The following is a 121896-nucleotide window of genomic DNA, read 5'->3' on the forward strand; positions in this document are numbered from 1 at the left end:
CACAGCCACACTGAGGCACACTCAGTACTCTGTCAGCAGCAGCCCCCATGTAACGCGTGAGCACGCACACACACACACACCCCTCTGGCAGAAAAACTTAAGCAGATGCATTCCAGTACCCTCCTCCCTATCATAGACATCCACACTCATCTCACCCTTTCCTGAAAGGCCTCAGCCAATGACCCCCAAGCAGCGCAGAGCACAGCAGGACCTGTAGAGTGACATGACTGCAAATTCTCTTCAATGATTTCATGCCACATAGAAGGCTACTGGGTCTATATGCTGTTCCAGTGTCCCCAGAATGCCGCTGTATCGCCACCCTTATAAGTCTACTTTGTATGTCAGCTTTTTGGGGGGTGGGGAGGGTGGGTGTGTCTGAAACAGGGTTGCTCTGTAAGCCCTGGCTGTCCTGGAACTCACTTTGTAGACCAGGCTGCCCTTGAGCCTGCCTCTGTGTCCCCAGTGCTAGAACTAAAAGCATATCATACTATGCCTGGTTTTCAGCTTTTTTTTTTTTTTTTTTTTTTTTTTGGTTTTTCGAGACAGGGTTTCTCTGTATTGTTTTTTGGACCATGTCCTGGAACTCGCTCGGTAGACCAGGGTGGTCTCGAACTCGCAGAGATCCACCTGCTTCTGCCTCCCGAGTGCTGGGATTAAAGGCAAGCGCCACCACCGCCTGGCTGGTTTTCAGCTTTTTAATAAAACCCAGGGAGAGGAGTATAGTGGTCACTGTGCCCAAATGTTTTTCTATATTCTTAAGAGAATGGGAGTCAGCTTCTCAGGGTAGTCCAGAAACCAAAGCCCCACAATACCCAGAAGGCCTTAGGTCTTTTGAGTCTGCAGTGGTAGGCAGGATAGATTGGAGCAGGGAAGCATGAAGACCTGGAGATCATTACAATATGCTAGATCATAATGAGAAATTAGCAATTGCCTAGCCCTCCTTTAGTAAGGAAAAGGTTCATCTGTACAAGCCTGTACTTTAGGGAGTCTTAAAGGGTTAAGTAATCAGCATGAAGTCACATGCATGTAAATACTCATGCACATGAGGAGCCTGAGAAGTGTGAAGTTAGTGGCAGGAACTGTTTCAGCTATTATAGCTGTAGAACGAACTACCCTCGTTGTATGACAGCGATGGGTTATTTTCCCAAAACCTGTGAGTTGTTGATGGGGCATGGAAGAGCTCATGGACACTGCTGTCAAGTGGGCTGTATGGGTCTCCACAGAGCCCTTCCTCGTGCAAAAGTGAGACCAGCGTCTTTGGGACCCCAGGACAGTATCCCAAGAACATGGAAGCAGAGGCATCAGGGTTTGTGAATGTCCAGACTCTGGTCTTCACCCACACCATAGCTAATACATTCTACTGCTCAGACACATCACAAAAGGATGTTCGCATCGGGATGGGAAGAGTCTGTAGCCACCAGCTTCATCTGCCGACCTTTTACATAAAAGAAAAATAAATTATTAATAAAAATGTTTTAAAGAAAGTGATATCGGGTGTTCCTCCCTTGGAGTCTCTCTTACTCTTGGGAATTCTTTCTCACTTCTCTTTAATTGATCTATATTTGCTTTTCTTAAAAGAGAGGAGAAAGAGAGAATACAAGCAGCCCCCAAGATAACTGTACATTAGGAATGAGTGTGTATCTGCATATTATCACTGAGCGACAGTGGATAGAATTTGGGATTTTTCAGCCGGGTGTTGGTGGCACACGCCTTTAATCCCAGCACTCGGAGGCAGAGGCAGGCGGATCTCTGTGAGTTCGAGACCAGCCTGGACTACCAAGCAAGTTCCAGGACAGCCTCCAAAGCCACAGAGAAACCCTGTCTCGAAAAACCACAAAAAAAAAAAAAAGAATTTGGGATTTTTCATTCTCTGCTAACCAGTTACCGATGCATGTACAATTAATTCTTTATTCTAAGAAACACCAGGTGTGGTGGTACATGCCTCTAATCATAGCACTTGGAAGGTTGAGGCCAGAGAATTGCAAGTTCCAAGTCAATCCGGGATATACAGTGAGATTCTGCTTCCAAAAAAAAAAGAAAGATAAATAGATAAAAAAAGAAAGTGTCAAAACCATAATCGCACTCATAAAATAGAATGATCCTTTATGATAAGGCCTTTGTTTTAAAAACTGATTTTACATTTGTATGCTATTCCCGCAGAGGCGATCTGTTCTATCCACATGAATGATCTAACAAACCTCAGGCTTGGGAGAAGAAGACGGACTGCAAACAAACTCCCTATTTTCAAAGCAGCAAGTCTAAGAGCTGTGGCTATAGCTCAGTGGTGGGCACTCACTTGCTACACTTGAGGCCGTGGGCTTCACTCCTGGCCCCTACAACACCAACAGTGAAAGGGGAAAGTTTGAAGCTCATGACAGTGGCCAGTGAGTCCTGAGCTCTATTCTGTGGAGACCATGTCAGCAGGAGTTCCCGGGACACCACAGAAGACAGAGAGAGACAGCGAGTGTGGCTGTTGGGCACAGAGATGGAGAAGATTTGAGAGCACGCATCCCACGGGGGAAAGGTGGCAGATGCAGGGACGGGCCCCCAGTGGAAGGGAAGACTATAAGAGTGTCCTTCCTCACTTACGTCACTCTGCTTTCTGCTACTGTAGCGCACAGCTGCAATCCCTTGTAAATTTTACTTATTTTGAGTTTATGCGCATTGGTGTTCGGCCATGAGTGTTAGGTCCCCTGGAACTGGAATTTTGGACAGTTGTAAGTTGCCATGTGGGTGCTAGGAATTGAACCTGTGTCCTATGGTCCTATGGAAGAGCAGTCAGTGCTCTTAACCACTGAGCCATCTCTCCAGCTTTCCTTTTTTTTAAAATTATTTTTATTGCAATTCCTTGTAAGAAGGAAAGATCCATGAGTGTTCACAGTTTGGGAGGTTGAAGTAGGGCATCATGACAAAGCATTATGGAGTTGAAGCCCTTACCTCAGAGCAGAGATAGGAGAGGAGAGCAGGGTCTCAAAATCCTCTTTGAACATGCATTCCAATGGACTAAAGACTTTCCAGAAGGTCCTGCTCCCCAAAAGTCCACAGTCCCCAATGGCACTATGCTGGGGAAGCAAGCCTTTCCCATAAAGGCCTTTGGGGGTCACTTGGACCAAACAAAGTGAAGCTCTTCTCATTTGCTTCCCATGAGGGAAGTTTAATTAGCAGACTTTCTGGAACTTTCCACTTCATTGCTCCTTTCTCCCCTAGTGGATATGGTGGAGTAACAGGAGCTTCCTCATTCCTGATTGGGACAAATCCTGGGCAACCTTGGCTCAGATCTTTTCCTTGTCTCCCTCGGGCAGGAGTCCACCTGCTCAGGTGTGCTCTCCTCCTCGAGTCTGCTGTCAGTGCTCCGTGGGACTGCATGGGTGAGACCACCTGACACCTGGGGTTCAGTAGTAGCCGGCATGGTGGCTGAAGACCTATGACCACATCCTGCTGCCTGGTCCTGTTATTCTGTCTTCTGGGTCAGCTTTTCATTATTATCCTTTCTTGGTTGAAAACCCAAGTAGGAAATGAGTGTGTTCTTTATTGAGAACCCTCTGGACGCCTGTAATGTAATGGCTATTTATAGCTGTGTGATCGGCCAATCAGCCCACTTAGTGACTTCAAGTGATAATTATTTAAGATCTTGCTTTCCTGGGAAGAACATACCAGGTTGGTATGTGAGGTTCAGAGTCTCTTGAGAGAGGCTGTCAGGGAACACCCTACAGAGATGGTATATGAGGGTCGCCCCCAAAGAGTTCTCATGCTGCAGGGGTTGACAGAGGCATTGGATGCTCAGTGGGACAGGACTGGCTGTTGGCAGAGGCATTAGCTCTGCAGCATGTGGCCCACTCCACAGGAGAACCTCAGTGTCCTCATGAAGCAGCATTTGCCTTTCCTTGGGCCATGATCCAAGTGGCAAAGAGAAGGAGGGAGCCACAGCACCTTGGATGATCCAGTTTCTAAAGTTGAATGTGGACACTTGTGTTTTATTTGTTAGATCAGCGGCTAAACCTAACCCAGGGTGGGAAGAAAGCGCCCCTTCATCGCTGGAAGACCAGCAAAGAACACAAGTAGCCAGGCGGTGGTGGCGCACGCCTTTAAACCCAGCACTTAGGAGACAGAGGCAGGTGGATCTCAAAGTTTAAAGCCAGTCCGGTGTACAGAGAGAGTTCCAGGACAGGCTCCAAAACAATACAGAGAAACCCTGTCTTGAAAAACCAAAACCAAGCCGGGTGGTGGTGGTGGTGGTGGCGGCGGCGGCGCACGCCTTTAACCCCAGCACTCGGGAGGCAGAGGCAGGAGGATCTCTGTGAGTTCGAGGCCAACCTGGTCTACAGAGAGAGTTCCAGGACAGCCTACAAAACAAGACAGAGAAACTCTGTCTCGGAAAAAAAAAAAAAACCAACAACAATAAAAAACAAACAAAAGCAAAACAAAATTAAGAACAAGGAGGTGGGGAGAGTGAAGGCATTGCACTGCAAACTCCCCAGTTGTTAGGTTCTGCCCCGGACATGGCATACAGACAAATAGCTGGGCCAGGCAGAGCTCCGTGGTAGAGTTCTTGCTTAGCGTGGGTGAGGTCCTGTGTTTAACCCCCAGCACTGCAAATGAAAGATAAGGAGAAGAGAAGGGGGACGAGATCAGGGGAAGGGAAGAAAGGAATGGTGGGACAGGCTGGCTATGAGACACTACGCTATCCTTCTGTTTCAGAGTCAGTGTCCTTAGGTCCTCACTTTGGAGGTGCCCCTCCTCTAGCCACACCCCTCCCAACAGACCCAATGGAAGTGGTTATTCAGTGCCCTTGACACCATCCTCCATCCAGACTGTCCCCTGGGCCCCAGCATTCTCTCCCCAAGAGGCTTGACGCTGCTTCTCCAACCTGCGCAAGCCTTGTCGTAAGACTCACCCTTCCACCAGTCTGCCCCATGTGCCTGAGAAGCCCTCTGGAGTGGTGGACAGATAGTAACAGAATGCAAAGGAGACTCTGCTGAACGGTGACAGTGCCTCAAGGACCAGGTTTCCACAGCCCGCCTGGAGACCTCCCTCTTACTCCTGCCCTCTCGGATAATCCCGCTAGGCCACCCTACCTGTGTAAGTGGGGCTCACACTGCCCAACACAGGACGAGTCACCCTCAACAGGCCAATGTAGAGCTACTTCTGAGCCTAGGTCTCCCTCTAGTGACCATCCAAGGGACAACAAGCAGGCTCCCTGCTCCTCAGCAGAATGGACAACCTTTCTAGAATCCTCTTTCCAAAACACATATCTTACCTATTCTCCTCTGCTTAGAACCCTTAAGAACAAAGATTCAAAACTCCCAAGTTTTCCCTTTCTCCATAGGCCTTCAAGGACAAAACCCAGCCAAGACCCTATACACTCTGATCAATATTGTAACTGGATTGGAGGACACAGCAACACATATGGTTCATACACTCATACACTCGCCCCACAAATGTTTACATTTCCAGCATCCCTCAGAATTAGCATCACACACACACACACACACACACACGCATGCACTTTCTTGTTACATCATACACACATGCAAATATATACAGCGTCTGCTACACCAACATGCGTGTACTGCTCACACTGCGCACAGACGTTGCCTCTGTTTGCACATAGCACACAAACCTATGTGTAAGTCATGCGTTCCAGGAACCACGCCTCGGATGCCTCTTCTTGTCCAGTCTTAACATGTCCAGCTTCACTCTGCCATTCAGGCTCATGTTACTGCTTCTTGTCACTTTCTCTGGCCCCTGTGGGAGCATAGCTGCCCCTCATTGGGTTTCCCTGAGGGTTTTTTGTTTTTGTTTGTTTCTTTGTTCTTTGTTTCTTACAGAACAATTGCTGGCATTTATGGAGCAAAGCCTTTCTGTTTCTGCTCTGTGGGCACCATGTCATTGAAGACTCTCATTAGCTCTAAAAGTCAAGTGCCATTTGGCTGTAAGGTGCCAAGCACCAGCTGTTGACACTGCTACCTCCTAAACCACAGCTCTTAAAGTAAGCACCTTTGTGTGCTGCCCCCAGAGCCTCCAGTAAGAACCATGTTCCCTGGCCCCTGAGTTTCCCTCCTGGAAACCCCAGGAGTCTGTGTTGGGGGCCTAGGAGCCCTGCAGTCCATTTCCTGAGCTAAATGCCAGGCCGGAAGAGCTGACGTTGCCTATTATAATATTTCTCATTTCTCTGATCCTTTTGGTATGGACCTTGAACCCCAAGGTGAGAAACCTCATTGTCCCCACATGAAGCCAGTCAGGCATAGTTAACAGGGCAAGGAAAATGCTCTGTGTAGGCAGAGTTTCTCTGTGTCCCAGCAGCCTCTCCCAAATAACCAGATTGAGACTAATTATTAATTATAAATGTTCAGTCAATAGCTCAGCTTGTTACTAACTAGCTCTTACATTTGAAATTAACCCATATTTCTTATCTTCACATGGCCACATGGCTCAATTCCTTTTCTCAGTATGAAAAGTTCTGCTCCTTACCAAGTCTCCTCCAGATTCTGAGAGCCTCATCCTCTTCTTTGCACTCTGTATTCTGCAAGCCCCGCCTAACCCTTGCCTGGCCAGCTATTGGCCAGTCAGCTTATTAGCCCAGTCACAGTGATACATAGTCACACAGTATAAAGGAATATTCTACAGCCCCGAACGTCACTGAACACTCAGCTAAGAGTAAGAAGAAGCAGGCATAAACGTGGGCTCTCTAGATAACTACTGGCCATTTGCCTTGGTTTTACTTCTTTGAAACAGAACAAGGAAAGAAAAAAGGCTTCATGTTGGCTCCCGGTTCAGGGGTACAGTCTATCATGGCGGGGAAGTCACAGCAGCAGGAGTGTGAGTTGGCTGGTTACATTGCATCTGCAGTCAGAAAGCAGAGAACAAAGATTACTGGTTGGCTCACTTCAGAGCAGTGGTGAGCCGAGCGGTGTAAACCTTCAATCACAGCATTCGGATCTCTGTGAGTTCGAGACCAGCCTGGTCTACAAAGCAAGTTCCAGGACAGGCTCCAAAGCCACAGAGAAACCCTGTCTCAAAAACCAGCCCCCCTCCCATAAAAACAAATAAGAGCAGGGGTGAGAGAGAGGGTAACACTTGGTGTGGGCTCACATTCTTTGTACTTATCTCGCCGCCTCCCTGAATTGGGAGGGTCCAGGGCCCAAGCACTGTGTGAAAGGTTAAATCCCAAACACCTGTGTTGTGGGACATCCGTTCATCCTGACAATCCTACACTGCTAATAAAGCTAAACCAGAATTAGCCATTGAGATTTTGGAGGGCCAGATAAAGAGGTATAGGAAAAGATAAGGGGGGAGGTGTCCCGCGCTCTATCTCGCCCGCAAGAATGACGCGGCACACGATCAGGATCCTTCTGCAGTAAGCTTCATTGCTCCTGAGAGGAGGAGCATAAGCTATCACAAAGCGAAGACCCCACGCCCTAACGGGACTCTCCTTATATAGAGAGTTTCTCTCGCCTCGGACGTGGCAGTTAATTACTGGTCCAATTATGTCACCCGAGGTGACGTAAGGCACAGGCACCCCCGGCCTCGTGGGCAGGGAGCTCCTGCTCATGCGCAGCAGGGTTGTCATTGCAACTGTCAGGCGGATGTCAGCGCCATCTCGCCATGGCGTGGTTCCAGGGCAGCGCCCAACATCTCCCCCTTTTTATTTTAATAAAAGCACACAAAAGTGTCCCAACTGGGCTGCATAGGCTAAAACACCCATCCTCGTGCAATGCAACAAAGTCGCTGAGGGTGCAAGGGCTGTTCTGCCGACAGCTAATGGCCACCTCGTCACCAGAGACAGAAACCAGATGAATGGCCTACATCCGTTGATCACCATCAGGCTCTGCAGCCCATCAGGGTTCGAAACAGATGAATATACCCCATATAGCACCTTTCCGCGTGCAATGAGACGAGCTCAGCGGAGTGCAAAGGCTGCAATATCAATGATCACCTTCTCTGGTGCAAATGTCCAAAACATTTCGGACTCAGAGGTGCAAAGGCTGATCTATTGAAGCAGGGGCAGAGAAATATAGCCGGAGTCTGCCAAGGTGACAGGGAAAGCCAGAATGAAATGGGGATAATCAAAGGCTATTCTCCACGCTTTAACATGGTGAGCCAGACCTCCGCCGAGGCCCCATACTCTAGAGCCGCGAGTGCCTGTGTAATCATGACTTTATCTGTTTTTGCCTTTTTGAACACTTTGCAAAACAAAAAGAATAAAATTGCCATTCCGAAGCAGAGAAACATCCCGAAGCAGAGAAACATCCCGAAGAGTCCCACCCCCACCCATTCCTTGAAATAAGAGAAGACAGAAGAGATCCATGACGACAGTCCTTCTTGTAGGGAGACATCAATTCTGGTGGATCGCTGTTCTCAAGTCCTGCAGTATCTGTTCAAATTCGAATGTCCAATTCTGTAAAATGAACTGAGAAAGACTTTTGGACAAATTAGCCGCTCTAATAAAATTTTCATATTGTATTGATGTAACACAAAGTCCAGGCATTTTATATTCACATCCTAACTGCGCCAATTGCCATAAAATATCCAATTGTTCTTGAACCAGGTCGATGCGCTGATTAACCAGCATCAACCCTCCCTGAATTTGAGTATTTGCCGAACTTTGTCGGTCGAGCGCCACTGATACTGATGATGAAAGACCATCAAGAGTATCTGCCGTTTGTACAGATGTGGATAGGGCCATTGCCGAGGCGGTCACAGAGGCAGCCACTGCTGTAGTGGCCACAATGGCTACAATTATGGCCGAGATGCCGAAATCTCTTTTTGTGCGTAGCAGAGACAAGCTACTCGGGGCTTTCACCGGCACGGGCACAAACCTCGGCATTCTAGTCACCACAGCATAAGAATATTTCGTGGCATCCCAGCATAATGTATAAAAGCAGCTCTTGGTATCACATCTTAATTCCTCATTCTCACCTATAAAATTATTGCTTACAATCCATAAAAAGGGGGCCAAACACAAACTGGTGATGGGGCATATTCTTTTCTAATAAATTCTTTATGCTTCATATCCGAAGCTTGCCAAGTGCCGGAGCCAGATCCCCCGAAAATTTGCCCTTCCAATTGTAAGAGATTTGTCCTTTTTCCCCAGCTCCTCCTCCTATCATTACCATAGGAGTCAAATCCGTCAAAGGGATTGACCCAAGTTGTCAAGGGTGTCATATTCAAAAAATGATGCCCTAGGCTGGGTGAGAAAGTGAAGGTATTAGGGCCTACCCAGTGTTGATACCTAGATTGACATTCAGTCCAAGGCAGGATATACTCTTCTGATTGAATCCCTTTACAAAATGGGGCTAACTTTGGCTGATCATGGGGAGTAGCATTAGTACTAACCGGCAGCGCTCAACATCGGATGCATTGGCTACAATCTCTAAATCAGTTCCCCAACTAGCCTCGCCTTGCCAGGCAGCCGATTGATTCCTCAAATTAACACAGTTAATACTATTTTTATTATCATTTACTTTGGAAAAATGAAAGCATAAGCTTCCTCTTAAGGAGAGGGAGCGATTTTCTTGTACTGCATGAATCTGATTATCTTGGGGCAAATAAGCTAGCCCTAGCTCTTTATTGGTGAAAAAAAATCTAGGAAACACTTGTGCATTATACATTACCGGCATGGGGAGGGGAAAGGTCGACATGATTCCCCATCTTCTTTCTCCCGTTGCCCTCCAGGCTTGAGCCATGATCATTATCATCAGGGTTCCCCATCTTACGAATGAGTCTTTCCGGAACCCAGAACGGATTGTCTTCATCCTGTGGAAAAACACAGACAGCTCCCCTGGACCTTATCAGGATAGGATCCGGGCCTTTCCATTGATTAGTTAGCACATCTTTCCATTTCACCCATTCCTTGGGCCTTTTAGGTTCTGTGCAATGTCGCTCAGCCGCACTCATCCCTGAATCATCCAAGTTCAAAAAATTCAGGGTAAAGAGTGACATGGCTATGGCCACTCTCGGTCCAGGGGTAGCTCCATTATTGCTCCCCCTTTTTGCTTTAATAAATATGATTTAAGTGTCCGATGTGCTCTCTCAATGATGCCCTGACCTTGAGGATTATAGGGCAATCCAGTAATATGAGTAACTTGCATTTGTGCACAAAATTGTTTAAATTTTTGTGAAGTATAGGCAGGCCCGTTGTCGGTTTTAAGACAGCGGGGTTTGCCCCAGGCACTCCAGGCCTCAAGACAGTGCTGAATCACATGAGAAGCCTTCTCCCCTGAAAGTGGGGTGGCAAAAAATACTCCAGAACAAGTATCAACAGAAACATGTATATATTGCAATTTACCAAAAGGGACATAATGGGTAACATCCATTTGCCAAACTTGTAAGGGGATCAAACCTCTCGGGTTAATTCCTCGATGGGGGACAGGCAAAAACTGACAGCAATTTTGACATTGTATCACTATATCTCTAGCTTCTTTTCTGGTTAAAGAAAAGCGTCTGCGTAATGTCTCTGAAGTAACATGAAATTTATTATGAAATTCTTTTGCAGCTATTATGGGTGAAGAAAGCGCAACAGCTGCAAGTCTAGTGGCTTGATCAGCGAGCGCGTTCCCTTTTGCCATGGGGCCGGGAAGACCAGAATGAGCTCTTATGTGTTCAATAAAGAAAGGATGCCGCCTTTGCAGCAGAGCAGCTCTAATGGCTTCAAATATGTGAGCCACCTTACTAGAAGGTCTAATCAACCCGGCAGTTTCAAGAATTTTAACTGCATTAACTACATATAATGAATCTGAAACAATATTAAGTGGGCCCATAAATTGTTGTAAAACTTCTAATACCACGAGGCATTCAACGACTTGTGGGGAAGATTCAGGAAAATGTTTTATATAAGTCATATCATTTACAACATAGGCCCCTTGTCCTGTTTTAGAACCATCTGTATATACTACTATCCCATTCTTAATTGGGGTATTAGAGGTAATTTTTGGGAAAACTAAAGGCTGGGCCAAAGCAAACTGTAAAAGTGGATGCCTGGGATAATGATTATCAAAGGTCCCTGAAAATGAAGCACATAGGACTGACCAGTCGCTAGAGGTGGCGGCCAAAACCTGTATTTGATCCGGAGTATAGGGGCTAACAATGATATTAGGCTCCAGACCAAAGTATTCTATTGTCATTTTAATGCCTTTTATAACCAATTGTGCAACAGCAGCTGGATACCAATCAACAATTTTAGCAGGGGAAGCTCGAGGATGGACCCAGCATAAAGGCCCTTGTTGCCAAACAACGGCGGTGGGTAGACCTTGTGTGTTCAAGACACATAACAAAATTGGCTGGGTATAATCTATCCTATCCAGCTGGGCCTGAGTTATAGCTTTCTCGACTTTGCAAAGAGCCTCGCTTGCCGAGGGATCCAATTTCCTTGGGGAGGTGATATGCGGGTCCCCTTCTAAAATATCAAATAGAGGTTTTAATTCAATGGTGGGAATTTTTAAAAAAGGTCTTAGCCAATTAATATCACCCAATAACTTTTGAAAATCATTTAGAGTTTGTAACTTATCTTTTCTAATTTCAACCTTCTGTGGTCTAATGAAATCAGGTCGGATAACCGAGCCCAGGAATGATCCGGAGTCGGTTATTTGTACCTTTTCAGTGGCTAGGGAAAGTCCCCATTGACTTAATTGCTTTTGTAAGACAGGGAACATTTGCTGTAAAACTGTAAGATCTTGATGACATAACAGCACATCATCCATATAATGGATAGACAGGACCTGCGGGAACTGTCTTTTAACTGGGGCAAGTGCCTGATCAACAAAGAACTGACAGATGGTTGGACTATTGGCCATTCCCTGAGGCAAAACTTTCCATTGGTATCTCTTATCTGGTTCTGCATGATTTAAAGAAGGTACCGTAAAGGCAAAACGCGGGCGATCAACGGGATGTAAGGGTATGGAGAAAAAACAGTCCTTAATATCTATGATCAGAAGGGGCCACCCTTTTGGCAGGGCAGTGAGTAGAGGCAATCCTCGCTGGACCGGACCCAATAGTAACATTTGTGCATTAATGGCCCTTAGGTCATGCAACAAGCGCCATTTTCCCGATTTCTTTTTGATAACAAAAATCGGAGTATTCCAAGGCGAAGTGGATGGTTCTATATGACCAAGGCAAAGCTGTTCTGTAATTATTTTCATGATGGCATTCAGTTTCTCGGAGGTTAATGGCCACTGAGGAACCCATACCGGGTCCTCCGTCTTCCAAGGTATGGGTCGTGCTGCCTCAGTGGCGCTCAAGAAAAAACCCAAGCCCGTTTTACCTTTATGAGGTCGGGGTGATATAGGGCGGGGATTGCCTTGCTCAAGACGTCCCAAGCCCCGGCCTTCTTGAAACCCCATCTTTTCCATCATGTTTCTAACTGAGGGCGAATAATTATTGGTTAAGGTAAGGCCCATTTCTGTTAGGATGTCTCTACCCCATAAATTAACTGGTAAGGGTAAGACATAGGGGGTAAATTGGCCTCTCAGTCCTTCTGAGGATTCCCAAGTTAGGGCACTAGAGCTGATGTCAGGGCTGGATTGATATCCCAGCCCCTGTAGAGAATGAGAGGACTGTGTGACCGCCCAACTTTTTGGCCACCAATGTGTTGAAATAATACTTTTGTCAGCCCCTGTATCCAAAATGCCCTCAAAACTTTTGCCATTAATTCTAAGAGTTAACTTAGGCCTTGTATTTAGTGCCACAGTTAAATAGTCCGAGTCCGTCCCTGTGGATCCCATCGGACCTTTTATATCTTGTGAAATTTGATCTTTTGCTGGAAGCAATACAAGCTGAGCTATCCTATCCCCCTTATGGATGGAGAAAACACCTTGGGGGCTGGAACAAAGAATTTGAATATCTGGAATATGGTGGTTATCAATTATTCCAGGATGTACAATTAGTCCCTGCGCAGTAAGGGCACCACGGCCTATTATAAGTCCTATCATACCATCAGGCAATGGGGGATGCAAAGGTGCCGCAGGCACTGGATGGACCCCCATATGTGGCATTAGTAGGACTGAGGTGGCGGCACGCAAGTCCATCCTGACGTCTCTTGTGGAGTCGTCTCCTCCTCGGAACTGGCCTTGGCAAACTGAGTCCCGTATCTTTGCGGGCCCCGGGATCGGGGGCCCACCTGGCCGTTTTTTGGCTCTTGGTCAGCTGTACCTGGTTTACGGGGGGGGGGAAGGAGATTGCCCTTAAGATCTCTTATGGATCTGCATTGGCTTTCCTTATGGTAGCCTTTCCCACATCTGGCACAGATAGTATCCTGACCCTTTTTTAGAGCTCGACATTCTTTTTTTAGGTGCCCTGGCTTTCCACAATTAAAACAGAGCCTCCGATCCTTGAAGCCCGTCGGCTTTCTTTGTGATTGAAGAATGGCAGCCGCCAAGCCTGCATTAGTAAGCGGTCCTCCGAGTTCTCTGCATACCCTGAGCCAATCATCCAAACCTTTTCCTTTCCTAGGGGCAATTGCTGTTTTACATTCTTGTGTAGCCTGCTCGAAGATGAGCTGTTCTATCAACGGCTTAACCTGCTCTGTATCTCCAAAAATTCTTCCTGCCGCTTCCGTCATCCTTGCCACAAAATCGGAAAACGGCTCCTGAGGTTGTTGTATAATCTTGGTAAGTTGTCCACCTGCCTTCCCTTTCTGCGTAAGTGACTTCCATGCCCTAATTACCAGGGTGGCTATTTGAGCATATGCGCCCCAAGGGTAATTAATTTGGTTCACAGCATAGACTCCTTGTCCTGTAAGCAGATCGAAATTCCATTCTCTCTGCTCTGGGGTGAGTGCTATGGCGTTAGCCCTCGCCTGTGACTGGGCAGCCTCATGCCATAATGCTCTCCATTCCATATATTGCCCCATATTTGGTAATACTGCCTTCACCACCATCTGCCAATCGGCAGGAGTTAGGGGATCCAAGGCAAGCCTTTCTATCTGCATAATAGTAAAGTTGGCATTAGGTCCATAATTACGAACCGATTCTGCCAATTCTTTTATCTGTTTATACTCAACCGGAGTATGTACCCGCCCTCCATTCTCTACTTCGAAAACGGGGAAGGTGAGATGGACCTTTCTTCTAATTTTTTCAGGTAAAAAGGAGAAACTATGTAAACGCCCTTCATAAGGGGGGGGAGAGAGCGGCATAGGCGGAGCAGATGGAGTTGCTATCGCTTTTGCTGAGGCCTTGCCCTTGGGTAGCAGTTTAGAGAAAAACTCCCCATCCGGGTGATATCTCTCCGCCTCGTACTTTGTAGCCTCTTCTTCTAGTTCTGTCTCATCTCCAGGGCCTAGAGAGTCTTGTTCGGAATCAGAAGACTCAGAACTGGCGGAGCTGCCGAGGTTCAGCGCCTCCAGTTCTTTAAAAGGATACATTTGACCTGTCCCTTTAGTGGAAAGGCCAGGAAGGGCATCTGGTTTTGCTATAATGTTCTCTCCTAAAACAGGAGGGCTCTTTTTCTTAGTTTTTCTTTTGTATACCTCCGTTTTCTCGCGCGCGCCTGACCTCTCACTACGTTCGGTTTCTGACATGCTATCCTGGGTTACCTCGAGAATGGCCTGACCCTCTACAACGGCCGCCTGGCAAGCTTCATCCTCAATACAGTTCTTCACTAGTTTCCATACTGCCTTGGTCCCTATCCTTAGGTCTCTTTGCTCTAGGTGTCGATCAAGATCCCTCCCCAACTTATTCCATGATGCCAGGGTGAGAGAGCCAGAAAGGGCATACCAGGGTGCCACACGATCGACCTCCTTGACAAAGCTCCGTAACGTCTTTCTGTCAACCTTGATATTCCTCTGCTTTAATACAGTCTCCAAGGTAGTTAATATGGATTGAGAGGACCCCATGGTGGCTGCAGCTTATCTACGTCTGACTAATCACCACCGTTACCAATGGTACAGATGACCGCGGCTTATCTACGTCCGTCTTACAGCAAATGGGGAAAAACGAAAGCAAAGGACAGAAGAGACTGTTCAGGCCCCTTTATCTACAGGAGGCTTAGGTGACCAGTATAAAGAAGACAAGAACAATACCAAGGAGGACGATTGCTTCAGGCAAACCCTCCCAAGGCGGAGACAACCCCAGACCAAAGTCCCAGATCAGCATACCTCTCCGAACTTACCTGCCTGCAGTTCTGAATCCTCCTCGTTTCCAAGGGGTCTTCGATGGTGCGGACGATGGCTTGGTCAGTTTCCCGGGTTTCGGCACCAGTTGTCCCGCGCTCTATCTCGCCCGCAAGAATGACGCGGCACACGATCAGGATCCTTCTGCAGTACGCTTTATTGCTCCTGAGAGGAGGAGCATAAGCTATCACAAAGCGAAGACCCCACGCCCTAACGGGACTCTCCTTATATAGAGAGTTTCTCTCGCCTCGGACGTGGCAGTTAATTACTGGTCCAATTATGTCACCCGAGGTGACGTAAGGCACAGGCACCCCCGGCCTCGTGGGCAGGGAGCTCCTGCTCATGCGCAGCAGGGTTGTCATTGCAACTGTCAGGCGGATGTCAGCGCCATCTCGCCATGGCGTGGTTCCAGGGCAGCGCCCAACAGGGAGGGTCGGGAGGTTTCAACTTTTTGGTCTTGAAAGGTGGAGAGAAAGAGTCAGGCCATTGTTTTCCGGCTGCTTTCTTAATCTATCAGGTTTGCATTCCAATATCTGACTCCTGAGGTTGTTTGTTTGTTTGTTTGTTTGTTTGTTGAGACAGGGTTTTTCTGAGTAGCCCTGGCTGTCCTGGAACTCACTCTGTAGACCAGGCTGACCTCAAACTCAGAGATTCACCTGCCTCTGCCTCCCCAGTGCCAGGATTAAAGGTGTACACCACCACTACCCAGCCTGTGTTTTTATTGATAAAAGAGTAATTTAGGCATTGGTGGCAAAGCCTTTAATCCCGGCACTTGGGAGGCAGAGGCAGGTAGATCCCTGTGAGTTCAAGACTAGCCTGGTCTACAAGAGCGAGTTCCAGGACAGCCTCCAAAGCCACAGAGAACCCTGTCTCAAAAATCCAAACCAAAAAAAAGAAAAAAAGGAAGAAACTTAGATAAACACGCCATCTGGCACCCAATGTGGGGGCTTTAGATCACTGCTGCCACCTCAGCTGGCTTTCCCTGCTTCCCCCCAGGCCCTCCCTGTGAGTCGCTGGCTTTTCCCATCGCAGTCCCCAAGGCAGCCTTTGGTTGTGACCTGCTCCTAAACCCAAGCACTGCAGGTGGCTGGGTCCAAACGCTGCTGAAGTCCACTGCCTGCCACCGGCTGGCTCTGTCATTCAGGCTGCCCTGTGCTTTCTCATGCTTCGCCCACCCTCGGTGCCTGCTGCGCGTGAGCAAGGGCCCTCAGCCTCAGTGCCTGCTGCGCGTGAGCAAGGGCCCTCAGCCTGGCCACGCGCCACCCATGCCCTTTGCCCAGTCATGCTGCGTAGTATCAGGCAGCTACACACCCCCACCGGGCCCCCTAGCCTGGCTATCCCCACACAGCTCTGCCTACACTGTCCTCCTCAGCAGATCTAAACCGCAGAGCTGGTGAGACAGCTGGGGGATTGAATTAGGTTGTGTTTTTTTTTTAAGTCTTTCCTATATTAAGAATGGGGAACAAGATTACAACACAGGGAGTTAGCACTCTGTATGATTCTTCAGTGGATGATCTGAAAATGAAAAAATTAAATGAAGGGATAACCAACTTAGCTGGGATTGATGTAATGTTGATTATAATTATTATCAGCTTGGTAATTAATATTTTATCCTTCAAAAAGTGGTTTGAGGACTGGGTGGTGGTAGCACACACATTTAATCCCACCACTCAGGAGGTGGGGGCAGAAGCAGATCTCTGTGAGCTCAAGGTCAGTGAGTTCCAGGACAGCCAGAGTAGTTACACCGAAAAACCCTGTCTCAAAAACAACAACAAAAAGGGGGGGTTGATAAAGGTTCGAAATACGAAATATTTACTGATAAAATACAAGCCTTAGAAAGACCCACTAATGAAACTTGAAAAACAAAAACAATTCACACACAGACAGAGAAATTTAGAGCAAAACCTACCATACCATTGCATGATGAAACTGAAGAGGAGCAGCCCAAGGGTGTAAAGGGAAGCCTTTTCCTTGAGAGAAGCCTCCCCGCCAACCTGGTTCCAGAGCCACATCAGTCCCAAATGAACTCACAGGAGGCTATATAATTATGAAGCTTTTGGCCTTGCTTGTTTCTTACTGGCTAGCTCTGACTTAAGTAATTACCCCATAATTGTTAATTTAAGTATTTCTCTTACCGGAGAAGTTTCCGGGCTTCCTACCCCATGGCGTTACATTTCGACTCCCTTTGTTTCTCCTTCCCAGAGTCCTCCTGGACTCCTAGTCCCACCTATCTTGGTTCGCTATTGGCCAACAGTGCTTTATTGACAAATACACAGGATTTCCCCAACACAAGGGTATTAGAAAACCAACCTTAATTTATCCAATTACCATATAAGAATGACCAACAGGTGATAGGTACCCGCAAGGCTACGCAGAAGTTAACTGGAATATTGTAGAAGTTTTAAACTTGAAGAGATTGAGGAATCAGTTGTTAAATATGGTACACATTCACCCTATGTGAAGCAGATGTTAAATTCATGGGCAACTTGGAACAGAATTATCCCACAGGACTGGAAAGATTTAGTTACAACAATATTGGAAGCTGCTCCTCAGTTACAATGGAAAGCATGGTGGAAAGAGGTAGCTGGGATCATAAAACAACAAAATAGGGCTAGAAATATTGATATTTCCCAAGATCAGCTTCTCAGTGAAGGCCAATATGCTAATTTGCAAAGACAGTATGGATTTGTGATCACACCTTGGTCTTAGGTCATATAACAGCTTTGAATGCTTGGGACAAGGTTTAAAAAATCAGGAGAGAGGACTGAGTCATTTGTTAAAATTATACAAGGCCCAAAAGAAGCCTTCACTGAGTCTTTTGCAAAAATTGACTTCAGCTGTAAATAAAATATTACCAGATCAGCCAAGCTGTGGCACATTCCCCTAATCCCAGCATTCAGGAGACAGAGGCAGGAGGATTTCTGTGAGTTCAAGGCCAGCCTAGTCAACAGAGTGAGTTCCAGGACAGGTTCCAAAGTGACAAAGAAAACCCTGTCTCAATGTCCCCCACCACCCAAATAATGATATCAGATTCAGAAGTTAGACAAATATTAATTGAATCTTTGGCTTTTTAAAGATGAGAATTCAGAATGCAAAAGGGTGACTAGGCCAAGATTAGCACAATAGAGGAATGGATCTGAAGTACAGCTGATATGGACCTCAGATTTATGGTGATTTCTAAAAATTAAAAAATCAAAAGCGGGCTGGAGAGATGGCTCAGTGGCTAAGAGCACTGACTGCTCTTCCAGAGGTCCTGAGTTCAATTTCCAGCAACCACATGGTGGCTCACAACCATCTGTAATGAGATCTGGTGCTTTCTTCTGGCCTGCAGGGATACATGTAGACAGAACACTGTATACATAATAAATAAATCTTTAAAAAAATCAAAAGGTTAGATGTTTTAATTGTGCGTAAACGAAGTCATATAAATAGGGAATGTAGGCCAGGCATTCCTAAAAACAATGTTTTCTCTAGGGATAATCCAAACAGAAGGCCCCATCCTTCTAGAGTATGCAGAGGGTATGGCAAAGGCCAGCATTGGACTGATAAATACAGATCAACAAGGGACAGGAAAAGTAACCCTTTGCCATCGGGAAATGCCTTAGGAGGCCTCTCAAAGGCCCCGATATCAAATTTGAGTCAATCATTTCCTGTCAGCATTAGAGAAAACCATCCACAAAGCAAAGACTTGATACCTGTTGATAAAAACCATACTGCTATGGATGACAGAATATCTTCAGTAGATAAAACAAAATTTTATAGAGAGACCATAAAACCAATATTTTGACAAAATTCTATAAATGATCAAAAACCAAAGCTAACAAACAAATGGCATTGTAATAAAAGGTTTGGTTGTCATAGGCATAGATGTAACAATAATCTCACCCAAAACTTGGCATCCAAATTAGCCTCTTCAGGTAAATATTCAGCTTCTAGAGATTGGAACTTTACTTCAGTTAAAACAAAGTGCAAGGTGGGTTGAATGTATTAGACCAAAAGGACAGATAGAAAAGTTAAAGCCATATGTGGCTAGCATAGCAACACATTTAAGAAACAAAAAATACAGATTAACATTCCTCAAATCTCAAAAACAAACTATAAAATAGACAATGCTTGTGAGAGAAATATTAAAAGGTATTATTAAGAACAGTCACAGACTGCTCAGGTTGTACATAAACAGAGCCCAACAGCTGTTGAGCTTTCAAAGGTACCAACAACCCTACCTTTAAATGGTTAAATGACAAACCTATGTGGGTTAAACAATGGCCTTTGACATCAGAAAAATTGTACACTAGACAATCTGATACAGGAGCAGCTAAATGTTCAACATATTAAAGAATCAACCAGTCCTTGGAATTCTCCTACACTTTAAAAAAAATCTGAAAATAGAGAATGGTAACAGATTTGTGAGCTATTAGTAATATGATCCAGCCAAGGGGCTATTTATAGCCTGGAATTCCCGTGCCTTCTTTATTACCTAAAGGATGATCTATTAGAGTGATTGATTTAAAAGTCTGCTTTTTTTTTAACTATACCTTTACAAGAACAGGGTAGAGAAAAATTTGCCTTCATAGTGCCTACTTATAATAACTCCTAGCCTGCTCAAAGGTATCAGTAAAAATGTCTTCCACAAGGGATGTTGACACAAGGTGGGGCTGTTTAATATCCTTTGTGGAAGATTTTTGTTTGTTTTTCTTTTTTTAAAGATTTATTTATTTATTATAAATACAACATCCTGCCTCCATGTATGTCTGCACACCAGGAGAGGGCGCCAGATCTCATTATGGATGGTTGTGAGCCACCATGTGGTTGCTGGGAATTGAACTCAGGACCTCTTGGACGAGCAGTCAGTGCTCTTAACCTCTGAGCCATCTCGCCAGCCCTGTTTGTTTGTTTTTCGAGACAGGGCTTCTCTGTATTGCTTTGGAGGCTGTCCTAGAACTCTCTCTGTAGACCAGGCTGGCCTCAAACTCACAGAGATCCTCCTGCCTCTGCCTCCCGAGTGCTGGGATTAAAGGCATATGCCACCGATGCCTGGCTTTTTTATTTATTTATTTATTTATTTATTTATTTATTTATTTAGTTGGCCTTTGTGGAAGAATTTTTTAAACAGCCTCTCACATTGTGTCAATATTTTGTACAATAGCCATTAAAAATAATTTGTAGACCGGGCGGTGGTGGTGCACGCCTTTAATCCCAGCACTCAGGAGGCAGAGGCAGGTGGATTTCTGTGAGTTCAAGACCAACCTGGTCTACAAGAGCTAGTTCCAGGACAGCCTCCAAAGCCACAGAGAAACCCTGCATCGAAAAACCAAATAATAATAATTTGTAAACAATCCCTTCAATCTATAACTTACCATTTTATGGATGATATCTTATACTAGCTGATTCAGACACTGATACCTTAGAAAAAATAATTGATGAAGTATAGACTTTCACCTTGTTGGGGATTACAAATTGCTCCTAAATACATTCAAACCTGGTCAGAGATTGTAGTCTGCCATATCTCAACAGCTCTACCCAGGCTCCACACAATATAGAAGACTCCCTCTCCCAACCCAGAAGGACCTTCCACTCTCTACCTAGCCTTATCTGGAGGATGCCTCTAGGCCCTGATGCCTGACTTATCTCAAGAATGACCATTGACACAGTTTGCTGCAAATGCTCTTCTGCTGTCCACAGGATAATTAAATAACATGCTCTAGCTATTTTCATAGGTTCATGCTGCCACTGATCCAGCTATATGATAGGAACGCGCCACCTAATGCAAATTAGGGTCTGCCCCAGATACACCCCAGTGCTATATTCTGGAATAAAGTTGAACTGACGCAATGAAGCTGTCTCCCAGAGAGCTATCTCTGCTGTGTTCACAAGCCACCCAAGGCTCTCTGAGTCACTTCTGCCCCCTTCATCCTCGTGGACTGGTGACTAACGGACCACAAGGAAAAAAGGGGACACCACACAAGTTATTACCTAGGATATAGTAATATCCTATTAATTACCTAGGATATAAAACAGGTTTACAGAAAATTCAATCACAGAAAATACAAATCAGGAGAGATCAATCACAAACTTTTTTAAAGATTTATTTATTTATTATGAATACAACATCCTGCCTCCATGTATGTCTGCTCGCCAGAGGAGGACACCAGATCTCATTATGGATCACCATGTGGTTGCTGGGAATTGAACTCAGGACCTCTGGAAGAGCAGTCAGTGCTCTTAGCCTCTGAGCCATCTCTCCAGCCCAATTACAAACTCTTAATGATTTTCAAAAGCTGTTGGGAGATATTACTGGCTACAGCCCCAATTGGATTAACAACTCAAGAACTGAATAATTTATTTCAAAACTTACAAGGTGGCAAGGATTTAAATAGTCCAAGAAAATTATCAGCTGAGGCTGAGAGAAAATTGGGTTTGGTAGAAAAGAAATTACAAGATGCACTTGTGGATTGTTTGGACCCAGAGATTGATTGTATCCTGGTTATTTTACCTTCTACACAGAAATTCTTTGTTTGTTTGTTTGTTTTTTTGTTTTTCCAGACAGGGTTTCTCTGTACTGTTTGGGAAGTTGTCCTGGAATTCACTCTGTAGATCAGGCTGGCCTTGAAATCACAGAGATCCGCCTGCCCCTGCCTCCCGAGTGCTGGGGTTAAAGGCGTGCGTCACCAACGCCTGGCCACAGAAATTCTTATACAGAGAAAAGACACTAATAAAATGGATGTTTTGTCACAGAACAAAGTAAAAAATTAAAGTCCTATATAAAAATGTTTTCTAAACTGATTCTGAAAGAGAAATTGAGACCTCATCAATTAACAGAATTAGACCCAACAGAAATTGGGGTACTTTTTACAAATGCTAAAATTGCCTCATTGTGGATAGAAAATGTACATTGGCAGAGAGCTTGCAGTAATCTTTTTTTTTTTGGAAAGATTAACAACAAATATCCCCAAATCAAGAAACTTCAGTTTATAAAAAGAACTAATCAGATCCTTCCTCACATTGTATGAGGAACACCAATTTCCGGAGCCCCTATATTTTATACCAAAGCAAATAAATAAAAAAAGACAGGTTATAAGTCAAAAATATAAGTAAAGTTGCTCAAAGCCCATATTATTCCATCAAAAGTCAAAATTATATGCTATTTTCATGCTATTATTAGATTTTCCAAAACCTCTTAATATAGTTACTGACTCTCAATATACAGAAAGAGGCTTTTTTTTGCATATTGAAACTGCTGAACTTATTCCAGATGATTCAAAGTTAACTTGTGTATTCACATGAGGGCAGTTACCCTGAGAGACCAGGAGGCAGTATTGGATCCCCTAGAGACAGAGTTACAGACAGTTGTGAGCTGCCCTAGGTCCTCTGTAAGAACAGTAAACACATCTAACTGCTGAGCCAGCTCTCCAGCCCCAAGAAATTAGAAATTAAAGATTATATATTTATTTATTTGTATGAGGGTGTGAGTGTACATATGCCACAGAGTGCATATAAAGGTCAGAGGTTATTGTGTGGGAGGTGTCTGATGTCAGAGAGTACATATGGAGGTCAGAGGACAATTTGCAGAAGTCAGTTCTCACCTTCCATCATGTGTGTCTGAAGTCTGAAGTCAGGTTGTCAGGCACAGTAAGCACCAACTATGGAACTACACATCTTATATTCATTTTATCTTCAGGCCAGGGTTTCCCTGTGTATCCCTGGCTGTCCTGGAACTCACTATATAGACCAGGCTGGCCTTGAGAACTCAGAGACCCACCTGCCTCTGCCTGCCAAGCACTGGGGTCAATGGTGAGCACCATCACTGCCCCCACTATAATCATTTTGTGCGCGTGCGTGTGTGTGTGTGTGTGTGTGTGTGTGTGTGTGTGTGTGTGTCTGTGTCTGTGTCTGTGTCTGTGTCTGTGTAAGTCTCTGTAACGGTATGGTGAAGAAACAATCTTTTAAGTCTATAACTATAATTGGCCAATCCTTAGGAATTAGAGAAGGTAACGGCATCCCAGGTTGTAGAGACCCCATAGGCTGAATTACCTTGTTGATCGCTCTAAGATCAGTAACCATTCTCCACTTACCAGACTTCTTCTTGACAACAAAAACAGGCGAATTCCACGCACTAGTTGATTCCTCAATGTGTCCAGCATCTAGCTGTTCCTGAACTAACTTCTCCAAAGCCTCTAACTTCTCAGATGTCATAGGCCATTGACCCACCCAGACGGGTTCATCTGTCAGCCATTTTAATGGTAGAGCTTTTGGTTGCTCTGTAGGTTTGGCACTAGCATCCTGCTTCTGTACAGCCTGTACATTTGGCATCTGTTTTCTGTACTGTCTTACTATATTCTTACTACCACTAAGAGCTTGTCTATAATTCCTAGCTGATACAGGAGGAATTTTAATCTGCGTATTCCATTGCTGGAGTAGATCACGACCCCAGAGGTTTATAGCAATATCTGCAACATATGGCTTTAACCTTCCTCTCTGTCCTTCTGGCCCAATAAAGTCAATCCATCTAACGCTCTGTTTAACTTCAGATAGGGTTCCGATCCCTAAGAATTGAACATTAACCTCTTTTAAAGCCCAGTTTTGTGGCCAGGACTGCTGATTAAGGATAGTGACGTCACTTCCGGTGTCCAGTAATCCATAAATCACCCTATTATTTACCTTAACCGGAAGTTTGGGTCTATGATATTGTATAGAAGTTTGCCAAAATATATGTTTTGTATCTCCTCCTGATGTAATTGATTCATCCTCTGGAGCTAATGTATTATCCAGTGCCGTATTATTTACAATGGGCAGTGGATCTTCTAATTGTCCTGGGAGAGGCTGTCCTCCACTGTCACTGGGAATGACTGGATAATCTTCCTTTTCTAATTGTCCTGGGAGAGGCTGTCCTCCATTGTCACTGGGAATGACCGGATAATCTTCCTTTTCGGGGCTCCATTGAGCCCCGGAAGCCCGTTTCCCTGCTGTAAAGATCTACCTTGTCTGTCTATTGTGGAATAGCATTCATCAGTCCAATGGCGCCCCTTCCCACACCTCCTGCATAGACCAGGAGGCTTAAGCCTTCTGTTTGATGCATTCCTGGTAAAAGCATTATTTCTAGGAATGCGTTGTCTACAGTTCCTACTAAGATGTCCTATTCTACCACAGTTAAAGCATGTTGGATCTTTACGCCTATTTAAATTCTTTGAGATTGCCTTCCCTACCCATGCCTCTATATCATCACAGGTAGGGTATTTGGCATCCTGGTGCCTCCTCAAGCCTGTAGAAATAGCTTCACCTACCCAAGCTCCTGTATCCTGACTTTTACATTCCAGGTTCGCTGTATGCAGGACCCATTCCTCCAGTGGCGCTGATCTTATTTTTAATGGCCAAATTACCTGCCTGCATTGAGGATTCGCGTTCTCATACGCCAAAGATTCTATAAGAAGACGCCTGGATTCTGGGTTCGCTACCTGTACTTCTACTGCTCTGGATAATCTCTCTAAAAATTCAGTGAACCTTTCCCTTGGGCCCTGTAATACCTTGGTGTAGGGTTGCATTATCTCTCCTGTTTCACAAACCTTATCCAAGGCATTTAAAGCAGCTGTACGGCACAAAGACAACATGTGCTCGTCATATGCAGATTGAACCTGCGTGTCAGCATAAGGACCCTCCCCAAGAATCTTGTCTTGGGGTACTTCCTGACCGTTCTGTAATTCCTGAATTTCTATTGCTTTTGCTTCTTGCCTCCATAAAGCTCTCCATTGAATTTGACAAGAATTTTCGAGTACTGCAGAGGCTAATTGGGCCCAGTCTTTTGGGGTTACTTTATTTACAGTAGCCCATGAGGTTAGGAGCTCTCTGACAAAGGGAGAATGAAGACCATACATGACAATGGCCTCCTTAATATTTTTTAGATCCTTCATCTGTATAGGCTCCCAGTGATAAGCAATGGGACCATTTGATTGTTTTTTCGTTGCTGGTTTTTCTGTTACAGATACCGGAAAAACCATAGGGGAACGCATAGCAACCTTAGGGAAATCATTCCGGCATTTGAGAAGCTTTGGGAAACTCCTGTCCTGACATGTTGCCTGTATTTCTGATTCTGAAGTATCAGATTGAGTGTCTTCTAAATCCTGCAGTCTATTCATCATTGTTTCTCTGAGCTCCTGAAGTTCTTGGGACAAATACTTTTCTAAGGACGTCATGGAATCTTTCATTTTTTTACATTCATGATTTACATGTGATTCCAAATTTCTAATATTCTCATCCTTAGCAAGTACCTCAATAGCATGTAAACTGCCTTCTACAAATGATATTCTATCAGTTAGTTTATCATTGCTCTCAGACATGGAACAATTCTTTTCTGTTAGCATTTCAATTTTATGTTCCAGTCTTTGTAATTTGCTAGTGAAATCATCAAACATGGAACCGTGTTTTTCGTTAAATGTTTCCACATTATGTTCCAATTTTTCAATTCTATCTGTGGAACACATTTTTCCTGAAAATAATTCAATTTTGTGTTCCGTCTCTTTAAACCTGTTCGTCAGACCTACATTATCATTTTTAATATCCTGAATATTTCCTACCAACCCTTTCTTACTCTCCTGCACTGAATTTTGCATTTCCTGAATCCTTTGTATTAAGATTTCAAAACTATCCTGCGATGACTGTATGACCTGTATAAGTTTATTCCTATTTTTGAGCCATTTCATTAACAAAATTATATTGATTATGAAGCTAATAATCACCATCATGGGTAGGAAGCACCTTTCAGGTAGGTCCTCAACCCTTTCTAAAATCCCATCCATACAAAAAACAAGAAAATTCTTAACATCCTGCATCATAGTGTTAGCTGTTGACATTGTCAAGGTATGTTAAACAGTCCAACTTTGTGTCAATATTTTGTGAATAAACCTCTAGAAATAATTCGTAAAAAATTTCCACATTCGTTAATATATCATTATATGGATGACATATTATTGTCTGATTCAAATAAGGATACTTTGGAAAAGATGTTTGAGGCAGTAAAGGAAATTTTGCCTCGCTGGGGATTACAAATTGCCCCAGAAAAAATACAAAGAGGAGATTCTATTAACTATTTAGGTTATAAAATAGATGCTCAGAAAATTAGACCACAGAAAGTACAGATCAGAAGAGATCGTTACCGGACTCTTAATGATCTTCAAAAACTATTAGGAGAAATCTCTCAATTACAGACGATAATTGGTGTAGAAGGGCATGATTTAAAACACCTGAAAATGGCTTTAAAAGGCGATAAAGACCTAAACAGCCCACGAGTACTATCAGCTGAGGCTGAAAAAGAATTAGAATGGGTAGAAAAGAGAATATTAGAAGCACATGTGGACCGTGTGGATCCAAATCTGGACTGTATTCTGGTTATTTTACCATCTAGAGAATACCCCTCAGGAATATTAATGCAGAGGGACGACATCATTCTAGAATGGGTATTTCTGCCACATAAACAAAATAAAAAATTGAAAACATATATAGAAAAGATATCTGATTTGATATTAAAAGGTAAATTAAGGCTTCGTCAACTGACTGGGAAAGACCCAGCTGAAATTATTGTACCGTTAACGAATGAGGAAATTTCCTCCTTATGGAAGGATAATGAGTATTGGCAAATAGCTTGCAGTGACTTTTTGGGAAGTATTAGTAATAACTATCCCAAAACAGAGAGAATCAAATTCATAAAGAAAACAATTTGGATTCTTCCACGTATCGTGAGGCAAACACCTATTTCTGGAGTTCTTACCTTCTACACGGATGCAAACAAATCAGGTAAAGCAGGGTATAAATCAGGAAAAATAAGTAAAGTAGTTCAAAGCCCTTACAACTCCGTACAAAAGGCAGAGTTATATGCCATTCTGATGGTACTTAAAGACTTTACAGAGCCTCTCAATATAGTCACGGATTCTCAGTATGCAGAAAGAGTTGTCCTGCACATTGAGACTGCAGAATTTGTTCCTGATAATACAGAATTAACCTCATTGTTTTTACAATTGCAGGAAATCATCAGAAACAGGACTCATCCTATATATATAACACACATCAGATCCCATACAGGTCTGCCAGGTCCTCTGGCACAAGGCAATGATGAAATTGATCGTTTATTAGTAGGTAATGTGTTGGAAGCTTCAGAATTTCATAAGAAACACCATGTTAACAGCAAAGGTTTAAAGAAGGATTTTTCTATCACCTGGCAACAAGCCAAAGAAATAGTAAGAAATTGTCCCAGTTGCTCATTGTACACTCAAACTCCATTACCAGCAGGTTGTAATCCTAAAGGTGTTCACAGAAATGAACTTTTGCAAATGGATGTATTTCACTTCCCAGAATTTGGCAGTTTGAAATATGTACACCATACTATAGACACGTACTCAGGCTTCCAATGGGCTACTGCCCTCAGCTCTGAAAAAGCTGACTCTGTTATTACACACCTCTTAGAGGTAATGGCTGTTATGGGTATACCTAAAACAATAAAAACTGACAATGGTCCAGCATATGTCTCCAGTAAATTGGAACAATTCTTCAAATATTATAATATAAAACATGTAACTGGTATACCTTACAATCCCACAGGACAAGCAATAATTGAAAGGTCTAACCGAACCTTAAAGGAGATGCTTCATAAACAGCCAGGGAAAACAAAGACACCTAGACACAGGTTACACAATGCTTTACTAACGTTGAATTTTCTTAATGCTGATGAAAAAGGACAAACTGCAGCAGAAAGACACTGGACTACAGAGAAGACTTCTGAACTGAACCAACCGGTGTATTTTAAGGATGTTATGACCTCAGTCTGGAAACCAGGATATGTGTTACGTTGGGGAAGGGGTTATGCTTTTGTTTCCACAGGAGAAGAAAAGATTTGGGTTCCATCAAAATTAATTAAAATTCGATCAGAACAGAAAACATCTCAGGAGGAGGAAGATAACAGCCCATCTACAAATTCATAGTCCACCATGGGTAAAGTGACCTCCTAAAAGGAAAGAGAAGTGTTTTGTTTTTGTATTCACAGGTAAACTCAGCAAAGAATACTGGACATATGGATTCCTGTAGAAGAATGAATAGCTACCCTGAGGACCATCAACAAACAGTATCTCACTGTGTGGTATCAAAGTCTAAATCTCTCTATATTGTTTTTTCATAGTATCCTTTTATCTTTATTTCTTCACATACCTCAGTTCCCATTCATCTAACTGAAGCTGGCTTTGGAGTTGGATTGGCTCTCCTACTCTAAACCCAAGCATATTATTTAAATACAATTCAGAATTTCTGTATTATATCAAAGAGCCATTGATATAAGACAGAAGAAATAAAATGAGGGACTGTTATCTATGGATTTCTTTTTCTGAACAGTCTAATTTCCTCCAGGTTTTCCATCTTCCCTATTGTCACCTCTTCTGTATGCTTACATATGAAAGTTAAAATATTTCTTTGTTAACAGTAATGTTTGAGTTTTCCAGAGAACAAGGGATTTCCTGACAGCAATCTTCAACTGCTTCCGAAAGAGAATGAGGATCCACTTCCTTGACTTCACCTGATTCGACTGGAGGCATCTGAATTGCCCCACATCATTGACTCCACCTGACAAGCACTATCCTGAAACTGGCTTGAAACTATATTACTCTACACAACTCCGGACCAAGAAACTGAAACAGCACATCTTCTACAATCTGGCCAGAGCTTCAAGATAAGAGCTTCAATCAACACTAGAACCCCAGTCAGGAACTTCAATCAAGCATCTCCTGCCATACAGAGACTGTCTGATCTACTGAGATTTTGTTATACTAACATTTTCTTTTCACAGGTCCCCATGAGATTATCATCGTCCCATCTCAGCAGGAAGTAGTTTTGAGAATTCCACGCCCCCTCTCCCTACTATTGATATTATAAGATTACACCTGTTAGTGTTAGTTTTCAATTATTTTAGAGTTGGGATTGGAAGGAGGTGTTCATATTTGGGTGTTTCTTTAAGATAAGTTTAGGTTTAGCTAGAATAGATGTTTGATACATTTTGTTCATGGACACAAGTTAGTTGTCCTTTTTTAGACTAAAAGGGGAATTGTAGGAGGAAGTCTGATGCCGCCATTAAACATGTGACTTACTAGAGGCGCATACAGATGAGGTAATAAAAGGGCGGTTTACCACACCTCTAACCACACCCACTTTAGGCAGGACTAAAGACGTATACGGCTGGACGTATAGACGTATACGTACGTAGGCGGAACTACGTCACTAGCCAGGCCCACTTTTGGGCATGGCTAGGGGCGTTACGGGGGGAAGGCATAAAAGACAGCGCACAGGAAGTCTCGCTCTCTTTTCCTGGAGTTCGGCTTCCGGTCCAGTCGCTAGCTGAGATCTGCTGGGCTTCTCGGGGTTTGGTATCTTGTGAGTAATTTTCTACATTAAATACTTAGCTTCACTTTCGGTAACTGTGTGTCGCGTATCGTTACAGTGTCCGTAAAGCCAACAAGTCTCTACAGCTCTGTGCAGAGGGCATTGTTTTATGGCCACTTTCCAGAGGCTTGCAGCACATAAACAGGGACTCAGGACTCAAGCCCAGTCCTTCCTTCCACTAAGACCCACATCCTGAATTACTTGCTTTTCCAGACTCTCCATTCAGCAAACCAGATTGAGATCTGGACTCAGAGCAAGGTGGAGACTTGGTACAACTCAGGTGTGACCCAGCCTCGTGGGAGCCAAGCTCACAGCACTCACTGTACAGGAAAAAGTGTAGACCTGGGACCCTAGGCATCCGTGCTGAAAGTCTATCCCTCCGTTTTGGTGCAAATGCAGGCAAGCCACCCACCCACCACAGAACGTCCAAAGCACCCGTGTCTTCCCCCAGCATCCCTCCCTGACAGCAGCTGTCTACAAACCTGCCCCACCCACTGTCCACCTCAGCACAGTCATTCCTTCATGGAGGCTCTCCTTTCTCACGACCGCCAGAGACTATCTCTCTTACTCAAGAACTTTACCCACCCACGTTCCTTATCTCTGAGATTTCAGATGGGTGGCCCAACAGCCTGCAAAACGGCTTCCCTTGTCCTCCAGAGCATCAGTTGTCCATATTTAAAATTTCACATAAAAAGCTGGCTTGCTACTAACACCAACAAAACCACGTTTCTCTTTCCTTTCACATAGCAACAGCAGCCTGCAGCTAAACAGCAGCCGCACCTTTCATTTTAATTTTGGGACAGTGGGGAATGGGGGGGCAGTGAAACCTGGTTTTGCTGTTGTGATCTCACTCAGCTGGGAACTGTATAGCCTAGGCTGGCCTCAAACTTATAGTGATTCTCCTGTCTCGGTTTTCTAAGTGCTGGGATTGCAAGCCTGCCACCACACCACCCCTGCTCAGACATTCCTTTGAAAAGCTTGGAGATTCTCCAGTTCTCAGTCCCCTCCCAGGATGCAGCATTGCTGACCCAGGACTGAGAGGTCCTTATTGTCCCTACCCCACCCCTACAAATTGATATATTACTGAGGGTGACCTTGAAGTCCTCCTGCTCCTCCTGGAGTCGTGTGTGTGTGTGTGTGTGTGTGTGTGTGTGTGTGTGTGTGTGTGTGTGTGTGTGTGTGTGTGGGTGGCGGGGGATGGAGGATCAGGAATTCAAGGTTATCCTCAGCAATATGTCAAGTTCATGGCCAACTTGGGCTACATGAGACTCTGTCATGAAAAACCAAAACCTGCTGGGTGTTGGTGTTACACCAGCACTCGGGAGGCAGAGGCAGACGGATCTGTGAGTTCGAGGCCAGACTGGTCTATGAGAGTTCCAGGACAGCCAGAGCTGTTACACAGGAAAGGAAAAAACCCTAAAAGAAATTTAAATTTAAAAACAAGAGATAGCAGGGAGCTTACCGGCGATCTCTCGGGTGCACACACAGAGAAGACACCCAAAGCAATGGAGCTGCCTGTAAGCCAAGGGAAGAGGCCTCAGTCAGAACAAAACCTTGCAAGGACATCGATCTTGGATTTCCAGTCTCCAGAGCTGTGAGAAATAAATCGCCAGTGTCTGAGCCACTCTGTTTATGTATTTAATTGCAGCAGCCCAGGCAGGCTATGGTCCCTCCGCACTTCAGCTGCACTGGAGGCATGCTGCAGTACACATCAGGACCGCCTCACGGGCTCCCGTGAGCTTCTCAGTTCCTGTGAACTTCTCGGCTTTCCTACCAGTTTCTTCTGTTTTGAGTACTTTATGGAGTAATTGCCGTTTTCTTGATGGGTCCTGTTGTGGGTGACTGTCCCCTGAGCCAAGCAAGCTGTTTTGCACAAGGACCACCCCAGCTGGGTTGACTGACACAGGAGTGCTCCAGAGGGTCACAGGACCCTCACCCTGTGTAACCAGTTACTACCTGCCACCTGTTACATGCAACTGAGCGTGGCTCCTGGGTGCACTAGAGTGTATGGGGGGAGCCCTCATCCCTGCTGGATAAAGTCCTCCCAGGTACAGCTTGTTGCTGGGAGCAGCGCCCACACCCCTGTAACTGACTCCTCACCTGTGCTCTGCAAGGGAGTCCAATGAAGTTACTGGTTCCCCAGTTTTTCATCGGAGCCTTAGAAGGGGCAGGCGTTGTCTATGTTCTCCTCCTCCTGGCAGGAAATTTAGGCAACGGGACGACCCTTTATCATTTTTGCAGGCATTGCATGGACTGTGATATATTCAGCTGTAGTCCTTGGAAATACAATGTACCACATAAGAATGGATTCTAAATCAGGCCTGGGGACCCAGCCCAGTGGTACAGCTCTTGGTTGGTGTATTCGAGAAACCAGCACTGCAAAAATAAAAGGTTGGACTGGCCTTTGTTTGAATTTTGACTCCACCCGTTTCCCAGCTGTGTGGCATTAGTTTCCCTAAGCTTTAATCTCCTCATCTGCAAAATGGGGACAATACCAAAAGCCATCGAATAGAACAAATAGCGTTTGCAAAAGACTTAGCATCTGGTCCACAGTGTTCATTAGGTATGAATCAATAAGACAGGAGAAAGGGCCGAGGCTGGTGCGAGGGTGACAGTCAGCTATAATTACCGGTGTTCTCATAAGCCGCAGCGTGTACTGTCGCTCTCTGGCAGCACTGTGGGCCTCGTGGGAGGCGGCCTAGAGATGTGTTTCTAATCCCCCATAATGCTCAGAACAATGGTTAGAAAATGGGGGTGTCTCTGCAAGTTGCAGTGCTCTTGATTTTGTAATTCCCACAGCATACCTTACACAAAGCTGTCGTTTGTTCCACACAGACCAAAGCGAGCCCTGATCTTGCCTTTGGTTTTTGGGCTTTTTCCAAAGGACTCCGGAATCACTCTTGTCTTCTCTCCCCACTCACTCTGACACACCCCACATTAAGCCTCGTGTCTGACCTGATCTCTGACAGAAAGGAAGTGCTCAGAACTCCAGAACAAAGGTCAGCAAGTCATTCCCTTAAAGGGCCAGGCACAAGCCTTTAATCCCAGCACTCAGGAGGCAGATGCAGGCGGATCTCTGTGAGTTCGAGGCCAGCCTGGTCTACAAGAGCTAGTTCCAGGACAGCTTTCAAAGCCACAGAGAAACCCTGTCTCAAAAAAAACAAAACAAAACGAAACAAAAAAAAAAAGGCCAGGCACTTACAGCCCCTAATTCAGTGGTCAGAACATTTTCCTTCCTCATTCTTTCCAGGTCCTCAATCTGGGACTGAAGTATTTGCTGAGCCTCCTATACAGGAGTAGTGCCAATGTCAACCAGCAGGAATGCCGAGGAGGAGGAAGGGATGCTGGCCAGCCTCTGTTCCCAGAAACCACGCCTGCCCCTCTATCTGGCTTCCCTGACTTCCTTCCCAGTGGGTATCCTCCTCCTCCCCCTTCGACAGCATGAAGGGGACCCAGGACAGGGCTAGGGGTGGTTCTGCCCCCCCAACAGGTCCCCTTTCCAAAGGGTCAGGGAAGGAAGCTGCCACCAATTTGTCCAGCACAGTATTCTGGTCCCTGCAGGAACTGACAAGGCTGACCCCAATCTGTTTCAGTGAACTTACTAGAAAGAAAAGTTGTCGCCATTAAGTGACTGGAAACAGTCGGTCTCTGTGATGGGAGCCTAAAATAACCAAGTGACCTGATTTTCACCCTCTGTTCCGAGCAGAGAACCATTGGGGGTGGAGAGCCCCGGTCCTCTGTTTCCTGGTGACAATATTTTCTACCCCTGACCCATTCCTTCCTCTTTTATCATCTTCTCCCTCATCCCTCCATCAAATGTTTTTAAGGGCCTCGAAATGAAGCCCAGTCGGTAGAGGACCTATTAGCCTGTTCTTGAACACAGGCACACACAGGGAAAGAGAAACAGGGAGGGAGAGATGGAGGGGAGGGAAGGAAGGAGGGAGGGAGGAGGGAGGGAGAGAAAGAGAGACTAGGGCAGGAGGATCAGAAGTTCAGGGGTAATCTGTGACTACATAGCAATACCCAGCCTAGGCTACAATGAAATCCTGTCTCAAAAGACACTGAAATTGTCCCATTAGCGTGAACTTGTAGGGTTGCTGGGGTCTGTAATTGTAGACCTTTGAAGACAGAGGCAGGAAGTAGAGTTTGAGGCCAGCCTGTTTTTAAAAAGAATGGACGAAACTGACACATTAACCGAAGATTTTCCATCTGAGTTGGTTCTTTTTTGGGTTTTTGTTTGTTTGGTGTTTGTTTGCTTGTTTTTGGTTTTCTGAGACAAGGTTTCTCTATGGCTTTCGAGGCTGTCCTGGAACTCTTGTAGGCCAGGCTGGTCTCGTACTCACAGAGATCCGCCTGCCTCTGCCTCCCGAGTGCTGGGATTATAAGTGTACACTACCACCGCCCAGCCTGAGTCGGCTCTTACTCGGCTCAACATTTCTATTTGCTGGAGTTTCCCCCACCCCTTCCTAGTGTGTTTATCCTTCTGCCCCATCCAGTGGAGTGTAATGGACACATCCAAGGTTCTTACCCGATGCCTGCCTTTCTCTTAAGAAATTCCTAGGCTAGCTGAAGCCAGGGGTGGCACACGCCTTTAATCCCAGCACTTGGGAGGCAGAGGCAGGTGAATCTCTGTCGATTCAAGGCTAGCCTGGTCTGCATTGAGATTTCCAGGGCAGCCAGAGCTATACAGAGGAACCCTGTCTCAACCCCTGCCCCCCTCCCCCATCTCCCCACTCCCCCCAAAAAAAGAATTCCTAGGCTAGATGTGGTAGGGCTCACTGTAATCCTCACACAAGGGAGGCTGAATGGAGATAGCGAGTTGGAGGCCAATTAGGCTTCATAGCAAGCCCTTATTGAAAAATGTGTAAGCAAACAAATAAGAAATTTAAAATCTTTGCACTCTTCCGGGGTGGACCTTTCGCAGCCATGTTTAAGTGCGTGCCTTTGTTCCCACCGCCTTGTCCATTGAGTCTGGGTAGATGGACCAAAACTGGGTCCACATAATCTCTCTCCCTCTCCCTCCTCTCTCCCTCCCCCCTCCTATCCCCCCTCTCCCTCTCCCTTTGGTTTTTCCAGACAGGGTTTCTCTATGCAGCTTTGGAGCCTATCCTGGAACTTGATCTGTACATCAGGCTAGCCTGGAACTCACAAGAGATCCGCCTGCCTCCGCCTCCCAAGCGCTGGGATTAAAGGCGTGCACCACCACTACCGGGCTGTCTAGGATACAGGAAAGGCAGGACGGGCTCTGCCTTTGGAGAGCTGAGTCAGTGGACGTGGAGGGAGAACTGAGGACTGATGCAGTTATCAGAGAGGAGTGGAGGCGAGTCTGGAAGAGCAGCAGCGCCCCGCAGTGGGACAGCTTCCTGTTCCCTCAGTTCAGGAGCAGCTGCTGTCGGGTCCCTTGAGGCTCACACTGAACATGGCTTACAACTGTATGAATTTGGATGTATCTGAGGGAAAATAAGGGACAACCTAGCTGAGCAGTGGTGGCACACACCTTTAACCCAGCATTCAGAAGGTAGAGGCAGGCGAATCTCTGTGAGTTTGGGGCTAGCCTGGTCTACAGAGGAAGTTCTAGGACAGCCAAGGCTATACAGAGAAACCCTGTCTCAGAAAGAGAGAGAGAGAGAGAGAGAGAGAGAGAGAGAGAGAGAGAGAGAGAGAGAGAGAACACCTAAATGGTGACTTAAATTCCCAGGACAAGTTGTTGCCTTAGGAAGGATAGAAGAGGGTAGAGCCAGATGTTACTTTAGCTATGTCACTGAGGACCAAGGCTCTTTCTATCAGGTGGCATTCAACATGTTGATTTATCATCCTGCTTGGTGTCTCATGGTCTCAGTATAACTCCCATGGCTCCAGACATCTTGTCCTCACTTCCACGGCATCAAGTAAGAAGGGAAGGAACCAGGGTGAAAGGGGACTTTGTCTTTGTTAATAAGGACCAATCTCTCCTGGAGGCCCGGCAGACGGACCCGCTGTGTCTAAATCGGGGTCCCTGACACCACACAAGAAAGGCTGGAAAGGGGAAGGTGTGGCAAAGGTGAATTGGATTTCTGTATTGCCTTAGCCCAGTTATGAATCACGACTGGCAAGACTCTGCTCTGAGATCAAGGGTTTCCTCCCTGTACCCAAACAGAATCACAAGGGAAGTTGGTGTTGGGGAGAAGTTGGCATTACTAAGAAAACAGTATCTGGCACACCTTCACCAACTTTTTTATTCCACTAAAGCTAATTTAGTAATATTTGGTGCTTCCCATACCATGTGCACCCAAGCCTGCAGCTACTCTGCTATGACTTACAGAGGAGACTAGCTTTAGACCATAAGCTCAGAGCCAGGCTTGGCATGTTAATGAGACTTTATCTCTCTCTCTTTTTTTTTCTTTTTGGGTTTTTTTGAGACAGGGTTTCTTTGTGGCTTTGGAGGTCGTCCTGTAACTAGCTCTTGTAGACCAGATTGGCCTCAAATTCACAGAGATCTGCCTGCCTCTGCCTCCTGAGTTCTGGGATTAAAGGCGTGCGCCACCAACGCCCGGCCCAATTTTTTATTTATATAAAATACGTTTTCATTTTATGTTCCAATCACAGTCCCTCCTCCCATCCTCCCCACATCCCCCCAACCCAACCCCGCTCCACTTTTCAATAAGGGTAATTGCCAAATGCTTTTTTTCTGTCTATTAAAATGATTGTGGGTTTTGTACTTTATTAATATGTTGTGTTTAGTTAATTGTTTTAGTTATTAAAGCAAGCTTGTAGTCCACCCTGTTATTAGGTTTTAATTGAAATTATAAACAGTTGCATCATTAAAACATGGAAAGTACTTAAATGTGGAAAGCCAATTATCCACAACGGAACCTCAAGATTTTGTGCATTTTGCCGGGCGTTAGTGGCGCACGCCTTTAATCCCAGCACTTGGGAGGCAGAGGCAGGCGGATCTCTGTGAGTTCGAGGCCAGCCTGGTCTAACAAGAGCTAGTTCCAGGACAGCCTCCAAAGCCACAGAGAAACCCTGTCTCGAAAAACCAAAAAAAAAAAAAAAAAAAAGAAAGAAAGAAAGATTTTGTGCATTTTAGGACAGCCAGGACTACACTGAGAAACCCCATCTTGAAAAAAAAAACAAAAAAGAGAGAGACAGAGAAACAAATCCCAGTGCTTGGGAGTCTGAGGCAGGAGTTCTAGGTTAACCTGAGCTACATAGTGAGAGTGTCTCAAAGAAACAAAACGAAACACTCCCACGTGAGCACGTGACAACTGAATGTGGGAGGGTTAGTTTGAACTGTCAACTTGGATTGCATTAAGAAACACCCAGGGGTACATTAATGTAATTTTTGAAAGGTTATATCTGATTTTTTTTACCAAAATAAATCTGGAGAATAAAAAAAAAATCATACCAAAAAAAAAAAAAAAAGAAACACCCAGGGGTCTTGGGAGATGACTGATGGCTCGGTAGGTAGGAGCACCTGCTGTGCAAGCATGAGGACTTGAGTTCAAGTCCCTATCTTTCCCATAAAAGTCCAGCATGACTACCATTTCTGTAAGTCCGCTTTAAGGCTCAGAGACAGACTGGCCTAGAAACTTATAAACGACCTAGCCCAGCAAAAGTGCAAGCTTCAGGCTCAGAGAGATAACCTACCACAGGGGAGTGAGGAGAGAGTGGAAGAGGTCATCCTTCTGTGGCCTCCACACAAGTGCACACAGGAATATCCATACTCACATGTGTTGCAGTTTACCTAAGCTTCATCAGACCTCTTAACTGCTGAGCTATCTCTCCAGCCCCTCCATAATATTAATACTATCATTAAAAAGAGTTTGTTGACTGGGTGGGGGTGGTGCAGGCCTTAATCCCAGCACTTGGGAGGCAGAGGCAGGTGGATCTCTGTGAGTTTGAGGCTAGCCTGGTCTACAGAGCCAGTTCCAGGATAGGCTACACAGAGAAACAAACAAAAAAAAAAGATTTTAATGAACTGGGGATATAGCTCAGTAGTTCCCCCCCCCAGCATACACAGAGCCTGAGTTCTATCCCTAGAAAGGCATAAACTGAGTATGGTGGTTTATGCTCGTAATCTCAGGATTTGGAAGGTAGAAACAGGAAAATGAGGTCTTCCTTGAGGTCATAGTGAGTTTGAGGACACCCTGGCTACATTATACCCTGTCTCAAAAGAACCGGTGGTGTTGATGTATGCCTTTAATTCCAACACTCTGGAGGCAGAGGCAGGAGGATCTCTGTGAGTTTCAGGCCAGCCTGATCTACAAAGCAAGTTCCAGGACAGGCTCCAAAGCTACAGAGAAACCCTGTCTGGAAAAACAAAACAAAGTAAACAAACAAAAGAGCCAAAAACAAATAAGTCCTCTGTTGAATGAGTATAATAGTTTAGTGCTTTCAGTCCCAATTACACACACACATTCACACATGCACACACACTCACACACACATACACATGCACACACATATACATGCATACACATATGCACATGCGTGCACACATACACACCACACACACACACACACACACACACACACACTTCAGCCTGCCTTTTTTTTGGTACAGCCCAGCTGGCATGTTTAATGCACACTGCAGGCATTGTCCAATCACAGTGACCTCTCCACCTGTCAGTGAGTCCCCATCCTGTAGTTATTCCCTCCTTATTTAAACAGTCCCCATTGGAGACAGGCAGGAGACACTCAGGAAGCTAGCAACACTTACAAAGCTTAGGGAACTGAGAATTTTACCAGATTCACAAGGTTCCTCCCTAAAGGTTATAGAGGCCTTGGATCGCTGGTAAGGGAGGAAGCTGTCCAGAGGTGCTGCCTGGGAGTTGTGTTGGGGCAGCTTCCTTGGGTTGTCACCCATGCTGGGGCTGGGACTTTCTGTGACTCAGCTGCCTTGAGTCACCTTATGCTTCTGTGTGTCACCCTCACAAATTCATTGTTTGCCAAGTCAGACTTAACTGTATTCGTTCATTTGGCTAGTGCTTAGTGTCCTGTCTAGGGAATAGGCTCTCCTTCATGTCTTTCCTGGAAACATCACACAGCAGCTGCCGGACCCACTTCCTGGTGTTGCCTTTCCTAGGTGGTTTTCCTGTGGTAGTCAAATGGTTGCGGTTCTTGTGAGCCTCGCATTGACCTGCCACACCTCTCAAGGCAAACAGGTTTCCTTCCTTCCCTGAGCCGTGAGTGACTCAGCCCTACCCCTGTTCTGTATCTGAGCAATTCTCAACTCACCTTTAATACCTGACTCCTAATCAGAGAAGCAACAACGAGATGTACTAGGGAGAAGCATGTAGAGTGGTCAGCTGCCAGGCAGAGAGCATAAATAGAACAGAGAAAGGGAGGATTGAGAAAAGAAGGAGAGGAGGAAGCCAGGGGCCAGTCGCCCAGCCACATAGCCAGTCAGAAGTAAGAAGGAGAGAAAGGTACAAGCCCAAAGGTAAAAGGTAGACAGGACAACTTAAGAAAAGCTGGTTAGAAGCAAGCCAAGCAAAGGCTGGGCATTCATAAGTAAGAGTAAGTCTTTGTGTATTTATTTGGGAGCTGGCCCTCAAAGAGTAGAAAAACAGCTACAGTCTCACTAGCCCACGATTCAGGTCTTAAAGCTGATACAGAAAGTTCTGTTAAGGCTTTTGAACTGCCTTGTTGCACTCTCACTCCCTCATCTAATTCCTGTGTTATAAAATAATATATATATATAAAACCTTTGAGACATCCTGGGAGCATAAACAAGAGAATAACACTCTTCAAGACAGGTCAGCATGATTCCTCCAGACACTAGAGGCCAGAAGTGATGGGGCATGGGGACAATACCAGAAGAAAAAAATAGAGGGAAAAAAAAGGAATGTTTTGAGGGAAGGAGAAAAATCCCAACAAGACCATTTCAAAGGAAGTTAGATTATTTTGTCCAGAATGTGTTGTTACCTAGTAAGCACAACGCTCAAGGGAGAGGAGGGGAAGTCTTTGAAAAGTTCCACAATAAAGTAAAGAGAAATGGCACCTTTGCCTTTAAACTAAGTGTCCTGGCTGTTCTTATTGTTGATTCATTCAGGTTTTGAGCCAGAGCCTTGTTCGTGTTGCTTAAGCTGGCCCTGAGGATCCTTTGACTCCTGAGGAATCTGCCTCCAACTCCCTATTTCTGAGATTACAGGCCTGGCCACCTATGCTTCTCTTACAGGCAAATTCCATCATCCCAGGAAATATGCACAGCACACTGCCTAGGAAGAACATTCCTCCCTTGTGGCTTCTCTTTTCTCCACGAGAGGAAAGATTCATTTTTTCTCCTATGAGCACCGTCCATCTTGTTCAGGGACAGCGTGGTAGCGGACATGGCCCAAGGTTGGTGACAGGAGCACAGGACTGCTAGCTCACATCTCCCTGGACCTGGAGGCAGAGAGGAGCTATGGCTTCTTGTTTTTATTTTAAAACATTCTGGGGGTACCCTGTTGAGATTTACTTCACATAGAGTTGTAGTTGTTGTTTCTTTGGAGGGTCTACCACCCAGCTCTCAAATAAATACACGGAGACTTGTTCTTACTTACAAATGCCTGGCCTTAGCTTGGCTCATTTCTAGACAGCTTTTCTTAAATTATCCTGTATATCTTTTCCCTCTGGGCTTTTACCTTTCTCTATTTTTGTATATCTTTTCTTTCTTTCTTATTCTGTGTCTGTCTGTGTGGCTTGGTGGCTGGCCCCTTCATCTCCCTCTTAGGTCTTCTTTTATTTATTCACTCTTCTGCCTCGCTATTGCTTGCTATTGGCCATTTAGCTTTTTATTAGACCAATCAGGCATTTTAGGCAAGCAAAGTAACACAGCTTCACAGAGTTAAACAAATGCAACATAAAAGAATGCAACACATCTTTGTATCATTAAACAAATGTTCCACAGCATAAACAAATGTAACACATCTTAAAATAATATTCTAGACTATAGAATACAATTCACTTTTTTTCATTTTAGCTTTAAAAAAAACCATTTTTCTATGCTGGGAATTGAACCCAGGGCCTCATGCATGCTAAATACCTGCTCTACCACTGAGCTACATATCCACCTCTATGGCACTTTAAATTGGCAACATAGGACATTCTTGGAGGCAGTATGGTTCTATATGAGTCTTCTGTCACTATTAATGCTATTTTAGAAGATTTATTTATTTTTATGTATATGCCTGTGTGTTTGTATGTGTAGCACATGCATTCTTTCTTCCTTCGTGGGTCAGAAGAGGGTGGAGGATTCCCTGGGACTGAAGTTGCAGATAGTTGTGAGCTGTTATACAGGCACTTTGAACTGAACCTGGGTCCTCTGCAACAGTAACAAGTCTTCCTAACAGAGCCACCTCTCTAGTCTCTGTCAGTGCTATTTTCACAGAGTGAATCCTCAGCATATCCTGTCAGAATCTCTGTCCTTGTTATACAGTCACACTAACAGCAGATTTTGAATTGCTTTAGGATAATGATTTGGTAAAGATGAAGATGGTATCAGTTACTTTAGCAAATTAAGTAAATGCAGATAATTACCATACAGCAATCGTAGAGTAGATTATCAAGATTTGGGCAGAATACAGTCTATAACTAGTGCTAACTGCAACAGCAATGAAAAATACTGAGAGTCTCCTAGGCATCCCTACTTCCTATCTCTTACTATACACCCCCCTCCGACATGGTCAATAAAATGGCTATCTGTTGTTTGCACCTATCCAGCATTCTTTTCTTGTGACATTGCCACTCACTCATCTCTTCCGATTTGGTGGTATGGATATAGGCACAAGACTCAGACTGATGCTGTGAACATTCTGTTCTAGAAACATGAGTGGATGTGCTGGGTCTTTCCACAATGTCAGAATTTATTGAATAATAATAAGCTCATAAGCTACAGGGGCTTCATTGACTTCCATCAACCACATGCTCTTAATTTTTCTTGATAGTTGGGTGTTGGCAAACACAAGTTCTCATATTCTAATCTTTTTAAAATCGATTTATTTTTATTTTATGTGCATTTGTGTTTTGCCTGCTTGAATGTCTGTGTGATGGTGCCACAGATCTTGGAGTTACAGAAAGTTGTTAGCTTCAATTTGTGTGCTGGGAATTGAACTTGGGACCTCTGGAAGAGCAGTCAGTACTTTTAACCGCTGAGCTATCTCTCCAGCCCCCCTTCAATTTCAATCTTATTTACTAATATTGGTGCTCAGATCAGACATTGCATGGTAACTAATTACACACACACACACACACACACACACACACACACACACACACACTACAGAATGACTACAAAAGAGTCAAACAGGCCATAATAGATTTCAAGGAGTTCAAAGAGGAAGAGGGGAAGATGCAAAGAGACTCACTGCAGTGGTTAGATACAATGCTGAGGGCCCTGGCAATAGAACTGCTGAAGGTACACGGTGTTGCTGTAGCATCATAGGGTTAAGCCTGGACCACAGGCTTGAGTGGAGCTGTAGAGGCACAGGACTATGAGTCAAAGGTGCAGGGCCAGCCTAAATAGACAGAGGGATGAATGACAGCACTTCAAGTGGGTCACATCAAACAGTGGGGAGTGAGGCGAGCTGAAGCCACAATGGTCAGGAACTTTCCAGTGTGGCTCTGCATGTAGCGCCTCCAAGTCCAGTCTTAGCAAGGAAAGGAAAGCTGTTTGCTTGTTTTGCTTTGCTTTGTTTAATTTTGTGGTGCTGGACTGGAATCCCGGATCTCCACATGCTAGACAAGTGCTCTGACACTGAACTAGCAACTGCAGCTTTTGGGAGGTTCCAAGGCAGTCCTCAGGAAGGCATACTTGCCAGGAGCCATGCTATTAATGATTGACAAGGAAATCCCAACCTACTATGGGGAGTGCTACTCCTGCACAAGGACTCCTTGGCTGTGTAAGAAAGCTAGCCATGGAGAGCAAGCCAGTAAGCGGTGCTCTAGGTGGGTTCTGTTTCAGTTTCTGCCTTGAGTTCCTCTCCTGACTTCTCTCGGAGATGGACTGTTACCTAAAAGTGTGAAGGTGAAATAAACCCTTTCTTCTCCAAGTGGGTTTTGGTCATTTTTTAATCATAGCCAAAGAGAGTACCTAAATCAGATGCCAAACCAAGGATAGGTTCATATCTGCAGTGCCAATATAAGGGTTCCTGGATCCAGTCTGGTGAGATGAGCCAATAATAAATCTCTCCTATGCTTAATCCAATTTGAATTCAGTTTCAAAACTCGCTACTCAGAATCCCTGGAGCCAGAAGAGTCCACTTCTTCTGAAGCTGCACTCGGTTGCAACATTTAGCTGGCTGAGTGCCCACAGGAAGCCCAGGGTGGCAGCTTGGAGTGCAGTGGTTGGATTGGAAGCTCTGAGGTGCTTCTAGAGCAAAGGAAAACGAAAGCAGAGACCTGCCACTAAGGCAGGCTCTGGCTCATTCCTAGAGCTCATCTCTTAGTTCAGAATTCCTATTGTCAAATGCTTTATGAGACACAGGTTAATATCACTCTACTGCATGCTCAGGGGGCACTGTTGAGGTGTGTAATCAGGAACCATTTATTCCTCCTAAAGCCTCATATTAACATGCAATCACTCCTTGACACAGCCTTGTCCTTCTGACAGTGGTGCACTTACAGAGACCAGAAGAAGGCACAATGATGCTTGCCATGCTCTGGGAGATGCAAATATGCTACTGAGTGGGACCAGAAACCCAGGGAGAACAATAGTCTCCTTCCTTGGCTGTATTATACCAGAGAAGGGATAATGGAAAAGGAAACTGCCAGCCCATCCCTTGCAAATCAAGTCTGAAGGCAGATGTGTTGTATCCCTGTAATCCCAGGGGAGGAAGAAGGGTCGGGAGTTCTAGGTCATCTTTGACTATAAAGATCTTGGGTTACTAAATGAATTCAAGGCTTGATTGGCCTGCATAACATAGTATTTTTTTTAAATAAAGGCTAGGGAGATGTCTCAGTTTCCTGGTGTGACAAACTGAGTTCCTTCAGAATTCTCTCAGAATATGCAGCACAGTGGTGAGTTATTGTGGAATATTGTTTTTAACTAGGCAAAGATGTGTTACTTTTGTTTATGCTGCATTTGTTAATAATGTAAAGATGTGATACATTTGTTTCACCTTGCCTGCCCAAGGTCCCTTTTTGGCCTAATAAAAAGTGGAACAGCCGCTGGGCGTTGGTGGCGCACGCCTTTAATCCCAGCACTCGGGAGGCAGAAGCAGGCGGATCACTGTGAGTTCGAGACCAGCCTGGTCTACCGAGCGAGTTCCAGGACTGCCTCCAAAGCCACAGGGAAACCCTGTCTCGAAAAAAAAAACAAAAAAACAAAAAAAAAAAAAACAAAAACAAAAAAAAAGTTGAACAGCCAATATCTTGTCGGAGAAAGGATAGGCAGGGCTGGCAGGGAGAGAGAATAAGATGTACAGAAGGAAAGAAAAGTAAAGCCCAAGGCAAAAGGCAGATAAAGAGAAACAGGTTTAATTTAGCTAGCCAGAAACGAACCTAAGCTAGGTCGAGCATTTATAGCTAATAAGAAGTCTCCATGTCATGATTTGAGAGATAGTCGGTTACCCAAAAGAAAAAACTTGGTACAGTGAGCCTTTGTATGCCAGCCCTGGGAATTTGGGAATATAGAGACTGGAGGACTCAAGAGGTGGCCAGCCCACCTAGCCTAATAGGTGATCCCCAGACCCTGTCTTGCTGGGCTGGGCACTCCAGAGGCAGAGGCAGGTAGATCTCTTGAGTTGGAGGCTAGCCTGGTCTATAGAGTGAATTCCAGGGCTATATCTTGAAAAAACAGAACAATCATCATCAACAACAAAGAGCCTATCTTCAAAGAGGTGGACAGTGTTCCTGAGGATGACACCCAGAGCTATCCTCTGGTGTCTATACACATGTACACACCAGCACACACATGAACACCCTGAAAGTTCTCGAAGGGCAGACACCTAGTTCTTCTTCCTATCACTGTGACACCTGATACAGTAACTAGCAAACCAGTCTTTATTGGATGAATGGCCAAGTGGGGAGATGAATGAGTGAAGCATGGATGACTTGGAAAGGGGGTGCTAAATAAGCTCTTGACATCCAGATCACATCCTCAATATGAGCTGGCCATCACTGTGGTTTTCATTTATTTTGTATACAGAAGTGACTGACTTCTAAAAGTTTCTTTCTTTCTTGTGAGTCTTTTACAATCTCACTGATGAGGTGGGATAGAAAGACAGAGAAAATTAAGGGACATGAAAGGGGAGAGGGTGTTGACCCTTGCTCTGGAACCTAATTTGTTTTTCTTTTTGGATAGTCAAGATAGAATTGCCTGTAGAGATAATGAAGGTTTTCCTAAAGACATCTCAAGCAAGGATATTAAAAACAACACATGAGCTGTATCCAGCAGTAGGAAGCAGAAGCAGGCGGATCTCTGTGAGTTCGAGACCAGCCTGGTCTACAAGAGTGAGTTCCAGGACAGCCTCCAAATCCAAAGAGAAACCCTGTCTCGAAAAAAAAAAACAAAAAAAATATTTTTATTTTGATGCATGCATGCATGCATGCGTGTGTGCATTCGTGCATGTTTGTGTGTGCGTGTGTGTGCGTTTGAGCATGTATGCACACCATGCACATTTAGGTGCTTGTGGAAGCAAAAGGCGTTGAATCCCTGGGTCAGAAGTTAATTTTCTCAGCTCAATGAAGCACGTATATTCTATTTTACACACGTAGTAATTGAGTCACAGAGAATTAGACTGCTTTGCTAAGTCACAAGGTTTGTTAGTGTTGGAGTTGGATCTCCAGCTCTGTGTTTGACAACAGAGTTCTTGTTTGTAATCACTCCCTCTCAGAGAATTCCAAAGCCATGTGACACAGGCTGTCTAATTTTATAGGGATTATGAACTTCAAGAAAAGCATCACAGTAGAAGTGGCTCGAGAAAGGGGGAGTTGTATTCTGGTACCTAGCATGAGACTTTGCATATAAGTTCCATAGAATGAGGAGAAGGAGATAGCTTATGCATCTGGAAGGGACTATTTTCCTGCTTTTGTGGAGCCTGGGATGTTTCCTACTGAGATACACTTTTTGTGATTTAGCAATAGCCTATTGAGTAATCAGATCCTTTGTGTATTATATCATGGATGCCCACAACAGTCTAGCAAGGGTGAGAAGTACAGGAATTAACCTCAAATGGTGAGTGAGGAAATCAGGGCTCTGTGTGTGTGTGTGTGTGTGTGTGTGTGTGTGTGTGTGTGTGTGTGTGTCTCTGTGTGTGTGTGTGTGTGTGTGTGTCACTCTTTTAAGGCCACAAGTGGTGAGTAAGTGGCAGAACAAGATAAGGAATTGGTGGTGTTCTGTCCTCAGAAGAAAGGGACAAGATCTTCCCAAGATCCAAGCCAGGCTCTGCTCTTCTCAACTCTGCACACCCTGTCATGGGTCCTTCCCTCCAGATCAGACTACCCTGTACATTCAGAGCCAGTTTTAAGTCCCACCTACCTTGCTAGGTTCATCTAATATTGCATATCTTTCATCCAAGCCTTAAATCTCTCCTATTTCTCCTTCTTCAAAAGTTTGCCTGTCCTTTTATTATTTAACTTCATCTTAAAATTTTCCTTTATATTGGTATATCCTTTAAAAAGAATTTTTTTTGTTGTTTTTTGTTTTGTTTTTCCAGACAGGGTTTCTCTGTGTAATAGCTTGGCAACTCACTCTAGTCTAGGCTGGCCTCGAACACACAGCGATCTACCTGTCTCTGCCTCCTGAGTGCTAGGATTAAAGGCATGCACCACCACTGACTTGTGTCAGACTTTGCAGGGCATCAGATCACCTATATAGATGCTTATGATCAGCCAGGTGGGTTCAGGTGCTCCAATCCACATCCTCTGGAAGAGCAACCAGTGCTCATAAACACTGGGCCATCTCTCCAGCCCTGTATCTTGTTTCTCAATGGAATGTAAGCTTCGTGAGGCATACACTTCTTTGCGTGTGTGTTTATGTAGCTTGGGGCCTGTCCTGGAACTCGCTCTGTAGACCAGGCTGGCCTCAAACTCACAGAGATCTGCCTGTATCTGCCTCCTGAGTGCTGAGATTAAAGGTGTGCATTAGAGCCTCTCTAACTTATTTTTGAGACAGAGTCTTTGACTGATTTTGGATTTAACCAATTCAGTTAGACTGGCTGTTGGTTAACTCTAGGATTCCTCCTGCCTCTGTGTTCACAGAAGGGGAATTTTAAATGGATGTACAGAATCTGGACCTAACTCCTCATGTTTCCCTAGTAGTCTTCTATTGATTGGGTCACTCCCACCCCCCTCATGTTTAAGACAAGACCTTGTATATCCCAGGATGGCCTGGAACTGGTTTTATAATCAAAGATTATCTTGAACTCCTGATCCTCCTGCCTCTAACTCATGAATGCTGGCGTTATACCCCTGCATACCATGCTTGGTTTAAAGGTACAAAGAGCTTTCAAAGAAAAACAAAAAAAAAACCCAGTTTTTAAAAGTGAGATTTATTTATGTTTCCGGGTGTTTTGCCTGCATGTATGTGTGTGTCCCACGTTCGTGTCTGGTGCCCTCAAAAATCAGAAGGCGGCTTTGGATCCTCTCTGTGAGCCACCATGTCGGTGCTAGAACCAAATCAGCTGCTGAATCATCTCTCCAGGCCGCCTCATATTGTTCTTTTTGATTCTCATGCTCATTTCGGGATCAGAATGTTTGTGACTCGGAAGTAGTTTTGTACCTTCTCCCCTTTCTCTTAGACTGGTCCTCTTCTAAATCGAGCAAAACAAATACATTGCCAACTCATTTCTAAAACTCCGGGGAGTAGGTTTTGTGTGATGTTGGGATTCATACAGATGCATTCAGCAATTAATAATAACCAGCACTTAATGAATACTTACTAATTGCTAGGTCCTGCACAAAATACATCACATGCATTAACTCATTAGATTCTCTTATGGCAACTATTATTATCTCCTCCGAGCAGAGGAAGATACATAGAGGTCACTCAGCTAGTAGGTGAGGCAGCCAGCATTCATACACAGACTGAGTCATACTCTTAATTATGACACTAGAATTTTTTTATGGGTTACTAAAGGTCTCTGTAATGCTGTAATGTAGATCAATTCCCTTTCTTTTGCTATTGGTTTGGATTGGGTATTCTGATAGGTGCCCAAGGCTTTACTAATGAATTTCCTGCGAATGAGTCTATGAATCAGGGACAATGTTAAAAGAAGTTGGCTCCTAAAGTACCTAATTCCTCAAGTTTCAGTTCCTGTTCTCAGAAGATCTGGAAATAGATCAGGTCTGCTGACTTTCAAGGAAAGTCTTCCGAGAAAAATTGCATAGGGAAAACCCAGATAGAAACAAGTGATGAGCACGCGAGACGTTCCAGTAGCGCACAGTGAAGAACGGTGAGAGACAGTCAAAAAGGCTATTCTATTAACACCCACAGAGGAATTTGCTAATGAAATAAGGGAGCTGCCTGTCTTGGGCTTGGATTCAATCCGAGAACCTCTAGGGAGGAAGGGCACAGAGGGCAACCACCACCTGTGCTGCAGAACCAGGAACCGGCTCTGGAGATGGGCTCAGCCCCTGTTTCTTTCTCCACACTCTAATTGGCTACTTCTTTGCGGGCTCCGCCTCCTCATCAGTCTGAACCATTAGGCAGCAAAGCTCCACCTACGACTTGGCTAGGGCGCCAATCAAGTGCCCAACTCTCGAGTTCCTCCGAAGAAGCCCCCTGACGCCAGCAGGCCCGCTTTTCTTTAGCCCTTGATTGGCCAAAATCAGCATGAGGTCCGCCCATCTCTCCTTCGGATTGGCCGGAAGCAATCAGGCTCCGCCCCGTGTTCCCACCCTCCGGCCGCCCGGCTTCGGCGAGCCAGATCTTCTCCGCTGGCCCCGCCCTCGCGTGACGGCCGGACCGGGAATTGGCAGCGGCGCTGCAGCCATTTCCGGTTTCAGGGAGGTGGGTGCGGTGCGGAGCGGGAGTTGGCGCCGCAGCCGCCTCCAGAGCCTGCCCTGCTGCCGGGTGCTGCCGGGACGATGCGGCCGGAACCCGGAGGCTGCTGCTGCCGCCGCCCGCTGCGGGCGAACGGCTGCGTGAAGAACGGGGAGGTGAGGAACGGGTACGTGAGGAGCAGCACCGCCACCGCCGCGGCTGCCGGCCAGGTACGAAGGGACCGACAGGCCGGGCGGGGCCGGGGCGGTGGGCCGGGACCCCGCGAGCCGAAGCCCGGGCCGGGCCGGGGCGGACGGGCAGCCGCGCGGGCGGGTCTCAGCGGCCGGCTGGCGGCTGGGCGCGACTCAGGTGCGCTGATGGCTGGGACCCGGAATTGACTGGGCCTCCCCCCGAGCGGGAGGAGGACTCAAGGGCAGCGCGGGACTCAACAACCATGTGGGACTCCCCGGTTGTGCCGCTTCTCCAGTTATTCGAGGCTCCCCAGGTCTACCCGGCTCCCCAGCCCTGCGGGCCTCCGCCTCCCCAGCGATGAGGGGCCCCCAACCATGCAGGACTCCCCAGGGCTACCTGGCTTCTTAGGTGTGCGGTGTTCCCGTGTTCTGCCCGGCTCCCCAGGCACGCGGGACTCCCTAAGTCTGCCCGGCTCCTCAGCTATGCGGAGCTCCCGGTCCCTGGCAGCTGGGCTTCCTCTCCCAAGTCCCGATCCTGCAGAAAGTGCAGGCCGCTCCCAGTGGGAAGCAGAGGAACTCCCTCGGAGCCCGTCAGTACCTTCTCCAGGGTTCCTCCTTGGGTCTCCTCTAGTACATGCTTCCTGTAGTGTTTTGCAGCCCCGAAAGGAAGATGAAGCTCCGAGAAAGTTAAGCAGTGCGGTTGTGAAAGTACACCCAGGCAGCCTCTTCCTACCGTATTCTGAACTTCCTTTACCAGGAAAACCCTGACTGTGGTCTTAACCGGGAAGCCCCTAGGGTTGTCTTAAGTTGTCACCTTGTGAGATAGGTGAGACCTCATCCCGTCATCCAGGTTAGGTAGCCCTTTTCATCACATAATAGCGCTCTCACAGAGGACATTGCTTAATCCAGTGGTAAATTGTCATGAGTCCTTACACTAATTAACTCAAGTTGAATCATCAACCATATTCATGCAGTTCTAAAATACCTTACAGAGTTCTGAATTCCTGACAGTATTTTGTTTGTTTTTTCCGAAACTTAGTTTCTCTGTATAACAGCCCTGGCTGTCCTGCCTTTTAGACGAGACTGGCCTCGAACTCACAGGGAATCTCAAGCCTCTGCCTCCCAAGTGCTGGGATTAATGCCCTGTGCCACCACGCCTGGTTTTCCTGGCAGTGCTTTTTAAGCCAGTCTTTCGTTTATCTCTACTGACTCCTCTACTAAAGCATGTTTTGAAAGATGAGCTTCTTCAATGGATGCAAGACTTAACGTTGCTGGAAGAGAATGCTGTGATGATTTTGAGTTTGACACTGATAAATCTTGTGCAGATATCAGGAAGAATAGTTTTTATCCCCTTAGCTGGAGTGTGATTATTGCAGTTTCGATAGGATGATGCGCCCTGCTTAGGTGTTGACATAGACACTTACCTGTCCCCTGAATCAGTAGCTGTCATAGGCCTGTTAACCCTGTACTGTGTGTGGAAGGGTTTTCTCCAGCTCATGCTGAGTTACTGAGACTTTGGGGTAAGAATGGCGGCTTAGGATGGGAGTACATAGAAAAGGCCTCCCTTGAATAATGTGTAAGGTGCTTAGATTCAAAAGATTGGTTTAAAAAAAATGACTTTGTGAGAAAGGCTGTTAAAAGTCAGTTTGTGGTCTCGGCTTGGTGTTATTGGCCTTTAATCCCAGCACCCAGGAAACAGAAGCAGGTGAGTTCAGGCCAGCCTGGTCCTCATAATGAGTTTGAGGACACTTTTGAGGGCTATGTTGAGAAAGCATGTCTCCAAAAGGGGAGAGGGTCAGTTTGATATGAGCCATGGAAGAACTTGCTGTTTTCTCTAGCAGTGTGAGATGGCTAATGAGACAACATTGTAGCTGTATAGAACGTACCAGGGAAATGGAACAGTTGGAACTAGAAGGTATAATAGGTGAGTGGTTGAGCAAAAAGGACGTCTAAACAAAGCCAGTCAGGCGTTAGAGGTGTTTTCTGTTTGAGTGTTTAGTGATTTACTGGCTGAACAGTAAATCAAGTTCTGACCTCCTGGAATCCTAGCAATTTAACATTTGTGGGCATGCTATTTCTTCAGAGGTTGTCAACTATTAAGATGAAGAAATTCCAAGTTATTAAAATGAAATATAAAAATCTGTGACTGTAGCAGGGTGTGGTGGCAAACACCTGTAATCCTAGTTTGTGGGAAGGAAGCTGAGGCTGGAAGGAGTGTTCAAAGCCAGTCTGGACTATATAAACCTCATCCCCCCCCCCAAAAAAAAACTGATCTTCTTAAACCTGGCTGGCTCTTTTACCCTACTTTATTGAACATTTTCACTCAAGTCACAATGGCATTTGGAAGAATGTTTAATGGAATGTTCTAAGGGCTGCAATATCCCTTCTAGAAAACTTTTCACAAATGATTTTAAAGCTGTTATTTCATTTATGAGGAATAAGAGCTCTAAGTGTATGAGAAGAGAATTTCTTCAAGAAGTTTTGAAGTTGGTTGTGTTAATTGTATGTGCTCTAACCCCTACCTATCTTTCCTTTCATCCTAGGGGGGAAATATTGCCAATTCTGTAAGAAATTACACATAAGATAATAGATATATAAGGGTCATACTTTCACTAAAATACTAAATATCACATGGCTGAAACCTAATATTGTTCCCTTGAATGTCTTGATGTTGCTTTTTAATGGCCTGGAGAGAAATTAAAAACTTGTAGACTTTCTTCTCTAAGGGGGAAACAGCCACTGCTGATATTTGTATACATCCAACAGGTTTGAAGAGATTAATACCTGAGTTAACAGCAACTCTTGGATGGGGCTGAGTTTTATATGTAGATAATGTGGTAAGGAAGTATTGCGAAACAGAGGTTACTACTGTTCAATGATGACGAGAGTTTTCACAAGCCTTAGCAGTTGAACAATAATGCAATACATTTCCTCTCTGCCATTAAAGAAGTGGGAGGAGTGTTGGCCTTTATTGAAGGTGTAAAGGGCTATTTGTAGTCTGAGAACAATCCAGCCCAATTAGAATTGGAAAGAACCTTCAGGGCATCTTTGTGTCTTTGTAATTCAGTTGTTTTATCTCTTCGCAAGATTTTCTTAAAACCGGTCTGTGTTTTTGTGTTCGTTTGTTTGTTTGCTTGTTTTGAGTCTGTGACCTTTTTAACTCAAACTGGTCTTGAACTTCTTATCCTTCTGTAACCACCTCCCAGGTGCTGGGAATTCCTAGAGATTGGCAGGATTCTTAAAAAAAGATTTACGGAGGGTTTACAGTGAATTTTCACAGTAACATTGTTTAGTGATCTTAATCACCAGGGTTAGTTTCTATGTATTAACAGTAAGCAAATGACACATTGCCGATTTTCTTTTCTTTTCTTTTTTGTTATCCCCACTTTTAAAAAGACCCGTTCTTTATAGACGTTTAGGTTTGGACTCAGATTTTGCTTTTTTAAAAAAAAATGTGGCCGGGCAGTGGTGATCTCTGTGAGTTCAAGGCCATCCTGGTCTACATAGTGAGTTCCAGGACAGCCAGGACAACAGAGAAACCCTGGTTTGAAAAACAAAACAAACAAAAGAAAAGAATTCTTAAGAAGTTATGAACCATTTGGTTCCTAAGATAGTATTTAAGATGGGTGTTCAGGAAGGACAGACTTGACAATTTGTTAGGTGTGTTCAGGTACACTAGAAGCTTGTCATCCTCTAAGCAAGAGAGCTAATTGCTTGATTGGTTTATTGAAAGAAGCAGTGTTTATTGGTAGAATGGACAATTGAGAGGGATGGGTAGAGGCAGTGTTTGCATGCAAAATGGTTGTGCCTTACTAGATTAAATAAATGGTTTGGTTTGTGGTCACAAATCACTTGCCTCCTGAGTAGTTTCTAAGAAGTTTCTATAATTTGTGATTTGTGAATATTAAGAAACCCTTTGCTCTTGACCTGCTTAATCTCAGAAATTTTATTTTACATTTCTTAATTTTAATATTATTTTCATGATCCTTACTGAAGTTGAGGCTATTTTTCTTTTTTTAAAAATGTTACTTTTGATTATAGAAACGGTGCACATTCACTGTAAGATCTTCAAGCAACAATTGTTTTGTGTTCAGGTTTGTTTTTAAATCAGTTGATAGAAAAACACTAATATTGTATTACGTGATGTCATAATGAATGTATACATGTGTACATTGTGTAATGTTTAAGTCATGCTAAACATGTCTATCGCTTGAATCACTGATCATTTCTTTAAGGCGAACATTTCAAACAGGCTCAAAGTTGCTATGTAGTCATAGATGACTTTAAGCTTCTGATCACCCTGTTTCTAAATCCCAGATGCTGGAGTCACATGTAACACCATGATACTGGGGCTTCATACATTTTAGTCAAGCACTCTACCAAATGAACCATGTTCCCAGCCCAAATGTGATGATCTTGAATCAGTTTAAATAAGCCTCCCCCGCCCCAATTTGAAAACCCTAAAGCAAACATTTAAGATTTTACTGTTTGTATTATATGCTTGCATGTGGTAAGAATTTAGGAGATGTTATTTGAAGAGATATCGGGTAGTCTTTGAAACTGTGGCATTGATAAAGTATATAGAAGATGTCCTTAAACTAGAATAGGAGATACTGTTGTTAAAATGTCTAGGTTTACCCAGTAAGGAGACACAAGCCGTGACTCAATGATCCCACGTGGAGTTTTATTGGTAGACAGCGAGGGAAAAGGGGGTTGAGAGGTAACCAACCCATGCAGAGCTAAGAGAGAGAGAGAAGGGGGGGTTGGAGGTGACTTATAAAGGGGATGGGGTACATGCGCACTGAGTCCCGCAACGCGTGACATAGTGATGATGTAGCCGTGTCACAGGAGGTGCCTAGTCATCAAGGGGCGGAGTTAATAAAATGTCTGAGTCCCTACAGATACCAAGGTCGTTAAACTTAAGAATCATAATACTACTCAGAAAAAGATACACACAGAGTTGAAGAGCAGGCATGCAAAACACAATTGGGGGGGGAGTGGTGTGAGAAAAGTCCATGAAAACTGGGACAGGCCTTTTCTTGGAATTTTACAGATGTGCACTAGCTTCTCCTACTGCATACCACACATAGTAGAGAGAATAGTGTGAGCCTTTGTTTAAATCACACAAGCTATGCCAAAGCTGGCCATGTTTTTATCAGTAGGAAACATTTGCAAAGTTGTAATCATACTTCCTTTTATCAGATAAAACCCCTAATACTTTACAGTATCATGTGAAATGGACCAAGAGACTAGCTTCCAGGGCTTACTAGGAAACATTTGACATGATTTTTATTTACTGTAAACCCACGACAGAAGCCTTCAGCTTTATGTAGACTGGAAGGTGTCCGTTGAGAGGTACACTGGGTGAGTATGTCTGCACTAGATAATGTTGTTAGTTACTTTTCTCACTGCTGTGACAAAACACCTGACAGCAGTTTTAGGGATCCAGTCCATCATGGTGGTAGAGGCAGTTCCATGCAGGTAGGAGTGTGTGACAGAGCCCTGCTAGCTTGGGGTGGTGGACCAGGAAGCAGAGAGCTCTAGATTAGGATCAGGCTCTGCTATAACCTTCAAGGCCTGCTACCAGGACTGATTGCTACCAGCTAGGACTCTTCTCTCAAAGGCTCCCCACTGGCAACTTGGGACCAAGTGTTCCACAGTTTGGGGACATTTAGTTTCTGTTTCAGTCAAGCATTAATCAGCATTACAGGCTCAGATAGGAGACTGAACAACTGGCAGCTCTGCTACATATCCTGTTCTTTGTCTCAGCTCTCACACAACTCTTAATATGTCTGAGAACCCTTTTGATGTGTGGGGTGGACTCCTATGGTCGCATCTGCAATTAGACCATATTTCCTTGGTCATAATGCTTACAAAAAGGAACCCAACAACCCTCTCTCACAGAGACTGGAGTTTCTGATGAGAGAGTCTGAAAGGTGGTTGGCTGCCAGGAGAAAGGGTTAGGAAACCTCTGCTATAAGGCCTGGGAGCTTGCTGCTTTATGCCTTTCAGAGTTACTTGTCCTCATCAGTTTTCTCCCTTATTGCAAACCACCATCCTTTCAATAAGTCACTTTCTCATTTAGTTTAGCTAGAGCCTTCTTTAGTACCTCATTACAACTGAAACATGACAAGTGCAATTTCTCCTATTAAAAGCTCTTATAATTTTTTATACTGTTGTTTGGTATATATTGGGTTATAAAACTCTTTAGGGCTTCAAGGTGTGTGTGTATGTGTCAGTTTTTGTTTTTGTCTACTTGACCCAAACTAGAGTAACTTGGGAGGAGGGAACCTCAATTGAGAAAACAGATTTACCTGTAGGCTCGTCAGTGTGGCATTTTCTTTTTCTTTTTCTTTTTTGTTTGTCAAAGCAGGGTTTCTCTGTGTAACAGCCCTAGCTGTCCTGAAACTAGCTCTGTAGACCAGGCTGGTCTCAAACTCACAGAGATCTGCCTGCCTCTGCCTCCCAAGTGCTGGGATTAAAGGTATGCACCACCACTGCCTGGCTAAAATTTTTAAAAAAACATTGTCAAAGCTGCAAAAGTCCATCATTCACCGCCCACCTCCACCCCAGACAGGGTTTCTCTATGTAACTGTCCTGGAACTTGCTTTGCTTATTAAAGGTATTCACCACCAATCTGAGCCTCAACTGCTGCTGAGGACCATTCTGTGACCTTATAACAGCTGGGTCTGTGTTGATGTCCCTGGCCCATGGTACCACCAAGGGTCACATGGATGCCTGGGTTCTAGGCTACAACCTGTAGTCATGTTGGTGTTTGAGGGTTATGCTGCTATTGGGACCATACGGATCTGGTTGGCCTGTGCTGCCACATGGGGCCATTGTATCCTTCAGGCTGGGCAGTTGCCTATGGCCAAGTCTGTGTCTGTGTCTGAGCAGCAGCCAGGGTCTGAGTTGATGTCCATGTCTCCTGTTAATCACAGAGGGCTGTGCGGATGCCCAGGATCTGCTGAGACCATGTTGGTGTGGGAGGACTTTGCTGCCATGGGTGCCATACTGACCTGGGTGGCCTGTGATGCCACCGGGGTCATGGTGATGTCCAGGCCAAAGTTGCCCATGAGGGCCATGTCTGGGTTCATGTTTCTCCTGCAGCTGGGGTCTGTGTTGATGTCTATGGCCTGTGTTACCACAGAGGGTCATAGGAACTGTGTGCATTGAAATCGGAGGGCTGTGCTGAGCTTTTGGTCCTACCCCTCCCTCCCTGGACATTGTAGCAGGAAAGTTGCCCCCGCCCCTCATGGGAGATTGCTCCACCCCTCACCACAGATATGGGAGAACTTGCCCTGATGGCAAGGGCCTAGGAGAGCTGCCTCAGTCCTTCACCTGAGGGGGGGCAGTCCCAAAAGCCCAGACAGACAATCTAAGCCTTGGGTTGTCCCTCACATCTACTCCATATATGACCTGCTAGAGTGTGTGAAGGGACTGGTCCTGTGGAATGATAGCCACAGGATCTCCACAACTTGTGGCAAAAACAGGAAATTGGAGAGTAATTTCGGTGAGGGTCCAGTGATAATGACCTTGAATCAGACCAGTGACTCATTGCAATGAACATTTTACTAGTGGGGTTGGTTGGACAAAAGGGTATACGGTGTAAGGTATAGAATAATTGAGGAAGACGCCTGACATCAACCTCTGATCTCTATATGTACATACATGCACTAGTTTTTTTCTGAGGAGCTGAGTTTTGGGGTTTTGTGTAATTGAGGAATAGGTTGCACTAGTCTCTTGTACCACACTATTGAATTGTAATTTCTGTGTGTTTGCAATCTGTATCTGTCAAGATATGCAACACTTTCAGGCTCCCAGCCCTTATGATTCCCTGATGCCAATTTGATGTGGTGGTACAGATCTGTAATCCTAGCTAGCACTTGGCATGTGGAGACAGGATTAGGAGGAGTTCAAGATAATCTTTGGCTACCTGAGACCCTGTCTAAAAAGAAACAAAACACACTCCCTGGTGCCAAACAAGAAGGTCTGGAACTAACTCTGGGTGGAAGCCAGAAAATAAGGTGGAGTTAAAGATGACTGCAAGCTTAGGAGTCAGGGTGGACTGGGTGGTGATACTAGTGACCAAGAGAGGTAATAGGGAGGATCAGGATTTGGTGGATGGGGAGGGAGGGGTTGGATGGGAAGATCAGTTCAGTATTAGTTTTGTTGAGCTTGAGATGCCATGGAATCCAAAGGATAGAGAATAATAGGAATGTAAATTTAGAGTTGTGGGGGAAGAAATTGAGATTGCAACATAGATTTGTTTGCTTCAGTATCTGAGGTCTGTTGAGAACTAATAAGCAGATGAAGGTTCCCTGGAGGCTCTAGAATCAGGTGTGTTCAGCCTGTGCCTCAGGATAGCTATGAATGGGACCCAACACAAAAATGATAAACTTCCTTAAAATGTTGATTATTTTGATGTTTCCTTACAAGGTTTGTTTGTCTTTGAGACAGGATATTGCTATCACTGAGATTACTAGCTTGTTACCTAGGTGCTGGAGTCTTCGTGCTTTATGTGGCACAAACTGACAGCCATTTCCCAGCTCCTAGTTTGTTTTTCTTTTCGTTTTTCGAGACGGTTTCTCTGTAGCACCGGCTATCCTGGAACTCACTCTGTAGACCAGGCTGGCCTTGAACTCACAGAGATCCACCTTCCTCTGCCTCTACCTCCCGAGTGCTGGGGTTAAAGATGTGTATCACCACCGCCCGGCCTGCTGCTTGTTAACAGTTGTCCTTCCTAAGTAAAATTTACCTTCTTTGTTATTAGTTAGTTCTTCTCCCCCCACTTCCCAGACACGTTGTTTTTGTTTTTTGTTTTTTTTTTTTTTGTGTGTGTGTAGCCCTGACTGTCCTGGAACTTGATCTGTAGACCAGGCTGGCCTTTAACTTCCAGAGTTCTGCCTGCCTCTGCCTCCTGAGTTCTGAGGTTAAAGGTGTGCCACCACTGCCAGGCTTTATTCTTTAATTTTTAATTTTTGTTTTTTATTTAGTTCTTCTCAGGGAAGCCTTTTCCACCCATGTAGGGTACCTCCATTGAAACCCCTTAATTTTTTTTTTAAAGATTATTTTACAAAGTACTTGGTTTCTGTAAGACTTTTTCGTATTTAGTTTTGGTTGATGTTCCTACCCTTTTCTTTCCCTCATCCTCTTATACCCCTTGTAAGGAACTTTTCTCAGCTGGCTATATTATATGTATTATTGTGGGCACCTGTGTGCTACATACAGCTCATGTGTGGGAGTCAGGACAGCTTATGTGAGTTCATCGTGTAGATCCTAGGGATTGAACTCAAGTCGTCAGCCTTAGCAGCCAAAGCCTATAACTGCTGAGCTCTCTTGTCAGCCCTCTTTTTATGTTTGTGTGTGTATTATCACTGAAGAAGGTTAATAGGCACCTGCCGCAGCCTAATGCCGATAGTCGTTTGAAATACAATAGTTGAATGGCTTTAAGAATGACTGGTACAGAGCCAGGCGTTAGTGGCACAGCCTTTAATCCCAGCACTGGGGAGGCAGAGGCAGGCAGATCTCTGAGTTCGAGGCTGGCCTTGTCTACCTAGTTCCAGGACAGCCAGAGCTACACAGAAACCCTGTCTTGAAAAGCCCTCCCCCCAAAAGAATGGCTAGTAGTAAAAACTTTACACATATTTTGTATTATAAAACTGAATTTACTTTTGCACATGTGATTACCTTGTTAATAAGTTAAACCAGTATATTTTAGACTAGGCTGTCTCTTTATATATTTTTATTTTCTTTATTAGAACAAAGGAAATCATGCTCCCTGAAAATAATAGTGTTTTTAGAATCTGCTTCAGAAGATCAGTGTGTTTTTTTGTTTTGTTTTTTTTTTAAGATTTTATTTATTATGTATACAGTGTTCTACTTACATGTTTGCATGCATGCCAGAAGAGGGCACCAGATCTCATTACAGATGGTTGTGAGCCACCATGTGGTTGCTGGGAATTGAACTCAGGACCTCTGGAAGAGCAGTCAGTGCTCTTAACCTCTGAGCCATCTCTCCAACCTGTTTTTGGTTTTTGAGACATGGTTTCTCTGTATTGTTTTGGAGCTTGTCCTGGAGCTAGCTCTGTAGACAAAGCTAGCCTCGCACTCACAGAAATCCGCCTGCCTCTGCCTCCCAAGTGCTGGAACTAAAGGCGTGCACCACCAACGCCTAGCCAGATAATCAGTGTTAGTCATCATTGATTCTGTCCTTTTCACTACTTCCTCCCTTTCATTGTTTGTAATTGAGTTTTAAATCATTTCTCTGAAAAATGAGCATAGCCGTAGTGTTTCATCAGTTTGTTACTTAATTCCCAAGGTATATTGTTCTACAAATTTCTCAGGACTAAATATTTAAGTAGAAAATTGTTTTCTTGCTGTGATTTCAACAAACATTTTTAATTGCTCTCTTAGATTCATCATGTTACAGAAAATGGAGGACTTTATAAAAGACCGTTTAATGAAGTTTTTGAAGAAACACCCATGTTGGTTGCTGTGCTCACTTATGTGGGGTATGGCGTACTCACCCTCTTTGGATATCTTCGAGATTTCTTGAGGCATTGGAGAATTGAAAAGTGCCACCATGCAACAGAAAGAGAAGAACAAAAGGTAACTGTCAGGGAGTCTTTGGTTCTGTGAAATAGGATCTGTTTGTGGAAATGCTGCCATCTTCACACAGTCTTTTTCCCTCCCAAGTCGAAGTTTGGGCACATGGAATTAAACTTTTGAGACAGGAAGGCTGCTGTGACTTTGAGGCAGCCTGGGATACACAGTGAGACTCTGTCTTATAACAAAGCAGAAACCAAACAACTGTAACAAAAACTTTGTGAAAATACTCCAAGCAAAACATTTGGGGCTGAAGAGATAATCAGTGGCTAAGAGCACTTGCTCTTGCAGAGGACCTGAGTTCGGTTCCCAGCATCCACTTGGGGGCTCATAACTGCACTCTCTGACCCACATACAAACATGCAGGCAAAATGCACACATGTGGGTAAAACAAACATCTAAGACAAAAACAGAGCAAAATATTTAACTTATTTGTTCTTTTTGAGACAGGGTTTCTCTATAGCCTGGTTGTCCTGGAGCTCACTCTTTAAACCAGGCTGGCTTCCAGAGAACCACCTACCTGCCTTTTCCTGAGTGCTGAGATTAAAGGGGTGCACTATCACTGCTGTGCAACATGTAACTTTTTTAACTTAACCACACCACAAGAACTTAACGAAAGACAACAGTAGCCCTGTTACAGATTAGAAATCTAAAAATCACAAGCAGTGTGTCTAAAAGTTGCCTAGTGTTACAGCTTATATGATGAGGAAGGAATGGTCACCCTTCTTTCTGGATCCTGCATTGTGTGTATAATGTTCTGCAGAGACTGGAGTCTCTTGGACAGATTGGACATAGTTGTTCAGTTTACAGGTCAGTGCCTGTCCCCAAACAAATATGTCCCCAAGCTGAATGTGGCTAAGACAGTCTGTTTTCAAGACATGGTTTCTCTGTATTGCTTTGGAGCCTGTCCTGGAACTCGCTGTGTAGACCAGGCTGGCTTCGAACTCACAGAGATCCACGTGCTTCTGTCTCCTGAGTGCACTTTCATCATCATTTTGTATCTGCTTTCCAGCCTAGCCTCACAAGTTGGCCTTTCTACACATTGCCCTGAAATGCCTACAAGGTAATTCATTTCATTTCTCAGGCCAGGTATGGTGGTACAGACACTTAGTCCTAGCACTTTGGGAGGCAGAGGCAGAGGCAGAAGGATCTCTGATTTCAAGGTCAGTCTGGTCTACATAATGAGTTCCAGGACTATATAAACAGACCCTGCTCAAAAAACTTAAAAAAAATTTTTTAGTGTGTTTTTCAGGTTTAGTGAAATGCCTCAGTGGTTAAGAGCATTGGCTGTTCTTCCTTCCAGGGACCCTGGGTTTGATTCTCACCACTCATAATAGTTGTTAACAACCATCCAGTTCAAGGGGGTCCAATACCATCTTCTGGCCTCTTCTGCAGGCAACTCACATGGTCATGTGCACAGATATACATGCAGGTAAAACACACATACACACAAAATGTAAATGAATAGTAAGTCTTAGAATAGCAACAACAGCAACAAAAAAACCCAAAACCATTTTTAAAGAGTTTTTTTTAAAGACAACACAGTGAAGCCCTATTCATTAACTTAATCAAGTAGACAAAACCAGTTTTCATGATTGGAGAAACCTGAACACATATTTGATTCTCTTATTCTAGCTGAGTACCTCCACCCAGAGTGAATCCATAGACATGCTGGCTTTGTTTACTCTCGGTTAGTTTTTTTGGCTACTTACTGTGCTGTACAGTGATTCATTTGTGTAATCACTTTCTATTAGACCAAATTGAAGGTGTTTGTGACTGATAGTAGCTAAAGTTTTGTAAGTGCAGGAGGAATATTTGGGAGGATCTGAAATACGTATGTGTTTTGAATGACAAATGAGGCAATGGGGCGATCTGGGCAGTATTTGGCAGGGGACCTATCATGAGCTTGTGCAGCTGATACCAAGAATGTGTGGGCTGACAAGAATTCGCAACAATGGATCTGGGTTACTTTGTAAATTAATCCTTTTCTTTGGATCTTGTTTGGTATTCCTGGAGGGTAAGTCTGTAGTTTAATTATTGGGTGCTACTTAATGTACATTTAATTTTATGTGAAAATAGGACATGCAGATTTTATTCTGAAGTAGATTCTAATTTTGTTGAGGAACCATATATGCACAAAACTTACCTTTGCAAAACAAAGAAGTAAATAGTGCCTAGATTGTGTTAAAGTGCAGAACAGAAAGTTTCTGCTTATCATAAGGTTAGTCAGGAAATAATTCCCAGAGGAATTGGTAAGAGGAAATAGTGAGAGAGTCAACGAAGAGGACATTTGTCCGTATAGTTTGTGAAAAAGATTGTCCTAAAGTAATCAAATTAATTTCAATAGGACTCTTTTCTGTTGAAAACAGCAGTTTCCATTTTTTTTAAACAAAAATTAAGCATTTTGAGGGAAAGCATCATTTATTTGTTCTGAGGACGGGTGTCAAGCTCTGGAGAAAACATCAGGCAGACTTACCAGTTAAACTGGAAAATGAGGGAAAGTATTTGCTGGGATCATGCAGTGCAAATACCTTGTTGCCATTTTCTCTTATGACAGAGGTAATTGCATCCATAACTACAATCCAAGTGTCTTCCTCATTCCATTTCCAAAACAATAGCCAGGCGTTTAATCCCAGCACAGAGGCAGGTGGATCTCTGAGTTCTAGGTTAACCTGGTCTATAGAGTGAATTCCAGGATAGCCAGGTTTACATGAGAAACTCTGTCTTAAAACCATTCCACCAAAGAAGAGGGGTGGGCATGCAAGGACAAGTGTGCACTGTGGTATGCTTCCTCACAGGGAAATGAAGTGTGCTTCCTTGGGCACAGCTAAACTGCATGGTCTTGCTAATAAAGGAGTTTACAACAGTTTGCTATATTTTGTATTAGTTGAATGACATATTTTGACACATAATAACAACTAAAAAAGAGGCCATAACTTTGAAAGAGAACCTGGGAGGGTTTGGAGGAAGGAAGGGAAAGGGGGAAATGATGTAATTATAATCTCAAAAATAAACAAATGAAAACTAAAGGGAGGGGAAAGTTTTGCAGGAAATACAGCACCTTATCCATTTATTCCAGTGCCAGTGTTGGGTGTGTAGTCCTCTGTCTGCCCATTAGCTATTGGGGTTGTATTTGGAGCAGCTGTGTAGTATATTGTCTCCCTGTCCCTTCCACCCAAAAAGTTTTAATGTTTGGATCTCTAGGCTTCAACTTTTTATTGAGATTTTCTTTGTAGATAACAATTTGGATCTGTGTTTTACTGCTAACCGTGAATACAAAAGTATAAAAACTGGTTCCTATTTGATTGGGTGGTTACTCCTTAAATTAGCACTTCTCAACCTGTGGGTCACAACCCCTTTGGGGGTTGCATATCAGATATTTACATTACAATTGATAACCGCAAAATTACAGTTATGAAGTAGCAGTGAAAATAATTTTATGGTTGGGGGTCACCACAACACGAGGAACTGTATTAAAGGTCACAGCATTAGAAGGACGAGAACCACTGCCTTAGATTGAGTGTCATTGGAATGTCAAAATGGTAGAGTGTATTGAAAATGAAGCAACATGAACAAATAAAATAAATGATAATAGAGTTTCCAGATCTTTCAATTGTAGTCTCGGAATCTACATTGATGTTTCTTTAGATTTTAGACTATGCAGAAGTTATATTTATTGTTTTATAAGAGCCTGGTTTGGAATTTGCTGTGTGACACAGGCTGGCCTTGAGTTTGCTTTCAATCCTCCTACCTTAGCCTGACAATTGCTGGGATTACAGGCATGGGCCACCTCACCTGTCTCTACAGCATTTTACAAATGCCACAACACTTTGGTTATCAAAAATCCTTAAGTGTAACTGGGTTTGGTGGTACATGACTTTAATCCCAGCACTCAGGAGGCAGAGGCAGGCAGATCTCTGTGAGTTCAAGGCCAGCCTGGTCTACAGAGCGAGTTCCAGGGTAGCCAAGGCTTTTACACAGAGAAATCCTGCCTCAAAAAACAAAACAATCATGTGTGAAAATGTGGTGAAGTCCACCCCTTGAATCCAGCCATTCAGTGGGGCTTGTTAGCAGTAATGAGTGATTGATGACTGGCTGGCCCTCAGATGCCCCCCCTCATGTCGGCATTTAGCCTGGCAGTGGCTTGGCTCCTGTAATAGCTAGTCTCCTCTATTGCACACCTTTATTTCTTACAGAACTACCCTCCTCCTCTTTGGAGACAATCTTAGTCCCTTCTTCTGTCTTCACTGCAACTTGTCCTGGCTTCTAGGACATTTTCTATTTCTTTGTTTTTTCTTCTGCATATTTGGCTATTTTTTCTCCTGTGGTCCCCTCCTCTAAGTGTTGGTGTGGCCTGAGTTCATCCTGAAGTGAGTACTTTCAGTTTTCCTCTCTGCTGATAACTGGCCAGTTTCTCTGCCTGAACTAGGGTCCTTCACAAGAACAGTACACTTTCTTAACTGAGCATCTCTCCAGCCCTGTTTCTGCTATTTGTAGATTTATTTATTTATTTTGCATACTGTGTTCTACCTGCATGCCTGCCTGCCTGCAGGCCAGAAGAGGGCACCAGATCTCATTACAGATAGTTGTAAGCCACCATGTGGTTGCTGGAAATTGAACTCAGATCTCTGGAAGAGCAGCAGCTCTGAGCCATCTCTCCAGCCCCTGTAGTTCTTCTGTCTTAAAGTTATCTTCTTCTCTTAAAAAAATATTGACCAAATAAAAATTGACAATACAGAATTTTCTTTTTTTGCAGTATCATGTATTTGGTATGCATTATTGTGTTGATTCTTGTCAAGCATTTGGGAATCTTTAGTAGAACCAAGTACCTGCCAGCATCAAGATATTTATTATTTCATGTGTGGCCTTCAGTGTTAAGTAGATTACGATTCAGAAGTACCCCAGTCTTTTCCAAATGGGTAGATGTTTTAGTACCTTCAGACAAAGTAGGTTTTTTGTTTTTTTGTTTTTTGTTTGTTTGTTTGTTTTTGAGACAGCGTTTCTCTGTGTGGTCCAGGCTGGCCTGGGACTTACTGTGTAGACCAGGCTATCCTCAAACTGAAAGATCCACTTGCCCCTGTCTCCCAGTGGCTGGAGTTAAAGGCATGCACTACCACCACCCAGCTTGAGAATTACAGTTACATTTTACTTTCTTAGGATTAATTTTTTATTTGTATTTATGTGTATTTGTGTGTGTAGTGACCTCAGAAGCCAGAAGAGGGTATCATATTCCTGGAGTTAGGAGTACAAGAATACCCTTTAAAAGCACTATGTAACTTTTTATAAGATTCATTTTTGTTTGTTTCGAATTTAAGACAGGGTTTCTCTGTAGCTTTGAAATCTATCCTAGAACTCACTCTGTAGACCAGGCTGGCCTTGAACTCACAAAGATCCCTCCTGCCTCTGCCTGCCTCATGCTGGGATTAAAGGTGTGGGCCACCACCTCCTGGCAAGATTCATTTATTTTTATTTTATGTATATCAGTGTTTTTCCTGTATGCTATGTCTGTGTATCACATGTTTATAGAGCCCTCAGAAGCCAGAAAAGGGCATGGAATTCTTTGGAACTGCTGCCATGTGAATACAGGAAATCAAACTCAGGTCATCTGGAAGAGCAGCTAGTACTCTTAACTCCTGAGCCATCTCGACAGCCCTATGTTGTTGGTTTTTAATTTTTTGAGACTGTCTCATTATGTTGTTCTGGCTGTAGACCATGCTGGCCTCAGACTCCGTGATCTGCCTGCCTCTGTCTACTTTTTTTAATAGACTTTTATTTTTTCCATTTTCTTTACTTATCCAATATTTAAATAAACAATTCCAATAGTTTTATGTATTCATTCCTCTTTTATTCCCTTCACTTTATAAAAAGTCAAGGATAAAACTCTAAATTGTCTTTGTGGACATATTTCTGAGCATGTTATCCTAACATCAAAGCAGCGTTATTTGCTTCAAATGTTTGTTTGAGAGAAATTTTGTCTTTTGATATAGTCTAATTTGTACCGTAGTGTATTATCCTTCGTTGTGATTAGAGAACTTTAGACAAACAACTTCAAAGGAAGAACTGTTTATGGAGGCTCAGTAATTGAATGTGGTTTTATATATATATAATTTATGATTTATTAAGGCTTGCCTGAGGGTACAGAAAGCAAAGCTAGCCACAAGCCATAGAGCTAGGCAGTGATAATACACACCTTTAATCCCAGAAGTCATACTAGCTAGCCATAGAGCCAAGCGATGGTGGCACAACCTTTAATCCCAGGACTCAAGAGACAAGCAGATGGATCTCTATAGGTTCAAGATCACACTGAGCTACATGAAATTGATCCAGTCCTAAAGAGAAACAGCTCACACAAAGGTGATCTCAGCACGCCTTTAGTCTCAGGAGTTGAGAGGTTTAAAAGGAAGAGTCAGCAATCAGGGATTGCAGTCTGAGGCTTGGTGGAGACTGGATTGCAGTCTGGGGTTTGGTGGAGACTGGATTGCAGTCTGGAGACTGGATTGCAGTCTGGGGTTTGGTGGAGACTGGATTGCAGTCTGAGGCTTGGTGGAGCCTGGATTGCAGTCTGGGGTTTGGTGGAGCCTGGATTGCAGTCTGGGGTTTGGTGGAGAGATTTATTCTGCAGCCACGCTGAGGAGAGGACATGGTGGAGCAAAGGTGCTCACCATATGGCAGCCGTAAAGCAGAGGAAGAGCTGAGGCCAGGTCTCACTGTTCCCTTCGAGGTCATATCCTCATGAAATTTCTGTGAGGTTCTACCTGCTGAAGGCTCACATATTCCCACTCAGGCTGCCATGGACCTTTTGGAGACATTTGATCCAAACCACAATTCCTGGACTCCAAAAATACATGAAAATTGTTGAGTTAGAACCAGCACTAAAGATTTTTCTTTGAATAAGTATAGCTTTACTACCAATGGCTGCTAGTTTGGAATGCTGCTAGGGTTTCCATTTCAGCCCTGTTACTTATTAAATATTCCTCAACTCATGACTATAGAGAATGTGTTGGTATTGTCAAAAACTGTTGTGGAATTAGCCCCCATTACTGTAGGCCATTGGAGTGGAGAGGGAACCAAATGTTTATAACATTGCAGAGGGACTGGATAGGCATGTGAGGGCCTCTTCCCCCAGCTGAGAAGCTACTCCAGATGTGGAAGCTGGCTGGCATTGCCAGTGTGAGGGTCTGCTTTGGGTTTGTATGAAGGTTACCTACACTAGTGTAAAAAGAAAACCAGTGACTCTGCCTTACAAATCTTATTTGTATGTATCGTATCATACCACTTCCATAGAGTGTCTGGAAATTGTGTGTGTGTGTGTGTGTGTGTGTGTGTGTGTGTGTCCGTCCGTCCGTCCGTCCGTCCGTCCGTCCGTCCGTGTGTCCGTCTGCCCGCCTGCCTCATAGAAAGATGCAGTGTGGCACTGGGATTAGGGTTATAGTTTGGAATTAGAAAATCTAGTTCAGATTCTGACTCTGGCTCTAGCTGGTTGGTTAACAGAAAAAACCATTTTACTTTTCTGAAAGCTGGAGAAGCAATGTCATCTGTAAGAGGGTACAGAGATATTCAGATATGTAGAAAAGCATATATCTTTATAGTTATATCTGTATATCAATTGCAAGTACCCCAGTGTATCATAAATAGTAGATAGGAATTCTTGCTGCTATTATGATTATTTGTTTCTCCACCTCATTGTTATATTACGGTGTATAGACACCTATGTTGGGACAGAATTGCACATGATGGACATCGATGGTTAGAAAGTTCTATCTCAAAGTGGTAGCATCCATCTTTTCCCTGTAATTATAAGGAAGGCCTGCATAGACACTACCCTTGGTGAGATCTTTGTTTTAAATAATGTAGCATGTTTTCTGGAAGACTCTCCTTAAATAGACTACTGATGGATATCTACTATTTAATAAGATGACCTCAGATTAGTTTTGGTAGTGTTTCCAGTGCTAGTTAACAAGTTGGTGGATTTGAGTTTTCCTCTTGAGTAAAGTAATCTCTGAACTGATGAGATCTTTGAGCCAACAGAACAGCGGCGTACTTTCTATTTATTTGTACAAGTGAGGAGGTTTAGGAAGAACATCCATGAAGAATACATTCTTGAAGGCTGCTTGGACTTGTTTGTACTAATTAGATACTCTTCCTCATCCCTGAACAGGGATCCCTTCATAGTGCATACTTTGTCATACCAGGCATCAGCTATGCTGGTGTACACGCCTGCTGTGCTGAGCCTTCAGAGAGTGTAGAAACTGTGCTTACTTACCTTATCCCTCATGCTCAGTTCGTGCCTGGAAGGAACTACTCTGTAAATGTTTGTTCAGTGACTGAACATTATGACTGTAGGTCAGCCCTGACTAAAGTCATTCCACGGTGACTAGGCTAGCAGGTGGGAAGGGTAGAGAAATGGCCAAGTAGGGTAGAAATGATAGGAGTTCATTGTTTGCAGAGAGATCAGCCCACTTTGTTCTTTAATGTATCCTGAAAATCTGTCCAAGAATTCAACATATTTCAAGTCTACATTAAAATGTATTTGAATAAATGAATTAAACTATAAGTCCATAGTTTTAGTTTTAAAAATTTTTATCTGTTTGTTTACGGGGAGGTAGCCAGACTTAGCAGCAAGTGCCTTTACCTACTGAGCCATCTTTCCTTAGTCCTAGAATATCAAAGGTACAAGATTTTTTTCAGACAGTAAGACACTTGGATTGTCTGGGACTGAGGTGCTCAGTAGCAATTTCTCTTCTGGGCTAAGCTTAATGGAATCTAGTTTGCTGTCCTTAGATCTGTTTCCAGATTTAACTTCTACTGACGCTGCTACCTTAGAACTTAGGTAGGGGGGTCAAGAGAAGCTAAATTTGGTCTGAGTTGCTCTGCTGCCATTGTGTTCCATTGCTGTTGGACCCGACATCCCTTGTTCCATCTTCTGGGTTGGTATGCTGGTGTCTCTGATCTCAGGGACTTGCTGTGGTAAGGAGATGCTTGATCATGAAGTTCTCTGTTGTGAGACTTGAACTGACTCCTCTTTTAATCACAGATAGCAGATGTCACCAGTTGTGTCTGTTTAGTGGTGAAGCTCTGCCATGCTGTGGCCTGCAATGCAACCCTTTTCCTGTGGTAACCCTTCTGTTATATGAACCACCTCAGGGGGAATTGTTTGTTCCATGTTGCTATATTTAAAACATATTTTTTGTTGCTAATAAAAATTTGACTGTGAGAAAACAAAAACAGTTTCTTAAAGTATTTAGAATTCAGCCTTGAACATTAATGTTCAATGTTTAGAAGAGTTCAATGAAACTGTTTAAAATCGCTTACTAGAGTCAGAAAGGATTGATTCTTCAAATATACAAGATGCAACACCATCTCCCTCATAATTCTTTATATTTAACGTTTTTGTAGGGCAAAAAATATCTGTAAATATTGTGTCTATCGGGGCTGATGAGATGGCTCAGTGTAAAAGGCACTTGTCATGCAAGCCTAGCAACCTGAATTGGATCCATGGAACTCATGTTAAGGTGTTTGGAGAGAACCAACTCTAAGAAGCTGTCTTCTGACCTTCTCAAATGCTGTGGCATGCATATCCACACATGTACATATGTGCACATGCACATGTATACACTAATAATAAGTAAAAATGAACCGAGATGATCAGTACTGTGGTTTCACTAGAAGAGGTTAGGGACTAGGGATGTAGTTCAGTTGGTAAAGGGCTTTCCTACCATGCACAGAACCCCTTAGTTTAGGCCTACCACCATATAAACTGGGCATGCAACCATCTCAGCACTCCTGAGGTAGAGACAACCAAGGTCATCCTTGGCTACGTGATGAATTTGAGACCTGTTGGGGCTACATGAGACTGTGCCTCCAAAACAACAAAATACAAGTGGGTACTGTTACTCTAGTCAGTGTGAAGATGGGAGACCGTGTGTGTGTGTGTGTGTGTGTGTGTGTGTGTGTGTGTGTGTGTGTGTGTGTGTGTGTGTGTGTGTGTTTCCTTTTGGAAATAAATACATGGTGAATAGCAGTCAAAGTATAACATTCAATTAGAATTTGAGTATCTCTGTCCCTACTTTTTGCTCAGCTGGTATTCTTGATGGAAGGGGAGACCATCAAAGGGAACAGATGATTTAAAGGATTAAAATGTGACAGACACATTATTGTTATACGTTTTTAAATATGTATGAGTTCCTTGCCTGCAAATTCTCTGCACCATGTTCAGAGGACATTGAATCTCCTAGAATTGGAGTTAGAGTTGTAGCTGCTGGGAACTGCCTCTGGTCCTTACACAAGCAGCAATTGCTTTAAACTGATCTCCAGCCCCTATATTCTTTATTTTCGTAGAACAATGATAGAGATGGTAGGATATGAGGTTGTTGATTTTGCCTTAAGAAAAAGGTAAATATTAGAAGGAATTATGAGAGAGATGGTCTGTTGTTCACAGTCAAAGAACTCTCCTGAGCTGTCTAAAGAGATGATATCTACTCAGAGGCTTAGGGCTTAGGCACTTTAGAGTCCAAGTCAATGAAAGGTTACTCTAAAATTTCATGTAGCATCTTTTTAATATGAAGCATATGCTTTTAAAAATGTTTTTGATAGGTTTACTTAAAAGATTAATGTAATTTGACAACCAGCCCAGACCTGATGGCTACAAGCTCAGCAGTGTGCTGATTAAGTAAAGCCCACTTTTGCTGTCTCTGGCTCACCCTTTACTCAGAGAGTTGAGAGTTGGTGCAGATCTCATGTGGACTGCTCATGGTGTTCCAGGAAGGGTTCACATTGATCCAGGAGTAGTACTGTGCGTTCATTTTGGCTCTACTATGATTTAACGTTTTTTTTTTATAACCTAACTTTTTACAGACTTAAATTTTAGTTTTTGTCTTAGAGGAAACCCGCAGGCTAGTGAGTCCACTGTCAGAGTGCAGTCTTCGTTTTCAGATGGGGTCTCGCAGTGTAGCTCTCTGGCTGTCCTGGAACTTGCTGGCCTCAAACTCACAAGTCTACCTGCCACTGCCTCCAGAAGATTTTGTTTGTTCATATTGTTTTGAATTATGTTTATGTGTGTGCTTATGTGTAGATGTTTGCATGTCAGTGCAAAGGCTTGAATCCCCTGACACTGGAGTTAGAGGTGGTGTGAGCTGCCTGCTGTGGGGCCTGGGAACTGAACCTGGGTCTTTTGCAAGTGGAACAGAATGAATGTACTTTCTTAACTTCTTTCTAATAGGGAAAATCCAGGGACAAAGATTTCCTCTAATCTGTGTTTTAGTGTTTTTTTTTTTTTTCTCTTATTTGCGGGGGCAGGGTGTTTGATTTTGATCCTTAAGAATATGCAGAAGATAAAATTTTTAATTTTATAAGTATTTTTGTACTTTTTTAAAATCTAAGTTAGAAACAAGCTTGTTTCACATGTCAATCCCAGCTCCCTTTCCCTCCCCTTCTCCCCTGCCCTCCCCACCAGGTCCCTCAGTCCCCTACCCAATCTCCACTCTGATCTGCAGGGAGAGTGAGGCCCTCCATGGTGGATCTCCAGTGACTGTCATTTCATCCTGGGCAGGGCCTAGGCCCTCCCCCCAAGAGTCCCAGCTGAGAGAGCATCCCATATTGTAGCATGGGCACTCAAAGTCTATTTGTACACCAGGGATAAATACTACCCAAGGCCCCACAGATTACCCAGGCCTCCTCACTGACACCCACCTTCAGGGGATCTGGGTCAGTTCCATGCTTCCCACACAGCCATCAATCTGGGATCCAAGAGCTCCCCCTTGTTAGGTCAACTGTTTCTGCGTGTTCTCTCTTTGGCTGTCAGTTCTCTCTTTCTGACACTGGATTATAGGAGTTCAGTTCAGTGTTTGTCTGTGGGTGTCTGCCTCTGCTTTCATCAGTCACTGGATGAAGGTTCTGCTTTCCAGACTCTCTGGCAGTGGGATTGTATGCTGGCACTCCCCTGATTCATTTCTAAATCCATAAATGAGTGAGTACATACCATGTTTCTTTTTTTGTGACTGGGTTACCTCACTTAGGATGGTTTCTTCTAGTGCCATCCATTTGTCTGCAACTTTCAAGATTCCATTGCTTTTTTCCGTTGAATAGTACTCCATTGTGTACATGTACCACATTTTCTCTATCCATTCTTCAGTTGAGGGGCATCTAGGTTGCTTCCAGGTTCTGGCTATTACAAATAATGCTGCTATGAACATAGTGGAACAGACATCCTTGTTGTATGAATGTGCACCTTTTGGGTATATGCCTAAGAGTGGCATTGCTGGGTCTTGTGGTAGATTGATTCCCATTTTCCTGAGGAATCTCCATACTGATTTCCAAAGTGGCTGTACGAGTCGGCACTCCCACCAGCAGTGGAGGAATGTTCCCCTTTCTCTAAGCATAAACTGTCATTGGAGTTTTTGATTTTAGCCATTCTGACAGGAGTGAGATGGTATCTCAGAGTTGTTTTGATTTGTATTTCCTGAATGGCTAGGGATGTTGAGCACTTTCTTAAGTGTCTCTCAGCCATTTTAGACTCCTCTACTGAGAATTCTCTATTTAGTTCTGTAGCCCACTTTTTGATTGGATCCTTTGGTGTTTTGGAGATTTGCTTCTTGAGTTCTTTGTAAATTTTGGAGATCAGTCCTCTGTCAGATGCGGGGTTAGTGAATATCTTTTCCCAATCTGTAGGTTGCCTTTTTGTCTTGCTGACTGTGTCCTTTGCCTTACAGAAGCTTCTCAGTTTCAGGAGGTCCCATTTATTAATTGTCGATCTTAGTATCTGTGCTACTGGAGTTATGTTCAGGAAGCGGTCTCCTATACCAATTCATTCAAGGATGCCTCCCACTTTCTCTTCTAACAGGTTCGGTGTGGCTGGGTTTATGCTTCAGTCTTTGATCCATTTGGATTTAAGTTTTGTGCATGGCAATAGACATGGATCTATCTGCAGTCTTCTACATGCCAGTATCCAGTTATGCCAGCACCATTTGTTGAAGATGCTTTCTTTTTCCATTGTATAATTTTAGCTTCTTTGTCAAAGATCAGGTGTTCTTACATGTGTGGGTTAATATCAGGGTGTTCAATTCGATTCCATTGGTCTACCTGTCTAATTTTGTGCCAATACCAAGCTGTTTTCAGGACTATAGCTCTCTAATTGAGCTTGAACTCAGGGATGGTGATGCCTCCAGATGTTGCCTTGTTGAACAGGGTTGTTTTGGCTATCCTGGGTCTTTTGTTTTTCCATATAAAGTTGATTATTCTTCTTTCAAGATCTGTGAAGAATTGTGCTGGGATTTTAATGGGGACTGTGTTAAATTTGTATATTGCTTTCGGTAAGCTTGCCATTTTTACTATGTTGATTCTACCTATCCAAGATTTGGGAAATCTTTCCATCTTCTGGTGTCTTCTTTATTTTAAAGACTAAAAGTTATTTTGATACAGGTCTTTTACTTGTTTGGCTAGCGTTATCCCCAAGGTATTTTATGTTGTTTATGACCATTGTAAAGGGTGATGTTTCTCTGATTTCTTGCTCAGCCCTTTTATCATCTGTATATAGTAGGGCTAATGATTTTCTTGAGTTGATCTTGTATCCTGCCACTTTGCTGGAAGTATTTATCAGCCGCAGGAGTTTTCTGGTAGAGTTCTTTGGGTCACTTATGTAAACTATCATATCATCTGCAAATACTGAAAGTTTGACCTCTTCCTTTCCAATTTGTATCCCCTTGATCTCCTTTTTTTTTTTTTTTGTCATATTGCTCTAGCTAGAACTTCAAGTACAATATTGAAGAGGTATGGAGAGAGTGGACAGCCTTGTCTTGTTCCTGATCTTAGAGGAATCGTGTTGAGTTTCTGTCCATTTAGTTTGATATTGGCTGTTGGTTTGCTGTATATAGCTTTTATTATGTTGAGGTAAGTTCCTGTTATCCCAGATCTCTCCAAGACCTTTATCATGAAGGGGTGTTGGATTTTGTCAAAGGCCTTTTCAGCATTCAGTGAGATGATCATGTGATTTTTGTTTCTCAGCTTGTTCATATGGTGGATTACATTGATATATTTTCGTATGTTGAACCAACCCTGCATGCCTGGGATGAAGCCTACTTGATCATGGTGGATGAGTTTTCTGATATGTTCTTGGATCTGATTTGCCAGTATTTTATTGAGTATTTTTGCATCAATGTTCATGAGGGATATTGGTCTGGAGTTCTCTTTCTTAGTTGTGTCTTTGTGTGGCTTGGGTATCAAGGTTATTGAAGCCTTGTAGAAAGTGTTTGGCAAAGACCCCTCTGCTTCTATTTCATGGAATACTTTGAGAAGAATTGGTATAAACTGTTCTTTGAATTTCTGGTAGAATTCTGCACTGAGACCATCTGGCCCTGGGCTTTTTTTTTGTTGGGAGACTTTTGATGACTGCTTTTATATCCTTAGGGGCTATAGGTCTATTTAAATGGCTTATCTGTTTTGATTTAATTTTGGCAAGTGATATCTATCCAGAAAATTGTCCATTTCCTTTAGATTTTCAAATTGTGGAGTACAGGTTTTCAAAGTATGACCTGATGATTCTCTGGATTTCCTCAGTGTCCGTTGTTATGTCCCCCTTTTCATTTCTGATTTTGTTAATTTGCTTGTTCACACTGTCGTTTGCTAAGTTTGGATAAAGGTTTATCTATCTTGTTGATTTTTCTCAAAGAACCAACTCTTCATTACATTGATTTTTTTTGTATTGTTTTCCTGGTTTCTGCTTTATTGATTTCAGCCCTCAATTTGATTATTTCCTGTCTACTCTTAGGTGAATTTGCTTCTTTGTGTTCTAGAGCTTTCAGTTGCGCTGTTAATTCTCTAGTGTAACTATTCTCCAGTTTCTTCATGTGGGCACTTAGTGCTATGAACTTTTCTCGTAGCACTGCTTTCAAGGTGTTCCATAAGTTTGGGTATGTTGTGTCCTCATTCTCATTGAATGCTAGGAAGCCTTTAATTTCTTTTTTTTTATTTCTTCTTTGACCAAGGAATGGTGCAATTGTGCTTTATTCAACTTCCATGAGTTTGTTTGGTTTCTGCAGTTTGTGTTGTTGTTGAATTCTAATTTTAACGCATGGTGGTCTGATAAGGTGCATGGAATTATTCCAATGTTTTGTACTTGTTGAGGTTTGATATGTTGCCAAGCATGTGGTCGATTTTTGAGAAAGTTTCATGTGGCGCTGAGAAGAAGGTATATTCATTTTTACTTGGGTGGAATGTTCTGTAGATGTCTGTTATTCCCAATTGGGTCATAACTTCTATTAGTTCCTTTGCTTCTTTGTTAAGTTTCTGTCTGGTTGTCCTGTCTGGAGGTGAGAGTGGGGTGTTGCAGTCTCCCACTATAAGTGTGTGAGGCTTTATATGTGATTTGAGTTTTAGTAATGTTTCTTTTATGAACGTGGGTGCCTTTATATTTGGGGCATAGATAATCAAAATTGAAACTTCATCTTGGTGGATTTCTCCTGTGATGAGTATGAAGTGCCCTCCTTTATCTCTTTTGATTGATTTTATTTTAAAATCTAATTTGTTAGATATTAGGATTGCTACCCCCGCTTGTTTCTTGGGTCCATTTGATTGGAAAATCTTTTCCCAACCCTTAACTCTGAGGTAATGTCTTGTCTTTGAGGCTGAGGTGTGTTTCTTGTGTGCAGCAGAAGGATAGGTTCTGTCTTCGAATCCATTCTGTTAGCTGTTTCTTTATGGACGAGTTAAGACCATTAACATTGAAGAATATTAATGACCATTGATTGCTCATTCTTGTTTGTTTTGGATGGTGGTGGAATTATATGTGGATTTCTACCTCTTTGCTTTTGGCTGTTGGTAAGGTGGGATTTATTGCCTATGTTTTCCTTCCAGAACTTTTCTGTAGGGCTGGGTTAGTGGATACATATTGTTTAAATCTGGTTTTGTCATGGAATATCTTGTTTTCTCCATCTACAGTGATTGAAAGCTTTGCTGGGTATAGCAGTCTGGGATGGCATCCTTGGTCTCTTAGTGTTGGTAGAATATCTATCGAGGACCTTCTGACTTTCAGAGTTTCCATGGAGAAGTCAGGTGTGATAGGTTTGCCTTTATATGTTACTTGGCCTTTTTCCCTTGCTGCCCTTAATATTCTTTCTTTATTCTGTATGTTCAGGGTTTTTACTATTATGTGGCGAGGGGACTTCCTTTTGTGCTCCACTCTATTTGGTGTTCTGTAGGCTTCTTGTACTTTCATTGGCATGTCTTTCTTTAAGTTGGGAAAGTTTTCTTCTATGATTTTGTTGAATATGGTTTCTGCCCCTTTGAGGTGGATTTCTTCACATTCTTCTATACCTATTATTCTTAGGTTTGGTCTTTTCACGATGTCCCAGTTTTCCTGGATATTTTGTGTTAGGGATTTGTTGGACTTAAGATTTTCTTTGGTCAATGAATCTTATTTCCCCTAGTGTATCTTCAACACCTGAGATTCTGTCTTCCATCTCTTGTATTCTGTTGGTTATGCTTGTATCTGTAGTACCTGACCGTTTGCCCAGCTTTTCTATTTCCAGCTTTCCTTCAGGCTTTTTTTTTTTTTAATTGTTTCTATTTCAGCTTTTAACCCTTGCACTGTTTGAATTGTTTCTTGTAAATTTTGCTTTGTCTTTTCCTCTCTTTCTTGCATTTGTTAAATTTTTTGGTTTGTCTTTTCTTCCATTTGTATTGTTTGCATTGTTTTTTCCTCCATTTCTTGCAATTCTTGCATTTTTTTGGATTGTTTTTTCTTCCATTTCTTGAAATTCTTTCATTTTTTTGGATTTTTTTCTTCCATTTCTTGTATTTTTTAGGTTTATTTTTTTCTTCCATGTCTTCTTTAAGGGATTTTCTCATATCTTCTTTGAGGGCCTCTATCATTTTCATGAAGTTGTTTTTAAGGTCTTTCTCATCTGCTTCTTCCACGATGGACTCTTGCGGGTGTAGATTCTCTAGTTTCTGGCAGTGTCATATTTGTTTTTCTGTTGGTGGGTGTGTTTTTATATTGTCTCCTTCCCATCATTTCTTCCTGTGGGTGCAGAAGGAGTCTCTTCCTCCCTTGGTGGGTATGTGACCACGGTTCCTTTCCAGTGGATGGGAGCAGGTCCAATACCCTGGTAGCTTTCCTCTTGCGTGGATGAAGGCCATCCTAGTATTGGGACCTTGGCAAACTCTGGGTAAGCTGGACCCTTGCCTGGATTGTCCCTTGGGTGGAGAATGGGACTTGGAAGCTGCCAGTCTCTAGGCGGGTTGAATCCTGTCGGGCTGGGATCTGGATCCGCTATGCACAGACCTGGGGTCTCTAGTGGTTCTGCTCTGTATTGTTGTACTTTTTTCCTTTTCAACTGGGATTATAAAGGTTTTCCTGGTATCTTCCCCTACTTTATTATGGAAGAAGCATGTGGGATGGCAGTTTTTTCCAGATTGTTAGGAAGGGAAACAATTCAGTGACAGAGTTATATGATGGTTTTAATTTTGTGGGTCCATCTTTAAGTTAAATCACTTCTACATTCTGTGTTTTAGTTATTTGAAATCATGAAATATAGGTCAAACACCAGAGCTAAGTGACTTTTATCTTATCAGAAGACTTACATCTAGAATCAGTGCCTCTCCAAATGTATTTTTGGTATGTCAGTTAATTAAATGATTGATTGACATCATTGTGAGGTATGAAAATAAAAATAGTAAAACTTTTCTCTAACTAAATCAGTTAAATTTATACTGTTTCCCTTGTTGGCAGGACTTTGTGTCATTGTACCAGGACTTTGAGAACTTCTATACGAGAAACCTCTACATGAGGATAAGAGACAACTGGAACCGACCCATCTGCAGTGTGCCGGGAGCCAGGGTGGATATCATGGAGAGACAGTCCCATGACTACAACTGGTCATTCAAGTGAGTCGTTTCAGAGACTAGTTCTTCGTAACTAAGGAATTTGTTTTGAGTATTCTTCTAAGCAAAGCAGAAATTAAAGATACAATGCAATTAGTTTTTGGCAATACTGTTCATTGTTCTTGAACTATTTTTTGGAGGGAGAGCTGGGGTTTAAATCCAGGCTCTCAAACATTCTGACAAGGGATGTACCAGTGAGCTGCACACACAGCCTCACTGAGATTTAAGATCTTTTTTTTTTTTTTTCTGTTTCATAAAATTCTTTTGTTTTGTTTTATTGTTTGGTTTCTTTTCTTTCCTTTTCTTATTTTGGTCCTTTGGTTGGTTGGGTTTTTTGTTTGTTTGTTTGTTTTGTTTTTGTTTTGTTTTTTAAGAGAGGGTATCTCTGTATAGCCCTGGCTGTCCTGCAAATAGGCTGGCCTCAAACTCAAAGATTCACCTTCCCCTGCTTCCTGAATGCTGGGATCAAAGGTGTGTGCCACCACCACCACTGCCCAGCATTGTTTATTTTTTGAAACAGGATCTCATTGTGTAGCTCTGGCTGTCCTGGAACTCACTTTGTAGACCAGGTTGGTGTGGAAATCACTTTTTTAATACTCAAAAATGGGATCATATAAGTTATTTTTTGCTCTTTTTATTTGCTAACATACTGGCAAGGGCTTGCCTGTGTGTATATTCATTATAAGTTCATTATTTGTGGTGGCTAATAGTATTCTGCAGTGTAGGTGTGCCATCCCTAGCCATCTTATGCTAGTAAGGCCCAGATCCTAGGCACTTACAGCTTCAGCACTTTGCTTCCGCCTTGGGTTGATGGGAACCATCAGCCATCTGGACCATGATGTCCTTACTGGCTGAGCTCCCGTCATAGAGGCAATATCACTTGTCTCTGGACAGTGATAATTCCCCTATGAAGGACAGTGGCTCTTCAAGGATCTTCATGTGTGTGAGCTCATAGGTGGAATTGCTGAGTCAGAGCATATGTAACTTTCAGTAAAAAGTGGTACCAAGTTGTCCTCCAGAAGAAAACACTGAATGAAAGCTACATTGTAAGAATGTTGTAAGCTGACATTGCCTATCACACTTTAAAATTTTACCACTTACTAAATTAACATTTTTGGTTTGATTTTTTTTCGAGGTGGGGCTTCTCTGTGCAGCTTTGTAGACCAGGTTGGCCTTGAATTCACAGAGATCCGCCTGCCTCTGCCTCCCAAGTGCAGTTTTTGTTTGTTTGTTTGTTTTTTCTTTCTTTCTTTCTTTCTTTTTATTTATTTACAAACAAGCTTGTTTCACATATCAATCCCAGCTCCCTCTCCCTCCTCTCCTCCCCTGCCTGCCCCACCAGGCCGGCAAGTGCAGATTTTTATTCTTGACAATTTTGTGCATGTGCACAGTGCACACTGTATTTTGTTGTACCTTTCATCTCCCTTGCTATTGGTGAGTTTGTGCTGCCTTTCTATAGACAGTGCCCTCTCTTTCTGTGTGGGGTGCTTTTGTGTAACCAGTGCATGTCACACTTAAGCATTAGGCCTGCTGTGAGTATCGTTAATTTTTGTACTGTTGAAACACAGGTACACAGGGAATATAATTAAAGGTGTTATAAACATGGGTTCCTACAACTACCTTGGATTTGCGAGAAACACTGGATATTGTCAGGAAGCAGCTGCTGAAGTTCTCAAGGAGTATGGAGCTGGAGTGTGCAGCACTCGCCAGGAGATTGGTAAGTGCGATCTCCGGGTACAGTGCTAGTGTAAGAAATACACAAACACTTGCCTTTGGATTTCCATATACATGGACCTTTCATGTGTGGTTTCTTTACACTTAGAGTATGTTCACAAGGTTACCTGTGTGTGTATGCATTAGTACTTCATAGATTGAATCAGCATGCCATTTTGCTTTGTGACTAAGTAACAACCCATTGCGTGTATGTACCACATCGTGTTTTCCATCTCTGATGGACATTTGGTTTATTTCTTCTTTTTGGCTGCAAGAATATATTTTTGAAATAACACTTTCATTTCTCTTGGGTATGTACTTAGGTGTGGTATTGCTAGACCACATGATAATTCTATGATTAGCTTTTTGAGCTGCTTCCCAGAGCAGCTGCACTATTGTATAATCCCATCAGCAATGAGGGTTTATGGCTTTGGGGGTTGGGATTAAGAGGAAAGGGGTGAGGCATGCTTAGATAGTCTTGTAGTATATAGCCCAGACTAGCCTTGAACTTGTGATCCTCCTGCGAGAGCTAGGATTACAGATGTGTTCTGCTATCCTTGGCTTTGTGAGTTTTATATATCATGTTTGTAGCCCAGCTTTAACCCTTGCCTGCCTTGATTGCTGCTGCCTCTCACTTTAAGCCTCTCTGGAGTTCATGTAGTGAGTGTGCTCCTTTCTCATCAAATCACCATCTTATTGGTAAGGACGCAGATTTAACCTCTTGTAGTCCCCAACTCTGTTGGCTTCCTAGGACAATTATAACAAGAATGAGAAATGGGGAATTGTGGAGGATAGAAGTATGAGATCGAGGTGTCAGCAGGGCCAAGCTCACCCTGACAGCACATCAGTGCTCCCTAGCCTGTGGTCCCATGGCTGTCTTCCTGTGTGTTAGATATTGTCATCTTCTATGCCTCTTCTGTGCATGTCTGTTTGTCCAGGATGTTATTAGCCCAATCTCATTGACCTTATTTATCTTGATTATTTTTGTGAAGACTTTCCAAAGTGCTACATTCTGAGTAAAAGGAGTTACGACTTTGTTTTAGTTCTAGAATCTGACCCTGGGTCTTATGCATGCTATGCATCTGTTCTACCACAGAGCTGCCTCCCTCCTCAGCCCCTCAGAATATCTGTTTAGTGAAACACAGTTCACCCTTTGACATTACTCATGCTTATGTTTATCAGTTTTCACTAATTGTATTAAGGGTTACAAGTATCCGTAAATGGAGTTTTAGTTCTTGTCCTCCGGTGTTTTTTGGGGGGTGTGCTGCTTTAATTTTCCCTCCCTCCCTCCCTCCCTCCCTCCCTCCCTCCCTCCCTCCCTCCCTCCCTCCCAGAGTTTCTCTGTAGCTTCAAGACAGGGTCTCTCTTTGTGACAACCCTAGCTGTCCTGCAACTCACTCTGTAGACCATGTTGACCTCAAACTCACAGAGATCCACTTTCCTCTGCCTCCTGAGTGCTGGGATTAAAGACATGTACCACCACCGCCCCACTCAATGTAATATTTTAAACTCCACCTTTAAGTTTTGTAGCTGAAGCTTGAGAAATCACAGACTGTTAGGTCAGTGGTGTGGGCAAGGGAGAGCTATAATGATGAGGTACAGTGAGCACTGTGCATCTTTATGGTACTGTAGATTTTGTCAAGTACCAGCACATTCTCTTTTGTGGGGGGGGTGAGACAGGGTGGAGGCTGTCCTGGAACTAGCTCTTGTAGACCAGACTGGTCTTGAACTCACAGAGATCTGCCTGCCTCTGCTTCCCAAGTACTGGGATAAAAGGCGTGCGCCACCACTACCCAGATCCCCCCTTCCCCCACCAGCTCATTATCTTAATCCTTAGAACAACATCATGAGGTAGATAAGGGAGTATTGTCGGTGTTCAGCAAATGAGAAATTTGTCAAAGTCTTAATAATACATAGCATTCAAGTTCAACCACCCCCTTTTCTCACTATCTCTTCTCTTTGCAAGCCATTCTGTCATTAGGAATTTGAAAGCCACTGTGATAGTCATAGTAAAAACCTACCAGTTGTTTGAAAGTGAGAATAGGGCTCCTAGTAGTTTCAAGTGAGCCGTTATCCCTGAGGATGGATGGTGTAATGGGCACAGGTGGCACCTTACCTGGCCAGCAGCATTTTACTGTCTAGTTGCTTATCCTCCAGTGCTTACCTCTCTCTACATAGTCTCTCTTTAGAACAGATGAGTTACACTGTTTTGTATGACTGATGATTTAAAAATGTGGGTGATTTAAAAATTGTCAGGTCTTTTAGGACTTAGATCTGAAACTAGAATCTGAAAACATGAGTTAGTAATCTTTATTTTTCTTCAGAGCTGCTGAATCTGAATGTATCAGCTGTTGTGTTTTTAATAACTATTTCTATTGGTAATACCAGACTCTTGATGAACTTAGTTGGAAATGTTACAACACATGAATTGATTTATTTTCATTTATTTATTTTTGGTTTTTTGAGACAGGGTCTCTCTGTGTAACTGCTCTGGCTGTCATGGAACTCACTTTGTAGATCCACCTGCCTCTGCCTCTTGAGTGCTGGGATTAAAGACATGTACCATCACCACCCTGCTAAAAATATTATTGCATTTATTTGCATGCATGCATATGTGTGGTATGGGTCAGAGGACAACTCTCGGGAGTTGGTTCTCTGCATCTACCATGTTCATTCCAGGGCTTCGACTCACGTGGTCAGGCTTGGCAGCAAGTGACTTTATCCACTGATCTATCTTGCTGGCCCTGTTTCCTCTTAATAAAGTAGTAAATTTTAAAATTGAGGATGATACTGATTTTGTTCATTGGCTTCTTCATACAGGAAACCTGGACAAGCATGAAGAACTAGAGAAACTGGTAGCAAGGTTTTTGGGTGTGGAAGCTGCTATGACCTATGGCATGGGATTTGCAACAAATTCAATGAACATTCCTGCTCTTGTTGGCAAAGTAAGAAGGCGTCGTTTGTGGCAGTTCTCTTCTACAATGTTGCTTTGTTTTGATAAGCACATTAAGACAGTTGAGGTATTATTAACATTAGACCAAGCACAGTTTACAAAGATACTCCATCACAGATTTTTGGCAAGTATGTCTTGCAGAGCCAATACCAGTTGTTTTTCTCTTAGAACCGTGATCCTCCCTCTTCTTGTTCAAATTTGAAGGAATTGTGATGAAAAAAAAAAAGCCAAAAGATTAAAATTATGAAAGGTTAAACTCAGAAAGTTTATATTTTTGCCTAAGTATAAAAATAAGAAAGCACATTTACCTTGATATATAGCTAAGTTAAGTGTAATCGTGTGTGTGTGTGTGTGTGTGTCTATATATGCATATCCATTCTATGATAGAACTTGTCAGAATTCAAGTAAATGCTTTTCTAAATGTAGCTGCTCAGCGCCGTCCACTTGACCAGAACCCTTGAAGTTGTTTTCCCCTTTGTTTTACATCTTAGTGTGGATGTTTAGTAATGGCTCATTGACAGAAGCAGTGGATTACCTCAGACTTGGGTTTGCTTGTCTGTTGATTATATGGTCAAATATATCCATGACTGTGAACATGTCACATTACCTTTCTGGTCCTCTTGAACTCTAGTAAACTATTGTTTAGACTTAGATTTCTCCTGTACTAAAATGAAAGTGACTAACTTAAAGATTAGTCTTCCAAATTATCATTGAGATGGTAGGAAGTATTGTTTGATCTCTTAAGGGTGGTAACTTCGAATCTGATCCTGAATCTCTCCAAACTTGGTTGTACATCTTAAAGGCTGATAGAACTTATAGTTGAAAATCAGGACCTTTGTGTTGAGTCTCTTATGCTCATGCGTGAATAAGAGTGACTTCTCTTTGTAAGCTGAAGATGCTACTAATTCCTATTTCATGTGGTATAACAAAATAATGACTTAAAATCCCTTAACAAACTGCCTAAAGTTATGCACTTAGATGTTGCCTCCTAACATTTCTTATTTTATTTTTAAACCAACTGTGTAATAGAACCTCACAGTAGACTACAAAAAAAAAAAAAGAGGCCAAACTAATATCTAAAAAACGTTGACTAGAGGGTCTGAAAAACAGCCTTGCAAATTTTGCCTGAAAAATGTATTATCTGGAAAGAGAAGGAAATTGAATTATATGTGTTGGGAGAATGCTTTTAAGGTACATTAGACTAGAGCCTTGCGTGGTAAGTAGAGACTGATGGATTACAGAAGAGTGATCCTACGACTCTTCTCCCAGTGTTTTCAATTTAGACTTACAGAAGAGCTACAGAAGGTACAGAGTCCCTACATGGTCCTCACTCAGCTTCCCTGTATGTAGCATCTTACTTACCAGTGCAGCGTTTCCCAAAGCTTAAAAGCTAACTGTGATGCTGTACCCTGACAAATGTAGCATATATTTCATGTCTGTTATTGAGCATTTCTAGTCTCTGCCCCTGGCTTCTGTTGAGGCTCCATATTCATTTAGTTATAGCTCCCAGTCTTTCCCATTATACTTCCTGGCTTCCATGTGCTGCCTGGCCCTTATTTTGTAGAATGTCTCTCTGCTTTAGTGGTCACTACTGGTGGCGGCATGTGTTATGGAAGTGACATTCACCTCAGTGTGTTGCATAAGATACATGGCACCAATATATGTACTAATATAAATAAGCCCTGGTTAGTTGGCTAAGATGTCAGGCAAGATTTTCTACTTTAACTTACCAATTACCATGGCAGAGAAACTTCGGGACTATAACTATTATTTTTTTTATTAAACTTTTGTTCACTAATTTTATTGTGGATATGCATAGTCAGTGACTGTTAATTGCTTTGGTAGTCTTAGAGTAATTTTTCTCATTTGTTCTATATTCTTTGGAGTTTTATGGAGTTGTTGCTTCTTTATATCTAAATGGACTCATGAATATCTCATTATTTGGGATACCAACATTAGTGTGTTTTCGGTTTTTTGTTTGTTTGTTCTTTTGAGACAATGTTTCTCTGTGTAGCCCTGACTGTCCTAGAACTCACTTGGTAGACCATGATGGCCTCAAACTCAGGGATCTAATTGGTCTTAATAATAAAAACCCTGAGTCAGATATTAGAGGATGAAAGCTGAAAGATCAGAAAAGCAGAGCAGCCAGCCACTAGAGTTCTTATCTCTACAAAATCCTTAGAAAAGAGAAGCTAAGTTCCTGTCTCCTCCCACCTTATATTACTCTTCCCACCCAGGCATATCACTTCCTGTCTGTCTGTACAGACCTCCAGACTCTATGGTTAACTAGTGGCTAGTTCCATCCTCTGATCTTCAGGCAAGGTTTTTTTGTTAGAGTACAAACAAGATATCACCACATTCCCGCTATGAATACCATCTTTTGTTGATTAAGTTGTTTTTGTTTGGGCCATTGGAGTATTTTGAAATGATTTTCATGTGGAAATTCACTTACTTATGTACTCATTTGTTAATTGTAGTGTCAAAGATCCAACCCAAGGCTTTGTACGTGCTAGACAAATACATGCTACCACTGAGCCTCATCCCCTGTTGAGGCCATTTTTGAAAGACGAAAACCTGTTCCTCAGTTTTTATTTTAGCAGGGTCCCATGAGAGCTCGAAGAGTAAAAAATAAACCACCAAGGATGTCAGGCTTTACTCTCTCCTTAATTTATGTGTTAAAGTGCGCTTGGGGATTTTTAAGAGACTAAACCACAGCCTGCATAGTGTGTGACTGAGACCTACAACAATACATCAAAATTCTCTCAAAGATACCAGAACCTTTTAAAGACTGCTAGATTTTAGGTTTAAGTAAGAGCATGTTGCTATTTATCTGGATATTTAAAATGACAGGATGAAGAAACTATTATGTGTAGGCTAGAATTCTGCATGTGTTTCTAAAGCATCTTTGTAAAAAAGTAATCACCACTTGTTAGTATCTTACCTTCCTGTGCTTATGATTTGGGTATCTTAACTTCTGTGCTTGTGATTTTGCAGGGTTGCCTGATTCTGAGTGATGAACTGAACCACGCATCACTGGTTCTAGGAGCCAGATTGTCGGGAGCAACCATTCGAATCTTCAAGCATAACAGTGAGTTACTCCTAGGCTTTGCCATTGGCTTTAATGTTTGTTATTCTTTGGGATAGTGGTGATGGTTACAAAGTTACATTAATAATTGAAAGTACAGTGCAGCTAAAGTAGATTTAAGATGTTCTTCTGGTCCAGTCTTTTAAAAAACACTCTCTTTAATGAAATACAAGCAAAATATTGTGGCATGTGATTGTGATCGTAGCTTGGGAGGCTGAAGTTGGGAGATTTTTAATTTGAGGTCAGCTTGAGCATGTATGTGTGTATCTATATCTGCCTATCTATCTATGAATGAATAAAACACATGGTGAGGCCAGACGGTGGTGGTGCACGCCTTTAGTCCCAGCACTCGGGAGACAGAGGCAGGCGGATCTCTGTGAGTTCGAGGCCAGCCTGGTCTACAGGGTGAGTTCCAAGACAGCCTCCAAACCAATACAGAGAAACCCTGTCTCGGAAAAAAAAAGGCTGTATGGTGATAGGATTCCTTTGTGCAAATTATCCTGCCTTCCCTTGATTTGACTTTTTAAGTTTTTCATCTTATTGCCTTGTTTATAAATCTCTGTTCAAATACATTTACTGGATACTTGTAGTGTGTCTTGTTATAACACTAGGAGGAGTAAATAAGATTAGTGAAGAGATATTGATAGTTAAACAATTAAATAAAATATAACAACTGGAACTAGCAAGATATTCAGGAGGTAAAGAGTTTACGATCCCTGAAACCCATGTAACAGAGAACTAACTTCATAAAGTTGTCTTCTTACCCTACAGTTGTGCTGTGGTATGAACCTTTTCACCTCATCACACACAGGCACAAGAGACGCGTGTGCACGGGCGAGTCACACACACACACACACACACACACACACACACACGAAAAGTTTGGAGCTGGAAAGATAGCTCAGTAGTTAGAGTGTGTACAGTTTCCATGGAGGACCTGAGTTTGGTTCACATTACCCACTTAAGGCTGCTCATAAGTATGTGTGACTCCAGATCTACGGGATTTGACACGCTCTTCTGACCTCTACAGAAACTTGCACTCATGTAGACATATATACTCATTATTAATAATAACAGATAAATCTTAAAACAACAGACAGTATCTGGGGAGATGGCTCATTCTATCAGGTGTCTGCCATACAGGGGTGAAAACCTTAGTTCAGATCCTCAGCACTAATATTGAAAATGGGCATGGAACCTCATACCTCTAATCTCAGCACTGGGAGAGGGAGGCAAGAAGATCTTTGTGGCTAGCCAATCTAGCTCAATTCATGAAGTTCGGGGGAGACCATGTCTCAAAAAATAAGGGGGAGTATGATTGAGAAAGACACATGATATCAGCTTCTGGCCTCTACAAATACCTACATATGCATGTGTACCTGCATATGTATATATATCCACAGATATATATATATATATATATATATACATATATATATATATACACTTAACACACACATGCTTATGTACACATGTACAAAAAAAAAAGAACAGACAAATGTTCTGTGTAGTAATATACAGAGATAGTAGGGAATGGTGTCTTTAAGCTAAAACTTGTTCCTTAAGTGGAAATACCTTTGTGCACTGTTTTTAAAGTTCATAAATAATAGTTTTGAAAAATTAAAGTGCAGAAATCACAGTCTTATAAAACTTATAAAAATCATAGTTTTTATAATTTAAGGCACATATAAGGAGAAAGATTACCCAGTTATGTTTTAATTCTTTTTCCAAACAGTATATATGTAGATGAAACAGTAGGATAGTATATACCAAAATACTAGGTCTGTACCTCTGGAAGGAAGGATTGGATGACAATAATGCATTTCTTTTTCTGTTTTATCTTATGTAAAATGTTCTACAGTGAGACTGGAACGGTGTTTTGTTGTGATTGAGACCTTTTCATTGTTGTAAAACTTTTAACCTCTTGTCCATACCTCTGACTCTTCTTATCGTTAAATGTGATGTGTTCAGATACACCATAGCTCGGCTTTTAAACTTGAAACAGCACTCCACTCACATATTTGCAAGATTGATGTTGAACAGCCTCAGAGTGCCCGGTGAAAAAGGGTGTCCATTTTTAATACCTTTCCAAATAACAAACGTGGCACTGGCCAATTATTCTCATTCACCAGCATGGCCTATTATGTATCATTTTAAATTTTTCTGAACCTAATAAGGACACATATTTGGGGTCTTATTTCTTTTTTAGGTGTAGAGCATTTTTTTATGCAGCTCTTGTATTTGTAAATATTTCTTTATAAGCTGGTCATTGTCAAGCTGATGTATTGGTTTTAGGAGCTCTTTGTAGTGCCGTTTTATATCACACTATTTTTATTTAAACATTTTGTTATTTTTGACTCATCAGAATGTCTTTGACTTCTGGATTGTATTTAATGCTTCTTTAAAGGGGACCTGTTCTCTCACATTTTCCTGTGGAAGTTTTGTGGCATATGTAAAATTTTAATTTACATGGAATTTATAGGGTATATAACAGAAGAAAGATGGAAATGTTTTCCTAAGTAGGTAATCTGCCCAAGCATTCTTGCTATAGATTGTTCCCTTTGTCTAAAGTTTGTAGAATTTTCACGTTGTTGTTTCCTATGTTTATATAGAGAGAGGAGACAGAAAGTAAACAGTGGTTCAACATTTTAGACAAAAGAAAGATAACAGGAAATAGAAAGTTAACTGTGGCACTGCATAGCTGTGTCAGGCAGGCATGTGCTGCCTGTCTCCTATGAGGCAGTATGCTGATTTCTGTGTTGCAGATACTGAAAGGTGTAACACAGTTGTTAGTTTCATCATCCTGCTGTGTGTTTGTATCACATTATTTCCCTTTCCTATCAAAGTTCGATTATAAGAAGGACAAAGTCATGCAATTTTGACCCCCTCTTTCAATAATAAGCAGTTCAGAACACAGGATCAAAGCTGACAGTGTAGGGTCTCCCACTAGCATGGCATATACCTCAGACTTCATGTTGCTTAGAGTTTAGGGAGACTTTTTCAAATGTCATTCAAGACAATTATTTAAGTATAAAGTCTATAGAGATGGAACCACTGGAGTTCAAAGCATCCAAGAAGAAAACTGTGGTCCTTATTAATGATAGCCCAAACATGCTGTCTTTCAACAGTGCATCTGATAGAGTGAACATGGAACAGTTTCAACTGATTGCCAAGCTGGCTTAAGCTTAGACTTATGCATGTCCCAGACTGGAATGCGTGTGTCTGTCTGTCTGTCTGTCTGTCTGTCTGTCTGTCTGTCTGTCTGTCTGTCATCTGTCTATCTATAAATCATTAGTTTGCTTGTTTGTTTTTTCCGCACAGAGTTTCTCTGTAGCTTTGGAGCCTGTCCTGGAACTAGCTCTTGTAGACCAGGCTGGCCTTGAACTCACAGATCCACCTGCCTCTGCCTCCCTCATGCTGGGATTGAAGGTGTGTGCCACCACCGCCCATCGTGACCGGAATATTTTTAACGAGTACAAAGAGAAGGCTGTTTAATAGCAGCTATTGAATGCATCCTGGGTAAAAGAAAATAGATCATGCACTTTGAAGTTCTTTCTCCATGATTACTTTTTTTAAATATGTATTTGTTTTGTCTTATGTGTGAGTGTTTTGCTTGCATGTATTTGCTTGGTGGTCACAGAGGTCAGAAGAGGGCATTGGATCCCTTGGAACTAGACTTACAGATGGTTGGGAGTCACCCTGTGGGTACTGGTAATCAAAACTGGGTCCTTGCAAGAGCAACAAGTGCTCTAAAACCTTGAGCATTCTCTCCAGGTCCATGCATATTTGCTTTTTAGGAAGAACATGTATTTGGTGTGATTTACTTACTCTCATTTGGTCTCTATACACTTATTTCTGGATGAATCACTTGAATTAGAGATGCAGTTTGATTTTTAAAACACAAAAAAGCTCATTCAGAGACTGAGAATTTAACATAAAAATGGTAATTTTTCTATCTAACCAACTAATACAGTTACCAGTCATTTGATCTTGTTGATAGCTTTGAACATTTGTCATATTTAAGTGTCAGTTAATGAATCAATATCTTAATATCTTCTCATTTCTAATTATGCTAATGTCCTTTGCTGTCTGAGATACTTCTGAATAAGAAATGTATGTTCTCGTTTTTCTAATACTGTTAGGAAAAAGATACTTTGGGACTGAATTCTTTCTTTGTGCCATAGATATGCAAAGCTTGGAGAAGCTTTTGAAAGATGCCATTGTTTATGGTCAGCCTCGGACAAGAAGGCCCTGGAAGAAAATTCTAATCCTTGTGGAAGGCATATATAGGTACTCTCTTTCTACTGCGCTTATCCATGGCCTAGACCTGTAAAGACATGCAAGTTTTCAACTGAAGGGCTGGCTAGACTAGTCTGCTCTAGAAACTTAGGAGACAGTGTTCATAATTTGTTAAAAGATACCTGGAAACAGGAGGTACTGAGCCCAAAGGTCTTTAAGTCTGTATAGGACACAGCTTCCAGATCCTTCTTCTATCAAGGTTTTCTCCTGTGCATGAAAAGCTTACCTATAAAAGATTCTAATTTATCAAAAATAAATGACAGCTGGGCTTTGGCGGCGCATACCTTTAATCCCAGCACTCGGGAGGCAGAGGCAGGCGGATCTCTTTGAGTTCAAGGCCAGCCTGGTCTACAGAGTGAGTTCCAGGACAGCTTCCAAAACAATACAGAGAAACCCTGTCTCGAAACAAACAAAAAACCAAAAATAAAAATGACAAAGCTAGATGTGAGAGCACATACCTGTAATTCCAGTACTCATGAGACTAAGACAGGTGAACTATCTATTTTGGGGCCCTCCCAGGGTACCTGGCAAGACAAGCCTCTAGCGGAGTACTTGTGCTCTTGTTTAGTATACATGAGCCCCTGGGTTCAATCTCCAGCCCCCCCCCAAGAAAAACAAACATCAAAATAAATAAAAATAAGTTACTTTTTGTTACTTTTTGAGATAGTGTCTCATGTAGCCCACACTGACCTTAAACTCCTGATTCTGCCTCTGCCTCTGCTTCTTGGGTACTGGGATTTCCAGGCATATGCCCCGTGACAAGCTGTATTTTAATTTTAAGATGTTTTTCTTTTGTTAATTTGGACAACCTACCTTAGATGTCTTTTGCTGAGATAAAGACCATGACCCAAAGCAATTTGCATAGAAAAGGGTTTATTTGGCTTACATATCTAAGCCACAGTCCACAGAAGGAATCCCTAGGCATGTATAATGAGTACAGAGTTTAATGTTGCTTCTGATTGTATGCTTTAGAAGACTCTTGTGGGCTAGAGATGTGACCCACTTGTAGAGTACTTTCCTAGCATATGCAAGACCCCAGCTTTAACCTCTAGCCTCACAAAAGCAAATAGAAATAAAGTGCTGTAACTTTAATTCTTTCTGTTGTGAAATAAAACCAATTTCAATGCAGCACTTATTTTTGAGAAGTCAATCTCCTGTTTCCTGCCAAGTCAGTATACCACATAACTTAGTTTAAAACCAGAGATAGAATTTCCAGATTTATTTTGAAAAGCAATTAAAAACAAAGTGGCTAGTTGCTAATTTTGAGAGTTAAAAAGTCTCAGTGTGTGTGTTTTTTTAACCCTGTTTTGCCAGCATGGAAGGGTCTATTGTTCGCCTTCCTGAAGTGATTGCTCTCAAGAAGAAGTACAAGGCGTACTTGTATCTGGATGAGGCACACAGCATTGGGGCCCTTGGCCCTTCAGGACGAGGTGTGGTAGACTACTTTGGCCTGGATCCCGAGGATGTGGATGTTATGATGGGAACATTCACAAAGAGCTTTGGTGCTGCTGGAGGATACATTGGAGGCAAGAAGGTGGGTAGCCCTTAGGAGTGGCCAGTTAGAGATGGAAAAAGCTGTTGATTTGGGATCTGTCTAGTAGATGGGTCCTGAAATGGGATATGGGGATCCTGGATGTGCTTTGGCTCATGTTCTAGTGCTGGTAGACTTCCTACTTCAGATGCTTGGGGAGTGACTCTGATGTCTCTTGCTGAGCTGAAGGCTGGTTCTGTTCATTGTTTGTTGTTTGCTCATTTGAGCTTCTTTCTAAACTACATTCTGGTCTGAAATCTAGAACACTCTTTTGTAAAAGAGCGCACAGTGGTGCTTCCTGTTTGCCACACAGTCTTCTGTTAGGCTTGAATTGTGCTCACACTTTCAAAGGATTGTCGCAAGAGCCAATGGGAATGGAAGATTAGAATGTACAAACAAGAGAAGGTTTTGTTAGCTCCGATATATACTGTAAAGCCTATTTTTCAACTTTAAAATTATATAGGACCTCTACAGCAATTAAGAATCCATGCAAGTACATAGAGAAACCCTGTCTCAAAAGAAAAAAAATCCATTCAAAATCATGTATACTATCTGCATTTGAACGTGTTTTTGCTTTGTGAGACCTTGGGGAAGGCATTTTTAACTATTTAGTGTCCTTATCAGTAAAAGTAAATGGGGGGGGGACTTGTAATGTGGTAATGGTTTAAAAATGATGTGTGCACAACCAGGTGTTGGTGGCGCACACCTTTAATACCAGCACTCAGGAGGCAGAGGCAGACAGATCTCTGTGAGTTCAAGGCCATCCTGCTCTATAGAGCGAGTTCTAGGACAGCCTCCAAAACAATACAGAGAAACTCTGTCTCAAAAAACAAAACAAAACAAAATGATGTATGCCTATGCTACAACACATGCATTTTGCAGACAAGTAACTGAAGTGAGTCACAAAAGGTCATGTTATCTAATGGTCTTCTTTTGTTTGTTTCTTTGTTTGATCTAGAATAGGTATTGAAACAGAATGTGGGTTAGTAGTTGCCAGGGGTTAAGGAGATGGGGAAATGGAAAATAACCATTAATGGATACATTGTGTTCCTTGTAGGGTGATGAAAATATTCTAAAATTAGGTAATGGTAAGGGTTGCACCACTCTGACTATGTCAAAATGCACTGAATTGTATACTTTACAAAGCTGACAATGGTGAAATGTGACTTATTTTTCCATAAAGCTATGACTTAGAAAAGAACTTGTAACTCTGTAGTGAAGAACTGGCTGCCATATGTTCTGACCTCAGTTTGACTCTCAGATGGAAAAGGAAAGAAAAACTTGTAACATCGTTAAGAAAAGTATGCCTGAGAATTTCTCTAGCACCAGGTTTCTCCCTAACCCCATAATGGCTCCCTCTATCAAGGTAACTTTCATTGCTCTCCGCCTTCCATCCCTCCCCTAATTCGGTCTTCTTGATTCCCCCATGTTCCCATCTTCCCTCCCCTTCCTTTTACCCCCTCCCAGTTTATCCAGGAGGTCTTAACTATTTTTCCTTCCTGGAGCCCTCCATGTGTGTCCCTCTTAAGGCCCCCTTTTTACCTATATGGAGTTGTGAATTGTAGCCTGGTTATCCTTCACTTTACATCTAGTATCCACTCAGGAGTGAGTACATACCATGTTTCTCTTTCTGGGTCTGAATTACCTCACTCAGGATAATTTTTTTAGTTTTATCCATTTGCCTGCACATTTCAAGATGTCAGTGTTTTTTACCACTGAGTAATACTCCTTCATGTAAATGTACCAATTTTCTTTATCCTTTCTCCATTGATGGGCATCTAGGTTATTTCAAAGTTCTGGCTATTACAAATAATGCTGCTATGAACATCGTTGAGCAAATGTCCTTGTGATATGATTGTGCATTTTTAAGAATCCATAAGGATGACCCCAGCTAAGACTCCTAGCAATAGTGGAGAGGGTATCTGAACAGGCTTTCCCCTTTAATCAGACTAGTGGCTACTCTAATTGTCATCATAGAACCTACATCCAGTAGCTGATGAAAGCCAGTATAGTGATCTACAACCAAGCACTGGGCTGAGCTCCTAGAGTTCAGTTGAAGAGAGGAAAGAGGGATCATATGAGCAGTGGGGGGGAGGGGAGTCAAGAGCATGATGGGGAAAACCACAGCTGACCCAAGCTGTTGGTAGCTCACAGACTATGGACTGATAGCTGGGGAACCTGCATGGAATTGAACTAGACCCTCTGAATGTGGGTGACACTTATATGACTTGATCTTTTGGGGGGGGTGGCAGTGGCACTAGACCTATCCCAGGTACATGAACTGGATTTTTGGAGTCCATTCCCTGTGGTGGGAATACCTTGGCCAGCCTTGATACAGGGTCCCCTGGAGAAAGAGGAAAAATAGGTGACCATCTTGTTTGTGTTTGGTTTTGGTTTTGGTTTTTCAAGGCAGTATTTCTCTATGTAGCCCTGATTGTCCTGGAACTCAAATCTCTCTCTGAGTTCAGGCTGGCCTTGAACTCACAGAGATCCACCTGCCTCTGCCTCCTGAGTGCTGGGATTAAAGGTGTGTGCCACTGCCTGGCATCAGTGCTCTCTTCTATGCTTAGGTGTCTGTGCCAGTCTTGCTGTGAATTGAAGTGTGTGTAGAAAAGCCAGGAAAATTGTTACTTAGGATATAAGCATGACTGTGTGTATAGGGTGAAACACAAATGACACGTAGAAGTGAATCATTATATCCCGAAAAGCAGTTCATACTTTCTTCTGTAACATCAAATGATTTGTTCTTCAAATTTAGAGTGATCCTTTAAAACCAAAGCAAAACCCAAGACTTTGCTGTTTCTGACATTCCTGTTGGGCAGCTGTGAGCTGTGATGGTGTTAGTTTTCCTTGAGGCTCTGCTTAGCACCCTGCTCCAGACTTTTGAGTGGAAGAGCCCAGTAGCACCTAGAAGGAAGGCACTTGTATAACTGCATGTTCAGGAATCGCCTCTAAATATCTGCCTCTGCTTCCACAGGCGCTGATAGACTACCTGCGCACACATTCTCACAGTGCTGTGTATGCCACGTCAATGTCACCACCTGTGATGGAGCAGATCATCACCTCCATGAAGTGCATCATGGGGCAGGATGGCACCAGTCTTGGTAGGTCATTTTCCTTGGCTTACTAGAAACTTAGCAGCCAACTGTGATCTTTGGTTGAGGTTTTTCCTAAATTAGGAGTCAGGTTTTCAATGGGACCACTATAAGGTTTTGGTTTCCATAGACACTTTTCCGTGTGTTAGATAGGTAAACCTTGAGAACAGGCTCCCTCCTGTGGAATTTGTTTGTTTGCTTTTTGTTGTTTTGTTTTTGTTTTGTTTTTTAATTTTGAGACAGGGTCTATCTATGTAGCCCTGACTGTCTAGGAACTCTATGTAGACCAGGCTGACCTTGAACTTACAGCCCCTGCCTCCTAAGTGCTGGGACTAAAGGTGTGCACCGCCACCACCTCTCCTGGTTTGCACATAATAAGACTTTCCTTGCTGGCTTACTGTGCTTTTAATTTAGGACATTCCCTTCAGGGTCTTTCTTAGTCACATCTTTTTATGTGGAAATGTAATTTACTACATTATGAAAGCATATAGCAATAGTATGTTTCCAGAGTAAATGTCCTTGATTTAAAACCTTTTTAAAGTTTCTAATTTAATGAACAATACATAATGGTTATCTTAAATCTGTTTTTGTTATTGGTGGTGGGATGTGCATTCAAAAGAGATACAGTTACTTAAACATAACTGAAATTAACAGTAAAAGATGCCTTGTTTATTAATTTGTATCACCAGAGGGCAGTATTGACCAGTAACTATTAAAGGAAGGTAATTTGTTTTGCTGTTTTTACTTTTTTAAAAGTCTTTTCAGGGATGGGACATTGTAACACAAGTCTGTAATCCTGGCACTTGGGAGGCAGAGACAAGAGGATTATGTATTCAAGGTCATCCTCAGCTATGTATCTTGAGGCCTAGCTTATAAACAAAAACAAATAAGATAACATTTTTAATTTTTTAAAATTTATTTGTTTTTATGTGCATTGGTGTTTTGCCTGCATGTATGTTTGTGTGAAGATAACAGATCTTGGAGTTACAGGATAGTGTGAACTCCATGTGGGTGCTGGGAATTGAACCCCTGGGTCCTCTGGAAGCTGTGGTGTCTCTTCAGCCCTGGTAACAATGTTTTTCTACTAGCAGTATGACAGGAACTTAATTTAACTCGTTCTCTTGCTGCTTCTGAGGCATCCTAGCTCTGGAAGATTTCACATCCTCAGCCGTGGGCTCTCCACTCTGTAATACATGGTCCTAGAGATGGATTACAGCCTGCACTGGAAACAGTTGAATAGATGGCTGGCTTTGACAAAGACTTCTGAAACCAAATCTGACTATATTTGTTCCCATCTGTCAGTGATCCTGTCTTCTCTATGGAGAGACTTTTGGAAATATTGTTGTCAGCTTTGGTTTTATGAGTTTGCTGTTCACGAAGAAAGTTTACTTTGCTCTACAGTGTCTGGGACCAGCTTAGAGGATTCTGGCACTGGAAAGACTGAGATGGTGGGGACTAGGGTCACCTCTGCTTCTTCACTGACTGTCAGAAGGCTTGTCGTGCTTGCCATTGTAACTTGAAGATTTTAAGTGATTTAGTGAGCCTTCCTTGCATACCATGAGAGTTGCTGTCAGCTGGCATTAGTCTGGGGAGGAGGAGGAGGCTATACGTGAGTCCAGTTTCAGCCCTTCCACAGGAAATTTGGCGCCTGTTTGCTTAAGTTGTTTAAATGTGTTGTGCCGTATTATTACACTCCTCAGCATGCCCTGTGGCATGTAGAAATGCCCATGAAGATGCAGGGGAACCTCAGTCTTTACATCCAAGGAAATGCCACACTAAGGCCTGTTGACCCTAGTGCATGCACAAGTGGGAAGAGTGCGCATTGTATAGTGTCATTTGAAAATCCATGCAGTAGTCTCAGTTTTGTAGGGCTTAAGGCAGGTAGACAGTTATGTGAGTATTTAATAGTGTTTAAATGGTTTGCAGGGTAGGAGAGTTTGGGACGAGTCAAGGACACAGTATAATTTTTCCTATTTTCAATAATATCATGTAGGTTCTGCCACCTGATATTTTACATTCTATTAAACTTGTAAATAGACCAGATTCCAAGAATGAGGACTCTGTGTGATTTGTGTTTGTAAATGTTAAATGAATGAGTCATGTTGTGTTGAGTGTGAGGTTCTCATTCACTTGTTTTCACTTTTACAGTATTAGAGTAGCCTTTTTGTTCCTTCTGTTGATGGCGTTTAGGTTATTAGCTATGCTGATAGAGATATTACTAGAACTACAGAATGATCTTTGCTTATCTCCACTGTGTTTTAAGATTAGCCTGGATACCTTGCAGTGAGTTGGCAGACATCTTTAGAGGCTTCTAAAGTCTTTCCCCAGCGAAACATACTAGCAACTTGGAAGCTAAGGCAGGAAGATTGCTGCAAGTTTGAAGCCAGCCTGGTCAACTTAGTTCAAAGCCAGTCTGAGCTATGGAATGAGACTGTATAAAAACAAACAACAGTTAAAAAAATGTTATTTCCCCAGGACTTTGGTGTACTCTCCCACTTCTGTTACTGTATTTAATAAAGAACCAAGTCCACCATAAGCTTATAAACAAATTCTGACATTTATATTTTTAAGTTTATGAAGATAGCTAGCCAAAAGAGAGATTAGAAATAGTAATATTGCCGGGCGGTGGTGGCGCACGCCTTTAATCCCAGCACTTGAGAGGCAGAGGCAGGCGGATCTCTGTGAGTTCAAGGCCAGGCTGGACTGATAGCCTCCGAAACAATACAGAGAAACCCTGTCCCGTAAAAACCAAAAAAAAAAAAAAAAGAAAAGAAAAGAAAAGAAATAGTAATATTGAGCCAGGTGGTGGTGGTGCACACATCTTTAGGGAGGCAAAGGCCGGTGGTTTTCTGAGTTCCAGCCTGGTTTACAGAGGGAGTTCCTGGACAGCCAGTACTGTTATTCAGAGAAACTGTCTTAGGAGGAAGGGGGGGGGGCAATATCATGCAAATTGGTGGTGATTCACAGAGGAAACGTACTAGAAAGATGAAGGACTTTCCCGGACTCCACCACGGATGATGGGACAAGACAAAGAAATATACCATTGTGGAGTTTACAACCAGAAAAGCCAGATGTGTAATAAAACCCAGACCTGCTTCCTGAGAGTGAGAATGTAGGGGCTGAGAAGAGACTATTATTTAATACGACTTTGTACTGTTAAAAATGCATGTTACTATATGGATATTACTTTTATAGTAGAGCTTTAAAAGAATTCATTCAACATAATAAATCCTGCTTGAAATGAAGTTCAAAGCTGTTCAGAAAAGCTGCAGCTGGCAAGGGAGGATGAGCTATCCTTCCCACATCACCTTAAAACTGCTGTCATTTTTTGTGAATGGAAATTGTGCTGCCAGTGACCTTCTTCCAATAGCAATATCAAGTTAGAACAGGCCGCTGGGTAGAAAAAGTGAGTTCTGAAAAGTCCCCCGGACATTTTAAAAGCTAGTTTTTGCTTCATATATTGTTGACCATATTCTGTGGTAGATTTTAGCTCCAAGATCTTTTTAGGAATCAAAATAAATAGAAAAATCAATTAAGTCATTAAAAAAATTTGCAGAACTGCACTTGGTTGTAAAATAATTTACAGTACATTGCTTGTGTAGTTGGATGCTATCAGAATAGCCAATTCAAAGATAAACTTCATACTTTTTGTAGCAGGTAGCTTTTATAATGATTGTCGAAGTCACTTTAAATATAGAAAGCTTGACTGTTTGCTCTTAGTTTCTTTTTCTTTTTTTTTTAAGGACTATCTTTTTAAAAATTTCTTTATTGAATTGTTGGGGGTATGTTTCTTTTAATTTTAATTTAAACATTTTTTTAAATTTTACATACCAATCCTAGTTCCCCACCTCCCCCTTAGTGTACCCTCCCCATCTACTCCTCATGGGGAGTTTTAAAAAGTCTTACATTACCACATTGAGGCAGGAACAACCCCCCCCCCGTAGTGGGCTGGCAAGGCATCCCCACCATAGGGTTTGGGCTCCAAAATGCCAGTTCATGCACTAGCTGCTTCGGCAACACGAGGTTAGCATGGCCCCTGCACTTAGTTTCTAAAGAATGTAGGTGAATCCCTTACTGGTATAGGAGAACTTGGGTAGGTTGAAGTTTAATTAAGACTATGCTTGACCTGTTTGAACTAATCCATTAATAAAAAGACTTGCTAATGAGGCGTCAGATGATCCAGGGAACTGTCAACAACTAACATAGGAGCAGACACTACCCAGTCTTTGAGATCAAACATCAGTCTGATCCTATAGAGAGCTGCCTCCAAGTCCAGGAGTGTCTGCTTTCTGCTTTTTCCTTTCTTACTGTGTTTTAATGGATTTTGTGTAGAAACTCATCCAGATCAGTGTGAAAGAGGAGGTAATGAGCAGAGTTGCAGTGATTAGAAAAAAGCAAAAGGCAGAGTGCATTTTCTTTTCGGTTTCATTCTTGCCTAGAACATTTGAGCAGTTACTCCAGTGCTGAGCTCTAGGCCTGCGACTTAATGCCTAGAGCGCTGCTGTCAAGAAACATTGTCAGCATTTATCAGGTACCTACTCTGTGCTCCATGTCTTTGAAACAGCTCTGCAGCATGGCAGGATAAGATTTCTGGAGGAACTAGTCTCAGAGTTAGAAACATTCTTCTTTGTTCACCTTGCTCTTTTCTTAATTCCCTCCCTCCCTCTCTCCAAACAACTCCTTCCACACCGCATCCCCAGGGAAACCATAAGTGCTTACAACTCAGTACAAGTTATGTGAAGCAAACTCAGGTCTGATATGCTTAATTAAACTTAAGTCTTGAGTTTTTTCCTTGTGGAGCCTCTTGCAAATTACTATAAATGAAAGAAAAAATTCCTTTTATAAATTAATTGCTTCATTGTCTAACACAAAAGGCCTTTTAACCAATGGCTTAAGCTTTTTGGAATCAGTAAGCACTTTACAGGTGGGGAAATTTGAGCTCACATGTGGGGCAGGTTCTTTCTGTATCTCGTTTCCAAATAGGACGTGACTTTTCTATGTCCATCTGCTTCTACTTCTGATAACAGTCAGTGTTTTATTAAAACAGGCTGTCTTCTGACCTGTTTCTAATTTTCTCATTTTGTTGAGCTAATTTTCCACAAAACACCTGAATATCCTAGTGAAAGGTCAGCCTTACAAATGACAGCCACTCCGGGTGGTGGTGGCGCATGCCTTTAATCCCAGCACTCGAGAGGCAGAGGCAGGCGGATCTCTGTGAGTTCGAGGCTGGGCTGGACCGACAGCCTCCAAAACAATACAGAGAAACCCTGTCTCGTAAAACCAAAAAGAAAAAAACCAAACCAAAACAAAACAAAACAAATGACAGCCACTGGAGCATTTGGCTGCCTGTCTCCTCCCTGTAACTCAGCGAGCTCTTTACCCTCTTGCTCAGAAGCGGTTGAGATGCTCAGGAGTTTTTGCAGGGACGTGGTCTCTGGGTGCTTCTTCCACTCTCATCTCTTTTTTCAAAATCCAGATGCAAATAAAAGTTTTTCACAATGAGAACCTTGTTTTTGTTTCTTGTTGCAGTTGATTTGAAGCTAGCGCTTAAGATGCCCACAAGCGTCAGGCTGGAAGCTAGGCTTTGGACAGATGTACACTTGGCCATTAAATGCAACATTGTTGTTAGTAGAAAACCTAAGAAAGGCATTTAGGTTCCTTTGGGGTGGGAAAGGAGCCCTGGACCAGAGGCCCCTCATTTGGAGATGTAGTTGCATGTCGTGGTGAGGCTAAGCTCTTAAATTTTCAGGGATTAAAGTAGATAGATTTCCTTGGTTCTATTTTAATTTTATTGGTTGCTCTATTTTATAGTAGGATTTATTTTTAAAGATTTTCCTCTACAATTTTTGTGTCCATTTATCTGAGCTGAGACATTACTCTTTCTTCTTATCATTCTGTATTTGTGGCCTCTGCGGTAAAGAACATCTCTAACTTTGCATATCACAAAACGATTGCCATTGCTTCTTTACCCCAGAGTTGTTTCTGAGGGTTTTGTCTAGAAGAGTTGGTCCCAGCAGTCTTCAACTTTGAGTCTGTTGCTGCACAGCTACTTATCAGGATAAAGGGGCCAGTTATCATCTGACAGCTCCCCAACGAGAGATGAGAATATATCACAGGATTGGTTTTGTGTTAAGGTGCTTCCTGTGGACTTTCTGGTTATCTAAATGTTTGATTTGTATGTCCCTGTCATCTGCTGTCACAGTGTAATGCCATGTTAAAGAAGAAAGCCTACCCATGATACTTTCATTTTAAAAAGTTTTTTCACCCAGGGCCTTGAACACAGTAAGCCAGCCCTCTGCCTCTGAGCCCCCCCCCCATAATGCTTCTTTAATACGGTATAAGTAAAGCAATTTTATTCAAGAAGGACTGTGTAGGTACCAAGACTGCTAGCTACAGTGAAGTCTTACCCTACATAAGAGCAATTAATTGTGTCCAGTTCTGACTCCAGAGTCTTTGCTGAAGGCAGACAGGGTGGCAATAAGATACCGTGTTCAGGAGATGTTCTCTAATATGATTTGCAGAATTGTCTTAGTCAATCTGGACTCCTCAAAGACAGGGGAATCTAATGTGTGACTTGGTCAGAAAAGTCTTGGGAGAGTTTGACGCCAGTACAAGGAGAGAGTCTTCATCAGTGTCTGAGGGACCTCACAAAAGTAAACTCTTAGAACTTACATCAGAAGCATCTTAAGGTAGTAGTGCCTGACCTTGTTCATATTCAGGAAAGTGTAAAAACCAGTACTAGAGGGCTGGAGAGATGGCTCAGAGGTTAAGAGCACTGACTGCTCTTCCAGAGGTCCTGAGTTCAATTCCCAACCATCCATAATGAGATCTGGTGCCCTCTTCTGGTGTACAGACATACATGGAGGCAGGATGTTGTATTCATAATAAATAAATAAAATCTTTAAAAAAAAAAACAGTACTAGAGCATCCCCGGTACCGCCAACGTAAGCATGGCTTTAGCATCATTGCTGTGGAGTTTGCTAAAAATGAGGTTTCTAAGCCAAGTGCATGCCAGCAATCACAGGAGGATTGGAAATTCAAGGCTGAACTGGACTACGTGGGGTCCCATCTCCTCACCCCCAACAAAAAGGAAGCTAGGATGTTCTATCAAGCCACTAATAATTATTGTCACCAGACTCCTAACATTTTAAAGAACACCTCAATCAGAAAGCAAACTAGCATTTTTAAAAGGTTTAACGTGTTATTTATTTAGATTTTAAAACTCATTTACATCAGAGAGAACTAAAACTAAACCTACCAGTTGCTGTAAACAAGAAAAAGATATTGGAAGGGCAAGAAGTGAATGTTTGCTAAGCTGCCGGCTTTCCTCGTTTTCAGACACCTAACTCCTTAGGATCCTGGCATACTGGCACCAGGGGTGGGGAGTTAGAAATCAGCTAAGAGAAGGAAGAATTGAGGCTTCAGACCTGAGGTCAGAATTGGGGATACTGATTGGCATTTATGTTTTTGTTTCCCCTCCCCATTTGACTTCTCATATTTTTGTAGCTTATTAATTCAAAATCTCGAAGTCTTTAGTAAATAATATACACATAGCCTTAGCCAATAAATGTTTTCCTTAATGTTCATTAGTTATCAGTTTGTAAACTAACTTATTGCCTTGTTGTCTGATTCTGACATTACTGTCTAAAAAACAAATAGGCTTTTTCCAGTAAACGCCCTTATTTACTACTCTTTGGGTCTGGAGGTAGGTGCCTGACCACACTGCACATTAGAATTCCTCATCCCTTTGGTTCTGTCTAAAGTAGCTATGTTACATCTGTGTTCCAGCCCCGTCAGAGGATAGAATAGTCTTTAGACAAATTAGGACTGTGTGTCCTGGACTAGGGAGTCAACTGAGTGGTAGAATGCCTGCCTGACATGCTAAAAATCCCTGAGTGGAGGGGACTCAACCCTGAATGAGTTGGCACCCTTGAAAATTTGGTTCTTTATGTTTTGAAAAGCTCTTGGCTTCTTTTCTTGCTTTTGTGCAGGGCCCTGTGTTGCTGACTGTGCATTAGCACCCATTCTGCTAAACTTTTGATTATATTGAATCAACAGCGTTAAGCCCTTGCCCCTGCTGTTTGTTGCACATCCTGTGGCAGTCCTCAGGAAATCCTATTTTTTGGCATTGAAATGAATTAAAGGATTAAGCCACTACTAGGGGGAGGGGCGGTGATAAATGCTCCTTGTAGGAGGAATTTGCCGGCCTGTGTTAGCTAAAGCTGCTCTCATTCTTACAAGGAGATAGAAAGCCAAGGGGCTGCTTTGGAACTGGCTTCCAAGGCATGGAGAGGCTGGTCTGGTTGCTTTGATGTCCTTTAGTCTGGCAGTGGCCCTAGCTGGGCACTTTGAAGCTTGGTCGCCAGTCTAGCAAAATAGGGCCTCAGAGTTGATGAACCTGGTTCCCCCTCCTTTACTCCTTATTAGCAAAACTGCTCACTCTTGTTTCCTGGAAGCCCTTACAAATATCCCCTTGCATGCAATGTCCTGGTTTATAGAAACCTGTTGAAGGTACATTTGTTTCCTTTCCTTTGGAACTCTTAAGTGGCTAACAAAGTTTTTGTCTGTTTGCTTGTTTTCTGGTGCCATTTCTAAGAATTTAAGGGAAATGTTACAGTTCATCTTGTATTTTAGTTAACATTTCTTTTGGTTTTGTATTTCACAGAGTTTTGACTTAAGAGTTTCCATCTTTCAGTGAGTCAGAAAACCAGCAGAACAGATTTCAGTTACCAATATAATTTGGTTTTCTTAAAGCCTCATCCCTTTTTCTTTTACCCCTTCCGTGTTCTATCCTCACTGACCCTTTTCCACTCCAGTTGCTGCTTTACGGTATTTTTAGATGTGATGATATGGATTTCCGTCTAAGTTTGCATTTTTGAAGGCCAAGTGAGTTGTGTGCTCACTGCCATGCTTTCCCAATTCTTTCTCCCTTACTAGACACTGTTGGGGCTCTTTGCACACCCTGTGTGGGTACTTTTGTCAGTGTGTAGAACCTGCTGACCCAGCTAAAATATTATCTAAATGTGAAAATTATGAAATAGAAGTTGCTTAAAGTTTAGTCTTTATATATGTCTGGTGACATGGAAGTAAACTTCAGCCTAATGATGAGATTCATTATACCAACAAGCATCAAATGTTTGCCATCACTCCAGAAAATATTTTAATGGGTTTTTTGTTGTTGTGGGGGGGCATGGTTTGGTTTGGTTTGGTTTTGCTTGTCTTCAGGTCTTTTTGTTGTTGTTTGTTTGTTTTTCTTGTTTTGGGTTTTTGGTTTTTAAACAGGGTTTCTCTGTAGCTTTGGAGTCTGTCCTGCAACTCTCTGTAGAAGAGGCTGGCTTCGAATTCACAGAGATCCGCCTGTCTCTGCCTCCCGAGTGCTGGGACTACAGGCGTGTGCCACCAGCTATGCACCACCTTACCAGTTCAACTAAACTACCAAGCCAGAAAGCCCCAGGGATGGGATTATCCTGTCTCTGCCTCCTTAGCATTGGGATTATAGACTTGTGCTGTCATGCCTGGCTTTTACATGGGTGCTGGTGATCCTCAATCAGGTCCTTATGCTTGCACAGAAAGCACTGTGTACCAAGTGAGCTGTCTCCCCAGTTCCTGACCCTTGAATTTTAAAGATACAATAACACGGGTATCTTTCTGTGCCTGTTCCAGACCAGCGTGTATTGGTAGTGAGTGGTCTTCAGAATAGTAAGTCATCTGCTTGTCATCCTGAATAGTCACATTTGTAAAGGCAATTGCCTCATCTGGGTGAGAGAGAGACAGAGACACTAGTTGCACCCAGCATTAGACGGGTAGCAAAATTGAGGGTAAAATCCATGAATTTTGCTTATAAATTGTGAGTCATAGTGACAGGCAAGTGAAATAAGTATGCATTTAAAGTTGGCTGTGACTGTATGTTACACATTCAGATTGTGCCAAAGAGCTGCAAAATGACTTATATGCTGAAGGAGCCTTTGTCCAAGGCTATTGATCTGAGCTCAGCCCCCAAGACCCACACGGTGAAAGCAAAGAGCTGACCCTCATAAATTGTCCTCTGATTTTTATACATGCTTTTTGTGTTCACCCCCCCCACACACACACACACACTAAAATGTTAAAAACAAAAATGAGTATGCCAAAGAATTAGAAAGTGAGAAAGAACCTCCACACGATGGCATGTAAGAAAGGTAGCCTTTGGTTGAATCTTTGGCCTCTGGCCTTGGGAAAGATTTGCTCCACACAAAATGGTTTTTACATTTTTTAAAATAATTTTTAAGGTTTTATTATATTTTATGTTTATGAATGTTTTGTCTGCATGTATGTCTATGCACTTGCATGTGGTTAGTGCCTGTGGAGGCCAGAAGAGGGCATCAGATCCCCTTGGTGAACCGCCATGTGGGTGCTGGAAATCAAACCTCCGTTCTGTGGAAGGGCAGCTAGTGCTCTTAACCACTGAGCCATCTCTCCAGCCCCCAAGTTTTGTTTTAGAAAGAGAGAGAGTAAAACAGTGTGCATATGTGTGCATGTATGCGTGTGTATGTGTACACATACATAAGTGAACATGTAGAGTTGAGAGGACAACTTGGGGGACTCAGTTGGTTCTCTCTAGGACCAGGTCGTCATGCCTGGCAGAAAGCATCCTCACCCCGTAAACCTATGGAGTTGAAGCCTTTCCAGTTTGTTTGCCTGGTCGTACTGGCTTTCTTCTGTGTTGTGTGTCTCCAGTGACAGCATTGTTTGTAAGTTGTGCAGACAAGAAACCCACTCAGGTTTTCTTTCTTCACTCCCTGTATTTAATCAGCAGGACCTCTGGGTGGTGCTTTTTACTGTCTTTGAATCTGACCACTTCCCTCTACGCCTAGTGTTATTTTCTTAACCTAGGTTTCCATCCTTTTTGCCAGTCTTCTAGTAAAGTGATCAGTCAAGCAAAAAGTGATCCGGGAAGACCACGATAAACACAATACTGTAAATCAGGACTATCAGAGATACATGCAGAGTTCTGTAGAATTTCTTGAGTTCATGGCGTTCACTCTAACAGAATACACAGCATCAGCGATTTAAAAAGAAGGGTTATTTCTGCTCACAGTCTCAATGTTTAAGTTCACAGTTCCATTGTTCCTAAAGCATAACTATGAGGATTTGGTAGTGGATCAGAGTACCTCATGGCAACCAAGAAGCAGAAAGAAACTGGAAGGGATGGGTCAGGGTATGTCTCTCCAGCGCACATAAAATAAGTGATCATTTTTAAAAATCGAAAAAAAAAGAATGGTGCTTTCCCCCAGTAATGTAATTCATGTTGGTTTCTTCCCTTCATTTCAGGTTCATTCGCTCTTTAAATATTTTATATATTCTGTGAGCTCTCAAGTTCTGCCTTAGCAATCTAGCTCCAGTCCACTTACTTCTCATCTTTTGGTATCATCTTAGTGTAATCCTGATCTAAGATCCATCTTCCCTTGACCCTGCTGGCTCCCAGAAACTTCTCATGCCGTGTAGCTGAAAGTCTAGGAGACTGGTGTTGTGGTACTCGGCTGGTTTCAGCCTCATGTCATAACAGATCTTGGAGATGACAAGTATTTTGCTACTGGACTGTAGTGCTTTACAGCAACAGCACTTGGGTGATTCATTCTTTTTTCCAACTTAACATCAAAGAGGTATTTATTCCTGTTGTGGAAGGAAGCCCATGCTGGCAGATTTGGTCTGTTTTATTAGGGGTTCTAGAGCTGTTTCTGGTACACAGTGAGTACTGGAACATATGGCTGTTGTTTAATAACATTTTTATGTGCATTCATGTGTGCCATGGTACCCGTGTGGAGGTTAGAGGCCCGCTTTTGAGAGTAAGTTCTCTTCTACTGTGTGGGTTCTATCATAGAACTCAGGTCGTCAGGCCTGGTGGCAGGCACCTTTATGTGTTAAGCCTCAAGGTGTTTTCCAAATGTTTGGCTTCCCTGCCACACAGCATCCTCTCTATGTTCTGAGTGTTCTTGGCAAGAGTCTTAATTCTTAGTTGATGCCCTTAAAGTCAGATTCTCAATATGTAACCTAGGCTGACCTTGGACTCACTGTCCTTGTCCCTCTGTCTCCTTAATGTTGGCACTACAGGCTTTCACCATCATTCTTGGCTTGAGCATTTTTTTTCTGTAGTTGATGTTATTTAATTTGATGACACATTTTATTATATGCGGTAAGTAGTCTGAAGTAGAACATATTCATTGTTTTCTTGAGCTTCTTATAAATGCAAATGTTACTTTTGGTATCTGAATGTGCAATTGCATGGCCCTGTTACCTTTCTTTGAAGAGAGATTTTTGGAAACTGATTTCCTGAGTAAATGAAGTCAGGAATCTCAGCGATTCTTACTGTTAGAGGATACACTTGCACAAGGAAAGAATGCACCGTTTATCTGTCCTTTATTTAGTAAGTTCAGTCCTGAACTCCTGCCTGGGTGTCCCTGCTGAGCTTTTACCATTCTAAAACAGCAGTTAAACAGTTGAATTCTGGTACTCCTGAAAAATTATTATATTGCCCATATTTGATATTTAGATTACAGAGTCCAGTCATCCTAGAGAGCATTTTCTTCTACAAAAATTGTTTCAGGAGAACTTTTGCTATCCTTAGATTGTATGTTCACCCAGAGTTTTGTTTTAAGCTGTTAAAAACCCTCTTTGAACACAAAGACTTTCCCGTGCCTTAGTAGTGTAGTGGTGCCATTGAACCTCTCTTTGCTGAATACTTTTATATTGCACCCCACCCACACCCTTTCAGTTGTACTGTCCCATCAGTCTCCTAACAGGCAGTCAGAACACATTTCGATTAAGTTACTAATTCTTTGTGCTAGCTTTCCTTTAGAGACTCTCTCTTGGCAGAATTTGCAGAAGAAACACATAGTAGCAAAATATCTGGAGACGATGTCATGGGAATGGAAGTAGACAAACGGACAGATAAATACTTTTATAGATGGTATCATCTGATCTGTGTCATAGAATTGTTTGGAAAGGGAAAGAAAGGAAGGGCTGGTCCTTTATGTTTTCATTTCCTGTCTCAGGACAAAAGCTTTAAGTCTCAAGTGCTGTTTTCATAACACTTCCCCTGACTTACAAATTCTTGGAATACCCAATGCCAAAAACTTAACTGTTCCCCCTCCTCCCTTTTACGTTTTTTCTTAAGCAACAGAGGCTAAGAGTGCCACCTGGTGGTGGTGCATGCCCTTAATCCCAGCACTTGGGAGGCAGAGGCAGGCGGATCTCTGACAGTTCGAGACCAGTCTGGTCTACAAGACCTAGTTCCAGGACAGTCTCCAAAGCCACGGAGAAACCTGTCTCGAAAAACAAAACAAAAAAAGAGTGCCAAGCCCACCCCTGTAACACTCTGTTTTACTTCTGTTTTGTTGCTGTGTTTTGGTTTGTTTGCAATTTATAAAAGAATGATTACTAAATAGTAGCTGGCTATGATTAAGATTATGAATAGAGAGATTGGAGTATTAGCTTCAATTGTAGCTTCAGGTGATTTACTGAGTATTTGGCTTGTTATTATAGCAGTGACATTTCATGCAGTAAAGTGTACAGATTTTAGGTGATGTTGTTTAATTTGATGACACATTTCGTTACATGGGATAAGTAGTCCCTTCTGAGGAATTCTTTTGGCAGCTTTTTCTCATGCATGTGCAGATCTGCTCTTGCCAAAGCTCAGTAGAACCCCAAATCAGGTCCCCAAAGTATACGCTTTGCACCTCCCTCCACTCTTACGTACTGTACTGCCCAACAAAGTTCTATCCTCTTTGGCCTCTCCAATTCTGATTTCAAAACATCCTGGAACTTAACTCTAGGTAGCACGGAGCACCTGAAGGTTTACCCTGCTTTCTGTCTCAGAAGCATGCTACAACTCTTCTGTTGCTCTGTGTCTGAAAACCATTATGTTCTGTACTTTGTCCCGCTTTCCACTGTTCACAGTGGGAAAAAAACTCCTGTCCCAGTAGAAGGCAACACTGGAAGAGGAAATCTCTAAAAGTGGAAGAGGCTGGAATTTCGCTCAGTTGGTGAATGCTTGCCTTGCAGTCACAAAGCCCTTGGTTGACCTCAGCACTGCACTAAACCAGGCGTGGAGGCACACAGCTCTAAGTCACTTTCTGATACCTGGAGTATGCATGTGGTAGTTTGCAAAAGACTGACCCTCAAAGGCTTACGTGTACATCCTTAGTCCCCATTTGGTGACCTGTTTAAGAAGGGTTAGGAGGTGTAGCCTTATTAGAGGAAATGTGTCACTGGGGGGTGGGCTTTGATTCAAAAGCCCATGCCAGGCCCAGTGGCTTTCTTCCTGCTATCTATGAATCAGTATGTAAAGCTCTCAACTACTGATCCAAGAGCATACCCGCATGTGTGCCACCCACCACACTCGCTGCCATGGTGATAAACTGTAAGCAAACCCCCAATTAAGTACTTTATTTAGCCAGGTGTGGTGGCACATGCCTTTAGCCTTAGCAGAGGCAGGCTAAACTCTTTGAGTTTGAGGCCAGCCTGTCTACATAGTCAGTTAGGACAGCCAGGGCTATGTAGAGAGACTGTAGGTGTAGTTTGCTGTCCCTCCGACCAGTTTCCAAATAACCACACAGAGACTTACTAGTAATTATAAATGCTCAAGCGATTGCTTAAGTCGTTGCTAACTAGGTCTTACAACTTAAATTAACTAATATTTCTCATCTATGCTCTACCTCGTGGCTCAATCAATGCATTTCTTCAGCACAGTACGCTCATCTTGTTTCTCCCTGAGTCTCCATTGAGTCTCCTGGTGACTCCACCTTCTTCATCCCAGCCCTCTCTCCCTGTCCGAAACTCCCACCTAACCTCTCCTGCCTAGCTATTGGCCATTTAGCTCCTTATTAAACCAGTGAGAGTAACATATCTTCACAGTGTACGAAAGGATTATTCTACAACAGAGACCCTGTCTCAAAAATATCAGAGTAACCTTGGTCGTAGTATATCTTTGTAGCAATAAAAACTCTAAAACAACATGAGAGCCTGTCTTGGGGGGGGGGTGATGACAACACAACAGTCAATCAGTAACAGTTTTTAAAATTAGAGTGGGCATCTTTATATATTGAGATTTTTTAATGAATTTATTTTTATTTTATTGATATTTTGCCTGTATGTGTATGTCTGTGAGAATGTTGAATCCTGGAGTTAGAGTTATAAGTTGCCATGAGGGTGCTAGGAAAAGCAGTCTTTGCTCTAACTGTGAGTCATCTCTCCAGCCCCATATTGAGATATTTATGTCCAGATAAGTTAGGGTATGTAATTCTTAGAACTCATCAGTTCTCAGAATACGTACATACACACCATACTTAATGTCAGCACTTGTTCTTTGTAAGGCACTTGCATAACTTAGTGATCATTCCAATCTAAAGTTCAGAGTTTTTCTCTGATCCACTTGAAATTATTAGATATAGAGGGTATTAATTTGGAATATGTGTGTCCATCTTATCTATAGTTTCCCTTGAATGGTGGGTATGTCATTGTCCTAATTCTAAGAACATCTGAGTTATGTGTGTCTTATCGATTGATAAACTTAAACTGTGTCACTTAAAATACAAATTCATACCAGACAGTGGTGGTACATGCCTTTAAACTTAGCATTCAGGAGGCAGAGGCAATCGGATCTCTGTGAGTTCAAGGCTAGCCTGGTCTACAGAGTGAGTTCCAGGACAGCTGAGGCTACATGGAGAAACCCTGTCTTGAAAACAAAACAAAAAACCTGCTGTCAGCCTGGGGCTATGGTGGGCTTGGTGGTAGAGTGCTTGATTAGCATGTGTGAGATCCTAGGTTTGATACCCAGCACCAAAATAAGATGAAATTTGTTGTTTGTAGCTAGAAGGACAAGTAGCAGGATGCAGAACAAGGCGTATTCATGTTTTTATTTTATGTGCATTGGTGTTTTGCCTGCATGTATGTCTGTGTGAGGGTGTCAGATCACTTGGTGCTGAATCATAGACAGTTGTGAGCTGCCATGTGTGTCCTGGGAATTGAACTCAGGTCCTCTGGAAGAGCAGCCTGTGCTCTTAACTGCTGAACCATCTCTCCTGCCCCATGAGCAAGGCATATTTATGTTTATATTCCATACAGGTTAATGTGCAAAACTATTTTATGGTAGCACATGCCTAATCCCAGCACTTGGGAAACTGAGACAAGAATTACAAGACTTAAAGAACATCCTGAACTACACAGTAAAAGTTGTTTGAAAACACCTGGTCAGGCTGTGTGGTTTTGGTGATGCCTTTAATCTCAGCATTTGGGAGGCAATGGCAGGTGGATGTCTGAGTTTGAGGCCAGCCTGTTTTACATAGAGAGTTCCAGGACAGGCAGAGGTGTTACACAAAGAAACCCTATCTGGAAAAACAAAAAGCAAAACAAATAAAAGACCTGTTAAGATAAAAAGGAGACAGGGAAAATGATTATCTTTTTCTTCTATTCCTTAGTGGGTTTTTTTGTTTTGTTTTGTTTTTTAGGCAAAGAATGTATACAACAGTTGGCTGAGAACACCAGGTATTTCAGGAGACGACTGAAGGAAATGGGATTCATCATCTATGGCAATGAAGATTCCCCGGTGGTGCCTTTGATGCTCTACATGCCAGCCAAAATTGGGTACATTTTGTGGAAGGTCCAACCTGCCCTGTCATTAGACAGAAGGATATGTTGGGGCTGGAGCGGGAAAAGTTGGCATTCCTGAGTAGTCCTGGCTAGCCAGGAAGTCACTATGTGTAGATCAAGCTTCCTCACTGCATTGGCCTGCCTCTACCTCCCAAGGTCTGGGATTAGAGGTGTGCACCTCCACACCTGCTGTGGGCAGCCTTTTATTCCCAAATACTGTGAACAGGTTAAGGGAAGGTAAAACAGAAAGCATAATTTTGTCAAAAAAACCAAGTTAGAATTCATTATTTAGTGAGGATTCAGATGTGGAGTAAGGGTACAAGATAGCTGTGGTTATTGTACAAGAATTGTGGAGTTTGGGTAGCCTGCTGGCCTATAGAGCCTCAAAGCAGCTTGTACTCCAGGCAACTTTAGTCCCAAGTAGGTTTAAAAGGGGGAGGAGGGGAATAAGGAGGCTGGAGAGGTGGCTCAGCAGTTAAGAGCACTGGCTGCTTTTCCAGAGGTCCTGAGTAATTCTCAGCAACCACATGGTGACTCACAACTATCTGTAATGAGATCTAGTGCCCTCCTCTGGCTGCAGGCATATGTGCAAGCAGACCCCTACATAAGAAACCAATCAATCTTGTTAATTAACTAATTTCTAGTTTAGAAGGCCAATTCCAGTCAACAACTCTGGCAGCAACCCTTTTAACAGCAGGTCCTCTGTCCTCATAGTCCCAAAAATTACTGTTTTGAGACTGTTTGAGAACTGAGTTTTTTAATACTGATATATTTTAGAATCTTAACCACTGTTATGTTTCAGGGACAGGCTATCACCTAAAGTAAACTTTTATCACAGTTGCTCCTTGCCAGCTACATTCTTCTACCTTTGTGAAGGAATGACTATCAGAGGACTGAAAAAACAGAATTTTTAGAACTGTCTGTTGTGTTTATGCCTATATCATCAAAACTCAGGCCAGCAGTCAGGTGTGGTGGCGCACGCATTTAATACCAGTACTCAAGAGGCAGAGGCAGTCGAATCTCTGTGCGTGTAAGGCCGGTCTGGTCTACAGAGAAACTCTGTACTGGCTGCTGTTTACACTTCTTGGTTTCTTTTGTTGTTGTTTTGGTTTTTGAGGCAGAATTTCTCTGTGTAGCCTTGACTGTACTAGAACTAGTTCTTCCCTCGAACTTAGGTCCTCCTGCCCCTGCCTATTAAAGGCATGAGCCACCATACCAGCTACATTTCTTGGTTTCATTTCCTGTTTTCCTTTTGTAGCGCCTTTGGGCGGGAGATGCTGAAGCGGAACATTGGTGTAGTTGTGGTGGGGTTTCCTGCCACCCCAATCATTGAGTCCAGAGCCAGATTTTGTCTGTCAGCAGCTCATACCAAAGAGATACTTGATACGGTAAGTACCTTGCAGTCTTTATAACACGTTACTAAAAGGGGCTGTGTATCACATGGTATTGATCGCTTGATGTTCTTGGACACCTAGGATTTTTTTTTGTTTGTTTTGTTTTTTTTGTTTTTTGTTTTTTGAGACAGGATTTCTCTGTAGCTTTGGAGCCTTTCCTGGAACTCACAGAGATTCACCTGCCTTGGCTTTTTATTGTTTATTTATCAATTTATTGTATTTTTATTTATTTATTTTTTCCAGATAGGGTTTCTCTGTGTAGCCCTGACTGTCCTGGAACTAGCTTTGTAGACCAGGCTGGCCTTGAACTTGCTGAAATCCGCCTGCCTCTGCCTCCCAAGTGCTGGGAGTAAAGGCATGCACTACCACTGCCTGGTTTAATTTTTTTTTTAAGAGCACTTTATTGGTGATTGATCTTCATTTTTTTTAAAGTTTTCGTTCTTTAAGTGACCAATACAATACTCTAGTGTTGTGAACTGTGGATAAAATTATAGCTACATCATTTCCCCATTCCCCTTTTCTAATTCCAGTCCCTCCCGTGTACCTCTGCCCTTGCTCTCATTCAAATTCATGGCTTCTTTATTGTTGTTGGGGTGAGGGTGCATGTTCCTAAATCTATTGCTCAGGTTGTATTATGTTACTTGTATATATGTTCCAGGGCTAACCATTTGGTATTAGATAATAAATTGGTATTCTCTTTTCGGGGAAGGGCTATTTCTTCCACTCACCATTCCCTGTTTGTCTGTAGCTCTATATCTAAGGTTGAGACCTTGTAAGCTTTCCCCTTCCAAGTTAACATGTCTGTTGGTATTTAGGCCTTATTTAGGCAGTCATATTGGTAAGACTTAGGTGTAGCTTCTCTGAGATTTCTATGAGACATGATCTCACAGCAAACTTCCTGTTCCTCTGATTCATACCACACTCCAACCCCTCCGACATTGATTCCTGAGCCTTAGACAAGAGTTGTTATAGTTGTATTAATCAGGACTGGGCTCCATAACCCTGCATTTTGTTGTGATTTTCTGTAATGGTCTCCATTTGTTACAAAGAGAAGTTTCTTTGCTGAAGGTGAGGTCTACACTTAACTGTGGGTATAAGGACAGATATGTTTGCATTATTATTAGGGATTATGCTACCTTAGGAAAGTACTGGTTGTAGGCCACTTGAAATGCTTTTTGTTTTTGAGACAGTGTCTTACATGTAGTCCTTGAACCTGGTCTCCTCTGCATCTCCAAGAACAGGGATTCTGGGAATGAGCCATCACACCTGACTAAAACCTTTTATTTTTAAAACCATAGGCTTGTTGAAGTCATTTTATCTTGTGATATTTTATAGAATTAACACGAAAAATGAACAAGAGTGTTATGTGATACAAACTAATTTTTATTCAGTTAATAGGTCCTGTCACATGATTAAAAAATTAACATTTGGTGTGTGGTGGTGATGTGTTTGCTTGAGCATATATGAAGATGAGAGAAAACTTGAGAGAGTTTTCTCCTTTCATTATGTAGGTTCTGGAGATCAAACTCAGGTCATCAGGCTTGGCAGCAAATGCCTTACCCACTGAACCATCTCACTGACCCACGACTCTTCATATAGGAAGAGTCAGAATACATACCTGTCTGTGCCCATAAATAATACACAGAATCAACACATAAAATACAGACTCAGGAAAGCTGTTCTGAAAAACAAGAAGGACAAGGGAAGCACAGCTGCCCTAGAATATTCCCTTACTCAGCCACATAATGTTTTCTAAGAACCTATCCTACCCTTAGAATGTATTTATAGAGAATACCTACAATATACAAAAAGACTGTTAGAGCTAAATAAATGGTGTTGGCAACATTAGTAAGTAAGACATTCTTGCACCACATTAATATTCCCATATTTCAGCAATAAACAAATGAAAAGGGAATCTTAGGCCAGGCATGGTGGTGCAGACCTTAGTCCCAGTACTTGGGAGGCTGAGCAGAAGGATCACACGTTCAGGACCAGTGTGAGTGTGCACAAGCCCTTTTTTATTAGTCTCAACACCAGGGGTCAGGTAGATACCTAAGAGTAAGAGTAACTAAGGAACCTTGTAAAATTGTTAAATTTATGCTTAATAAACTGAGTGGAGTTGTGGGCTCCTATAGTCTCAGCTACTTATGCTACTTAGGCTGAGGCAGGAGCATCCCCTAGTCTCACAAGTTTGAGGCTGATCTGGCAATGTAGTGAGATGCCATCTCAAAAAAAAAAAAAAGAGTGAATGAGTATTGTTAGAATGTCAGTATAGTCATCTACAGACCCAGAGCAAATTCAACCAGAATTCAAGTTACACTGTTTGCAGAAATGGAAACACTGATCCTGAAGTTTATATGGAACTAGTAGATTTCCCCCAAACAGCTGAAATGGTGTTGAAAATGAAAGTTGGAAGACTCATCATATTTGTCAATTTCAAATCTAATTAGAACCTACAATGACTAAAGCAGTGAGTACCAGCACAAGGATCGCAGTTAGACCAGAGGCTTGGAATGAAAGCTGGGGAATCAGCCTAAGCGTCCAGTCAACTGATGGTTCGTAGGGTAGCCGGAGCAGGCAGTGAGCAAAGGAGAGTTTCTAAAGCAAGCAGTGCCAGAATGAATGCCCAGTGAAGCTACAACCCTACAGCATGGACAGAACAGACCTGCAACTGTGCTAACTGAAAGAAGCTAGACACACTCCACTCATAAGGAATGTCCATAATGGGGACTCTACAGTGTTAGAAAATATATTAGTGGTTGTAAGAGCTTAGAGGAAAGCAGGGGTGCAGAGTGATAAACATACTGAGTATGGGAGTTAATTGGGAGAAGACAGAGGCCAGCCTGGTCTACAGAGTCAATTCCAAGGCAGACAGGGCTACACAGAAATCTGTCTCAAAAAGCCCCCCGCAAAAAAAGAAAAAGGAAGCCGAGCATTGGTGGCGCACGCCTTTAATCCCAGCACTCGGGAGGCAGAGGCAGGCGGATCTCTGTGAGTTCGAGGCCAGCCTGGTCTACAGAATGAGTTCCAGGACAGCCTTCAAAGCCACAGAGAAACCCTGTCTCGAAAAACCAAGAAAAGGAAAAGGAAACTCTCTACAACCAGTGAAGTGATGAAAGTTGTTCCATGATGGGATTAAACTAGAAGCACTGAATTGTGTCCGGTAAAAAGCTGGGCTTTGTGGGCTGGAGAGATGGCTCAGAGGTTAAGAGCACAGACTGCTCTTCCAGAGGTCCTGAGTTCAATTCCCAGCAACCACATGGTGGCTCACAACCATTCATGAGATATGGCGCCCTCTCCTGGCCTGCAGACATAAATGGAGGCAGAATGTTATATTCATAATAAATAAATAAATCTTTAAAAAAAAAAAAAGCTGGGCTTTGTAGAATGTGGGTCCTTTTTCAGTAAAGTCATCTTCCCACACAATGGGAAGAATGATGGCACCCGCTGTGGGAGGGCAGCTGTGCTGGCATACCTCCTCACTCAGCCTGTACTTATGAGCTCGTCTGATGCCTTGAGCCAGGGGTCACTGTAATTATTTGCTAATAGATGGTACCATGTAATGGTTCTTTGCTCCTAATCTAAACAAATAACCTCACTTATGGGCCATCAGTTTCTATTACAAATTTGTTTTTTTCTGTAGACAAACCTTGTGTGGGGCTGTGAGAGGTGGTGTATACCCACAGTCCTGGGTGCCCAGCAGTCTGAGATAGAAGGATCACTTGAGCTCAGGAGCTCCAGATCAGCTTGAGAAGTTTATTGAGATTCCATATCACATAACAAACAAGAAAACAAGATCAAAAACCTTGTGAAATACTGGATATGGGAACAAAACTCTTACTTTTATCCTCTTGGGCACTGAGAGTTTGTTTCTGCTCACTTCATGTTTCTAACCACTTTCGTCTTTACACTGATGAAAAAATATTAGGTACTCCTCTAGTGAAGGCTCATACATATCCTTTCCTCTGTGTTCTAAGTCATGTACACCTTTGTTTTAAGTGTATAGACCCTCTATCAGTCAAGGAAATAAATGGCTAATGGTTTCTCCCGTCTAAAGTTCAGAGTTAACTGTCTGTGGACTCTTCAGTTAAGCCTGGCCTCAGAGATACCACTGTTCTGATAGCACAGTGAAGCTCAGCTCTTACTCTATATTTTTCACATTTTGGAATAAAGAACAGGCAAACTGACCTTTATGCTGGTAAACAGTTCTAAAATACACATTTTCTTTTAAAACGCTTTTTATAATTTCTATTTATTCTGCTTTTGAGTATGGTGTGGGTTCAGACATGCCATGACTTGCATGCAGGTCAAAGTGCAGGTTGTGAAAGTTGGTTCTTCCCACTGTGGGTCCTAGGGATTGACCTCAGGCTGCAAGGCTCTGTGGGAGGTGCCTTTCCTGCTGAGCTGCTCGCTGACCCAAAGTGTGCGTTCTCATACAGAATTATAGCTCTAACCCTGACAGGAGGCCTGTTCCCTCTCCTCCTGAGCACATTACATGGGTAAGAACTCAACCTTTGTAGTGCTCAGGTGCTCACGGCCCATCTTGATGGCCAGGCCTGAGGCCTGAGCTCTTGTTCAGATGCCACTCTTGTCTGAGCTGTGTACAGTCTTTCTTGCATACCTGAATTCACTGTATCCCACCAAGATGACCTTGCCACTGTTGTTTCAGCCCAGCAAAGTGTTGGGCATGCTTGCATCCTGCTCATCCTGGCTGACCACTGTTCTGTGTGTTTTAGGCTTTAAAGGAGATAGATGAAGTTGGGGATCTGCTGCAGCTGAAGTACTCACGCCGTCGGCTGGTGCCTCTGTTGGACAGACCCTTTGATGAGACTACCTATGAGGAGACAGAAGACTGAGCCTTTTTGGTGCTCCCTAGAGGAGGAAACTCCCTCCAAGGACAGTGTGTGGCCTTTCTGAGCCAGTTCCAGAACCACACTTCAGTGACCACCTCATGTGAAAGACATTTCTGAAGCTACTGAAGGTGGCCACCTCCACTCCAAATGGCATTTTGTAAATAGTAAAAAAAAAAACAAACTGCTTCACATTCTTCCATTGTTTGCTAAGTCTCACCTTTATATAATATAATATAATAATATATATATAAATGATTACTTTGTCCATTAAAAATGTTTTATTTTATAACTATTCTACTTGTGAAATCACGCTGACCCTTGCCTGGGGCTTACCACACAGATATCCCACACTCCAGTCACCTCCTGGGCTTGGACCCATCAAGACTCGCCCTGGCCCTGGCTCTCCAGCCTTGAGACTCACTGGCCTCTCCCTAGGGAGCAAGTGCCTTCTGCTGACTTCCTGTCCAGGTCTCAGAGGTTGCCCCGCCCACCCGTTAACCCATATTTAACCAGTCAAGTTAATCAACCAAAGCATTCTGTCTTTAGTCTTAAATGTTAACAATGCCAAGAAGTTTATTACGTGACCCCCCGGCCAAGGACCTCCCTAGTCTGCTCTTATTCTTCTTCGTTATTGTTGTTCTGCTCATCATCAGACACTTCTTCATAGGGTCACAGACTGAAGATGTGTCCCGAGTTTGTGTTCTTCCCCAATCCAGCCCTAATGCTTCCGACCTCCACAGTTACCACAGCCTCTGGCTGCTTCTGGGTCCAGATAAATCCTGGTAAAGGAAAGTGAGCAGTCCTTTGCCCGTGTTCCACTTCGCCATTAGTGGTATAAGTTTTCCTTGGAGATGCTGACCCACTTGGACAGCGCTCTTCCAAATGCCAGTTGTACTCTTAAATGTCCTAAGGTGATTTGACCCAGCCTCTGGGGCTGGCTTCTCTTGTGCTTCCTTGATGTATTTTTCCTTTGAGGAATTTCTAATCAAATACCTCTTTCCTGAACTGGAATAGCCTCCGTGTGTCTGTCGCCAGTAGGTCAGGGACTTCATCCAGAGCTCAGCACTGCTTGACCAAAGAACACATCCGAGGAACACCGTTTAAAGTTACTCTTTTCTTTTGACCAAAGTTTAATCGAAGAGAATGTTCAGCTTTGTTGCACTGAAAACGAATCTGTCTTTTAGTGGTGACCAAGTGTTATAAGGAAGGATTGAGAATAGAATGAGAAGAACTGTAGAAAAGTGTATTTCATATGTCATTCTTTAAAATTACTCTTTTTATTGGTAAACATGCCCAACCATATTCTCCTGGGGACCGCACTATCAGCCGCGGTACATGGGCGAGAAGACAGAGCAGTGTTGTTTGTAAAGCTCTGTTCCCATGGCCTGGATCTAAAGCATCTTTGGTCCTCCTGACATCTGTGAGCTTTCAGCCCTTGAGACAGTCCAAGGTCATAGGTGACTTTTTTTAAAGATTAGAAATGGAGCCAGGTGGTGGTGGCGCACGCTTTTAATCCCAGCACTCGGGAGGCAGAGGCAGGCAGATCTCTGTGAGTTCGAGAACAGTTTTGTCCACAGAGTTCCAGAACAGCCAGAGCTTTTAGACAGAGAAGCCCTGTCTCAAACTCTACCCCACCCTCCCAAAAAAAGATAGAAATGGGTGAATAAGCAGGGTGTGGTAGTCTATGCCTTTAATCCCAGCACTAGGGAGGCAGAGGCAGGTGGATCTCTGAGGTTGAGGTCAGCCAGGGCTGCATAGTGAAACCTGTCTCAAAAGAGAAAAAAGAAAGCAAAAGAAAATAGTAAATAAAAGGACCACAGAAAGAGACAACTACATTTATTAAAAAAATTCCAAAGCTAAGTCTTGTTTAAAATGTGTTGCTCACATAGGGCTTGTAAAAGTGATGAACATGCCTCCTAGGCTTTCAGCTTACATAAAGTCACTTCAAACTAAAGTGTTATTGATGGGCATTACACACACACACACATATATATATATATCACTTGGTTGATGCAAAGTTTATTTCAGGCTAATTACAAGTTTATTTTGAAGAAACAAAACTCCTGTGATCTACCTCCTAGAGGACAAAATGGTATATATACATTATATGTGACTGCTTATTTGTAACTAGTAGAAATCATGGGCCCAGTCATGTCATAGATCATTATTGAAATTTTGGGGCAATACAAAGGGCATATTAGTCCAGCATTTGAGTATGAGTAGAAGCCTGGATCTTAAAGAGACTCAAACGTGTATGTAAGTCAGCCGTCACCACCAAACCTGGCTGCTGATTGGTCTGCAGGGCGCAACTCACCCTAGCACTTTGCATTATGCTTTTCATTACCGTTGTCCTTATTCATTTCATGTTTGCAAGCCCCTCTTCATGGCTCACATCAGAAACCGGAGCCTCGTCAGAATCATGCACGAGACATGGCCCAAGGGGCAAGGGCAGTGAGCATCTCCCCTCTATAGCATCCTTGTTGAAGGGATCCAGCCCTCGTCAGTCCTTCATTCATGGTCTTCGACTCTTACCGTTGGGCAGGGTTTCAGAATCAGCTTCTTCTTGAGTCCTCCAGCCTCACTTCTGCCCACACCTGAGTAGGTCAAAGGGTGGAGCATCTTCATAGTGACCGCCTGTAGTCCTTCACTCCCTCTCTGCGTCATCTTGGTGGTTGGGGTTGTAGGTCCAGAAAAGACGTGTGTGCTGGTGCAGGGTTTGGGGAGCTGTAGTGTAGACAGCCTGATTCTTGCATGCACAACCATGCACTTCAGTGATCGACCAGGGGCTTCTTCCTTTTTTCAGCTGAGGGCATCCACGTCTGAGTCTCCATGACTGTCAGGGGTCAGGGTGTGGCCAGATTACCTAGTGTACACTATAACTTGCAAGAAGCGGATTGATAGCTGGTTTAGATTTCCCGACGTTTTTGGACAAAGGGGAAATGATATCTATTACCACCTCCATTCTCCCAAATTGGTGAATCTGCCTAATTGTTTGTAGTATTTGACAAAACCCCCTAGAAAAAATAACAACTGATTCTCCTGTGTAAATGATTGCTATGGGTCAGGTGTGGTGCATACCTGTAATCCCAATATTCAGGGGACAGAAGCAAGAGGACCTTCTAGAATTCTGGATTAGCCTATGCTGCAGGGTAAGAGTCTCCAAAGAAAGCAGGGGAGATTTCTATGACTGAATGCCAAGGGTGCTGTTGTAGGTAAGAAATACCCAGGTGTTCTGTCACCTTGTTTCAAATGGGCTAGAAAAGGGGAGAGGATAGTACTTTTTCTCTCTGACTGCCCTCCCTGTGCCTGTGATGACCAGGAGCTATGAGGTGTTTCTGACAAGTAAAATCACCTTAGCCTGGGGCTATGAAGGGAGAGGTTTGTGGAAATCAGGATTCTGCTTGGCAGTTTATCCAAGAGTCTATAGCCCTACCCCCACCCCCCAGTTCCAGAACCTACGGATGAGCTGTACCTGTAAGCTCAGTGCCCAGCAGGCATCTTAATCTATTAAGCCGGTCAATCAGAATACCTTGCATGTGGAGAAAAGCATGTCCTTCCTTCCCTCTGCCTTAGCCATGTGAAATGTGTGCTTGGGCTCCTAGCCAGCTGCTGTGTTCAGCCAGATAGCCAACTCAGGGCTAAGAAGAAATGCTAGGGCCTGCCAGCAACCGCCTCCTTTGTCCTGCCTAAGAAATACCATTGTTCCTTTTATAGTTTTCAGTGACTTCTGTTTTCCAAGCAGCTTTTTTGATGTATACAGAAGTGTTTCTAGGAAGGAAACACAAGGAGCCAACTTGAGCCCTTAATGAAAACGACCATTTTCATCTTTGTCGAATCTGAAGGTTTTACATTCATAGTTCACCCTTAGGAGCAGCTTTGGGGGTGGGGGAGCTGTGGGCAAGATTTTGTTTACGATGGTATAGCCTTAAATTGTTACTGTTTCTGGTGTAATGGATTGTAATAAACTGACCCTGAAGAATGCCCAGGCTCTTACCCTGCACTTACTTCTTTTAAGGAAGCAATACCTAAAGCTCTGGTTTTGGAGCGGTTGAAGTGTCTGTTTCCTTGCCATCTGAGCTCTTCCCTCGTGCAAGGCAACTCCAGCCAACTCAAAAGTCCAGCACAGTTCCCAGGTTTCTAGTGCAAATCCCGATTGTTTGGTGTAGGCCTTCCAGCTGAGTGAAGGCTGCACACCCTACCTTCCCCTTAACATCGTACCTCAGGGTTAGTTTGCCCAGGGTCTTCCATCACAGGGCATGGGAGCCTTTCCTGTGAGTTTAGCCTGCATGCCCACAGTCTTGGTGATCCCTCTCTGGACGGAGGCAGCTAACAATAAGGAATGGGGGAAAGAGGAGAGCAGGTGTCTACAGAAGAGCTGAATTAGGGTGATCCTGTTGGTTGATCCATGCTTTCCCACTGGCCAAGTTACTGTAAACTGGAATGTGCAAGGTGTACTGTGATCTAACCCTTTCCATTGCTGCAATGTTCTTATCACCTGGGAATGTGGGATTCTTTTTAATTTTGGTACTGTCTTACAAATGTCACCCTTGTGTAGCTTTTTGCCTTCTTGCCAGATGATTTTTTTTCTTTCATTTATATCGGATGACTGTGAAGCTACATAGTAGGTTGCGGAGGGTGTCGATTTTCAGAATGCATGTTAAGAATATAAGGGGACCTACTTGAGATGAATCATCCCACAAATATTGTTTTGCCCTAATAAAATATTCAGAAATAGACACGTACCTGCCTTCATTCATTCAGCCAATAAATATCAGGCATTAACCTCAACGCCAGCAAGTGTACTGGGCACTGCTAACAACCGCAATGAAAAGACAAATGTAAACAAGTGTGTGAGCATACAGTTTTGCAGACTGCTAAGGGCTTGCACAGAAAACCCAAAGGGGATAATAGAAATGGGTAACAGAGCTGGGCAGTGGTGACATATGCCTTTAATCCCAGCACTCAGGAGGCAGAGGCAGGCAGATCTCTGTGAGTTCGAGACCAGCCTGTTCTACAGAGTGAGTTCAAGCTCCAGAGCTACACAGAGAAACCCTGTCTCAAAAAACAAACAAGAGGGAGAGACAGAGAGAGAGAGGTGGTGGTGGCCACTGGGCAAGGCTGCAGAGGCCAGGGCAGCTGTCTTTGCAGATTGGGGTCAGGGGAGGTGTTTGCTTTAGCTGTGGAGAAACCAGTGAAAAGTTTTTTATTTTGTTCTTTCACATTTATTGGGGCAACCCCCCCCCCCGTGTGTGTCTGTGTGAACATGCCAGTTCACT

General features: G+C 42.9%; 1 protein-coding gene and 1 long non-coding RNA gene across 2 annotated transcripts; one reads left to right on the forward strand and one right to left on the reverse strand.

Moving 5' to 3' along the window:
- Positions 1-6685: 6685 nt before the first annotated feature.
- Positions 6686-7422, reverse strand: LOC121139286. Its single transcript, XR_005876201.1, has 2 exons — positions 7093-7422; positions 6686-6843 (listed from the first exon to the last, which is right to left on the reverse strand). It is a non-coding gene; the product is annotated as an uncharacterized LOC121139286 (long non-coding RNA).
- Positions 7423-48403: 40981 nt separating this feature from the next.
- Positions 48404-121356, forward strand: Sptlc2 (serine palmitoyltransferase long chain base subunit 2). The gene is made up of 12 exons (XM_005083997.4): positions 48404-48628; positions 59006-59200; positions 76920-77074; positions 78640-78788; positions 81605-81729; positions 84732-84825; positions 89007-89112; positions 90436-90655; positions 93630-93756; positions 110232-110367; positions 111632-111761; positions 116504-121356. The coding sequence occupies exons 1-12, from the start codon at positions 48503-48505 to the stop codon at positions 116621-116623; spliced, it is 1683 nt and encodes a 560-aa protein (XP_005084054.1). The 5' UTR covers positions 48404-48502; the 3' UTR covers positions 116624-121356.
- The last annotated feature ends 540 nt before the right edge of the window (positions 121357-121896 follow it).

This window comes from Mesocricetus auratus, unplaced genomic scaffold, assembly GCF_017639785.1.
Source record: "Mesocricetus auratus isolate SY011 unplaced genomic scaffold, BCM_Maur_2.0 Super-Scaffold_15014, whole genome shotgun sequence".
NCBI classification, from domain to species: domain Eukaryota; kingdom Metazoa; phylum Chordata; class Mammalia; order Rodentia; family Cricetidae; genus Mesocricetus; species Mesocricetus auratus.

Excerpts from the sequence above, each read along its gene's own strand:
- Sptlc2 (XM_005083997.4), top strand. The coding sequence starts at position 48,503 with ATGCGGCCGGAACCCGGAGGCTGCTGCTGCCGCCGCCCGCTGCGGGCG. Across the intron at positions 81,730-84,731 it reads TTCCTGCTCTTGTTGGCAAA|GGTTGCCTGATTCTGAGTGA; the intron begins GTAAGAAGGCGT and ends GTGATTTTGCAG. Across the intron at positions 89,113-90,435 it reads CTTGTGGAAGGCATATATAG|CATGGAAGGGTCTATTGTTC; the intron begins GTACTCTCTTTC and ends CTGTTTTGCCAG.